Below are 141,098 nucleotides of genomic sequence, written 5' to 3'. Positions count from 1 at the left end.
ACAGGTACTGCTGTGTCATGGCTAAATCCAGAACGATTTTACCTCTGCATTTTTCTGAGCAGAAAGTCTCATAAATTACTTATATTCCTAAAAATATTCTATGTAAGCAGATGAACAACCTCCAGAGCACTTTGAGGAGAATCAATTAAAGATTTCTGAGCTGCAGCAACCAGATGGCCAAGTCTGAGACCACATCTGGACTGCCAGAAATTTTAAGCAAACCGCGTTATCTCAGTGTGCAAAAATATCACAAGAAAAATCCCAGATGATCCAATAAACTTGAAAAAATCCTCTCCAGTTCTAAAATAGGCTTATGGGTATAAAGGGATCGATGCCTGGGAGAGGCGCCAGAGATTTAGGCAACCACTGCATTTGAAACTGATCGACAACGAGGGCTAACAGCTTTGAGTATTTTGGAGCTCGCCCACTTTTCTCACCCAAGAGATCAAGGGCAGGAGATTATGACCAGCCCTACCACAACCAGACAGAAGAAAAATTTTAGGAGATGCAGCACTGGCTGGATGCCTTACAGGTAATTAGATTCATATTTCCAGTACTTTACCTGCATATTTAGAGGTGGAGTTATACTGCAGCAGTTAAAAATAAATGAATACATTAGATTAATATAAATTGCAAAAAATCTGTTGCTTTCTAGGACACTAGGAGGCTTCCCACGGAGATGGAAGTAGGGTATTTCTACTATAGTCACAAAAGCCTTCCTTAACTTCAAACATGTAAGAGGTCTGGTGACAGGGACCTATTTCAGTGGTTGATTCTGTGCCCCTCTTATATAAGAGTTCTTCTGCCTTTCCATGCCAAAAAAAAAAAAAACAAAACAGCTGAAATACTTTCTGTATTTTTAGTAGAAAGGGCCATGGCCATAAGTTTCATGGAATTCAAATATAGTCACTTCTGCTTCTCTGTCCAAGGTCTGTTTATGTAATTTTAAGGATGTTGAATGAACTCAAGACCTGGCTCAGAGGCCACGTTGCGTGATGCAGCTGAGCCTGCCAAGAGCAAGGCCCACCAGCCTGCAGCAGGACCAGCAGGCAGAACAAACACTGTGCAAGGCTCTGAGCATCCATTCACATGGTGAGAAAGGTCTCTGGAAGATGCTCGCCAGCATCTCAGGGCAGCAGTTAGATGGCCAGAACACAAGGAAGTGTGACAGAGAAATTCTGGCGCTGTAATCCATGAGAGCAAAGCTACTGAGATCAGTAGAGGAGGACTGAATACTTTGAGCACAAGGACAGCAATAGGCTTTGTGTCCTTGAACCAAAAACAGACTCATGGTGTACAGGTGAGCGAGAAAAGCTGGCCAGACATAAGGGTTCTTCTTCAAGAAATGTTCTCTGAGCATCTCCCACCGAGTTGCATTTAAACACAACTAAAACAACTTCAACAAATGTAATTTCTGCAACTTGCTTACGCACATGAGCATTTCAGAATTGCTGTGTCATCCAGTCCATTTTCCAATATAGCATAGGCTGTAAAATTTTGAGTGGCTGATTCCAATTTTATGTCTTTGAGATCAAACATGAATGCTATAAATACACACCTGTTCTAGATGCAAAGCTGTCAAGAAATGAAGAATTGTCGGAGGGTCAAAGTGTGTCTTCCTGCAGCTCCTGAGAATTGGCTGCATAGGCTCCAGGCTAATCCGTAGCGCAGCTGCCAAGCCTGTAAGAAGCACCTCAAATAAAGTGATTTTTGGATGACACTTCTGGTCTGGGTCACTGCCTAAGCCTCACAGCAGTTTCCCCATGCATTCCCTGTGATTGAGACCCTGACTTGCTGTCTTAACTTCAAGCTTGGTCTCAGAACTGACTCACCACTGTGGACTTGTCCAGTGGTCTGGGCTGCTGGATGAACCTGCTGATGTTCAACCCAACAGGTCCGCAGCTCTGATCAGTGAAGAGACTTCTACTGTCCTGCTATCACAACCAGCTCTCCTCCCTTTATGGTTACTGCTCCCAGACCAGTTCTTCCGTTATTTCTCTTGGGAGCTTGCTTCAAAGGTTCATCTATGCTAAGGACAGTTCACTATTGCTAAGGAAAAATCAAGAAATACACCTCTTTCTAACCGGTACACTCACTCTTGATGTTTTTTCCCACTGAACTGAAAAACGTCAATACCTGCTCCCCATGTTTTGATCAGATCACCCTCTGCTGCCTGCTGAGATGTTTGCTATCAGACATTTTCTTTTATCTCTCAGGTAATTTACAAGACCCATCACTAGCTTTTCAGCATGTTTTAAAAAACATTATGAGCAGAACTACAAAAAGTAGTAAGGTAGATAACTGCAGGACAGCTACCCTATCTACAAAAGGGTAGATAACAGCAGGACAAGGGGAATTGGTTTTAAGTTGAGGGAGGGAAGATTTAGGCTGGATGTCAGGGGGAAGTTCTTTACAGGGAGAATGGTGAGGTGCTGGAACAGGCTGCCCAGAGAGGCTGTGGATGCCCCGTCCCTGGAGGTGTTCAAGGCCAGGTTGCATGGGGCCCTGGGCAGCCTGGTTAGTACTAAATGTGGAGGTTGGTGGCCCTGCATGTGGCAGGGGGTTGGAGATTCATGATCCTTGAGGTCCCTTCCAACCCTGGCCATTCTGTGATTCTGTGATACACATTCTATTTCAGTATGCTATATACAACGCTTCATGCACAGATGTTTTTTTTTGTCTCCCAGTACCTATCCCCATAAATCCCTTTTGCTTTGGTTTATCCAAATCACACATTTATATGCTTGTCCAGTAAAGCACCTAATCCTATTCACAGCAAACTGCTTTTGAGGATATAGTTCCCCTTTCTCTTCTTACCCGGCTTCCACTCCCATTCTACAAGTGGTAATCAGCCATACTTGCTCTTTGGCTGAATTTCACAAAACCCAAATTAGCTGACAGTGCACGTTCCTCTGAATGATGGGAGTAGAATATTCTTCCTTCTCCAAGTTTCGTTATCTGTTCCCACAGTGCAGAACCCCACTGGTTCTGTCTATACTCCACAGGGACACCTGAAATAGTGTGTGTTAGTGACCTTTGTTATTTCATCTGATATACACTTATCTGTTCAAAAGTATCCTCTGGTCAAAACACAGCCAAACATATTTGCAAAGCTAAGTTTATTAAATATACAGAATTACTTTTAGCAAATTTGTCAACTCAGCAAAGACAAAGATCTGTTTTGCTTAACAAGGAAGCTTTCAAAATCTCTTAACATTGATCCATTCCCTTTTAACACTTCTATAAAGTAATGCTTCAGCATTTTTTCCCCTGTTATTTTGCCCAGAATCAATGTCAACCAAACAAATCTAATTACCCAAAAAACAAAAAAAGAGGACAGTGAGGTGCCCTAGGGCTGGGCAAACATTAACACCCCAACTTTCTTTAGTTTTCACAAATTTCCAAATACATTAGCATAAGCAATGCAATCTCTAAGTCATTTAGAGTGGCTGATTCCAAAGCAGCCACAGAAAGATGATGGTGAAGGCCTAATTCCACATCCTTTGGCTCCTTATGGGGAAAAACAGAGCTTTTAATGAGGCCAGAGGAGTACTGGAGAGGGCTGACAACATAGTGACACTGCCTAAAGCTACTAGAGATTGAGCTGTCAGTCTCAAAGTGCTGGACAAGGGGAAGCCTGTAAGACAGTGAGTCCAGACACTCCCTGAGCACCTCAGCTACATCACTGATGGGCTTATACCATGTTGTTTGAGCAGCCTCCAGCAGATGTACATGGGAGTCTCCAAAAAATACCCTCTTCATTGCATACATTATGAACTTATTTGTTACACAAGGATCAACAGCTTATAATAGTGTGGTGAAGAGTCACTCGTAAGAGCTTTTTTATTCCATGTCAGAGAACATGGAAATGCAGCAACTGCAGTAGACCCTCATCCACAGCATAGCAGGGCAGTCACCTAATGAACAGAGAGACAGGGTTAATGGATTTATCTGCATCTGTTTCCTAGTATGGCTTAGATTTGTACTCTTAATCACGGATGATGAAGACTGGGTTTGATTTTGGCTTTTTAATGTCAAAAGCTCAGTCTAATTCCCTCAGCCATCATCCTTACAGAATCCTTTAAACTTTCTCAAGACACCAATGCATTTATACTTCAGTCTAATTTATTTCTTAATATTTTCTTTCCATCTCTTTAAAGTTCATTTCTGGACCAACGCAGTATTAGCTGTCTCTCTAAGGAAGTGAACTTAAGTCATATTCCGTCTTGTCCTCCTGCTTTTTTTTTTTTGTTTTTGTTTTTTTCCTCTTAACTGCAGCAATTTTGCAGGAATACTTCGCAACCTTTTTTTTCTAGAAGGGGAAGATGCCTCATCTTCTTTTCTGAAGGGGCACAGCAGAGGGCAGCACATGGCATGTGTTCCCCCAGCTGTTCCCAAGTGCCTCCCGTGCACTGTCTGTGCTCTTTGTCTTTACAGCTTCTGCCTTAATGCAACACGTTTTCAGCAGCATCATCACACCAGAGATCAAGCCAAGAATTACAATTATTGATTTATACATGGGATGCAACAGTGAGCAGGAAAACAAATGTTGCGCCTCTATCAGCATGGATTACTATAACTGTGGGATGTATTCATTTTTACCCCTGTGCCATCAGACTCTATCAGCTCCAGCGTATAAAAGAAGGAAGTTATTCTAGCAAAAAGTATTCCACTTCTGTTTGCAGTTGGAAGTTGAGGGGAAAATGTTATGCAAGCATTTCTCCCTTTTTACTTCTTGCTTCAGGGTTTCATTTCCAAGCCCTCTACTTACACAATAATTCCACAGCAACTGCCTTTTAGGGAAAAAAGACCACATGTGAGGGAAAGGACTCCGAGCTGTGCTAGCAGAGATAATTCTCAAGCTTTATTTTTCCCAGGGATGCTGAGGAAGCCACAACTGTTAGAGACCTCTGCTTTCTGACTTCTCCCTCTTTGCAGCAGAGGCAAGGGCCAGAGCTGGCTTACCCTCCTGATGCATTGCTGTTGAGGACTCACCTACTGCCATTGGTTTTAGCTCCTGCTATAGATAGACACAGCCACCCAAAAGCACTTCCAGTTTATTCAGCCACATCCACTGTCTTATCAAAAGCGAATCTGCAAATCTTCCTCCTCAACTAGCAAGTAAGGGCTCCAGACAATAATTCAGCTTGCACAATTAGTGGCAGCGAACAATCCTTGAGCAGCAGAAGCATGATTAATTATCATCAAATTACATCTGCCTGCCTTTAGCCTGCAGTCTCCTTCCTGCTGCTGATGCTGTAGGCTTCAGGGAATGGTTTGCAGGAGCCTGGAGCAATGGGAATTCTGATCTGAAGTTTCCTTTCCTAAATACTTTCTATCAGGCTTAAAGAATAACAGGCCATACATGTATTTAGACATAGGTTCATGCCATAAAGAATCATATATCTTTTCTTCTATCTTAGTGTCTGATGCATTAATATTTTGAAACTTAACTCTGTAACACTATAAGTCTTCTATTAAGCTTTCTGTAAGGCAGCACTATCTTCGCAGTAATACTGTATATGATTAAATGCTCAGTACTGGGGATCTGTTCTCAAAAATATCCCCCTCTAACTTTAACTAAGTCTCCATTGAATTGAGACCAGAAAGGAAAATCTGAAGCCAAAGTGTATAATTCCATAGTTACTGAATGTGAGAAGTATTTACCTAGCGTACATCTTAGCAATTGTATGAAACGTTCTATAGTCCATTTGTTTTCAACACAGATTACACCATGAGGACCTTGCACAGTCCATTTGGAGGCTGCACCTTTCTCAATGGCTCAGGGGACCGTGAGTCAGCCAACAGCAGCACCGGATTTCACTCTTTCCTCCCTTTCTCTCAAAGTAAACATGCCAAAGGGCTTCCATGCAAACTTTGTACGTTGTAAATGTCCTGTAAACGGCAAAGCCTCAGGAGTGTTGGCAGAGCCATTTTGAATAACTTTGAAAATTCAAGAAAGACAGGGAAGTTCTTGAGAGAATCCAGTGGAGGGCCACAAAGATGATTATGGACCTGGAGCATCTTCCCCGTGAGGAAAGGCTGAGACACCTGGAAATGTTCATCCTGGAGAAGACACAGAGGGGATCTTATAAACAATTATATATATTTAAATGACAGGTGTCAAGTGGATGGGCTGCTCCTTCCATGGGAGCTGTGGTATCTCTCCTCCCATGGGGTTCAGCATCACCAAAGATCAGCAGCTGGTGAGGAGGCCAACACGCTGCCCTTCTCCCTGCTGCCCACAAACATGATTTTTTAATAGGTATACAGCCTGCAATATTCCCTCATTTAAGCTTAGGCAATAATTCTGTTAAAAATAATTCTGTCATGGTGGTAATACTTCATACCCATAGTAATCTTCTCCACTTTCATAGCCACACAGCACAGGTCTAAAATACATCAAGACCTATAAGACAGCCAAAATCTTTCAAATTCATTTCCCCACTTTCGCCATAAAGCAGGAGAGAAAACCATGCAGGAACACATACTGGTGTAATCAGCCTGCACGGGTACATTAAAACATGGCTGCTGGCATGTGTAAGCCGATCTGAATGTCTCACAAGTGAGATTTCCAAAGATTTGGGGTCAACGCTTGCCTTAGATCATATGAATTTTAAATAAGTTATATCCTGCAAAGAAATTTAAACTGTTCCTCCCAGATAAGCACTTGAGAACTTATTTCTTGCATATTTTGTAAGAGTTGCCTGTATCTTTTAGCTGCTGAGCTTTCTGACATCTTGCCCTTGACTGAGCTCTTGATTGTCAGCATACATACTCAGCACTGGTGAGGCTGTACCTCAAGTGCTTTGTACAGTTTGGGCCTAACAGTACAAGATGTGGAGGCCCTGGAGTGTGCCCAAAGAAGTGCAAAGAAACTGTAAAGGATTTGGATCACCAGTATTATGAGTAGCATCTGAGGGAACAGGGATTACTCAACCTGGAGAAGAGAAGGCTCTGGGGAGACCTTACTGCTTTCAACAGTGACCTGATAGGAGGTTGTGGTAAGGTGAGGTTGGCTTCTTCTGAGATAACAGTGAGAGGACAAGAGGGAATGGGCTTATGTTGTTCCAAGGGAAGTTCAGGTTGGACATTAGGAAAATTTCTTTTCCAAAAGAGTGGTGAGGCACTGGCACAGGATGCCCAGAGAGCTGCTGAAGTCACTGTCCTGAGAGGTGTTCAAGAACTGTGTGGACATGGCATTGAGGGATATGGTTTAGTGGGCATGGTGGGGATGGGCTGATGGTTGCACTGGATGACCTGAGAAGTCTTTTCCAAACATAATAATTTTATGATTCTATGAGCCATAATTTATAAAAACCTCACTTGGTGTTTTGCAGGAAGGGAAGAAGACCCAGGGACAAAGGACTGCAAATCATTTTACTGTTTACCTTTACCATCCATTTACCTTGGGCCAAGGTAAACTGTATGAGTTTTAATAGGGCCAAGTGTTGGGTCCTGCATTTTGGTCACAACAATCCCAGGCGACTCTACAGGCTTGGGGAGGAGTGGCTGGAAAGCTGTCTGATGGAAGGGACCTTGGTGTACTGATGGACAGTGGGCTGAATGTGAGCCAGCAGTGTGCCCGGATGGCCAAGAAGGCCAATGGCATCCTGGCTTGTGTCAGGAATGGTGTGGTGAGCAGGAATGGGAAGCAATCCTGCCTCTGCACTCAGCATTGGTAAGGCCTCACCTCAAGTACTGTGTTCAGCCTTAGGAACCTCAGTACAGAAAGGACATTGAGGTGCTGAAGCAGGTCCAATGAAGGGCAATAAGGCTTGTGAAGGGCTTGGAGAATATGGCCTATGAGGAGAGACTGAAAGAAATGGGGCTGTTTAGTCCATTTTCTTTGGGGAAAAAGAGGCTGAGGGGAGACCCTATTGCTCTCTTCCGATATCAGAAAGGTGCTTACAGTGAGAGAGGGGTTGGTCTCTTCTCTCTGGTGACAGGTGACAGGACAAGAGGAAATGGCCTCAAGTTGCACCAGGTAAGTTTAGGTTGGATATCAGGAAACACTTCTGTACAGAAAGGGTTGTGAAGCACTGGAATTGGCTCCCCAGGGAGGTGGGTGAGTCACCATCCCTGGATGTGTTTAAAATCCATTTGGATGTGGTGCTCAGGGACGTGATTTAGTGGAGGGTTGTTGGAGTCAGGGTAGTATGGTGAGGTTGTGGTTGGACTCGATGATCTTGAAGGTCTTTTCCAACCTGAGCAATTCTATGATTCTATGAAATAACTTAAAGCTGTACGTGTTTACCCAGTGATTTGCAGCTGATCACTTACCTTAAACAGTAAATTTCCTGAAAATTATTTAAAGCATTAGAAAAAGGCATTAAATTTAGCACTGATGCACTCTGCATTACTAACCATCCTCCCTTTCAAGCTGATGGCCTGTTATCTAAGAGTTTAGCATAGTGCTGTTCTCCAGTGCTAGCTTAGGATTTGGTAGCATGTCCTTCCATTTCACTGGTGAGAGAGCTCCACGCTGTGGGAGGAACATGCACCATGAGCAACAAGACAAGGGATGCTGAAAAGAGAAATTATTGCATCCAATTTACTCTTGTTATTTCACTAACCATTTCTTAGTGTGTGTGTCTGACAAAACTCCAACCTCTGTCTTTCAAAGAGGATGGACTTACACAAAAGCATTGCTGTGCTCTTGCCAGCATGTGAAGACACTGCACAGAAATGAGAGGAGAATGATTCAGAGATCTCAGCTCAGCCAAGTATGTAAGTATATACCTAGAATAAGCTGGCAGTAAGGTTAGACCTTTTGAATGATAGGTTCAGATAGCATCAAAAACAATCTGAAGTTCGGAAACATTTTCCTCTCACTGAAGTGATGCTTTATTTAGAAAATGCTGGCACTAGAATTTTCTATACCATCATTTTCATATGTTTAGTTCCTCTATCCGTTTTAGACATCAAGATCTTAACTGGCATATTCTAAGGGACATGCTTACCACTGTCATTTTTAAATAAAGGTAACAAACAAGACATTCTCTATTATAACTGAGATGCAGGCTATGAGAATCAAGGGGCCATAATCTTTAAAAATGAAATCGCTTAATATCATGACATTTGCTTGTGTGCAGTGATCAGGTGGCATTTTATTGCACTGATTTTGTACCTGACAAAAATAAAAAATAGAAATTAAAAACAAATAAACAAAAAAAAAACCACAAAAATTATCTCATTTTTTCCACCCTGTTAGTGGTCAGTTTTATTTCCTGTGACACCTTTTCTCTCAAGGACAAATTCTGCTAGCTATAGGTGGCACATACTTTCCAGTGTCAGAACCATCCCTTCTCATCACCTTGTGCTGACCTATACATTTTCTCTTGGGTTCTGAGTTTCACCTTTTTGCAATTGCCCATTTAGTGACCTCTTACTTGCTCACAATCCCTTCATTCTGTTAAAGTTGACAGGCCAGTCATCATCCTTTTCACTGCCCTTTAACCTTCCATGCGTGTTCCCTATTGAATCCCAGTGAACAATAAGCCTCTGCCTCCTTCCCACTCTGGCACTGTGGTTTGGATCCGTCTCATTGTTTCTGGGAATAAGAAGTGGATTAGGCTTTTGCAGAGGATTAAGCACAGATATCATAGGAGTGGTTATAGTTAGCAGCATATGCTTGTACCACAGGAATCAGATGTTTCATCTTCTAGTGGCCCCATGTCCAGCCGTAGGTGCATCATGACACTGGCAAAAGGCCTGCACTCATAGTGGGCCTTAAGGGCTGTAGAGCTGGTGGCACTCTTCCTGTTCTCATAGGTCGAGGCAGGTTGAGCCAGCATCATGCTGTACAAGAATGGTCATTAGTGGTGGCCGGGCAAACTTCTGCAGTAAGTTCATCATTTGCTTGAGAATGAGGATTAGGGTACAGGGGAGCATGCACAAGGAGTGTGTCCACATTTTTGTTGTCCTTCAATGGCAAAACATCTGAGTTACAATTCCATTTTTTTCAGGCACATATGAAAGGGAAGGGGCTACTCTTCTGGGGAAGGATAGCCCCTATGACTTCATCTGAGCCATTTGTCTGCATAATTAAATTCTGACTGGATTTTGAGTAGACTAGGATAGGAGTTAATGTGTGACTGCTTATATGAGCTCCTGATAAACTGCCTGTGCTTTGGGTATCTGTGGAAAGTGAGACCTCTTCTGAGTGAGAACCATTATGGGAGCCACAGTCCAGGAAAAGCCTTTCATGAACCATCAATGATGTTTGCAAATACTGGGAGACATTCCACCCCACCATCACAATGGTCTCGTCTCCCTTGGAGTCCCTTCAAAAGCCTCAGGTGCTTGCCATGCAGTCCATGCTTCCTGTGGAAAGATTTATCTCTTGAATTTGGCACAGCTGTTGTTGCTGCTAGTGATTTCAAGGCACATACAGACCTCCCAGGAATGGTCTGTATGTGCCTTGAAAGGTGGAGAATATAAAAATGCAGTCTGTGTATTCTACAACACAGTTATCAAATAATTCAAGATGTCTTTTACAAAATGCAGGAAGGTGGTTGGAGCATTATAGAGATCAAATAGCAACACAAGATGTTTTCAGTGGCTGTATGTGGTGCACAGAGTGTTTTTTTCTACTTGTTCCCTCGCCAGATTTGGAGCAAACTATACTCCTCTCTCAGCTCCAGCTTTGTGAAGCAGCAAATCTCTTGCATTCACATTGCTCCAGAATGAGAAGCAGAGGATATCAGCTCTGCACAGTGATGTTGTGAAAGGAAGCAGAGGTCTGTGACTACTGCAAGCCGCAGGGCCAAACCAGTGTCCCTCAGAAGGGACAGCAGAAGGCAAGGTAACAAAAGACGACTTTTTCCAACCGTTCTCAAAATCCATGGACAGACTGCTTCAGAGAGTCAAAGAATGCCCTAAGTTGGAAGGGATCCAACAACAAGGATCACTGAGTCCAACTCCTGGCTCTGTGCAGGATCACCCAAAATTAAAACCAGTAAGTCTCAGCCTCAGCCCACTGTGGTCTCAGCTACACTTTTGATGTTGCGTTCTTCCACCCAGAGGGACCCTTACAAGCACATCTTCCTCTCCTGGCTCTATTCCCAGACCATTTTCTTCCATCTCTCCTCCTCCTTCTCTTACTCACCTCTTAGCAGCTCCTGGGGACAAGCCACCTCCCTGGAGACAAGCCATCTTCCCACACCAGCAGATGCAGTCCCCAGGTCCCTAATGCAGCAACCACTGTCAGTCAGAGAACAGATGCACTAAAATGCCATGTCCTCTCCAAAGGTCACAAAGTATATCCTAAAGAACAGGGCCCAGTTAATTAATTAAGATGTGTGACTTTATTGAAGAAAATTGTTTTTGAGTAGTGTGAAAGCTAGGTAAGATAAAAAAGGTGCATACGTGCAGACACAAACAAAAAAAAAGTGAACTTGTTGACTCATGCTAGTTATTAACTCAAGGCCTCGAGGGAAGAGCATTAATGTGAAAGTTCTAAAGCTGAAAAAATAATTTAAAAAAACAGAAGGCAGTTAGAAAACTGTAGCTCAGAAAGGCAGAGGCAGAGGATTAGCCTTCATCCAGGAGTAACAGGGGCTGCTGGCTTTTCACATGACCGACAGCTGTATGACCAATGAGAGCATGTCCTGCACCCCAATAATAATGAACCTGTGGGAAAGGATTGCAGCCTTGAAGCTCAAGTCTAGGCATTCCACTTCCTGTTCCACACACCGATGTCAGTAGATCCACTACTTAACCACAGAAATTGAGAAAAGCATCAATACGTGTATCTCACAATTCAGATGAGCAAGAGTTTGCATGCATTTAAGAACTAACGCACATGGTAGGCTGTTTTCTTTCTTGACAGAAGAAAAATAACTTCCATCCATTTTGTCTCAGAATCACAGCATGTCAGCCATTTTCTCACTCTCCTGCACAGCTGTGGCCTGCTTTCTAGCAGCAAGGCAAGCCATGGCTTTTATTCTGCTACTCGTTATTAGATCATTTGATAAGTTTGTGTTTTTACAACACAGATGCCCAGGTTCTGCAGAGAAGAGCACTTTTACATCCCACTATACTGTCAGTAATCACTCAGTCACACTCTCATTGCAAAGGCAGAAGGAAAAATGGGCTAATGCCTGGTCCCCCCACCATCCGTGCAGGGCATGTGTACACAATGCTCCTTAGCTATTATTACTGCTGGAAGAATTGGCACAGGTGTAGGAACCTGCAAAAAGAACAACCAGGCAGGCATGGCCTCTACCCACATTGTCCCTACTTCCTAAGCCAAGCAGTGGTTCTGGGTACAGTGCAATGTTACTTCTGGTTCCTAGACTAAGATGTCTATCTTCCCACATGATACTGTATCTGGCATATTTATGGAATCACAGAATCATTAAGGTTGGAAGAGACCTCTCAGATCATCTAGTACAACCATCAACCCAGCCCTACCATGCCCACTGACCACATCGCTTAGTGCCATGTCCGCATGTTTCTTGAGCACCTCCAGGGATGGTGACTTCACCAGCTCCCTGCGCAGCCTGTGCCACTGCCTCACCACTCTTTCAGTGAAGAAATTTTCCTAATTTCCAACTAGAATTTCTCCTGGTACAACTTGAGTCCATTCCCTGTTATCCTGTTGCTGGTTACGTGGGAGAAGCAGCTGATCCTCACCTCACCACATCGTCCTTTCAGATCATTGAGAGGGCGGTAAGATCTCCCCTGAGCCTACTCTTCAGGCTGAACAATCCCAGTTCCCCCAGCCCTTCCCCCTAAGACTTGTGCTCCAGACCTTGACAGCTTTGTCGCCCTTTTCTGAACACACTCCAGGATCTCCTTACAGTGAGGAGCAAAAAACTGAACTCTGTACTCAAGTACCAGCTCTGAGTACAGAGGGATGATTTTTTCCTTCTCCATACACAGGTGAACAATGTCCATCTCAGAATCAGCTGGCTTTTCAGCTGGAATTCCTGATGACTTTTTGCATTTTGGGAAAAGGGAAAAGGTTTAAAGCCTTTCCTGCGCTAGCCCTAGCAAGTGTTAGACACCTGCCATTGTCACTGAGGTAAGAGTGAAGCAGAAGTTAAAAGGAAACAAATATATAAAAGAATGATTTATTTAACAGACAAAGGAGGGAAGTCTCCCAAGTATTAATTTTGAGGGTTGGCAATACTGAAGTCAGCCAAACAGAGTCCAAAAGAAACATTAAGGAAGAAGATGATTCTGTTTCAGCTACTTGCTAAATCAAAGAGAGGAAGAGGCTTCAGACGTTCTTGTTGTTCTATTGCTAGACATGCTGAAGTAGCAATTATCCTATCTACCTTGCACAGTGCTATTATGCAGTCAGCTTCATTTGAAGGAAGATGTCCTGAGACAAAAGATTTAAAAATACTCTTCTGTTCACAGAACCCTTTTAAAAAGTGTTGTTTCTTTCTGTTTCTTTTTTCTTTTCTTTAAGTCATACTTATTTGACAAATAAAGCTCATTGTTTCACTGAATTTAAAATTAGATCATTAGACCACAGATGCTACTATTTGTTACAGTCATCCATGACTGAGCCACACAGTATCATTTCAACAGTGGCTACCACTAAATTCATAATCAAAATGGATTTTATCATTAAAACTAGAGATAGCATGACGTACATCAAAGACCGTTGTATCAGTCTACAGTTTATATATAGGAAAACTTGTCTTTATGGCTGACTTTACCTACAATATTTGCTGGGTATCCCATACAGCCAGAAAATATTTATAGGTACTTTCAAGTTAGTGATAGCCAAACAGCTGTATTCCCATTCTCAGTTCTCATTATGACAGTTTAGCAGCAACAGTACCTTTTGTGTGCAGATTAGTTGCTGTTACAGATCTTCACATAGCCAGTATAAACATATCACTACCAACAGCAAGTAGCCAGCTAAGTAGTAGAACTACAAAAAGGACCGAACCCTTTGGAGTAAATATTTGAGGAGCAAACAATATCCAAGAAATCTGTAAGACAACTGCATGTAAAACGCAAAAGTGGAATAGCTGAAATAAAAAAGAAGAAACTCATTGAGTGACTCTAATAATTGGGCTGTATCCCTGGTGCCTCATCTGCTAACAACATGAAACAAGACTTCCAATTTAACCTAAGTTAGCTAGCATTCCTGTCTGCTGCTTTGCAAGAACTCAGATTTAACCCAAGCATTTTACTCATTACTAAAACTCACTTTATGTTAGGAATCATAACATACTAGAGTGCATTAATATCAATTCATCATATAATAGACACTTTGACTACTAAGAAAACCAACTTTTCAGTATTCAAATTGCTAGGACTTGAGTGAATTTCCTTGGATGGTAAAAATGACTCACTTCCCAACATTGCTTAAGATCTTAAAGTTGTGCTTAGTGCAAGTATAACCTCATCTTATTAAAAGGTGTAAATCCACAGGTGTGATAATTTTGTGATAATGCTGAACAGCTGATGAACACATTAAGACTAACTGCATGCCAGTTGGTTTCCTTCTAGCTTAGATAAATAACTACCACAGTCACCTTCCATTATAGCTCTTGAACCAGCTCTGTTACATTAAACTTAGTGTTAAATATGAGAGTAGTTAGTTCTGTAGCTATTTTTATTTGAAGCAGAGCTTCATGGAAAGCCTTCTAGCAGCATGCACTTTTTGGTAGTTTCTCTATAGACAGCAATCCCATCAGCCCTTTACCTTTTCTCACAATAGGATCCTGCTTAAGCCCAACAGCTGGGCTTGAGTTTTCTCAGTATGTTTCTCCTAGTGAAAACAGGCTACTTCACTGTGTCCTTGGGAAGATCACAGGACTCACCCTGGAGGCAACAGTGAGTGAAGCTAGAGATGTAGTTTTCCTGCTGAGAAGGCAATTATTTAGTAGGTAAAACATATTACTAGAAAGGTGGCATATTGCATACAATGAGAACTGAATGTAAGATAGCTACTGCAAGCTCAGTGGCTTACAGTTTGCAAAGGCATGGTTGGTTCAAAGCAAGGCTTCAAGTGGAAAATAGGTTAGAATAATCAGCCATTCTCTTGTTGAAGTTGGTATCCTACTGCTTAGTTAGATGACAAAAAATTCTAGTTGAGGTACATAGTAGTGAGTATGCAATCTCACAACAATATTGCCTTGAAACTCTATTCAAAATACCTGTATAAAAATAAACATTACAGTGAAGTTCAGGTTTGGAGTGCAGTTTATAACAAAGGATGTGCTGTACCTTACAAAAATTGATCTTTGAGCAGGCAGTTGACTGCTGTATTCCCTGAGGTGTCTGCTAGAAAAGATGACTTCCTGAGCAGCAATGTAATAGAAAATCCACATACGTATTGTTGGAACTACTCAGCAAATCTCATGACAGAGTTTATTTGATGAGTGAGAGGAGTTCCTCTGAGTTCTTCACTTGGGAGAATTTGAATTGCCCAAGTCTCCAAGGCATACCTTGAAACATAGTCAATTCAGCAGTTGACTGATTGAAAAGAGCAGCCCAAAGAGAATTCAATGACTATGACATGGTGGTTTGGTATGCATCTGTATACCAAAGCAGTTCTATAAATCACCACGTCAAATCTAACAACACCTCTAAGTCTTAAACATGGTCCAGAACTCCCTTAAACTCAAGCAGAAGATCAACGTGGCTACTTAACAATGAAGGCATGGGAAAGGCAGGCAAATTCTTTGCACCCAGGACTGTAATAGTCAGCTTCATTAAATTACTGTGATTATCATGCCTTCATTGGAAGACTTGTTCTAAAGGTTCATGATAAAATGCTAGTACATGCTAGGCTTTCATCATCCTCCCAATATACAAAGACAGAACACTGGGCATACAGGTACTATATGTATCACATTAGTTCGCAACTAATGTAGGTGGACTATACCATCTGCTGCAGAATTATCTGGAAAACTGGTGATTTTTCCTGTCTTCTCTAGTTGTTGGGGATCTAGAAGTGATTTCTGCTCAGCATGTGTGAGTAGGCATGGTATTAATTAAATCGAGTTCTCTGCAGCATGTTGAGAAACATACATCAGAATTACCTGCCTAGCTTTTGCCTGTTGCAAGCTGGAGAGGTTCCTTCCAAGGACCTGAAAGAGAGCTGAAATGGCTCTATCTATCTGCAATACACTTGCTGTGCTGCCAGTGCCAGTAACCCAGCATCAGTCTTGCATGATCTCTCTGAGAAGGAAGTTGAAGTTCTCCAGCATTGTAAGTGACCGCTATCATTTAGCTCAACTCTGATCTTCATTTACTCCAGGCTTTAAAAATTGCACACTTACAGCAGCTCTAATGAGCAAACATGGCAAGGCAGCAAAGGAAACCTTCCCTGTCCTCACTTCTCCACTCATTTGCAGACTACATTAGGTTGGCTGATTTGCAGAATGCTATTCTGCCCTGGAAGGCAGTTGGTATACCCGACTGCTGTTTTTCCAGTGGTGAGAAGGAGGAACCATGAGAAGGAGAGTCCATGGAAGCTTATGAGACCTCCCATGTTGCAGATAACATATAAGGCAGCGTAATGTTGCAGATTCAGATGTCCAGTTTTGGGCATCAAGACTGAATGTGGTTTTCTTAAAGTGCCAGCTTCACAGGATGTTTCAGGAGTCCTGTTGCCACTGTCTACAATGCAGTAGAGCTCAGTGCTATGGTTTCATTTGACAAAAACCATTACTTAAAGCTCAAACCTGGGCCCAAAGACTGTACAGCGTATCCTCTGATTCTTGTTAACGCAGCAGGGAAGAGAGTCAGAGAGCCACCAGGATCCGTGATATTTCAGGATACCAAGGCTTCCTTTCATTCTCTCATCTGCTGGTATGAATGCCCACAGCAAACCAAGATTCACATCCTTTCCAAAGCAGGACCAACTCAGACCAGTGATGGCCCACTTGTACCAAATCCACTTCTGTGCTCCGGAGTCCTTAGGAAGGATTTTAAGGTAATCTTCTGGCCAAGTTTCAGTGGACCAGTACACAACTATCTTCACATAAGTGTACTAATTTTGGGTTTTGATTCTCAAGGGCCAGAAAACAGAAAGGATTTCCACTGTTTTACTGTTTTCTCTACAGTCTCAGTTCTTACTGCTTCACTTGCTGGCAAAGTTGATTTCTTTAGTGCTTCTGCCAAGCAGAATTACTGCTCTTGCCTCAGGGTCTGATACAGCTGTTGGTTGGCTTCCACCCTGCTCTCCCAGCTACTTTATAGGAGTTTCAGATCAACTTCTGGGCATACACAATACGTTCTCAGGCTTGTGCCAGATACAGAATGATCTGATTTTCCTTTAGCATAGAAAACAAAACAACACTACAACAGCTGCTTTAATTTAATTTTAAATCATTTTTATTTCATGTACATAAAACAATCACAACAGAGGAATCAAAGCAGCTACAGAGGAAGCAGTACATTCCTTTGGACCACGTAGATCTAAAGCATTTTTCTTTTCCCTGCAGATCAGGAAAAAACTCATCCTAACCAGAAAATGTCCACTCTGCACCCTGCCCACCCCCTATGGCAAACAAAACAAAAAACTAAAACAAACAACAGTAGAACCTCTACCAGCTTTTTCATCTCCTTCTAAGAGACCTACCTCCATCATTCATCCCTCCCTAAGAGGAGAATCCCAAGATAAGTCTGTTAAGTACAGACTGTACCTCTTGACTGATCCCAAATACCTGTACTGTTATTGAGTTTCAGAGTTGAGTTATCTACCTCTACAAAGCAGTCTGTAGACTTTTTACACCAGTCCTCACATATTGCCTGAATTAAGCAAAAAGTGGCTAGCAAGTGGAACCGGGTACTATGAGTGCTTAAAATCGAGTTGAATGAAAGCAATGGAGAGGAACAGTTTGTCAGAGGAAATGCTACATACATCCTGGTGTTCCTACTGTGCACTCTGTGTGTTCATGAGACATCAGACCACAGTGGCATTCAGTACACTGTAATACTACGATGTAAAAGCTAAGCTAATCCACAGCATGTTGTTTTGCAATACTACAAACATGATGACAACTGCAGCAGGAGGAGTGCAGGACAATTGCAACAGAAATCAGAAGATTGTATTTACCATAGAAGTTTACATATACTGGGTATATGCAATTTAAGTTTAAGAAAGGTCATCTGATTTCCATTAACAGTTAAGAGCTGCAGTACCTCCCCTGTGGCAAAAAGCTGAGGGAGCTGGGCGTGTTCAGCTTGGAGAAGGCTCCAGGGAGATCTCATTGTAGCTTTCCAGTACTTGGAGGGAGGAGGAAGGAGACCAACTTTTTACACAGTCTGATAGTGATAGGATTAACAGGACTTGTTTTTAAATAAAAGAGGGGAAATTCAGGTTAGATGTTAGGAAAAAAATCTTTACACAGAGGGGAGTGAGGCACAGGCTGCCCAGAGAAGACATAGGTGTCCCATCCCTGAAGGTGCACAAAGCCAGGTTGGATGGGGCCCTGGGCAGCCTGTGCTGGTGTGCAGAAGTAGGTGGTTTTTAAGGTCCCTTACAACCTAGGCCACTATATGAATGATATGAGCTGTTATTTCTAAGGTATGCTTATGCTTTGGTTCAAAAGGTTTGTAAAATAGACAATACAGATGTTTTGAATGAAATGATCTGGTAGGATATTGGTGGAGTCAGGCTCTGGTTTTCAAGATATTTGCAAAGTCATTATTTATCATCACTGTTTCTTATTTTAGTCTGTGCCTAGTCCTGGAGAACCTTTACATGGCAAGAGTAATAGTAACCAGCTGAAAGAGGCAGCAAGTCTATGTGGAATTACCCATCCAAACATGTACTTCAGCAAGACATAACTAAGCATTACAATTTAGAGATTAAAATAATACGGATAGAGAGAAGTAAACTTTTCTTACAATGTCTGATGCCTGTTGGTTTTTGGTTGGGGGTATGTCAGCTTTTTTTTACTCTTGGTTTGACCACACTGCAGAGATTTGAACTATAAAAATCGTTCATGTTTGAGCTGTTTGGAAATTTGCTTGGTAATTGTGAAAGCTGTTAAACATGTTTCATCCTTCCACAGGGCAAAGCACAAGTTATATTTCCTGTAATGAATGTCACTGTACGTGTTAGTAGGCTGTATATAGATCAGAGGCTGGTATAACTACCCTGTGTTTGCCTTCACCTCTGTTCTTGTTTTGTGCTGTGCAAAATTCAAAGGGTTGCCATGGATAATTCTTCTTCCACCCGATGGAAGATTCTGCAGATCTTGTGAGTCTCACAAGGACAAACCCTCTATCCCATAGAATAAGATATTTATGTATTCCCTACTGCAGGGAACCCGCTTTAGCAGGAAGTTTGGACTCCAGAGGCCCCAACCAACCCCTACGGTTCTGTGCGGTTCCGTGAGATGTGTGACACGCAGCAGCTCCGCGGAGCAGGAAGGCTGCTCTCAGCTCGGCTCTGCCGGGGTCTCTGCTACTTCCACACTCTTTCAAACGTGTCATGGCCAGGAGTCACGCTGCCCCTGAGGACGCGATGCCCCCCGTGTTGCCCGAAGAACACCAAACCGGCAGCGGTAGGACCCGAGGGAGGGGCTCAGCGCTGCCTCAGGGAGGCTCAAGCCGGAACCCCTCTCAGGCCACCCCGCTGCCCTCGCAGGGCCCGCGCCTCACACAGCGCCCTGCCGTGACGTCAGAGTACGTGTGTATATGGGGGCTGGAGGGGAGGCGATGGTATGACGTCATCCTGCTGCCGTTCCCGAGCCCGGTTCAGCACGGAGCCGCCCCCGGCGGGCGGGGCGCGCAGCGCGGGGCGGTCCCGGTGCAGAACCGCTGCCGGCAGCGCTGGGCCCGGCCAGTCGCCGTGCGTGAAGCCATCGGCTGGGCGATGCGGATGGCGGTCGGTGCGGCAGCGGGGGACGGGGCGGCGCAGAACCCCGGCCCCGCCGCCGTGTCGCTGGGCTTGAGCGTGGCCGTGGTGTCCAGCCTGGTGAACGGCTCCACCTTCGTCCTGCAGAAGAAAGGGATCGTGCGGGCCCGCGGGCGAGGTAGGGACCCCGCCGCCCAGGGCGCTGCAGTGCGGGGGGAGCGCCGCAGCGGGCTCCCGTTCCCCTGCGGCACGGCGGCATCGAGCCGAGCTCCGCCCGCCGCGGGCACGTCGGGTCGCCCCGGGCGCGGCCGGGGCGGGCCGGGAGCACCTTGCAGGCGGCCGTGGGCTGCGGGGAAGGTGGGCTCGTTGTCTCCGGTGAGGGACGGAGGGCGCGTTCGGCGCAGTCATCGTCACCGCTCCCCAGCCCGCCTGTCTGCTGTCCCGCTGCCGCGCAGCGCTGGGAACCGCGCCTCTGCCGGCACGCGATGCTCTTTCACTTCCGTGTGGCGCCGCCGCGTTGTGCCGCTGTCTCGGGCCGTTGTGGTTCGTTCTGCGGTGGGGCCATTCCGAGCTACGGCCGCCGCGTGGTGGTTTCCTTCGGTGGAGGCAGGCGCGCCCACAGCGTGAAGTCGCTGCTCCTCTTCTCGTGTTGAAAATCCCATCCCTCGTTATTGTTTTCTGATGTAAACCTACTCGGGAACTTAGCGTGCTGTCTGAGCAGCCTGGCCAGAATACGGATGTGAGCTCGAGGCGTGGAAGTCTTCTGTGTTTTGTGCTGCAAACAGCAGCATCTCGATGCTTAGAGTGTAGGGAAACTGCAGTGTGTGCGTGGGTGCATGGAGCAGAACAAACTTCCAGCTCTGCTACCACCAGCTGACAGCCTGATCTAACAAGTTGTTACACTTCCTACAGTGACTTCACATTAGGGGTCTGGGGTAAATCACTGTTTTACAGGTGCGCTCTCCCTTCAAGATAGCTGTAATCTATTTTTATTGTCCATAGAGGAATTGCACTGCGTCATAACTACTGATCTTGTTGTAAGGGAAACAAAAGAGAAAGGAAAGACTTTCCAGCCCAGCCCTGCTAAAGGTATCATCTTGTGGTACAGTTGGGCCTCATTACCTCAGTAGTGCCCTGAGCGTTAGAGTTAGGTGACTGATGGGAGTGTGTTTGTGTGGGTGCTGTGTCACAGCTGTGAAACATCTGCTCTGGAGATATGAATGAGTTTCACTTGTGTGTCTTCCCAAGTGTTTCCTGTCTCTGCATTAGGGGTTGGACTAGGTGACCTTTAAAGCTTCCTTCCAACTCAAATGATTCTATGAGACATTCAGCCAAATACCCTGTTTCTCTCTATTTAATGTGAAGCCACGTAGCCTTGAACCTAGCAGTCAGAACGAAGAACATGAAGATGTTCGGTGTCGGATGATGTCTTTTTCCACTGGCTTCAGCAGGTGCTGTATAATTAACAAGGAGGCACTGCAAGTCTTTTCTGTCATCTCTCCTGAGTCAATAATATCAAGTCGTTGCAATTAGTAATCCTCAGAAACGGCAGCGGGTGGCAAATATTTTGCAAAGTTATCTTACTTGAGTCAATATTTTCTGTAATTTGTGCCCCCAAGTGTTTTAATTTTATATGCAATAACAAAAGTCTAAAAAATGATTACTCCCACTCTAAAGCTGGCCATTTTCATTAGTCATTTTCTATCTCGCTTCAATTATGTAGTGTGATTTCCAAGTGCTTAATATTTCATAAGTTTCCAGAGTTGCAGATTATTATATCTTTCTTTCATTTGGGATTTCACAATGCTCGCTGTAGAATCGTAGAATAGCTTTAGGTTGGAAGGGACCTTAAAGATCACACAGTTCTAACTGTGTGCCATGGGCAGGGTTGCCCCCCACCAGCTCAGCTGCCCATGGCCCCATCCAACCTGGCCTTGAGCACCTCTGGGGATGGGGCACCACAGCTTCTCTGGGCAGCTGTGTCAGCACCTCACTGCCTCCGAGTGAAGAATTTTCTCTTTATACCTAATCTAAATCTCCCCTCTTTTAGTTTAAAGCCATTCCCCCTTATCCTGTCACTATTAGACTGTATAAGAAAATTGGTCTGTCTCCTGCTTATAAGCTCACTTCAGGTACTGGAAGACCACAATGAGGTCTCCCCAGAGCCTTCTCTTCAGACTAGACAAGCCCAAGTCCTTCAGCCTTTCATCATAGGAGAAATGTACTCACTGCAATACTGCCTATTGATCCAGAAGATCTTGAAAGAGAGTGTTTTCCCAAGTAAAGGCAGAGTGGGATTGCTGGAAAAGCTGGCATTGTGTTGTTCTCATATTCTGCTCAAGTCATGTTTGATGGGAGCTAGCATTTGGTTTAGTAACTAGTGATTAGCATTGATGCTCTTCAGAAACAGAGCTGATAAAATGTGGGTACACAGGTTCCCAGGTGCGGTCCAGGTCATCATGAAAATAGTCATCCTTGAGATGGGAAGGCCCAGAAAGACCATCCTGAGGTTTTATGCTTCTTGGAAATGCATTCGTATGTCTGTAGTTCAGAGGTTTCAATCATAGCATTTTCCAGATATTCAAATACAGGATGATCTGACCATAGCACCATACTGCCAAATCTGCTTGCAAGACAAATTCTTGATACTACTTCACTGAAGCTATGTTAACAAATGAATTTATCCAAATAATTCTTTGTTTCCATATGTTTCCCATTCTCCTGGTAGTGGCTTCTATGTGTATGTTAAACTTTCTTTAAAGTGGCATTTGCTGGTGTTTTGGACACTCTTCAAAGTCATATAGCATTAGTGGTGCATAGGTATTCCAATCTGGAAGTCAGAGCCTCTGGCTGTTATGTTCCCTTAAGCAGGTCTGACTTGGGCAGTTTTATTTGCCCCAGGCCAGGTCTGGACGCCTTCTATTTTCTCTCTTGTTTTCCTCCCACTTGTCTGCCTTGAGGAAAAAGGTTAAGATAAAAATCCTTAATAGTTAAGAGTGTTGAAATTGTTCTATTTTGTTGTTCTGATAATGCAGTTTCATATTTTTCTAATACATCTTCCTATATTTCTTCTCCCAGGTACTTCATACTTGACAGATATAGTATGGTGGTCTGGCACTATTGCAAGTAAGTATCCTAAATGGTTCGATTTTTTTTTTGTTTTTTTTTTGTTTTTTTTTTTTTTTTAATTTTTTTGAAGGGGGAAGTTGTGGTTAAGTGGCAAAATGAGGCAAGAGCTGGTTTCTAATCTTGGATCTGGCACTCGCTTGTAGTGAAGTTGCTTTCCCTCAGAAATATCCCACTTTTACTAAACTCTCTGGCTGTCTGTCTGATGGTGTTAGAAAAAGCTAAGAGCTGGGATAAACCCAGATCAGATGTTATTTTCTGGATTTTCTGAACCATCCGATACTTGCAGCTCTTGGCACCCACACACTGCTCTGACTGGATTCTTGCATGTTTTCTGTTTCTGGATTGCACTGGTACACCCAGTTTTTAATAAAAGTCAAAGCTGAATAAGAAATTGTAGCTCTGCACAAAGGGGCTCATTGAGCACATTATGCTTTAGATCAGAAAGCACTTAGCCTCAATTTTAAAAACAGTATCTTTTTTTATTTCTAGTTCGGTAGCTCTGGTTTTGGCGTTGTTTTCAATTTGCTGGGTTAATATGAAGCCTTACGTGGTGCTGATTATGAGATCTGTGCAGTTCTAGTTTTAGTGTCTTTGTAAGTAATCCTCACACTCAGTTTACTCTCCAGTTTTAATCCATGCAGAGTAACTAGCTTTCTCCTTTTGTAGTTCACTCCTAGTCTTACCCACAGGAGTTTAAATGCAAAGCTGGTTTATAGACACTAGTCCAGCCTTCTGTGGATTATTTGGAAATGTTTTGATGAGTTTCTGAGAAGCGTATGAGTCCAGCTATGTCCTTTGCTTTGATGCAACAAAGTACTTTGTTGTCCTCAAGCTGCACAAAAGGAATGGAAACTGATAGATCCCTCAAAGGATGAGGTTCGCAGCAAGAGTAGGAGCCAACAGAGCTTCTAAAGCAAGTCTTCAGCTAATTCAGGCTGAGTTTAATTAGTGCTTTGTGGGCTTCTGACTCCGTGATCACTGCTGCCTAGGAAGCAATAAATCTGTGCTTTGGTCACTGTTTTTGTTCTCTGTGAGGCTTCTGTATTGAAGTTCAGAACAGACAGTTTACATAGGAGATTTTTTGGTACAGGAGTAGGAGGAAACGACTTCATGCTCAAAAGAGCTGCCTGAATTGGCTGAAGGTGCAGCAGCTGAAGGGGTTGATTTAAGTTGGCTTTTGGCTATCAGCTAGGTGCAGGTATTTCAAAACACAGCCTCAATTATTTTACAAAGAAACCAGTTAAGGACTTTATAGGTTCATTATTGCAACACCGTTACAAACTGCAATAGCAAGGGCTGAGCAGGCAGGCAACTGTGGCATCTAGGGAAAGGTAATTCTTTGGCAATTAGTTGGGTGAGATTTCATATTTTTTTTCAGGTGTGGAATTTGGAGTTAGGACAACTATCAAAGCCAGCATCAACTCTATCAACTTGTTTTTCCAGTATTTGTTCAGACACTGAACAAGCATTTCTGCGTTGGCATGCTAACTCAGAATAACACTGCCTAGCTATTTTATGGCCTTGGGATCCACTGGAAGACTTCTAAGGAAGGCTTACAGATTCTACTGAGGGACTTCTTTTTTGACTGCTAAATTTTTTTAACACTAGTCAAGAGAGTGATTGCAGGTATCTCAGTTGGCTTTACGTTCATTAGCTAATTGATTACTTTCAGTGCGAGCTGAACTTTTTTGTGATAAAACCAGGCTGGTAGATGTGCTCTAGGAACATTCCTAATGTGTGTTAGCTGTGAATAGATTCAGTCTGTGGAAAGAGGCTAAAGTTTGTTTGCAGTAAAGCCCCTGAGGTGCATGGAGCAGACAGCTTTCACTGTTCAGATCTGCTTTTACCAGATTTCTTGCAGATGTAGACATGTCAGTGTGCATCAAGCTTTGTGTTGCAAGAATTTCTGGGATATCAGTGCTTCTTTTGCAAGCTGGAAGCCTGATGTACCTTCACAAGCTGAAGTAGTGACTTGATTTACAGAAGTGATGTATCTGGAGATGAATTTCTAACCACTGAGGATTGGATAGGTTGGCAGCAAAGGTCCTCAACAACGGGCAGATGGTAACTATTACTTAGATTTGATTTTTTTAATTGCTCTTAGTTAATCCTAGTCTATTGTTTGCAGTGGTTACTATTCTATGGTAATGCTGAAAAGTTTTGGTAAGTTCACTTGGTTTATTACACGTGCAATGTGGTTAAAGCTTTGGAGACCTAATTTATGTGTCTTGAGTTGGTGCCGTATATTAGTGTTCTGTAGTCAGAAAGATGAGTCAGCTGATCTACACCCAAAAAAAGTGCAAACTTTTGTTAGAATAACTTGGAAAAGTGTGAAATCTGCAGATCCACAGCATGCCAGGTGGGTCCTGCCTTCCATACAAGGTGTCCCTCAGAGCCATTGGATGCCTTGAGGATAGTGGCACAGCTGCCCCATGTGCCTGCCAAAATGCAGAACTGGGGCTGGTAGCTGAGTTACTCTGTTCCCAGGGGCTGAAAGCCTTTCAAAAGACCAGTGCTGACTGAGGGACCAGCTTGTGCTCTAGCAGTGCTGCTCATTAGCTTCTCTGGCTCGCTCTTGCATATAGAGAAAGCTTCAGTGACTTCAATTAGTATAATCTTGCCATGTTTGCAGTTTTTGCAGTTTGCGTATCTCCTCCGTGCTTCCTGTGGGTGACAGGTCTTCATTTTTACTGATGTAAATGTGAGCTCATTTAATAAATTAATGAATGTTTGCACTGTGCTTTGCAGGTGTGAAGAGCAGTTTGATGATAACAACAGTTGATAGTTGATGGCAGTGCCAGCCTGAGCAGAAAGGCAGTGTGGATTCTTGAAATGTTTTCAAATGTTTATAATGGCTCTTAAAATCAACTTGAAATTTAAGCTGTATGTAATCTGTGTTCAGTCTCAGGGTTTTTGCCAGTTACCAAATTGTAACTGTGTGAGAATCATGTCGACCTATTATAAACGTACTGTAAACTTGCCAACACTTGCAAAACCATCCAGTCATTTTCTCTTTTTTTTTTTTTTTTTTTTTGTTTACTGGAAACTTGAGCACATTTATCGCAGCTGTGGTGTGCAATAATGTGGTAAATTTTAGAACTGGCTTTTATGGAGTGGAGAAGTGAAAATAAGATTGTGAGGCTGCTAATGTGATTTGGTATGGATATATATATATATATATATTTTTTTTTTTACAGTGATCAGAAATTTCTTCTGATATTGCATAATGCTGTGAGAAGTTGAAGCATTCTATTCTATATTGAAGAGCTTTTATATATGCAGTTCATATTTCATTATTAGATTTGTTTGCTGTCCTTATTTTTCCTCCCAAAGGTAACACTGCTGATAGAAACTGTAAGCCAGTGTGTTCGTGTTATACGAATGCACATTCTGAACAAATCCTGCATTAGCATATAAAAATTCCAGCCATTTGGGTTAAGTGCAAAATTAACAGAGCTAAGCAGATCTGTAACATCTGTTTTCCACTTAAATCAATCTTTCTCAAACAATATTGGGTAACTTTTCATTCCTTCTTTTTACAAAGAGGTTTAAAAACTTATTTCTGGTTCTCTTGACAGTGGCTCTTGGTCAAATAGGGAATTTCTTGGCCTACACTGCAGTCCCAACTGTGTTAGTGACCCCCTTGGGAGCGCTTGGTGTTCCATTTGGGTAAGAGTTTATTTTTCTTGTTTTTATTTCAATGTTGTTACTACTTGGTATCAAATAGACTCTGTGATCACTGGGCATGTGCTAAGGAGATGCCAGGTTTGTGAGCGTAGTGATGAGTTGTAACTTTGCCTGCTCTGCTTTGCCCAGTGAAGTATGTGTATAGACTGGTGGTGGTGGGAGTGTGGTGAAGAAAGGATTCCTGAATCTCTTCTTTTTTTCATTTGTTCCAGACCATAGGGATCATTAAACAACTGTTTTTTCCCCTTCATTTTGATTATTCTGGACTCTTCTGCTCATTCTCTTACTCACAGTTCCCTTACTATGTAGATCTTTCTCTTTGTTTCACATTTGTTCTCTGCCCTGCTATCCACAATCCACACGTGTTTATTGATGCTGATTTTAATTCAATTGGATTTGGCCCAGTTTCCTGAAGTGAGAGGCTCCCCTGCAAATGGATGCTCACAGTTTCTTCAATGTTATATTCACATGAGGGGAAGGGGATAAAAAATAAGGCAGCGAGTGTTCCTGGATGGATTTTAATATACAGGTAAATATTCTGTGTATATCTCAACACTATCTATGAAGCCACCGCAGAGAAAAGGTACAATTATTTTAAAACAGTGCTGAGTGCTGCTCTGAGAATTTTTGCACCTGCCTACTGCTGTCTGCTGAATTATGTATGACTGGAGTGGTTATCTACTTGAGGATATACATTGTGTGGGCCACGTGCCTTTCTGGAGTTTTGTATGCTAGGATGCTCTACACTGGTGCTCTACTCACCACCTATTATTTTATTCTAGACCACATAGCTTTTAATATTTTGGTCAGCTACATATTTGAGCTGAGTCCTTGGATCTTTGTAATCAAAGATGATTTTCATCTCATGGTTGTATAGCATATAAAAATTTAATGATATTTCACCGAATCATTAACAGGTAGTTATCTGCTAATGAGTTTTGTTTCTTGGTGGTTTTTTTGGTTTGCTTTTCTTGAGGTGAAACATCAAGGATTGAGTAAAACTGAGACTGGATGAATCTTGTGTTTTATAAGTAAGAAGTGTGTTTGAGGCTACTTGAAGATTCATTAATGTTTGATAATATTTCTTTAAGAAGGAAATTCATATGGCAGGTAACTTACTGCATTATTAACAGGATGTATTCGGGCTTAATTTTCTTCTTTTTCTTTGTGAAAGGTCCATTTTAGCTTCTTATTTGCTGAAAGAAAAACTGAACATTCTTGGCAAGCTGGGATGTTTGCTGAGCTGCGCTGGGTCTGTTGTTCTCATCATTCATTCCCCAAAGTCTGAGAGTGTAACGACTCAGGCTGAGCTTGAAGAGAAACTTACAAATCCAGGTACTTTGTTCCTTTTTTTCAACTCGGAATGATTTTGTGAGGCTGACTGAGAGAACACGTGAGGAGGAAACTAGCAACCTAAATGACACAGGAGAGCTGACTTCTGAAGAAAATATGACATGACAGAGGCAAACTGGTGCAGCTTTTGTGTAGGAAAACTGTGACTTGATGTCTATAGGATACCTCAGATTTATTGATCCATCTATGTAGAAAGGAAAACATAGATGCTTTTGAAAAAGTTCTCCTTCACAGGAAGCTTAGAACAGTGGCCATTCGAGCTTTTAACTTTCTAAAATTTTGGAAGAGTGTATCACTTTGTTAGACACGAAAGCTATAATTCTAGGATCTTGATTTACATTGTTTTATACAGAACAAAAAATTCTCATTGTCTTTTCTCCTTTAATTCCACTCTTTTTAAATTTTAAGTTTACATTAAGTGTTAATTATGTTCCAAATGAATTTTTTTGCATGATAAAGGTGTGTATCAATAGACTGTTGAGATGTATGCTGAAATACCTATTCTTTTTCGTAACACCCCAGAAGTCCCAGGATAACACATACCAGTGCTGACACGTGCCAGATCCACTTCTAATTTTTTTTCATAAGAGCTAAGCTTCCAATTATTGTTACTTTAATTGCTTTAGGTGAGAGAAACTCGAACCTAACAGCATCAGCTATTCACATTTATGGATGAAGGGAAAAAAATAAAAGCAAAACAAAAAAGTTGCAAACAAAGAAAACATATACTCTGGTCTAAATTTAATTTATCTGACCAAAATGAATTGGAAATGTATTACTTTAAAGTTTTAAAGCATACAACATTTTTCACTAGTCCAACTTGTATACTAACACTATAATGTAAATGATATGGTCTCCCAGTTCTTCCATCTGTCCTCTCTTCTCACTCAGTTAATGGAGTCAGTTTTTATGCTTATGCTTTTTGCTGTATCCGTGTGCTGTGCTTTAGTAAAATAAGTGATGAATGAGGTATTATCACAGCTGCCCATCATAAGGGACTTTAACCCTGACAGAAGAGAGTTTTTTAAATAAAAACAAAAAAGACATCTTAAGTTCTGTTCAAATGTGCAGCTGTCTATTTTACTACTTGATGATTTGCTTTCCACAAAGAACGTGAGGACATCATTAGTTTCAGGTGCCCACAACATCACTGAAAGCACAGCGTTTTGGCTCTGCATTCAACAGCAAATCGTAGCTGTGATGTGTACTTTAGGTTCATTGACAGGACGTGATTTGCCTGCTAAAATCTTTACAATGCCAAGAGTTCTTACCTTGCTGTTATCTTGTTTTGTTTTCCAGTTTTCGTGGGTTACCTCTGCGTAGTACTGCTAATGCTTCTCCTGCTAATCTTCTGGATAGCTCCAGCTCATGGACCTACTAATATCATGGTTTACATCAGTATTTGCTCTCTCTTGGGCAGTTTCACTGTTCCCAGCACAAAAGGCATTGGGCTGGCTGCTCAAGATATCTTTCACAATAATCCGTCAAGTCAAAGGGCTTTGTACCTCTGTCTGGTACTTTTGGCAGTATTAGGATGTAGCATTATCATTCAGTTCAGGTACATCAATAAGGCACTGGAATGTTTTGACTCCTCTGTGTTTGGAGCCATCTACTATGTTGTGTTTACGACTCTAGTCCTGCTGGCTTCAGCCATCCTTTTCAGGGAATGGAGTAATGTAGGAGTGGTCGATTTCTTGGGAATGGCATGTGGATTCACTACAGTATCTATTGGAATTGTTCTTATACAGGTCTTCAAGGAGTTCAACTTCAATATTGGAGACTTAAATAAACCTAACATGAAGACAGATTAATTATTTTTTTTTCTTTTGAGGGGAAACTGGATGGCTCAGGGAAAGATAAAGAACCTTTCATTTCTAGGTCACTGATTCAAATATGATTCAGGTTGGTAGTCAGCCTCTGATTTGGTGGCCTACGTGAAATGAATTGGAGGCCTCCATCCAGTTTCAAAGGAGCAGTTTTCCATTGTACCCCAGTCAATACAATAAATGACCTTAATTGGAACCGTGGATTGAGTTAGCATAGAGACTGTTGTATTTCCTTACTTTAAAGGATAATCAATCAGAAGAGATGTGAGGATATTCTGACAGACTTGTGTGTGAATCCTTGTATTACGGCTGTCCCTGAGGTATTGTTTTTGTGGGTAGAAAACATCAGTTTCTAATGCACTCAATCTGATTCCTTTCCATGAGTGATGTGTACCTTAAAAATAAGAGGGGAAAAAATGCGAGTTGAACAATTTGTTAATACTGCAATGTGTTCACCGTCAAGGCTGTGAATTCTGAGACTAATGTTGGCTGAACTATGGACCGCAGATCTGTCCTTTTTAGTGACTGTCTTGGCAATTTGGTCTGCCATGTGGTGAAGACACTGGGGAGTTTTAAATTGAATTCTTTACACAGAGCAGTGAACCCTTAAAATCCTTCACTACTTACTTATCAGCTGATGGTATTGTTCAGGGTATGCATTTTCCTTTGTGACATGTGCATTAAGACATACCGCATTCACCTGAGAGTTTTTAATCGGGAGACAAAGTCTGTAAAAGATACGGAAACGATGCACAGACTCATTGCCTATATGGTGGCTTATTTTGTAAGCAGCTCAGAACTATTTCAGTGCCTTTGTAATCCAAAAATACTGCGTAAATGCGAATGTATTTGTTTCAGATGGCCTATATCGGTTTAATAATTCAGTCTCACTGTCAGTAATACTGGACTGTATTCAAATTCTAAACATGTAAAGCATCCAGGAGAGAGACATTTTGGAAGAATTTACTAGCCTGAATTGAAACTCCTAGATGCTTTGACAGCTTTGGCATAGTTGTAATGGGAAGAGGTAAACTATGAGAGGACTATTCAAAGCCAGCCAACATACCTTGATTCTACTAGTTACTGCTTGATTCTAATTGACTAAACACAAGAAGCTATATTGCAAAGTAGTTAATAAGCAGCAAAACTAAAATAAATGGTTGAGACAGAAGAGCATAAAATTTCTCACTGCTCAGAAAAAGAAAAGATGGCCTTGTCCTCTTGTAACCTGGGAAAAGGAGATTGAAGCCTGACAAAACACAGGCATTCGGAGAGCTGAGTTTCAGGCAACCAACTGGAACATACATTCAGATCCACTAACTTACAGACCTTTATGAATAGTTCAGCAATAATATTTTGACAGGTAGTACTCAAGTACGCAGCTTAAGCTGTGAGTGGAATGATTCTGAACTGTTTAGGTTAAACCTTTTAGAGAACATTTGTATGTCAAAAATACTTAATTTTCACATGTTTGTATTTGGTAGTTAAAAAATCACAAGTCAAAAATTTGTGAGGAAAGCTTGAAAAGTAAGAAATGTTTGTTTTTATTTCGAGTGCAAAAACAGAATTCAGACAGTGGAACTCAATGATCTCTGGGTCAGGATGTTTCTTGAAACAAGCAAAATCCCAGTATGGTTACAAGACAGCATTTGGAAAAAGTTCATGATGTTTTTTGAAGAATTCATGAATCTTTGTGACTGGCTGAGGGTAATACAAATGTTGATTAATGAAGGTAATAGTGTTCACTCTGAAGTGGGTTGTTTTTTTTTTTTGGTGTCTGTGTGTGTGAATTAATGCTATCTTAAAACTCACCTATTGTTTGGAAGCCAGTTTGACGACTGTGAACTCCGGATTCATGGTCTGAACTGGCAGAAATGTGCACTCTTACAGACTGACACAGAAATTGGGTGTCTTGACGTAATAAAATAGCAGAAAAGGGGCCATCTTGGATTTGCAGATACTTCATATGATTTCTAGAAAGTTTCAGAATGGTAGATGGGGCAAATTGGACCATGAAAGATAGTTACTAAACTCTGTTGATACTGATTGAAGATGACATGTTGGTTATCAGCAGGCAGTTACGTTTTGTCACCTAGTTCCCTTCTTTTTTTTTTTCCACTGAAATCTGAGTTGTACATACGTTATGAGACCTGTAGTGACCTACTTTTTAAAACAGTGTTAGCTGTTTTCTGAAGCAGTCAAATTGCCTTTTCAAAATCCGCAATCACAAGTTGCATGTTGGTTTTGTACCGGCCTTAAATCTCCAAACGTTTCCATGAAGATCTTTAGGTTAAAGTGAAAAAGTTTGTGGTCTTATCTCAGACCTCCTTTGGCCATGTTTGTATGTTTTGTTTTAAAACATTCTTATTTATTTAGAAAGTGCCTATCCTAGTACGTTAGGTGCATATGCAAATTATTAGTTAATATTGTATCCACAGTAACTTGACTGCCCTATCTAACTCATGCCATTTTCTGCAACACACAGGCAAGTTTACTTGATGAGTGCTCTCTACGCAGAGTAAGAATTAAGTAGCAACCATGGTCTGTGGTCCTTTGGCCATCCTTACAGCTGATAAATGTATGTGTGGGTGTCTTTTCCCCGGCTGCTCCTCATCCATGATGAGCTTTCTAGAAATGTCTGGTTAACCTTGTTTAAAACAGATGTCAAAAGCCAGCACATAAGATGAAAGAAATTCTCGTGGCCTTGCACATCATTTATATCTGCAGCCTTTTACATCGTGAATGCTAAATAATGGAAGCCTTTAGTTTTGCTACTTTGTTCATTGTATAACAGTGTTTTTTGAGTACTGCTGCACCTGGACCTGGTTCAATTCTAACTTTAGAAGTGTATTAGCATTTTGTTGTCACAGTTGTTATCATTCTTCCTCCCTTTTTTAGTCTTTGCCAGTTGCTTTTCTGATTTAAAAGGAGGCAGTGTTGAAGTTGAATTTTAGCTGTTCCCTCTGTTTTTCCTCACCTCTGTCTGCACGTGAAAAAGACATCCAAGTTCCGTCATCTCAGGGAGCAAATGTGCATAGCTGTTTCCTGAGCTTTCCCTCATGGAAGTGATGGAGCCTACATGTGTAAAATGGAGTGATTACAGTAGTGGAATGCATTGGAGTTAAATTCAAACCCATACAAAAGGTGTTTCACTCTGTACGTCTGGCATCTGTTGTACTTATCAAAGTCACTTACTTGTTACTCACTTGCCTTTGATGATTGACCCTTCAGTGTATGGAGGGTTTACATGTGTCACTCCCAATCTTTATTAGGTGTCAAACACAAAAATTCCTCAGATGCTCAGTAGGAAAATAGAAACATTTTTGATACAACAACCAAAAAAATTTGTTACCTTAAGTACTTACATAGAAATGAAGAATACCTAAGGTTATCTGCTGTACTGACTTTCCAACACGTTATATATGTAAATAGAGCCTATTTATTAGTGAGCTGAAACTAATGTTAAAGAGAACCTGTCATATCACAGTTTGACAAGTGAGGCTTCCTATTAATAATCTTGATTTGTACTGAATGTACGTATTTTTCTGAAGTAGCTAGCACTGAAAAATGAAAACACTGGATTTTGTTCGTTGAAATACTAGAATCTGTGAGGTTTAGCTTTGCTTTTTATTTGAAACATAGAGGGTTTGTATTTGAAGAAAGATCTGGGGTTAATAAGTATGGAGTGCTTAAAACTGGACTTTGCATGTTATACCCTTCTTTCTTCGTAAATATAAAGCATTCTGCAGATGTTCCTCAGCTGTCTAGCTGAAGCTGCACTGTTAAATCAATTATTAACAAATATTGATCAATTACCTGATGTCTTTTCTTTACAGAGACCAATCTTTGAAATAATTTTTTGGTGCTACTGAATAGAGGCTGAAGTGATGCAGAATGTTAATGTACCATGTGAGGCACCAATGATGCAAAAAGTTATTACTATTAGTGCCCAAGTGTTTCAGACAACAATGTTGAAATGATTACAAAGTTAGAGGTTAAGAAATCTTTCTTAAAAACTGAAAATATGTGGTTTTGGTGGGTTTTCTTGTGTTTGGATTTTTGTTTTCTTCTTTCTCTAAACAGCTACTCTAGAGAGTAGAAAATGTTACACAAATGGGGTATTTTTAACTTAATTCTTTTTTTTTTTTTTTTTTTTTTTTTAACTGTGGAACTTTCTTTTTTTCTAACTTTTGTTTTCCTGGATGTAAAAAAACAGTTCTGATGCGATGTGGGGAAAAAGTGGACGGCAACAAATACACAATGTCAGGTTGCTTCAATGCTATTGCAATATACTCACTATGGATTACATACAAATGGTTTATTTTATTAGCTTTCAAATAATGTGTATATATATATATATATATATATTTGTTAATGGCTTACCAGTCAAGCTTACTCTTTGCTTTTTAAAAAATAGTTATAGGCATGTTGTATTTGCCTTGTGTAAATTATAAGAGGCTATTTATTAAGTTTTCTGATAACTAATCTATTTATTAATCTGTAATGTTTTAAAATAAATGATTTTATTTCTAGCTCAATGCTTGTTTTGTGACTCCTCCTCTTTATCACACAGGCCAAAAAAAAAAAAAAGTATTTTCCCACTCATCTAATTGTGGTGCAGCCTAATCCCAATTCATGAGCCCAAGCTATTTTCCTTACTTTTATAGCCTTTCTTTTACTGGTGATGGACTGTTCTTTCATGTGTACAGATCAATTACCACGTGAAAGGCTCAGTCATCATGTGGTGGCATCTACCAAAAACTGCAGCCGTGATGTTTTAATTGCACTTGAGGTATGCTCACATATAAAATAAACCCTCCTGGCAGAAGTGTTCGGTGGAGCTTGAGTCAGTTCAAACTGGTTTAAAGGTTATCATACTCTCCTGTACATAGGCTAAAGAAACCTGTGTGACTGGTCTAATTTCTTGCCGTGATAGCTTTCCACAGAGGGAATCATTTCAGAAGATGGTGTTTGCCCAGGTAATCCTTCATCTGAAATTCATAGCTACTTGTATTAGATACTGGCACAAGCATGACTTTCAGACATGTCATTTTTCAAATGGTGGGATCATGATGAGGAACTGTTTCGGTCTTTAGGCTTGTGTCTTAGGGAACAGACCAGTATTACTGCTGGTGAAAGTTAAAAGTTATTTTAAAACAAGCAAAGTGTCTCTTGAGTATAAAATTTGCATGCGTTAGAAGAGACCGACATGGATTCTTCACAAGGTATGTGATTGAAATCTTATTTTTAAGATATTGCTGATATTAATGCAATGTACTGAGATAGGAAGACCAGGAAAAAAGAGGTTTTCTTTCTGTATGCAGCATCTCTGATTTCCCTTTTTTAATAGCCTTTTATGTATTTATTTTTAAAGTAAGCCAGTATGCCGTTGTTACCACTGAGGTCTGTGACATAACCAGTCATGAGTGTGTGTGCATCTCATCCCCACGTCTCACTTGAGGAGGGTGTTAAAAAGACCAAAAGCTGATGGTGCCGTTTTCTCTTTATTTAACAAGAGGTGGTGGAGGGGAGGGGAAAAAAATAAATAAAGTGCTGTTGATTTTTCTGACGTGTTTGTTACTGTTTTTGTTCTTATTTTTGAGATCTTAAGCAGAGCTTATTAACTTGCATGTGGGAGCGCAACCCTTGTAGGATCAGACTCACAGATACGGATCCTTTGTTCTGCTCAGCTGTCTTGGTTAATCGCAGCAGGGACATGGCCACCAGAGGCCGTTACAGCTGCCTGATTTCCTCATCAGTTTTCTGCCATCTACAGACAGCACTGAATTTGTTACCCTGGTGGGATGCTTTAAAACTCTGCCAGCTTGTGATATTTTGCCAAGGGATACCAGACAGAGGCTCTGGGTAGATAGCTTTTTATCGCAATCTTTTCACTGTTTGTATGGGGTTGGAAATTACTGCACGAGAGTCAGCTAGCTCATATGCAGCACGAACCTGCTAACCTGCTAATGTTTCTCAGGGTTGTGTGAGTGGCAGCCTTGCTCTTTATCCTTAAACCTTGAGGGATGTTTATATACACAATAGATACTGAGCCCTGAAAAGTTCTGCTCACAGCTTTGCATAATAACTTATACTAGCAGACTTTTGCAGTGAAATTCACTGAGTACAAAGAACGTGCAGCGGTATTGTGAGAGTGGATGAGGGTAGGTAGCTTACTATCATTCTTCTTTTCAGAGTAGTTTCCAGATACTCTGAAAACATGTCTGATGTATCATGCTGTTGTAAATTATCAAGAGATAATTTTTTGATAATTTTCTGTTAAGCACAACCTCTGGCAGTGAAATAAGGCTGCGATGACTTGTGATGAACTGAGAGCACTCAAAAATGTTTTCTGTGTGAAGGAGTAACAGTATGTTGATCAGAACTAACAGCTGGAAAAAAATAAATCAAGAAGAGTTTAAACAGATATTGAGCTTTTTCAAAGACTTCACAGTTCTGGTATCTTGCACAACACAGAAAAGCCAGCTGTGAAGTGCTTAGCAAATAGCTGCGTACTGTCTGTTATATAGATCATCATGGAATCATAGAATGTCCTGGGTTGAAAAGGACCACAACGATCATCTGGTTTCAACCCCCCTGCTATGTGCAGGGTCACCAACCACCAGACCAGGCTGCCCAGAGCCACATCCAGCCTGGCCTTGAATGCCTCTGGGGGTGGAGTATCCACAACCTCAATGGGCAACCTGTTCCAGTGCAAAATTAATGTTGCATCTAACAGTCTAGTTTCAAGCCTGGGGATAGTATGTTGCCCTAGGATATAAAAAAGGCCTAAAATTGTTTCTTTGAGTGTCCTGGAAATTGCAGGACTTAAAGTGACAGAGTGAGGGGCCTTTTTGGTCCAGCTGATGAGCAAGATGAGGGTCATGGGAGGGTAAGCCAAGATTGCTGCTCCGGTTTTGTTTCTGAGTTTTACAGAAATGAAGCAGCAGCCTATGCAGACTGTGGTCATGTTCTGAGAAATCCTAGCAAAGTGTTGTCACTGGGAGATGTGACCAACAGGTCTGTCCTACTTGAAAGTCAGAGCTCTCAGGTGGAGCTATCGTGGACGTTTTGGGAGTGGTGGCAATCTAGGCTAATGTTCCACGGTAGCTTTGGAAGGTGTATATCAGTAGTTCTGAAGGAACTGCAGGGCTCTCTGAGCCTGGCACTTATCAACTGATAGAGCTGTGTTCCAGAGTCTAAACTACAAGCTGAGGAGAAACATGCCAACATCCAGTCAGGCATATGAGATTCAAGTAGTCTTGGTAGGAAACTGTGTATGAGGAGCGTGGCATTTGGCTTAAATGGACTAATAAATCATAGAAATCATTCAACTATTTAAAATGGCCTTTTTTTTTTTTTTTTTAATCTTACTGTATATGGTCTGTAAGTTTTCCTGTAAGAGTGTAAAAAGAAAGGGGAACGTGGATTTTTGGAAGGGATGCTTGGGGTAGCAAGTCATAACGAATGACGTGCGGCTGCGAGGAAACACGCTTCTTGTGAAATATTCTGCAGTGCATTAAATGGCTCTTTATTTAAAAATAATAATACAAAAAAGTTGCCCGTAGAAGGCAACGAAGCCGGCTCAGAAATAGCGTTCCTAAGCGGAGTTACGTCCCGCCCCGGGCTCAGGCAGCTCCCCCCTTCGCTCCGAAGGTGACGGCGGTTACGCGGCCCTCAGCCGCCGGTAGTGCTGACGTCACACCGCACCCCCAGGGGGAAGGAGAGGGGAAGGCTTACGGGAGAGGCCACGTGACCGGGACGGGCGGGGCGCGGCCCGGCCCAGAGCGAGGCGGCCGCGCCCTTTCCGGCGGGTGCTGCCGGGACCAGCGGGGCGGGGACAGCCGAGCGCGGGGAAGGCGGCTGCCCTCGCCTCTCGCCGCAGCTGCCCGCCGTCAGTCCTCACCCTGCCATCCCCTCACCTCATGGCGGTGCAGAGCGTAGGGGCCGGCCCCTCCCACCGCCCGCTCCGGCCTCCCCCTCCTCTTCCGCGCGCGGGAGCCGCGGGGCTCCTCCCGACGGGAGCGTGAGGGGCGGCGACCGCAGGTAACGGGGGAGAGATGAGGGCGGAGGAGGCCTGGCGGCCCGCCACGGGGGGGAGGGCGGCCTGGAGCTCGCGCTCCGAGGGGCGGGGCTTGTGGGCGCGAGGCGCCGCCCCTCCTCGGGGTCGAGCCGCGGGCCCCGGTGCCGGCGTGCTGGGAGCCGTGTGGGTGAGCAGCCGTGAGGCCCGAGTGGGCCGTGCCTGGCCGTGGTAACGTGTGCGTGCGTGCATGAGACTGGCGGCGGGGTATTTGCGGTGCCGCGTTCGTCCCGTGGAGATGGACGGGTTCGTCCGCGGTTCGGTGTGACGCTGAGTGCCCGGTGAACACCGGCAGAGCTTCCCAACCCGAGCTCGGCTTCGGTGTGAGGTGTGAAGGGAGGTCTCGGGTTTGTTTCCGTTCTGTGAAGGTAAGGGTTGCGTCTGGCGTCTCAGTCCCGGAGCGTCTTTAGGTTGCGTGGAACGCGAGGCTGCCTGTCTCAAAAGCTCAAGGTGGAACTTGAGTGAACTTTGGTCGTGTGGCTGAGGATGAGGTAACGAAATAGTTGCAGCAGGGATGGAGGAGGTTGTGTCATTGACTGTTGGGGCCTTTTTGATAGACTTCTGGGAAATGCAGGCAGGAGGGCAGCAGCTACGAAACACGCTGTAGTTGCCTAGTTGATGAATAACGCTCTGTTTTAGTGAACGTCCTGCCATTGAAGATTGTTCTTTATATAAAAGAGGATAAGTGTAAGTAGCGTAGGAAGAATAGGATGTACAAAAAGGTAAAGAATGGATTCTTTTCTTTTTTTCTCCCCCAGTATCTTAAAATTGAATGCTCTTTGTTTTTTTCTTTATTAATGCCGTGTTGAAGGAGTACACTTCCTCACTGTTCAAAAAACCTTCTTAAATGGGCTTTTTGAAACTGGTGTGTCTTTTGCTTTGAGCACTTGTGCCTCTGGTGTGCTATCTATATGCACATGTATGACATCCTTGTAAAAAAAATAATAATAATAATAATAATAATAATAACATGAAGATAAAGCATATTTCCTTGTTTACCTTGTCTGTGTAATACATAAAAATAAGGATAAGACTGCGCTCTCATGGACAAGGCTGGAAAACTTTATCTCTGCTTTAGGAGATTAGGGGAAAGTTTTTCACTCAGAGGGTGGTGACGCACTGGAACAGGTTGCCCTAGGAGGTTGTGGATGCCCCATCCCTGGAGGCATTCAAGGCCAGGCTGGATGTGGCTCTGGGCAGCCTGGTCTGGTGGTTGGTGACCCTGCACATAGCAGGGGGTTGAAACCAGATGATCGTTGTGGTCCTTTTCAACCCAGGACATTCTGTGATTCTGTGATTCATCCTGTTGGAATTAGAGTTGTGCTACAAAATTGGAGGTGCTCTTTCCTACTTTCTGGACTCCTTGGGCTCTGGATGGCATGCATCTTGGCCTTTTAAAGGTGCACGTGACTGAGATTTGAACCAGCAGCTCTGAAGTCTGAATTGTGTGTTATGTCTGTCCTTTATGTGTTCTCTGCCCCCATGTCTCAGATTTTCATGAGTGCACATAACTGGACTGAGGAGGAAGACTTGGGTTACAGAGTTACCTGTACATTGCAGGTTTAAGGAATCTTACTGAGAATATCTGCGTTGTTACTTTTTTCCCCAACCTAAGAGTTCTGTATATTAATATCTTCTAAAAGCTCACTGTACTAAAGCCAAAGCTTGAAACTTTAGTTTTTCTTACCATAAAAGTGCTTAGGACTTAAGTTACTGAACAAATATGAAGGGATGACAACAGTATTTCAGTTCAACTTTTAGCATGTTCCCTCCTAAGGAATGGCTTGGATTGCACGCTCATTTCTTCAATTAGTGAAGTGAAAAGCAAAGGGATGGGAGAACTGTAAGGTTCCACATGAGGCGTTTGAAGGGAATGTTGAACTGGAAAATCTCTCTACTGTGTTACTCAGGCATTTTTAAAAGTGTGAGCTCCCTTTGTGAAGCATAGGTGAGACTGTGTACACTTCTGTGTGTCGTGCATGAAGGTGAGATTAGCATTAAGTTATGGACATTGGGGTTTTCTAGCTGAAATCTTAATGTACCAATCAATATTCTTATTAACTTATATTTTAGAAACCTAACACTGGAGATACTTAAGAAGCGAATGCCTCTGGATTTTGGAACAAATTGGTATGTATGTAACAAGCCTTCAAAGGGTACATTACTGAACACTTGTGCTGTTAGGGGGTGTTTCTGGTTCCTGTGGATTTATGCCTCTGGAAGTGAAGAAGAATAACAGTCACTGTACACTTGTTTAAGCTTTGGTTGCTTGAACCCACTCTTCTTCCACATAAGGCTTTGTGGATGAGAGGGCATTTAGCAGGTGCACTATTTGAAATTCAGAAACACAAAATTTCTTATGGAGCTCTTACAGGTGAGCAGAATTGAAAAGACAGCAGAAAAGTTAAAAAAAAATAAAATAAAAAATGGTGAGCAGCTGTACCTGGGGTAACTCTTAGTAATGTCATATCAAAACAGGCCTGTTGTTTTCAGATCCTTCTGGTGAGTCATGTAGTGTTGGTGGTGTGGCCGAAACAAGAGTGGTAATTAATGGCAGTGAGCAGGGAAGGGTTGCCAGTGAGTAAATGCTGTTGAATATTTTCAGGAAACATTTCTGTAAAAGGAGATGTTTCTGTAGGAGGAAATGAAAGTTATTACGTCCAGCCAGGTGGAACTGGCTAAACAAATGCAGTTCATAAAACAGTAGTTCTGCAGAAGAGAGTTTGGAGGTGGTGTTTATGTAGTTTCATTCGTAAGAATCTTCCTTGGAGAAGAGTGCTTGAATTGCCTGTTGTGAGGAGCAGCATTAAGTGATGCTGTACTTGGGCAGATGGTTAAAGTAAATGGCTTGTTAAAGTCTGCCTTAGTTTATTGATATCATCTCATTCACAGTTAAAAAGATCAGGCTTTGGAGAGAAAATCCAGAATTCTAGCATTCAGAGATTTTAGTGTACATTTAGGCTATTTCTCAGAGAAAAGACAGTCTACTTAGCTCTTGAGGGCTGGTGGCCAAGTAGGCAATGTTAGAACAATCCACCATGTTAACTTTTACTGACTGTAATTATTGCTTTCAGATGAAGTACAACAATTAGAGGTGATAATTAATTTTTTTTGGCTGATAACTCCCTCATACTTACTTAAGCTTATCTACTTTCAAATGTAAAATATTATTTCATCTCACAAAATCACTTCTAATGTTTCTGAATATGTAGCTAATTTGTTACAATAAATATTTAACATCTTTTAAGCTCCGTACCTTGTGCTCCTGTGGAGAGAAAAGGACTTCTGAGCAAAGGGGAAAAAGAAATGTTTCCTTGTGTTAGGCTGGTGACACACAGGAACAGGTTGCCCAAGGAGGCTGTGGATGCCCCATCCCTGGAGCCATTCAAGGCCAGACTGGATGTGGCTCTGGGCACCTGGTCTGGTGGTTGCACATAGCAGGGGGTTGAAACCAGATGATCATTGTGGTCCTTTTCAACCCAGGCCATTCTGTGATTCCATGATTCACTCTAGCTTGTCAGCAGCTGTGCTTGTTATTTATGCTATTTCCCAGATATACTCAGTGTTAAAATCAGTTGTGAATTCAGTTAAAGAATCTGCAGAACAGTTACAAGTCCAACTAAAACCGCCACCAACCTTCCTTCCCTCCTGGTGAGCCTCTTCAGTGAGGAGCTGGATTTGCCACAACCCTGCTGCAGAAATAGCCAGTGAAAGGAGACATCAGGGTGAACTATGCATGAAAGTACGGCACTCCAATCCAAGCCAGAATAGGACTGGCCACATCTGCGAGGGCAACTAAGCTTAGGAAAAAGCAGCAATGTGAAAAATAATCAGATTCTTCCTCCAAAGAAAGGTGATTTTGTCAGTTTGAGCTCTGTTTTAATAAAAAACTACACCAATAAAATTACTCTCATTGGTAATATAATTGGAGTAGCTTCTGTTGGTCTTCTGAATTCATAGAATCACAAGGTTGGAAAGGACCCACAAGATCATTTAGTCCAACCATCCTCCCATCACCACTGCCACCACAAGCACTGAACCATATCTCACAGCTCCTCGTCCAGACGCCTGTTGAACACTGCCAGGGACGGCAACTCCACCACCTCCCTGGGCAGCCATTCCAGTGCCTGACCACTCTCTGAGACAAAAAGTTCTTCCTTATGTATAACCTAAACCTCCTCTGATACAACTTGCGGCCATCTCCTCAGGCCCTGTTTATTGCCTGGGAGAAGAGGCAGTTCAAAGCCAGGAAGTGTTTGGAGCTGTTAGTGAGGTGATTTGTTGTGGTCTGGCTCTCTCACTCATGAGTTTTGTGTGGTAGGTGTCTTTGAGTCATGCCTGAATCCACTTCAGGTTTTTTTGTTGTTTGTGTTGGTTTTTAAAGCAGATCTTTGCAGTTCTTTTATTTCACTTTTTCCTACAAAAGAAGATACTGAAACGTCTGCAAGGATAATCAGAGGGGGCTGGAGCTTTTTGAACTGCCCATCTTGTAGCGTTTTGGATAGTGCTGTGTTGAGTGTTTATGGAATAAGTTTGCTTTTCTTTGCTTTTTCACAGCCTATCAGGGTGCAAACAAGGGGAGCTGTGTTCACTTTTAATGTTAACCTACCCGTGTTCTCTGCTGGGTTTTCCTAGGAGAGTAGTGAATTAATGGAAGTTGGCAGCAAGAGCATAAAAGGAGAGGTAGTATTGGAAGAAAACAGTGAATTTAAAGAAACAAGAGAAGGAGTTGGAGCTGTGAGCTTGCCTGGCAGACTTGCAGTGTACTTTTATGAAGTCCAAAGCTTGCATTGGTACGCCCATCTCTGCCAGAGCCTGGGTGTTTGGTATTGCACTGCCTTGGTGCTGGCACTGTACTGCTATGTGGGAGGCTGCTGCTGTCTCTCAGTATTAGAATCTGAATTCCATGACTTTAATGAGCACCTGAATGGAAGCATTTTTTTCCCTCCTGTTCTTTGGTCCCTTTCCCTTTAAAGTCAAAAGCTTGTTAATACAACGTGCAGCAGCACATGCAGTGCTTCTGATTATGTGGAAAATGATTGCTTGGGGAAATCAATGCAAATCTGTGATTGGTGTTCGCAGGAAATAAAACTACCTTTATCTATAGGTGTGTTTTCTTCCTTTCGGCCAGTTCTCTGAATGTTCATAATAACCAGCAGCCTTAAAATAAAAGCCTAAATATAGTTTCCATTTCCCTTCATACTAGAGGAACGTTAATCTTCTTGAAAGGACTTTGGGTTGGGTTTTGTTTTGGGTTTGGTTTTTATTCATTTTAAAAGGATTTATACAGATATCTTAAATTTAAATCTTACGTATTAGATGAAATCCAGGAGATCTTCATTGCAGTAGATAACAGGAGAAAGGATGCACTGAAATGAATTTCCGTATTTAGCTAGAGGATGAGTATGTAAAACCTACATTTGTACTCCAGTCTAGTTAGTACTTTTTGCTAAGCTGTCATTGAAGGTCTTACATAACTGAGGCTTAGGTTGGGTGGGTGCTTTTCAGCAGAGAGCACATAGTTGCTGTAGCTGAGCAGAAAAATGCTTCATGCAGGTGTGGGAAGTTCTTTGTACAGTGCATCAACAAACAGAGGCATTTTCTTGTGCCTTGTTTATAGCTAGTACATGCACGTGCTTACATCCAGGCTCATTTGTGTCAGGCAAATTGCTGTAAATCTGACACTTGTTCTGCTCTTCTTTCACTTTCTCTAGTGAATTCATGTGGAAGAAATGCTGTGGCTGTTCTCAGGCTCTCTGACAAACTAATTTCAATGTAAGTAATTATTTGTTTGGTGTTGTCAGCTAAGTGGTGTGCAGCCCACAGCTCTGTGTACGTAAGGAAAAGGAAAATAAATCACATCACTTAGAAGTTTTCCTTTTCTTTCTTTTCTGGGAAGCTTTTATGTTTCAAGGTTTCCGTTTTTATATTCTGGGTCAGGTAGAGATGTTAGTTGCTCATCCGTGAGTCAAGCTTACCCGTACTTCTTTCTTTCCATAGGCCATTCTCAGGAAGAACCAGCCACATGAACTGCTGAGGAATCCTCTGTGTGTTACACATTTCTACCATTTTAACCGTGTTTGTTCTGTGCAGGTTTCAGTATTGCATCACCTCGTGTTGAGTAACAGAAGCCCTACTGTTCATTGATCAATGTGACAGTCCCCAGAAGTTTACGAGATGAGCCAAGCCCGTGGGAGATATGACTTCTGCATTGGGCTGGTGTTGGCTATGAGCTCCAGCATCTTTATTGGAGGGAGTTTCATCCTGAAAAAGAAAGGCCTTCTCCGATTAGCAAGGAAGGGCTCCATGAGAGCAGGTAAATGCATGTTTAAGAAGCTTGACAACATTCTGGTTTTACTGCTTAATAGATTACTGAATTTATGATCTCCTTCTTACTTTTAGGTATATGGAAGCTAAAATATTTATCCAGTGTGTTTTTGTTGTGTTTTTTTCCCTCTGGTGTCAAATACACCTAACTCAGCGTGTGACACATACTGCTAGATTTGCATACAGTGCCCTGTAGGGACACTTACTATAAAACTATTCCTTTCCATGTTAGGTAAGGCTTGAATTCATTTTGCAAATTGGTCTTGGAACCAGCACTCTTTAACTGTATCTGTGCTCCTAGGAGGGTGGATTTAACTGCATTTGTCAGGAGATGGTGTAGAAAACTCAAGAGTCACATGTAATGATACGCTGTAGTGTTGTCTGTTCTCTGGAGCTGCTGAAAGTGTTTGTCTCTCATTGTTGCCTTTTTAAAGCCAGGAACGTTCTAAGCAGTGCTCAGTTCTACTTATGGATTAATATATTAATTAATCACACAAAAAGCCATGTTAATGGACATCTGTATACATTTCTAGCTTTATTTTGTTGAACTGAATTAAACAATATTAAATCACTTTCAGTATAGCTGGTACCATTTTGGGAATCGATTTTTTTCATCAGTCTGTCAATGTATTGATTGGAACAATAAAATTCTGACCAGCACTACCTAGATTCTTTCTTTTCCTTCTGCCTGTTCCTGGGTTTTCTAAACGAGGCTCATGTTTGCAGTGTTTAGTAGCAACCAAGTCTGAGTGCTGCCTGTAGCAGGGAGAGGTCCAACTTAAGGTCTTAAAGATTTTAAAAGCCACTTCCCCACACCTCAATGGCTGTAAAGGAAATGAGGGATTGTTACAGTGCATTGGAGCTGTAATAGAATATTGGTTTGAGAGCAGCATGCGATGAGCACGCAGATAGTTGCAGAATCCTTACATCGTTCAGAAAGCTGAATCTGAATATTTGTAATTCAGTGGCAGTCCTGTCTGCTTTTGAAAGATGGTTGATTCTGTGTGAGATACACAATTCATTTTGCCTGGTTTGGAATGGGGAAGTGTGACTGCATTTCACACTGACGTATGTAGTTGATTGTCTAAGCCACACCTGATTTCCACAGTGTTTTTCTGAGATGTGTAACTTGCCTTTTTGTGTTGTTACAGTGAGTTGAAAGAACTGTTTTTCATTGTAAAGCCAGTAAGATCATCACTGCCACTTCTAACAAAAAGGAAATAAATAATCAGTTTTCAAAGCAGGCTGTAAGAAGCATCTGCACGTCAGTGCTTGACAATGATTTCAATTCCTCTAGCTCAAGAGACCATATCAAAGAGACAGTAAAGACTGCCTGTATTTTTAAGAGCAAACAAAAATGTTTTGGCAGTGTTATTAGTGGCAGAGCCAGCTGTTTGTTGATCTGTATTTTTAATGGAGTAACAAACACTCTTTCAGGTCAAGGTGGTCATGCATACCTTAAGGAGTGGCTGTGGTGGGCTGGACTTCTTTCAAGTAAGTAACTGTGACTTAATGTATGCTGTAGCCTTTGTTTTGCCTTGTAGCCTGGCACTGCAGATTCTTCCATGCGAAAGTTCATGATTCCAGTTAGCAGGCTGGGAGATACAACATGGACACCAAAGTAAAGCACCTCTTCTAATTTGGCAGAATTAATTTTAGGGCCTGTTGTAGTCCCCCAGCCTGTTTTGTGTTGAAAATAGCAGTGGACGCTTTGTGTTCTACAAGTACTGTTAGCCCAACACCACCATTAGATTTTTCCCTTGTTCCCTTACTGCATGTTCATGTGTGCAAGAAGATCTGCATGGATTCACGCGTTTGTTGCATAAGACACCCTAACTTCTTTTTTGTTATCATTACTACTCTGCAGTGGGAGCGGGAGAAGTAGCTAACTTTGCTGCCTATGCTTTTGCACCAGCTACATTAGTGACTCCTCTAGGAGCTCTCAGTGTTCTTGTAAGGTAAGAAATACTAACAGAAAGCAGTGTGATTGCAGAGAGTGAAGCTAAATATTTGTAAGTGCCTGAGATATGCTGTAGTAAATGTGGCTTGTTCTTAACTATAAATGAAGAGCAGTTACAAACGTCAGAAGTAACTTGAAGTTTCTCCACATTCCAAGTGACTGCTTTAAAATGGTTCCAGCAGTTTGCACCTCAGTATGTGAAAAACTGTTGCCTTCTCCATTTTAAAAACACATTGTATACAACACAGGAGTATTTTCAAGATTTTTGTCTTTTTAAAATTGATTTTTACAAGTGCCTCAACACAGAGTTCAGGGGAGGCACCATAAAAAGGTGCTGCAAAATCCTACAAGTTAGTTCTGCCTGCAGCAAGTATCTTGATAGTGAAACAGTTGATTTTCTATTTTGAATAAAAGCTTAACCAGTGGAATTGCTGTAAGTGATTTATGGCTATTAAGGGTGTTCCTGCTCACCAAAAAGTGCACATCCAGTATGTAACTAGCATGTATGGTCAAATCAAGCTGTAAGTTGGTGAGCAAATAAATATTACTGATTGCATGTTTTGTTCATTTTTTCTTCTTCCTAGTGCCATTTTGTCATCCTTCTTTTTAAATGAAAAACTTAATCTACATGGAAAAATAGGGTGTTTGCTAAGTATACTTGGATCAACCGTGATGGTAATTCATGCTCCACAAGAGGAAGAAGTAGAAACTTTAGATGAAATGTCCAACAAACTACGTGATCCAGGTAAGAAAAATGCTGGCTTGGTTTCTAAGTAGTTAATACAGAAAGATGTGTACTTAGTCCTCTCTAAGCAGAGAGTTTTATTACCAACCTCAGATACCACAAAGATGTTCTGTGTCTGCTTCATCTTGTCACAGCGGAGTAGATTTAGGTTCTGCAGTGTGATTCCATAGAGTCTTCAGGCTGACAGAGTGGTAAATGTAATGTGCCCAAGTTTCATTATTTTAGCAAGGTCACACTAAAATCATTTTAACTTCAGTGTTGGTGGACTAACGAGAAACTTGCTATCTTTTCTATTCAAGCTGAGTCAGTCGCCTTATTAGTGTGCTTCTTCTTGTTACCCTTAAGGTGTTTGATAGAATACATGAATGACAAGATGCCTTTTCTCCCCAAACGCAGGTTTTGTGGTCTTCGCAACAGTTGTTGTCATTGTGTCTTTAATTCTAATAGTCGTGGTGGGGCCTCGCCATGGACAGACCAACATCCTCGTGTACATCACAATTTGCTCTGTGATCGGAGCATTATCAGTCTCCTGTGTAAAAGGCCTGGGCATCGCTGTCAAGGAACTTTTTGCAGGAAAGCCAGTGCTGAAACGTCCCTTGTCTTGGATTCTGCTGCTAAGCCTTACCGTCTGTGTGAGCACGCAGATCAACTACTTGAACAGGGCTCTGGATATATTCAACACTTCAATAGTGACTCCAATCTACTACGTAATCTTTACGACGTCCGTTTTAACTTGTTCTGCTATCCTGTTCAAGGAATGGCAGCACATGGCGGCTGATGATATTACTGGCACCTTCAGTGGCTTCCTTACTATCATCGTGGGGATCTTTTTATTGCATGCCTTCAAAGATGTTAACTTCACCCTAGCAAATTTGCCCGTTTCCTTGCGGAAAGATGACAGAGCAGCAAATGGGTCTTTGCTGAGCACGTATGACTGCTTTAATCACGATGAAGAAAGTTCTACCTGCCTCAGTGAAATACAATCCACAGAGAGTCTCTCAGCCAGGAGAAATGGAAGTCTGTCAGCCTTCTGAAAACACCTACTTGTTAAATAAGAGAAGAACAATTCTGTAACTCTGGATTTATTTCTTTTTCCTGCTGTGAAATGTCTGAGCTTGTCTGGAACCTCATGTACTTCTTAACAGTGTGGGTAGACAATCTTTAAGTTCGGTTAGTTTGGATCACAAACACTGAAGGGGGTTTTAATTTGCCTTATTTTTACTTTACGAAAATAACTAAAATGACCTCAGACCACAGCTGGTGTTGTTGCTTAAGTTATGTAAATACTTTCATTTCTCTCTTCCGTTTCAAGATGTATTGCACTAATGACAATTTTATCCAAAATAAATGGCTTTATTTCTGCATTGGTGGTAAACGGATTGCAGTGGGCCTGAATCCTTTGTACTTATTGTGCCCCAAATGACTGCTGAATGGCTGTAACATCTTATCACAGTGGGAGCTGTCCCAGCCTTTGGCAGAAGAAAGCTATAACCAAGCAGCAGTAATCCTTTGAAAGTCCTACTTACCTAAAGCTTTGTTAGACCTGGAGGATTTACATCAACAAACCAACCCTAATCACAGAACTGTAGTTCTGCTTGCAGTAATGCAGTTGCTGCCTCTGTCAGTACTTCAGGAAGTGGATCAGAAAAAAAACAAATCCAAAACATCACTGCTTAAACAGTGTTCTGGTGGTAATTTTTTTTAAGCAAGTTCACAAAGGCAGAAAATAAGTATTAGTGATGTAGTTTTATAACAACGTTCCTCCTATAGATGGGGAAGGCTAGAGCCAGCTGTTTACTGCTCTCATTTTGTCAGTTTCAGTGCTTAATGTTGAAGAGTACAGTTTATTACCAGGACAGAAATCAAGCACCTCCCACCTGTGAAACTGACTCTGCTGCCTTCCTTTTCATATGTGGAAGAGACACCAAGATGTCAAACAAGAAAAAAGGTCCTTGAAATTCTGGGTGAAGAACAGGATTTGAATTTCTGTCTGGTTTTAAGGAGCATCACATCTCTACTGTTCAGGTACAGAGCACAGCTCCCTCCAAAGACCCTAAAAACTGCAGGTTGTGCAGCAGTAGCACCAGACTGCTGACTGCCACTTCCAGTACCAAAACACCAGCCTGACTCAGGCTAAAATTTCATGTAACATTTTACTTTATACTGTAATAGATGCTTTGGATTCCAGATCCCTTATGTTAGATGATTTAAAATAAGACAGTTATGCCTTTTGTGTGCTTTCTTTTTCCCCTTTAAGGTGAGCAATTATACAAAGTGAAGAAGGTGGTGGATTTTTTTTTAAAACACTTAAATCTGGTTGACGAAATACTAAACCACCTTTGAAAATGTGAAACTGACAGAAAAGTAATCTCTGAAAACATATTCATCGAAGGGAAAATGTCATCCTAAATCCACACTAATACTACTATTTCTAACATGTTAGAGATCAGTCCACCTAATGCTGCTAGTTAACCAGTGAGAATTATAATTTACTTTAATTACACCATAATTAATTATTTTTACAGAGTTCTTAAGCCAAAAACCAAGCTCTATTACTTAACTGCTTATGTAGCACAGGGCCAAGATGAAGCCTCGGGTATGTGAGACTTGGCTCTAAACCACTAATGATCTCAGGAAATTAAGCATTTCTTCAATTCCTTAATTGAAGCCTGCAGCAGAGGGGAATGTGTGACTGACTAGAAGGCTTCCTGGCACTCCACTGTGAGGAAATAACAGTTTTCTTTAAGAAACATTTCTTTATCTAGTAGAAGAAATGCTTGAATCAAGGACAAGCATCTCCCACACACCATGGCAGCCATGTGTGCCTGCTTGCCAGAACAGTGGCTCCTAAGCACTGACAGTCTGGGAAAACCTGCATCAAAGTAAATTTACTTGCAGACTGCCTGGCAAATCTCTATCTTCTGTTTTGTGAGGAATTTTAGCTCATTTTTTTCTCCTTCCTCAAGGAGAAACAAGAACTCCTTATCACTTGTAAACATGTTTGTATCTCCAACCAAAATACAAGCTGGGGAAGAAGCTCTTACGAGGAAAAAACAGAGATTCCATTCTAATCAGTTGAAGTTCTGCCACTTAGAAATACCAGAAGTACTATCAGTCACCTCCATCTTAAGTAACTGTAGAGCAGTCCCCTGAGCCAGCCTTCATTTCCACAATTAATGATCACAGAATACTTTTGTGTAGAGAAAGAACAATCACCTGAAAAAATCAGTTATTCACAAAGCAGCTGCAGAATTCATTGTTGTTTTTTTTTTTTTAATAAAGGCTAATTAAGCAATTAATGCTCTAATACAATTAGGCATTGGTTTCTAAATCTTTCTACAGAGCCCAGTTTCTTAAGCCTCCTTAGCCTCCGCAGCTGTTATTTTGATAGCTTGGGGGAATGTTTATTCTGATCCGGTCTGAGATGGCCACCTCAGAAAAGGAATGCAAAGAGGCTGCAAGAACAAACCCTCTACAGCTGCAGGCTTTTAATCAAAGTATATAAAATTTTAGTCTAGAAAAATAAGTATGGATTGTATACAGTTACTGTGCTTGGAGAGTGAAGAGGACAGTGCATCACTCAGATGGCACAGGAGGACTGAAAAGGGCAGATAAAAAGATTTCTTCAACCTGCTGGCATTTTTTTTCCTTTCTCATACTTTTAGCCTAACCAGGTGCAAAAAGTATCATTAGGGAGGAAATCTAGTTGCTGGCAAGGGACTGGTGAATGGGCGGCTGGAAGCAGCGCACGTGTTCCACGGGTGTGCTCTCTCCATCTCCAGACTTCAGATACTTGTCCAAAATAGCAATTATTTCATCATTCAAAATCTGGAACTTGCGAATTCTTTCAACCATTTTCTTCAAAGGCTGCAAAATGTAAAAAAAAACCAACAATTAGCTCTGGAGATGAAAAGCACCAAATGCTGTGACGTCACTTCGTTACAAACGTTTCCCCATTACTGGTAATGCAATCAAGAAATCCAAGGTGCATTCTGGTTTCTGACACTGCAGCTTTTTGTACAAAAAGGGCAATTTACAACTGCCTTCATGTAATCACAATCCAAGTGCAAGCGTAGGAGATGAGCAGCGTTCAGAAAATCCTTACAGCCAAGTAATTACAGCCTTCAGGCTCCAGTATTAGCGTCTAATCCTTTGTACTCTCATTTTCAACATTTCATTCCAAAAAGCGATCAGTACATCTGCAAAGCACCTGAATACAAACAGCTCTGATTTTTTTGTTCGTTCTGGAAAGAACAAATGTTTTCAACATACCACATTCTTTATAACCTCATCTTTGCCATCGTGCTTTTGGACTTTCAGCAGGTGGTAGCAGAAATCCAACACGTCAAAGCGACGCTGCTGTCCCAAGAGCACAATGATCATGCAGCCAGCCCAGTGCAGGCCATCTCCAAAGCACTGCCTGAAATAGAAACCAGAACACAAAGAGCCTTCAAACACAGCTACAGGAAACGTTTAGGAATCAGCCATTATAATAAAACACATATTAAATAACTCCAGAATATGACAAACATGAATCTAAAAAATACTGTGAAGTCTAGTAGATCAATTTTGCTTTCCAGGTTCCACAAGTGATGCAAATGAATGCTTAACACACAAACACACAAAAAGGAAGCCTCCACCTTCTGCTTTCCGACAACTTACAGTTAGTTACTTCAAGGACATTTACCCCCTCCCCCACTTAGGCTCTAGCAGCATACATTTCATTTTCAAAGAAAACAAAGGGGGAATTCAGCACTGTCACTGCTTTGGGCTGCAGACAGGAAAGGAAGCAAAGGTCATTTCCCCCATAGCTGGTCAGTGAGAAGCACTCGACAGCAGCAGTTTTTCAAACTATGGATATGCACAAATTACCAAACCCAAGAACCGTATGAACGTGTTAACTTTCAAATGCTCATCCTTGCAGTGAGGAGTCAGATGAGAAAGTACTGGCTAGGGATGCTCGCACACGTCCAGCTATTTTATTTGCATTCAGCTTCTGTAATGGTAAGGCTACCATTGAACAACGTGTGCTAGGGCCTGCTTGTCATGGGATCATTCATTCTACTCTGCCAGCACTTAAAATACAGGGTCGTTTTCTTTAAAGATACAATCATCTCTGTGTTCACGCGTTACGAACCCCTGCCGGCGATCGCATCGCTTCCCTTGGCTTTGCAGTGAGCAGACACACAAACAAACCCCTCTATTTGGTGCAGAAGGAACAAAGGAAGGGCTGCTGGCACAGGTGCGCTGCCGGCAGCTGCCCATACGTACTCCACAGTGAACTCGTGCGTTCCCACGGGGATGCAGTAGACGAACTGCATCGCGCTCCAGAGGCGGTGGAATTCTACACACTCGTCCACGTGCATCACACCATTGCTGGGGAGGGGCCCACGCCAGATGGGATCGTCCAGGAAGGATCGGATCCTCGTCAAGATAACCTCAAACATGGACAGGCCGCAGCAGAGGCGTTCCTTGGTCAGCAAGTCGCCTTCCCTTGCGATTGCTATTTGCTGAGAATGGAAAGTGCAAAATCCCAGTCACACAAAGCACTCAGTTTACAGGCCTTCTTCCACACTGACTTACTGCACACTGAATTACTGAAGGAACTGGGGCTCTTTTGTTTGAGGAAGAGGTGGCTGAGGGGAGACCTTATTGCTCTCTCCCAGTATCTGAAAGGTGCTTACAGTGAGAGCGGGGCTGGTCTCTTCTCACTGGTGACAGAACAAGGGGAAATGGCCTCAAGTTGCACCAGGTAAGTTTAGGTTGGATATCAGGAAACACTTCTGTACAGAAAGGGTTGTTAAGCACTGGAATTGGCTCCCCAGGGAGGTGATTGAGTCACCATCCCTGGATGTGTTTAAAATCCGTTTGGATGTGGTGCTCAGGGACATGATTTAGTAGAGGGTTGTTGGAGTCAGGGTAGTATGGTGAGGTTGTGGTTGGACTCGATGATCTTTGAGGTCTTTTCCAACCTGAGCAATTCTATGATTCTGTAACTTCTAGAAAAGTACCATCCTGAGCTAATAGCACAGCACTGTTCACATAACTGCTCCAGTTCCCACACTGCGCTCTCCTTTGGAGCATGTTGATTGGAAAACATGTAATAGGAGCTTTAAAAAAAAATAACAACCATAATTCAGTTTCACTTGGTTTATTCTAGAAGTTCCTCTTGTCCTTGAAGTGAAGTCAGAGTTCAGTTCAGTGAAAAAGCACTCAGAGAAATCTAAGGGTCTTTCCTGTCCTAAGTAAGTTTTAAGGGGTTTTGCTTGCATGGACGGATGCAGAAAACCAGAAGAGTGCTCAGTGGCCTGCTGCTAGTATGGGCTGTAGCAGCTGCAGCTGCTAGATGAGAAAGCTCCAGAGACAGTAGAAATGGACTCAGATAGAACCAAAAAATGGCAATACCAAGTCAGCGCTTGTCTCACTTACACCATCACACTGCTCTCTTCTGCAGCACAGCAGCACCCACCACCGTGCATTACAATAGAACAGACTGAAGGCTTTGTTTTAGAGCACTCTGCTCTACACAGTTCACATCTCAATGGCTTGTAACCACTACAGTTCACAGAGTATTACTGGGCCCCCACAGTGACAGAAAAACAGTGCTGAAGCTACAAAGGCAGTGGAAAAAGAATGTCCTCCTTGGTCATCAGTTTGCCTGGAGAACTCAACTCAAGCGACCACTCATTTCCAGTGGTTTTCTGGCTGAAATTTACTGGCTGAAAGAGGAACTGTTTTAAGAAAATTACATACATTAAAATGGATCACAGTGAGTGGAATTTGCATTAGCAGCTCACAGCCTGGCCTGTACGCTGAGCACGTATTACGTAGCAACGTACATGAATAATACAATGTTCCTCCAAACCTGTCACCCCCACCCATCTCAAATATTTTAAACTTCTGGGCTACAGAGCTTTACCAAATCCACAGATCTAATACAATTCCTGTCATGTGAGCAAGCTGGGTGTGCAGGTTGAATTCCTGACACAGCTATCTGTGCTGTGTCAAAGAACAGGCTTCTGAGTGCCCAAAAATGTCCTGAATTGCCTCAGACAGAAATGAGAGCAAGATTACCTGTGGTGTTCCCAGTCTTTCAATGAGAGGGACCAAGTGTAATGGAGCATATTTTGATTCAAGTCTCTTCATTTTAGCATCAAGCCTTTCACCCTCTGAAAGAAAAATAAAAGGAGCATTGATTCATCTGGTTCATTTGATTGATATCTGGCAATTTATTCAGTGCAACAGAAAGCTGAATATGTTTTTATTTTTATAGGCCATTTCAATTCTAAACAGTTGGTTAATCATCAGTGTGGTTTTAGAAAAAAATACGTATTTAAATCGTAGATTGGTACATCCAAACAAAAAAACGCCAAGTATTTGTAGTGGAATACATTTAATGCATTACTAGATTCAAGACAGAAAGTAAGGCTCTGTTATGCTACTGCTGCTGACATATTTGACTCCCACTTGCACTAACCAACTAAATTGCCTGACTGTAGAAGGTGGGTTATAGTGAGGGTGGAATTCTGTGTATAGTAAGGCTTAAAAAAAGCACTTGGCAGCCCCTTGTCACTGGCAAGTAGGAAATATTCTCTGGCAAGTGGGAAATACTGCTTACAATGGTCTAACAAACGGTTTGCTTTATGTACAGAGATGCAAGAATCTGAAAATATTCTCAAAGATTTTTAGCTGATGAGATTTCTCTGAGCAGAACAGATCAGCTGCTCTGACAGTGAGAAACAGAGGAAATGAGACAGAAGAGCAGCCTGGAAAGAAGCAGAAGAGCAAGGGGAAAAAAGCTCACTTCCTAACAGTGATGGATAACAAAAGGGGATACTCAAGAAAGCAATCCTACAAACAATCAGTGTGCATCAATGTAATAGAAAAAAAAAGTAGAAAACAAACATACGAAAAGGCTACAGGAACTGCCTGCATTTACTTTATCTGCTCCCAGGCTTCTTATACCTCATTGCGATTGACAGCTATGTACATCAGACAGTAGTTTCAGAAAAGCCTCTCACCATACCCACATTGAGGCATTACTGCTGCCCCAAATACCCCACTCATCTCAGTCAGAGTATTCCTCATCTCCCTCTTGTAGATTGCACTGCAACTCGCCACGAATATATTCTTCAGCCAGGCAACCAGGCTTGAATCGGTTACCTCTACCATAAATGTAACAGCAGTGTTGTAAAGGACTGGAAGCGGCCACCAGCAGTGCAGCAGCATGTAAGGAGAGCAGAAAGCATTGCCCAAACGGGGTGTTTTCATTCCGTACCTTTGACATGAACTCTCGGCAGGATGTTTTGGAACGGTGCCGCATGCAACAGGTCACACACTTCCTCTAGGGACTGGAACAAAATGGAAAGGAGGCAGTTAGGAATAAAGAGTCTCCAGACCACACCAGATACAAAAACTGGGCTTCCAAAAGCATGCTGATGCTGGAACAGCAGAGGGCAGCCAGCCTCTGCTGTCAAAGCTGCACACATAACTGCTCTGGTGCTTTCTGCACAGAAATTCTTCCTAAGACTAAATGATTTCACCAGGTTACCTTGGATTGACAAAGCAATCAGCAGCTCTCCTCCCACCCTGAGCTGGCTGTTCTTAAAGGACAGGATATTTATTAAAAAGACTAATTCAGGATGAGTAATTTCGGTGTGAAAGTGGCAGACGGATCCTGAGCAGACAAACAGAACTGTGATGGATGACGCACAGCTCAGCTATTTTTACCAGCACTGCTCCCACAACACATCATCACGTTGGGCACATCTCCCAATAAGGCAGGCTGAGACACCTCCCAGGAGCTGCTTCACTTCTTCAGGGATGTGGGGAAGGAAGAGAGATGCCTCCTGCTTTTCGGTTGCTGTACGTGCAGAGATGACCAGCAGATGACACACAGCTTTGCTGTGTATCTGTCTTTCTTGGAGCAGAGGTTCTGGCTATTTGCAGTCCTCAGTGCTAGTATTACATGTTCAGCAGCCACATCCCTACCAAGGCCAAGGTACTATGGCTATGTGCCTTTCCTAGCTCTAATCCTCGATGTCAACAACACAAAAATGGACATGCTATGCAGTAAAGATTAACAAGATCCAGCCACTAGCAGAGATGCACCAAAGACCCTAAATTTTGCACTAGTTATGGTAGATGACCACAGTGGAAAAACACTGGAATACAGATAGGACATCAGGGCACCACTGAGAGCAAAACCAAGAGGAGAGGCAGCAAGCAGGGGTGTGTTTCTAGAAAGTGCCTTCAAGGTCATGTCCCACTGACTGTGACTCCAGCACTGGCATCACTTCAGTGCACCCTCAGCCAATTCCCCCAGGCAGCGGCAGGGCCTTCACCTCTCTGGCCTCTCACCTCGTGCCCTGTTAACCTGAAGCCCACTCCAGGAATCCAGTTTCTCTCCACTGTGACAGTTACCCCATCACAAGATATGGTTTCACTGCCAGTCACCTGGCCCTCCCATCACCCACCCATCATCCCTAGGGAGGGATGCTCTAACATTGCACTGGTCTCCTGAGGAACAGTGTGCCTTCATTATCTCAGCTAACATTAACAGTTTTAAACACCTGAGAAAAGGACTCTTACAGGAGGATTTATGCTTGTGCACAGCAGGCCCCCAGCCAGCTTACTGAGTGAGCTAATGTTGGGCTGATTGGCAGTCAGCAAAGATCTCTCCTTGATGGACAGCCCAGCCTCAGTACCTATATGCACAGGTGGGGAATCTCTCCCCACCTAAAATGGGCAACACAGGTAAAGAAAGGGAAAACACCACTCTTGTTGCTTTCATTGCTCATAAGCAATGTCCATCTTTCTCTCTGTGAGCACTCAAGACCAAGAGATCAGCGTAGGAAATTGTTTCTACCTATCTGTCCATCCACAACAGCAATCCTGCAGATTTCAACCTTGTTATTTGTGCCATTAGTAACACAAATTTGAGAGTACATTTGGAGACACAGCAGGGTTTTAAACCAGCACAGCAGGTACCTACCAGGCTCTGCTCAATAAGCAGGCAAAACAGGACAGCATTTCCCACTTCCCGCAAATTCTGGAAACAGACAGTCTTCAGCTCTGCGTATTCAACTATGTCCTTCAGCTGATGATGGAAAAACTCCAAGATACCTGAAATCAACAGAGAAGCAAACAAATGAAAGGAAAAACAATAATCAAAACTCAGGAGCCAGAAAGAAATCTAGCGATGATCACACCAGTACAGCTCTCCATGTATCAGCACGTGAGGTTGTTTTTAATTTATGGACATGCCTCCTAGATGAAACTGAAAGGAGCAGTATTTAAACATATTAACAATCAGAGGTTAATGTTAAGCCAGTGACGTGTTGATCATTTCAACTGGATAAATCATGCAGAATGGAGTGCCTACATTCTGCTGGATGGAGCTGCTAAGGTAGGAGGTAAGAGAATGATTTCCAGACGCAGAAAGACAGAGCAGGGCTCTTGTCTGCTATTAGTCCTGTTCCATCCTCTTATTCTTGATTCTATTTCTGTCCCCCAGCCTGCTGCACCACCCAACATGTTCAGTTCACAGCTCTTCTTCCATAGATGACAGAGCCAGCAAGGAGCAGAGCACTGAAGGGAGTACAGGCGATGTCAAAATAGAGCTGCAAGCACCACAGCCATGCAGACACGATCCATAATCTCTCAAGACGAATACAAAAAAGCCAAGTCAAGCTCTGCTGACAAGGATGCACTACATCCTGCCTGACAAGCACAGTCAGATTGGTTCATCTATCAGGTATTCAAAAAACTGCTGAAAAACAGCTAAACTGTCATTTTCAAAGCCATGCAACTTATAGAATCATCTCAGACCTCTCCAGTAAGGCTTAATGTATGGATGGACTCCAAGCTCCTTCCCCCACTCCAGAGAAAGGCTGCACCTTCTCCTGGTTTACAAGCAATTTCAGGAAGCCCCTGGGTTAAGGTGGCTCCTGCAGGTCAACAGCACCGAGGCTGAAGAGATACACAGGGTGGGTGAGGAAGAGCAGAAAACTGCAGTAGGACAGACAGCTTCCAGGCTCTTTATAACATATTTCCATCAGCATTTTTCCATCTGTTTGCATAAATCTGGCCTTTTCAACCTCAAGAATAGTGATAGAAGAAAATACATAATGCAAAGCTTTTGGATTGTATGCTAGATAAAGCAGTTTCCATTACACTCAATGAGGAACACAGAGAGCCTCTAGCACCTTCCCATGTGCTGCTTGAATGCGGATGGAGAACCCTTCCTATATAGAGGATGAGCCTTCCATATTCACCCAGCAAGGCGACAGCCCAGAGGGAGCACATAACACAAAATACACGCTGGAGCGTATTCATGCCAAGGAAATCCCTCAATTTCAGAAGAGCTTCAGTATTTACAGAGGAGGAAAAAAGAGTATGGCTAACCCACGCATTTCTACACAACGTCTCACGCCATTAAATTTAGCAACACAGAACATCGGTAAAGTGAACAGTAAGGGGAGCCAGAACTGCCTGTGCTACATCTCAAAGATCTGTTTGTCAACAGAAAATGCACAGAAAAGGAGTGTTCCTCCGTGCATTCAGTGAAGAGAGGTTTCAGACCCAACCTGAGTAACTTAATGACTGAATAGGAAAACAAAAAACAGACACCCTAACGGAGGTCATCAGTTGTCATGAATGCTTGCTGACTTTGATGGATTCAAAGAAGAAATTGAAATGTAGCTGAAGGGAATGTTATTGGTGTTACATAGACAGCTCTGCAGTGAAATCCTGAGAATAACTGATGTCACCTACAGCAAATGTAAAAAAGGAGGGAGACAGCACACAGCAAAATCAAGAGCAGCACAAAGAACAGTGACCAGCAATAAGGAAAACTATTACCTAAACCCATACTGAAATTGCAACAGAAACCAAATGAAGGCTGTAAGTCCACCCAAAAGCAGCAGGAGCCAGAGAAGTGGGAGGTTCACATCATGAACACCAAGTAACTACAGACCAGTCAGTCTCACCTCTGTGCATGGCAAGATCATGGAGCAGATCCTCCTGAACGCCCAACTGAGACACACAGAAAATAAGGATGAGGTGATTGGTGCTAACCAACATGGCTTCAGCGAGGGCAAGTCACACCTGACAAATGTGGTAGCCTTCTAATATGGAGTTACAGCATAGGTAGATAAGGAAGAGCAAGTGACATCATCTACCCCTACTTCTGCAAAGTGTCTGACACTGTCCTGAATGACATCCTGATTGACAAGTGGAGAAAAATAGATTTGATGGATGGAGCATTTACTGGATAAGGAATTGGCTGCCTGGTCACAGTCAGAGAGTTGCAGTCAATGGCTCAGTGTCCAAGTGGAGGCCATTGATGAGTGTCGTTCCTCAGGGATCAGTGTCATTTAACATCTTTGTAGGCAACATGGACAGTGAGACTGAGTGCACCCTCAGCAAGTTTGCAGATGACAGCAAGCAGAGTGGGGCAGCTGACACGCTAGAGGAAAAGGATGCTATCCAGAGGGGCCTCGACAAGCCTGAGAGCTGAGGGTGGTGTGACACTGAACAAGTTGCCCAGCAAGGTTATGAATGCCCCTGGCCCTCCTGCCCCCTGGCCTGCATTCAAGGCCAGGCTGGATGGGGCTTTGAGCAACCTGGTCTAGAGGGAGCTGTGCCTGCCTATAGCAGAGGATTTGAAGTAGATGATCTTAAAGGCCCCTTCTAACCCAAACCATTCTATGATTCATTCTATGAAAATTACATGTTGTCTTCTACAACTGCTCCAAGTTACCGAGTTCCTTTCAAAGTCCTTCACAAAGACTTTTCTTTCTTCCCTGAGAGCTCCCATGGCCATATGCAGATACACAAACGCACACACCCACACACAGGCACTCATGAACAAAACGGTGTCATTATTTTGAGAACCTGACACTCCGTATTTATTACGCAGCTGTTCCAAAAGCCGTATCAACTACCTCCCTTACATGCAGTGCTTGATTTAGGGGCGAAGCAGAGGAAAGTTCACAGAAGTACACAGGCAATTTCTGATGAAACAGAAACGATGCTGGAAGCGCAATCTGCTCCACAGTGGAGATCTGGGGCAGCAGAACATTATCAAGTTTCCATTAATATTTAAACGATGGCGCTCCTGGTTACATCTACTTGTATTGTACAGCACACAGAAGGGCATTCCTATGGGACTCCATGCGCATAATGAAGCCCTGCAGAAAGACCAACTGTCTTAGTTTCATTTAATTGCACGCAGCCTCCATCCTTCTCCTAACTCTGTGGGTGCGAGCTGTAGGCGACTGAGTTAACATACATCTTGTATTTCACAAATTAATCCGTTGGCTCCTTCTTTCCAAGAAAGCAACTTTAACTAAACCTCCCTATTCCTGCAGATGGGATGACGCTGGGCGCAGTAATAATTGGTCATATAATCCCAGTTTCTGATTTACACAGATAGCAGCCTTGCTTCTGCTGAGATCAAACATCTAGTACAGCACAGGAGATTAGTAAAGGATTAGGCTCCATCTCAACTGTGCTCAAACAGCAGATGCCAAGTTTCAGCTGTGCAGGCTGTACACTAATTAATTTAGGAAGTCAGACTAAATCGACACATGGTCAGATTTCTTCACTTCGACCTTCTCTCATTTTCTATAAAACAATTACAGTTCACACCTAGAGACTCAAATCAAGCATGTTCCAGAGCTTGTAACAAGCCTGGTACCTCAAAGATTAGCTATTGGCTATTAATTATAGACCTAAGGAGCTGACTAACAACAAACCTGATCTTGAAAATAACTCTGGATCTACACACGATATGGCTTATTTTCTGCACAGTGCTGACTTAACAACTGTGAGGTGAAGTCTGCTAATCTGCAGCATCAAAATTGTTCCCAAGAAACCGGGTGATGTAATGAACTTTATGCTCATTCCCCTACAGACTTTCAAGTGCTGTCTATGATTATTTCTTTAGTTCAGTAGAGACATCGTTAATTAGCTTTGCATCTCAGCAGTCACACCATTCCTTTCAAACAAAAAGGAATTCTGACCACAAAGCCTGTGCGCTGCTTATTTTGCTAGAAATAAATATCCTATTGGTCTTCGTATCTACTGTGTTACCCACTGTCCTTTCAAAATCATCTAGGATTTTATGTAAACATAACGTACACTTCTGCAGTGTTTTGTCAACAGAGAACCAGGATTACCTTTTTTTCTCATTAAGTATGGACACGTGAAGGGCATTTCCCTCACCACTGCCTCTTGAAGTCTTTCAGTGTCATTTCTCAGCTTTCTTTCTGCTTCCAAATCAGACAGAAGGAAATACAATATGGAAAGCTTCTGAAAGTTTGGCTTTGCTGAATTATCTGATATTGGAGCTCAGAAAATAGCCTCCCCTGTGTTTTTCTGCAAGCCCTTCAACAGCACTCCTATCTTTTCCTGCTGTGCATCTCCCCATGTCCCAACATTCTTTTCCGATGGACAAGTTTCAGAAAAATCTATGAATAAATTTCCTCCATGTTCTCCCCCAGGAGAATTCAAGACATGGCCCCCCAGCAAAACTGACTTACCCTTCCACTGATCCAAGTTCAGTCAAAATACCAGGAATACCTGGAAGCATCTGCAGCCTCTCTGCTATGCCCCAAGCTATCCTTCCCTTTCACTACTACTGCTCTCTTCCAGCCAAGGCTCCCTCCAGTCCTCATTAGATACTCCAGAAGATGTGGAGGGGGAGACAGGTACCTGCTGGGTTGCTATGTTGAGCAGAAAGGCGCAGCCAGCAGCACAACTGGTCGAAGGAGAGACAGCAGCTCAGCTGGCAGCCACCTGGAGCCACAGAGCTGGGGGCTTCTCCCACATGGAGGGCAAACGTGATCACAAGAGGTCACAGCCTTTTGCATGTTGTAATGCACAGTTTGCCACACAGAAGGCCTCTAAGCCTCATCAAACAGCAGAACTGAGGAACTATTTTCCTTACCACAACCAATGGCATTCCAGAGTGGCCAAGACATAAAATACTTGTTTATGAAAAGAAGGAAAGATGTATTTAAACTCTAGGAAAACACCAGAAGAAAAATTTTACTTCCAAGATCAAAAGTCAAGTTCAGACTTTTACAAACTATTATTCCTTTCAAGAGCTTCAGAGACATTAACAGGTCCCTTCAAGAACCCTTACACTTAATGTATTTTTAGACAAATATTTTTATGACTACAAGATGAGCCAGTTCCCCACTGCTGTAAGATTGTTTCTATGGAAACAAATCCATTGGTGAGCAGGAGTCCTGAACAATTCTAATGCCACTGTCTGTACTCTGCTCCTTTTAGCAAGAATAAACCTCTTCAGAAATCCACAGGTCCAGAGGGCTGATCACGTAGAGCTCCCAGAACTGCAATCAGTGGAGTTCAAATAAAGCTCTCAATCTAAGTTTGGAGCACATGAAATAGCTGGAGCCTTACTGAGCAAACTTAAATTGCTTTGCTTGTGGAGAATGGACTCAGGAAGTTAATTCTAAATTGATGAACTAATGTTACATCAAGGCAGACGAGAGTCTGTGTACCTAATCCATAAATTGGAGTCATAGCTTTGGTCTTTATGTGTAGGCAGCAGTAGGTACAAAGAAGTGATTAATGAGTTAGGGATGAAAAGCAGCATACAAACATGTTCTGTAAGATGCAAACTTACTACTACAACTACTGAACACTGCTTCTGCAGCAGGCTGCCAGAGGCAGAGAAGGCAAGAGACAGCAGTTGGCATGCACTTGCTTGCATTTTCAGTGTGAGCCAAGTGAAAAAGGTGAAAAAGTGGCAGAAACCGTACAGAGATTTTAGCACAGAGAAGAGAGGACAGTTTTTGAATCACACGTGGGTTGAGCCTTTTCCTTCCATACTATGACAGTTCCTCTCAGCACGCCAGACTGGGGCTAAAATCTACAGCAGGTTGCCATCACAGAGAACATTTTCCATCACCAATCAGACACGCTCCAAGGGCAGGCAGCTCATGATGGAAAGGCTCCAGAGGCAGTTGCAATTCCTTCAGTTATGCTACAGTCAGTTGAAAAACCCCTGAGTTTCCACACATGTTTTTTGTTTAGTAGCTTCAGTAAGAACACACAGAAAAGCTGTGACTGTGCTACAAAGACTGCCTCTGCTGCTTCTTGGAAGAAGTTATCAAGTGTTCTTTGCTAGAAATATTTCAGCACAGAAGAATACCCATGGAGACAAAATCAGCCTGTGCACCAGCCACAGACCTGCTTAGGGGACAGAATCAAGTGGGTTTTTTGAGATCCAATCCAATTCGAGTTGCTGTCTTCTACCGTAACATGAAGAACTCTGATATCTCAGGACAGCAGGAATCCAATCATAGAGGATTTCTTTTCAAATAGTAATTATGAGGTCGAAGTTGTTAGCCTTCTCTAGAAAACCAGAATGTTAAGAAGATTTTAAAAGGTTTAGGTCCTACAGCAAGAGTAGATAATCTCTGTGAATAGTTGCACAAGTAATGTTTTGCCTTTCTTATAGGACAGATTGCCTTTTTATCTCAGGAGAAAGTTTCTGTTTAGGTCCCTAATACTTCTTAAAGTTGAGGATTTCTGGCAGAGAACACAGGCTTCCTAACCTCACCTGCAGCACACCTCAAGCCTCAGTGATGCAGACTCTGCATCTGAGAATACATGCTATTGTGGCCAGGACTTAATGAGTGGCTAAAAATCTCAGAAAGATTATTTTTAAGCTGCTAAGTACCGTGAGTCATCCATTTCTATGCTCCAGGGAGAAAAACAGGAAGGAAACACTTAGTGAGTCCTCGATTTCGTTTAACATTGGTAATGAGCGTCAAGCAAGCTGTGGGAAGCAGAAAAAACAACCTTACTCCATTTGGAGTGGCATTTAATAAACCTGAAGAACTCTGAAATAATAAAGATATGCTCAGAAAGTGGGTGGCACATGGAAAGATTAAAAGATTAATTTGTGTTAATTAGATATTGTGGAGGAGGAATATTTTGAAGGGGGAAGCAGTTTCAAAATTTCAGAGAACAATGTGATAAATACTAATTAGCCAATTATTTCCCCACAGGGGCATGTAACTTTCAAAGATGTTTCTTCTTCTCCAACTGCTACACTTCCTGTTAAGAGGCCGAGGTGCTCCCTGCACAACCTTCTGACACAACTGCTCTGGCAGGACCAGTCTGCCCCTCAGCAGTAACGTTCCTTTTACCTTACATTTCATAAGGGCAAAGCAAGAGGAAATGAAGGCTTTCCTGGAGAGTCAGGATTATCTAAATGAGACATTTTAACAGCACTGGTACAAAGGGCTAACTTGCAGAGGGAAAACTCAACGTGCTTGAGATAAAGAGCAGAATGAGAAACTATAGTGAATATCCCAGCTCAAGGTAATCGTGTCATAAAGCTATCTATAGACAGACTGCCATCCTTTCACATTTTCCCTAAGGACTGAAGTTGTAAAACACCATCTAATCCTTTATTAAGTATTTTCAGAAAGCTCAGCCCTTAACGATACTTGCTATGAAAAAAATGACTAAGTTCTGTTTAATGGGACAGAGAAGAGAGGGAGAGACAGACAGAGGTACATATAATCCAGGAGAGGTAATTAGTATCATTTCATAAAGTTTATAGTAACACCAAACGTGAACTAACCTGGAGAACCATACTCGTGCCTTGGCAACCTACAGATCTTAGGCATCACCTCCATCAGGGTCTTGACATACTGAAGAATTGTCCCTTGTAACTAAGAGAAAAGAGGCACTTGTTAATGTGTTACTAGAGAAAAACAAAAATTGTGTTCAAGCCACATACAGATTGAACGTGGTCTTGAATTTAGCCCTGTGCCAGCCATCATCTTCAAAAAAGGTCACTCTTTCAAATGAGGACAGCTGCATTTTCCTTCACATGGTATTAGCTGCTTTTTGCTACAGGAAGAATGGCTCGACAGCTAAAGCCAGGAAGGAAAAAAAAAAGTACAGGAAATCACCAACTGTTCTTACAGCCAGCCTCGACTGTCCAACCAACTTTCTGATGTTAGTAAACAAGTTCATCAGAATGTTTTCAAAAGGAGCAAAAGAATAATGCTTAGTATGCTTAGCATGAGGCATGTCTGTAACAGCTTCAACTGGCTATTCTAGGCACACCAGTTAAGACACAGCTCCAGTCCATAGTCCTACCTTCCTGCCATAGACACCTATCTCCCAACATCTGAGCGTTCAGATCACACATCCCCCCACCCTGAGGCTTTTCAGCCACCTTAACTTACTTATTCCATGCTGCCTTTAATAAATTGAGGTGATCTGCAAAAAGTAAAAATAATCCCCCTCAAAACAATTAACCAACACTCAGCTCCACATGAAAATTACATTTCCATCTTTCCCTGAAGATTATACCATAGAATCATATAGAATCACAGAGTTGTAGATGGCCTGGGTTGAAAAGGACCACAATGATCATCTGGTTTCAACCCCCTGCTATGTGCAGGGTCAGCAACCACCAGACCAGGCTGCCCAGAGCCACATCCAGCCTGGCCTTGAGTGCCTCCAGGGATGGAGCATCTACAGCCTCCTTGGGCAACCTGTTCCAGTGTGTCACCACCCTCTGAGTGAAAAACTTCCTCCTAATATCCAAACTAAACCTCCCCTGTCTCAGTTTAAAATCATTCCCCCCTGCCCTATCACTATCCACCCTTTAAACAGCCATTCCCCCATCACTCCTCCAAACAGGCTCCATCTTTTCAGACATTTCAAAAACATACTTAGAACATTGTTGGAATGACAATAAACAATTTGTCAACTGCCTGAAGTGAGCTTAAGAATAGTGCAGCTATGCACCTGTTACATTTGGACTAAGTTGGCAGCATGCTCCTTACAGAAACACGAGCTGGAGAGGGAAAAACCACTCCTGTAGCTGAAACTTACTAGCAACACATTATGATTGTATGCAAAGATGTTCATACAGTAAACAAACAGCCTCTCAACTCCTAGCTCCAAAAAAGGTTGTTTCCAGTACTAGTATCCATAGGCTGTATGGGTAACTCCTCCAACATCTGATGGTCTGAGTACTTCTCTGAATAGGCCTGATGCTACCCACTTCTAGATAAAGCACTGAGATTAAGCCTTCCTTGTGATTAAGGCTTATCCATCAGTGACATTATTAATCAAAGCCCTGAAGTCACAGAAGGCAGAAAGCACACTCCAGCTGCTTTAAAGCACTCTGAGAGGGTAAATTTATGGTACATTTTTTAGTTTCAACCAACTCAATGGAAACATTTATACTTTTCCAGAGTTTATCTAGGACCCAGCAGCATAGATCTCCACAAATTGAATTAATCCCCAAAGCAGAATTCAAGATTTTCAAAACACTGCTCAGCTTCCCAAGGTATATCTTCTATTGCTTTCACAAGACACCAGGCATTCCCAAATACAGCTTGCATTGAACTTCAGTGGGTGTAACATTTTAATTTAAGCTGAAATCTTAGTTTCCTTAGACATCCTACTTCCATTTTATTTTTCTTAAGATATTTCCTAGCAGAAGCTATTCAGAATAGCAAAACTGACAGACATTGCATACCAGGCTCTTGACGACTTTCAGCAGCTCCTCCATCACCACAGCAATCCCCTGATAGCCAAGAAGCCTACAGATGACTTTAAAGTGAGGGGGGCCAACAAAATTCCTATAGTTGCTGTAGATGCTTGAATATGCCAGATTCAAGGCCTGAAATGAGGAAAAACAGATTGCATTAAATGAAAAATCTAAGCTGACTGCATCTTACAAATAATCTCATTTAAACACCACTTTGTAGAGTATTAAAAACGACGTAAATCTTGTATCTCACTCTCTATCCAGAAAGTTAAAATATAAGGCTTCATTTTCGGAAGGCAGGAACTCTCTTGCTAAGCAAGAAAAGCCCATAAGAAGTATTTACAAAAAAGTATTTACTCACCAGACACTTTTCACTTGACATTTATAAAGTCACAAACATTACCTCATGTATTTTTCTGTTTACACAAGTAGAAAAGGATGATGGGTGCACGAATTTGAAGCACAACTTCTATTCCTACGCAGTCCATTTTACGTACAGCACATCTTTAAAGAAGTTACTTCAATTTTCAGCTCACAACAGGTGTTGTAAAACTCTGTAAGAGGATCCCCTTACAGAAAACAGCCTTTTGCAGTTACTGCTCTCTCTAGCTAATTAATAAGGATCTCTTTTCTGCAACCCCCCCTAGATGCACACAAGATTAAAGCAAATCCAAGTCTGGGATGCACCCTCACAAAAATTCTTTTGGAGTTTATAAAGAAACACAGGATCAAGTTAGAAGGGACTCTTAAAGGTCACCTAGTCCAACTCCCCTGCAATGAACAGAGACACACCTACAGCTACATCAGGTCACTCAGAGCCCTGACCAGTCTGACCCTGAGTGTCTCCACAGATGGGGCATCGACCACCTATCTGGGCAACCTGTGTCAGTATCTCGTAACTCTTATTGTAAAAAACTTCCTTATATCGAACCTAAATATCCCAGCTTCTGGTTTGAAACCATTTCCTCTTGTCCTATCACCACAGACCTTCCTAAAGAGTCTGTCCTTTTCTTTCTCAAGCCCCCCTTTAGATACTGAAAGGCTGTGCTCAGCTCACCAGGCTGAACAGCCCCAGCTCTCTCGGCCTGTTCTTGGAGGAGAGGTGCTCCATCCTTGGGTCATTTTTGCAGTCCTCTGGACATGCTCCAACAGCTCCATGTCTATCCTGTACTGAGCACTCCACATCAGGCCTCTAGGTGAGGCCTCCCCAGCTCAGAGCAGAGAGACCTCCCTCACCCTGCCAGTCACTCTTCTTCTGATGCAGCCCACAATTTGGTCGGCTTTCTGTGCTGACTTACATCCAGCTTCCCATCCACCAGTATCCCATGTTTTTCAGCAAGGCTGTGCTCTATCCTTACATTCCACAGCCTGTACTGGTAGATCAGGTGGAGATCAGGGCCTTCACTACACCGAAGAGTAAGCAGAAATATACAAACGGATGCTGAATAGGGATTTAGAAAATGTTTGCTAAAGCTATGGATCAAAGGGGTGTTGGCCAACTTCACCTGGGGTGCAGCAAAGGACCACAAAGAGAATTAAGGGCTTCTACAAGGAAAGACAGAGCTAGGCTGGTCAGCCTGGAGAGAAGGCGGATCCTGTCCACGTGTAAATGTACCTGGTGGGGAAGTAAGGGAGCTGGGCTCATCTCAGACATGCTCAGCGCCAGGACAAGAGGGCACAAACAGGAAACTCCAGTTAAACACGTTATTACTGGAAGAGTGGTCAAACGGGGAGGCTGTGCAGTCTCTGTCCTTGAAGATGTTCAAGGCTGCAGCCCTGAGCAACTCACTAGAGGCGGCCCTGCCATGGCTGATGGCTGACGTGTCTTCTGCCACCCTGTGAAGACAATGCTAATTCCAAACTCTCAGCGACTGAACAGCACGAAGCTGCAGTCCCTCGTGTACAACAAACCTATCTGTGCAGATTTCTGCTCACACTGAGAGGATCTGGGACACTGAAGAGGATGAGAACTGGTAAAATATTAAGCGTGCAGACAAATGTCCCAACATATGAAACATTTTATAGAGTTATCTCAAAAAGGAAAGACTCCTTTTCTTTCTCCTGATGTTCCCAATCAGGTAAATCTACACATTAAACACGTCCAAAGTATTTCAGCCACAGCACAAAGAGAATTTTCCTTCACTGGCTTAAAGCATCCCACTGCCACCAGCTCTCTCGTATGCTGGTTAGAAGGGAGCTCCCTTCGCACAGCAGAAATCTGTCACAGAAAGGCAAGCCCTAAAAACATGGTTTCATTATAAATAACTCACCAGTGCATACCAGTAAGTCTGCCAATCTAATAATACACCGTTTTCCAAGTAACCTTTGCAGAGAAGCACCTGACATAATCTACCTGTAAGCACGGGATCGGCAGTAAGCGAAGCAGGACCGAGGATTTAGAAAACCCCATCACACAGCATTGTTGCTTTCCCCCCATGGTGCACTAAACCATAAAACACCGAGGGAAAATGCCACTAACACAGAGGGAGGGGAAGGTAGAGAGAGGGAGCTTACATTTGTTCAGCTACGCTTTGCTCCCTCCCCTCCTGAAAGTGAACAAAACAACAACAAAAAAAAGAGTTGCTGGTTGCTGATGTCATCCAAGAGCTAACATAAATCACTCACAGCACCACCAGTACAGGCACAGGAGCATATAACAGGGATGTGCAGGCAGCGTGCTGCCCAACGTGAAGCAAGCAAGGGAGGGGGGGGAAAGGACATGATTTTTTTCCTCTATGTTCTTTGAAAACCAAGGCAACAGCACCTTTAGACAAGATATGGCCCTGCCTGAATTTAAGTAGAAGAGACAAAGAAACCATGCACCAGCAGTGCCGGGAGGAAAAACACAGGAGCGAGCAGTGAGAACTCAGTCCCAGGAATCTGAAGGGAAGAGAAAGCAAACTGGCAACAGAGAGCATGAAGCTCCAGTAACTCCTGATGAAAACGATGCAGAACGTTTGGTGCCTGTTCATTCATTTCCTCGGCATCACCACCCGGCAGTCCTGGTCTGACATTTCTCCCAGGAGGCAATGGTAAGTACTGACTTCACAAAACACCAGATGTGCTTTCCAAACATTTACTTGTCCTAATTACGCACCTTATAACAAATGATGTGTTATAATTACAGAAAAAAATAGTATTACTGTTATTTAGTAAAGCACCAAATACTCTACTTAAAAAATGCTGTGATGAATAAATGTTTCTAGACAGTATTAGGAAGTGTTCTATAAAAAATAATTACATTTTTAAATAATTAGGATTCACCAGCTAGAAAGGAGACAATTGAACAATGAAAAGGTCTGCTCCTACCAATGATCAGAAGTCAGTTACGTGTCAAAATGTGTCTCTCTGTTAAGCTTATCTGATAGAAAACTCAGTTCCTTTATCCGGCTGCTGTACTGAAAAGAGTGCACTTAACTTGATCAGGAAGGCAGCACCATACCATCACAGAAACATTAAGGCTGGAGAAGACCTCTATGATCCCCCAGTCCAACCATCAGCCCACCCCCACCATGCCCACTGCCCACGTCCCTCAGTGCCACATCCACACGGTTCTGGAACACCTTCAGGGATGGTGACTGCACCACCTCCCTGGGCAGCCTGTGCCACTGCCTCACTGCCCTTCCTGACCAGACCTTGCATAGGAAAGAATATTAGCAATTAAAAAAATAAAATAAAATAAAATAAAAAAGCACTACAATGATAAAAGCTGTATTTCACCAACTAACCCCAGCTTGAGAAAGCTCTTCTGGAGTGCATCAGGGCGAAGCACCGTGACTGATGGCAACAGTGTGCGGCCATCACAGCAGCTGCCTTAGCTGCGGATAGAGAGGTGCAAACTCACCAGCAGGAAAGGAGAACAGCAGGGAACATGCAGTTAATGTAAAACACGATGGGAGACAAAAATACTGGCTGGTGACGGCTCTGCATGCTGTTTTGTTTTCAGTTAGCCATGACTGGAAGAAATCAAAGACTTGTGGGTGGCGGAAGAATTCATCACTCAATTGCCACTCTTACCATCCCTTGCCAAGTAAGAAAATCAGTTGCTCATGAATTGGATCACAGAAATCACCATACAAGTAGAATAAAATGCTAGATACTCAGTGAGAAAAACAAATGCTGCATTTCTTAAAACAAAACAAAAAATAACACATACCAAACCAACCCAAACCCCACTTATCAACACACTCATCAGGCAAGAAGTAACTGCAACAGGTAAGCAGTTAATTAGTTGGGTGGTTCATATGGCTGTCTTCAGTCTAATGCCAATTCAGACAAGAATTTCAGTTTGATTTAAGGTTCAACATTACTTTTTCGTAACAGTGTCCCTTAACATAAGATTATGCTACGTATAAAGATTTTTTTCCTAACAGAAATGCTTGGTTTACTAACCAGAATACTCCAGCACTGTTCCAGAGAAGAGATGTATTAATGCATTCGTTTAAACTTCTGATCATTCACTTTTTCCCTGTTGGATGGCTGCATCTTTCACAACTGTAAAGGATGTTTTCAATCTTGAGGAGTTTTTGTTTTACCTCACGTCACCTGAATACAAACTCCTCTGGCCAAAATACCTACAGACTTTATTCTAAAGACTGTATCACATTTATGCACCTAAAAGAGAGCAGGCAAATTCTGAATGGGATACTGAGGGCTATTACCCCTTGGCTCCGTGTTATGAGGGCACAGTAAAATGAAAATCCCTTAGGAAGAAAGTGGCTCCCCAAAGCCAAACCCAGTAGAATACACCATCTCTCAGAGACAAGATGCAGCTGGTCACGTGGACAGGCAGCAGCAATGGCTGAACTAATACAGGCACATATTTAGCCTTTAACCTGGCGAAGAACTATGTAGTTTAAAGCTAAGAGCATTGTTTCCTAACAAATTCCTTCTTTGAATTACAGAGTGCTATGATCCCCACAGCATCCCCTGTGCTGCAGCATCTCAGCTGCCATTCTGGGAAGCAATAATTCCTTTGGGAAGGGGGATCACTGCTGGCAAAGCCAATACACCACAGCAACACCGCAATGGGAATAACTGTCCAGAACATCACAGGGAACACAGCGATGGTGATTTGGCCCAGAATGGCCAGCTGTGCCGACAGCTTTTACAGTGTCATGTATCACCCCAACTGGAACAGCGTGCTGTCCAGCTACTCCAGGAAGAGTTTCCAGAAGGAGGAGAGGGTGCCTGCCAGCCGCTCCTCCTTCGTGGTGGAAAACCTCACCCCGCTGACCACGTACCTGCTGTGCGTCACCTGCCAGTCCGCCAGCCCTTCCAGCGACCAGTGCCAGGTGTTCAACACGCTGGAACAAGACCCAGCATCTGCTAACACCACCAAGAAGGAGCTGGCATTGGGCATCTGGCTGGCCAGCAGCCTCCTGCTGCTCATCATTGCCGCAATCCTCCTCTACGGTTGCCTGCACCTGCTGTGCCGTGCTAGGCGTGAGCGGTCACGAGGCCAAGCCGGGGCCTCCCAGAGGGAGGCACATGACTTGGAGGAGCCCAGCAAGCAGAGCCAAGTGCTGCAGGACAGAGAGGAGAGGCAGCCAGATGGCATCCAGCTGGCCACCATCATTGAGAATCCTGCAGTCTGCAGGGAGCCTGGCCAGCCAGTCTCCAGCAGCCGGGAACGAGCGCCAGCAGCAGGACAGTGCCCTGCTGTCAGTTGGGAACCATAGGTCACGGCAGAGCTGTACTCCCATCTGTGCCTGCTACCTTTGTGGCCCTTTCCAGTGCCCTACACAGCCACTGATGCCCTAGGCGAAAGCTGAGGTTCCCCAGAAGTTTGCTAGTTAAAAAAGAAGCATGGAGCAAGCCATTGGCTTGCATCTGGGGGCAGATGTGGTTGCTTTCCTTTCATAGAAATGAGCAAACAGACACAAAAACAAACATAAACAGTGACCAAGTTACTTTTTTTTTCTTTTTTTTCTTTTTTTGGTTTTTCTAAGAAATACAAACAAGAATAGAAGTTTCCACATGAGAGCTCAGTTTGCCATATTGAAGCACACGCCCTGAGCATGAGAGCTTGCTGGTACACATGTCAGTGCCCAATTCTGACCACTTCTCACTCGCTCTCAATAGTGCCCACTCTCAGCAACGGCTCAGTCACAGCACATCAGCTACACTCATAGGGTTTTCATGGTGTCCTTTCATCTCTCAGAAATCTCCACTCGGCTGGACACACACAGTACAGCGCCTCTGCAAGGACAATTCCATACAGCCTAAGAGATGCTCCAGGCTAACCTTACTTGGCACTCTCTGGCTCCCACCAGAGGCTCCTTTCCGCACTGCAGGCAAGTGACTTCCCGCAGGGGCAATGCAGTTCAGAGAAGCAGCTCCTGGTCCTTGCTCCTTTTTTGACAACAGAACTCATCCAGCAGCTGCCAGTTTCCAACCACACTCAAAGTTTTGTACAGCCAAGGGGCAAGGAAGTAAAAACGTGCTGAAATGCATTTCCTGTTTGTAACAACCAAATCTGCTCCTCATCTCACTCTGCGTTGGACTTCATGGCAAAGTATCAAGCAAAGTCCTCAGACAGAAACCTGTTCCCCTTTGCAAAATGATGAATCTTGTCTCGTTTATGTGTAAAAGTCACCCTGCTTGAAATCTCTTTACATTCCCTAAAAAATGTAGTAAATCTTTGCATCGCTGTGTAACATGGTCTTTCTGAAAGAAGGATGCACTCACTGTGCCTGCAGGTATTTTAAGCAGCCACTGGCACAGACATCCACGTACAGCCTGCCCCACTGACACAGCCTGGCTCTGCCAGCAGGGGTACAGGGTGGGCAGCCACTGGACCAACATGCATCCCAGCAGGCAGTGTGGCTCAGCAGCTGCTCTGTTTTGACCACAACTCCCACAGCTTGTGAAAAACCTCAACCCTCGTCTTGCTGGAAATAGATGAGCACACCTAAGCGTCAGGCTTCTTTTACTTTTTTCTCCCAGGACAAGTGAAATATGGAGAAAGGTGTGCCAAAAAAAGGAGAGTATTTCTTCTCCAGAAAAAAACCACCTCAGAAGGCATCTTTGTTGCATTAAGTTGGCAACGTGTTCTCCATCCCTGCACAGCACCTCCTACAGCTGACAAGTGTTTGTCTGACACCAATCTTAAATAAACCATGAAGATGACAGCACTTCTCTGTTGTCTGAAGTCAGGGTGAATCATGAAATGCACTGACAAACTCTTCAGAATGTGAGGGAAACACTACAGGTTTGCTTCCAAAAAAGGGTAAGGGTGGTGGGCAAAGATTTGAATTAATAATTCAGCTGATAACAAGATGCAGCACAGTGCAAACTGGTGTCTATTTGCACACCAACATAGATAGAAACCATCATCTTTATACTGAGAAGTATTTTCCAAAGGGCTGAGGTTTTTTTCACTAAATAACTCAGCACATACAAAATGCACAAGACATACAAGTGTGAAAAAGTTCCGTAAGCGTTGTTTAAGGCAGAAAGCTGACTTATTAAACTCTGGCCTACAGGACCAGGCACTTTATAATCAGGTACTCTTGCCAACAATGCTCTGGAGGTGCTGCAAGCACAGCACTGACAGCCAGGCAAGGGCAGCCACCGTCACAGAGAAAGGACATAAACCTGTTAAAGAGTGTCCAAAGGAGGACTACAAAGATGGTGAAGGATCTGTAGGACAAGGTGTATGACAAGCAGCTGAGGTTGTGCTCAGCGCAGAGGAGCTGAGGGGAGGCCTGATGGCGGCTGCAGCTCCTCACAGGGAGCGGAGGGGCAGCGCTGAGCTCTGCTCTGTGTGACAGCGACAGGACCCGAGGGAACGGCATGGAGCTGTCAGGGGAGGGCAGCTGGGGAAAGGGAAAGGGGCTGCACCACAGGGCGCTGGGCGGGGAACGGGATGCACAGGGCTGTGGGCACGGCACCCAGTGCTGCTGGAATTCGAGGAGCGTTTGAACACTGCTCTGAGCCAGCGTTTGATTTTTGGACTGGTCCCATGTGGAGCCAGAGGCTGGACTTGTTGATCCCTGTGGCACCGTTCCACCTTGGGATATCCTACAATTCTACCAGTCATTCACATGTAATGTTAGTTCCGAACGCCCAGAACAGACTATTTCTTATACCTGCATTACTCTTTCCTGCATCCAGCCAACATTGCCAAATCTCAGTCTGCTGACATTCATTTTGCTAATCCTACACACATTTCAGTGGTGTAAGGGGATTGTAACGTCAAACACTCCTGCTCACTTTCAAGGCCAATAGCTCCATCCTGTCTCCAGCTCTGCTCCCAGCTCAGCCAGAATAAGTTATACTTATAGCCTTCTGTTTTGATAATGAAGATACTGCTAAGAAAACTTTGGATACAGTAAAGAATGCGGACACAACTGTCTACGCTGAACATGAATACACATTAACATAGACCAAATGATTTAACCCATGTAGAAATATATGAGAATGAGTGAGCCCCTTGAGATCAAAACTAGAAATATCATCAGTGATTCACAAACAAGTTCTGTGCTTATGCAAAAATTCTGCGCAGCAAGTGTGTAACTATTACAATCCCATACACACCTAAGTATTTGCATGCACAGGGAGCCACCATGCCTCTGCCCTGACCTAAATAAACACCAACAATTGCTTAAAACCAACCAAACAAAAAACCCAGTTAGAAAAAGAAAAAACAAAAAACCACACACACATTCCTTGGGTATCTAATCAATACAAAGTGCTTGCCTGAATATTCCAAGTAGTTCAAATACTCAGAAAGACAGCAAAAATAAATACACAGCTGTTCCATATTCCTCCATTACCCACAGATGTAGCAATTGAACAGTTTAACAGTTTAAAGACTCAAAACTTGTCACAGAGTGCATCTACTGGCTGTGCAGTACACAGAATAACATCTCATGGTAATATCACTGTGGAATTTGTAGCACCCATCGTGTAAGAAACACCACCTGTTACTTACTGTGTACATAGAAATTTCCTTACAACTCCGTTCTGATATTCTCAATTCCAAAACACACTGGAGTCAAGAATAAAATATATACTTCTGTAAAAATTCAGAACTAGTAAGGAATCCTTGCTAACACAGGTGCATCTAATTACAAAATTTGCTCCAGAAATACACAGAACCATAGAATGGCTTGGGTTAGAAGCAACCTTGAGGATCACGAGTCTCCAACCCCCCTGCCACAGGCAGGGCCACCAACCACCCCATTTAATACTAGACCTGGGGCCCCACGCTAGTATTAACCTAATTAGGCTAATACTAGGCTGCCCAGGGCCCCATCCAACCTGGCCTTAAACACCTCCAGGGCGTTCAACCTCCACAACTACTCCAGACAGCCTGTTCCAGCACCTTACCACTCTCTTGAACCAAACATCTAAGAAGCCCTTTGATGGCTTCTTTTCATAGCACTACAGAAAAATATTCAGAATCATATCTAAAAACGTATGGCTCTCAGAGTAAGGATTACTGAACTCATTTTAATAATGTAACCTTACTGATAAAATGTTCCCTGGCAAATCCTCCTCACTCACCCCACTGTGTCATCATTTAGATAAATAACGTTAACAATCTGCACTAAATTCAGTGAGCTTTCTGGTCTTTACACAGCATCTGGTGAATTCCTAAAATAGTAAAGAACACAATAACTCTAATGTAAGAGAATCCTGTGCTCCTACAATTTACCATTGCCAGCTGGAGAACAATTACATAAAAACACTTTTCACAGGACCAGATGATCACTTGTTACTGTTCTGTATTAAAAATAAAACTAAAAGGTGAAGCTTTCCAACTCTTTTACATGCTAAAGCATGAAAATTTTAAGGGAGCAGCACATTCATTATGTCTAAGATGTGTAACTGCACAAACAACTACAAATCACACAGGCTTCTGTGGAAATCCTGCACAAACCCGCAGAGCACCATGAGGCCAATACAAGATGAAGAGATGAGCTGACCAGAATGCCAAGCTCATCACAGAGACTGTGACATCCTCAGCTTGAAGTTGCCAAAGAAATGGTACATTTTCTCTAGAATAATTCAAGCAGTTTAGTATCTGATAGTTTAGGATAGTAAGAGTGTCTATATTCCTGCTATGCCAGACAATAACTGAAGCTGTTTTTCCCACCCGTTCTTGTCTTTCCTGCTACACCTTTAGCAGCAGAGCAAGGAAGTGGCTGCACTTAGGACGGGCTCTCATTCTCCCTTCCCCAGCTGACTGCTCTCTGAGCCTGCTCTGCCACTACAAGCAGCTGCAGTGCAAGGTGGTTGAGAGCAGGAGCTGTTTTTAGCCATCAGATAAGACTATCAGACTAATCCCTTGCACTTTGGCTAAAATATACTGTGGACTTCATGGCACAGCCTAAAAACAAAGTGTACATTGAATTCAACACAACCACAGAATGTACTTGAGTCCATCTCTAGTATAACTTTCATATGCATAAAATATATGAATATTTTTGGTAACATTCATGTGAAACAATACCCTTAAATACTGGCAAACCATAAACGTAACGGGAATAAACTCCAACCTTTGATCCGTAGAGGTACTGGGGCTGAGCATTGGGCTGCTTATCTCTCTGGAACTCCTGAGAAAATGGTAGCACAGTCCGAACAAATCTACAATAATAAAACAAAGACATAATTATTAACCCATTAATTACTAGGTGTGTGTCTACTGCACTTTATCCTGTACACTACTGTTGTCTATGAATAACATCAAAGCCAGGCCAGTACCTTTCAGACCTGAGGATGGGAAAGCACAGAGCCTCCAAACACCTAAGCACAATGCAAAACTCAGTGGCCAAACTAGTGTTTGAATGTTTCATCATACGTGACTGATGTTCTATTATGCACATAGCAACAGAAACCACACCTACCAAACAGCGTTACTGCTGTACATCACACAAGGGGAAAAGAACTACAAGGACTTGGAATGCTGCAGAAGATGTGAACAAACATCCCCTCCAAACTGAGGGCTCCAAGAGCCTGAGAATCTGCGAGTCTCAATCCTCTCCTAAGCTATCAGCCCTGTGATAGTGCTGTGTAATCACAGAATTCACATTTTACAGCAGTATGGTTTTAGTGGAGGAAGAAGTTAGTCAGCACTTACTACAACTTTAATTCTGCTTTAAACTTAAATGAAGCAAAATGAGGGACAGGATGGGGGTGCTTGTGGGTTAGGCATTTCTTGGTAAATGGCACAAAGTTGCACAGGCATAGGGAAGCTGAAAATGAATCATTTAAGAATTGCACATCAAGTGTTTGCATCCAGTCAAGCTGTTCCAGCTGATAGTGTCCAAAACAAATTGCATTTAAGAAAAGGTTTCAGAAGGGGAAGTCTGCAGCATTTATAACATTGAAAAATAATACCGTACTTGCATGTGTTTTTGTTTTAAATATGTCCAAATTGAATTGAAACACAAAATAAATGATCCATTAATCATTTCTCCTTGAAAATACCTAGGTATTCTATTTATGACAATTTTGTAGCTGAAAACAGGAACAGCTACCTAAACAAAATCTGTTCCGCCCAAACACGTACAAGTTGTACCATTCTGTTAAAAATTATTTGTGCTACTTTTATTTCTGAGTAATCTGAATTTTTCTTCTGAGAATTTATAACTTCAAATAAACCTAACTTGAATTAGATGTTAGGAGGAAATTCTTCACTCAGAGGCGGTGAGGTGCTGGCACAGCTGCCCAGAGAAGCTGTGGTGCCCCCATCCCTGGAGGCACTGAAGGCCAGGTTGGATGGGGCCCTGGGCAGCCTGAGCTGGTGGGGGGCAGCCCTGCCCATGGCAGGGGGTGGGACTGAGCGGACTTTGAGGTCCCTTCCAACCTAAGCCATAAGTGATTTTTTCCCACAACACTAAAAGATATACATAGAAACCACTAAGCCCAGCATCACTTGCACTCTTCAATCTTTTTCAATGAGCAGATATGTTCTCTTTCTGACATCCTGCAGGTTGCCTTCCTCCTGCTCCTCTTCCAGGAAACAGAAGTACCACTTTCAAGGACTGAGGAATCAACTCTCTCTCAATCAACCTACGACAAAGCGAGACAGATTTTACCTTCCCTCCAGCGCTGCTGGCTGCAGGTTTTGGCACATTACAGGATCACCAGTTCTTTTCATTTTTAATCACTGTTGATGATCTCAGTAATTTATCCATTTTAATCAACACAGGTTGTAAGCAGCCAAAGTAGATTAAGTGGATGAAAAGCCTGCTGGCTTAACAGAGCTTTGCAGTGGTGATTGCTAAAGGATGACACAAGCCCTGAAGTATTTTCAGGATCAAACCATTTTATGTCAACGTCTCTGTGATACTTCCCAGGAAGGAGTTCATAGTGAGCACTTTACAACCGACTGCCATCATCTATTTAAAAATACAAAGAGAAAACTGAAAAAGACCACTACGGTTAATGATCCCACTTCCTTGCTGCCACAGGCACCAGATCAGGCAATCTCATTCATAAACTTACTGAGCTTCAACTCACAGCAGTGCCTCCTTCTCTCCTCATGAAGTGTGCTTCTGGACTTCCCTGTCCAATGGATAGGGATCTTTTCAATGCCCAGCCTACCAGCTCAAAGCACAGTCCCTACTCCCTTCAGGAATGCTAGATCCAGTGCACTCTTCATGAACGTGAATGTCAGGCATACCTATCTGCACATTATATGGTACAATGCACCTTAAAAGCATTTGCATGACATTGCTAATGAATCTTGACCCCTTCCTCCAAGCTGCTGAGTAAAACAAAGCATGCTATGGGAGCAGCACAGGGATGAAGTGATTGCTTTGGCTTGACCAAAACTGCGGCTACTACAGTTCAGCTCTGCCACTGGGACAAGCTCCTGTTTAGGCCACGGTTTCTTTGAGCTCTGAGGATTTAAGACCACACTGCACACAATCACCACTACACAACCCTTTAATTTGGGTTTTCTGCAGCTTGCCCGTCACTGCAGTATCTAAGCATGCTGCAGTGTGCAGCTGCATGAAGTGCCAAGTACAATTCAAAAACAAGACCAGACCAATTGGGAAGATAAAAGCTACAGGAGTGCACAAAACGTTTCTAAGTCATCCCCACTGTCTGCTGTTTTACAGGGTGTTTTTTTTACAGCTGTATTTCCAGTTGCTTAGAAATTGTGTGTGTGGCAGGGTTGGGGGTTGTTATGAAGGACGTTGAGAAGAAGAACTGGCTGACACTTAAGGATGGTGCTACTGGAGAAAAAGCAAACAAAATGGGGGGCATATTTAGCTAGAAAACAAGGCTTTAGATCTTGGATTAGTACAAAAATGCTATGTCTTAATCTTTTCAAACAGCAAATGCCTGAGTATCACAAAGGAAATATCAATGTTCTTTCAAAATTCAGTGGTCTTGGGTTTGGCGTGATTAAAATAATAGTTGGACTTAGCCCCAAAAGAAACTGATAAAGAATTTCTGTTCCAAAATCAGGATCACATTAAAATCCATCAGTAACTTAAAGGGTCATTATAGGCTTATGTGAGATTCCCCACAGAATTCAGGATTTGTATAATATGTTGAGAGAAGATAGGACACCAGGACTGATGGCTGTCCTGGGAAGCTTGCATCAGTGTTTCAAGAAAATTCAGAAACCCTTAATCCCAATAAGCATCCAGATTGTCTTACACTTGTCTCACTTTCTTAACCCTGAACACACACTGTTAGCTCAGAAATAAGGCAGAAAACATGGCAGAAAAGGGAACACTAGCAGCAATACTTGAAAAGAAACAAAAAAGAAAAATCCATAAGTTGCCCCTGAGCCTTCTAAATCTTCTGGATGGCCCAGTCATCCTACTGCCACAAGTACAGAGGGAAAAAGCTTAAATGGTATGGGCTTAAAATATGAAACAATTTCATGGTGCAGAAAGCCTTTCGGGAGCAAACGTGAAGAAAGCTCTTAAAAGAAGTCCCAAGCTACACAGAAAAGACAAGTGAGAAATGGCTGCTCATGATCACTCTCAGAGTAAGAACTGGCCAAAACAGTTCCAGAACAAACTGAAGAGAGATCCCTTTTCCTACAGCATACAGGTTCCCTGTGAACCCCTCACAAAGCATCTCATGAATGTGAAAGCTTCACAGAGCTTTTAAAAAGGACTGGATAAAGCAGTGGGAAAAAAATAAAAAACAGTCTGCAAAGGGTCAGAAACACAATAACATTCAGAAAAGCAGCAACTGCAAAAATTAAATTCCTTTATCTTTTGATAACAGCTTCATTGTTTTATCTCAGTACATCATCATGTATGAAAATATTCCTAAATCCTAAATAATGAAAGATGCCACATGTTTCAATTACTTCTGCACGAATAACGGCAGTCTGAACAAAACCCACAGGCTCTGCAAACATTTCAACTCTTACAAACGTTTGAAATCACCAAGTTCCAGCACTGCTAGGAAAAAAGCTTAAAAACAAACAAAAAAAAGATGCTGGGCACAAATCAATCTGCTAACACACTAACTTTAAAGGAACAATCCTCATGCCTCTGCTCCACTCAAATTAACAGAAGGCAGGGCACAGGGACTTCATTGTCTGGGATCTCTGCTTCCAGCTCCTCACCCCAAGCACCTCCATGTCTGTTGTCCCCCATACTCATTGCTCTTTCTTCCAACCTTTCACTGTTCCATTGCTTCCCTTGCTTCCTTCCTACCTACCTTCCTACCTTCACTACCTGTCAAGAGTTTAACTGACAGCTCACACAGAGCATGTCGCTGGGTGCCCATGTACTTGTGCACAATTACTTGTGCTCAGTTAAATACACTGATAACTCATCAATCTAAAGCTCATGCAAGGCAGTAACAGAAATAATGACCATGCTGGAAATGACCTGTTCCTCTACCAGCAAAAATACCAATGGGCACCACAGTGTGTGTCTGTAATTCTCACCACACTCCCATTTTCACCTGAAACAAGAGCTACTTTGAGATGAAAACAGATCTGCCCAAGATTAATAACTAATAATGTAATAAAATATTATTATTATATTATTATTAATAATAATGCTATAATAATCAGGATACATTAATTATCCTGAATTAACTACCTAACCAGCCTGAGGACCAGCCTAACTCAATTTGTGTGCAGTTTTTAAATAGGCAAGCAGCTGTCCTATCGGTACCATGGTCTTATAGCCAAAATGGAAAGAGAATAACTAATTCTAGGAGATACCAAACATATTTTATTAAAGCTGCCACATGAAATAGCACCCTTTCATCAAAATTTTCCTTTAATATTATGCTTATGTAATTCTTAATGCACCACACTGAACATTCCAATACTGATCTCCAGACATACCAACATGCACAGTTCAACACTGCTGTGCAAACAGATGCGTGAAATAAAAGCTTCTTGGTGAAAACTTAAACACAACATTCACTTTTTTTTTCCCCAGACAGAATGTTGGCTCTAAACCACAATAAAACCATCAAAAAGAACATGTCAGACAGAGGAAGCATTCCAAGGAGAGTGAAAGATGACAACAGGCTTTTCTTCCTGCCATAGCTCTATATCAGTATTGCTTTACTGACTCTTCACAATGCTTTAATCAGGTTTTGCTTATAAGCCAAAAAAGCCAAAAGCAAACACAAAATCAGGAAGCCTAAGTGCTGTGCCTTCCACTCATTCAAACTTTGAATCCTATCATTTGCTTCCTATTTCCATTACTCACTCTCCTTCAAGGCTGCAACAGCAGGAAGGAAGTATACCTGCAACAAAGCTCTAACACTACAGATACACACTGTTCTGCTGCTATAAGCAAAACAAGAAAAGCTCACCAGCAGAGATCTTTTAAAAGTAGCACTAACCACCTGAGAAAAAGAAATGAGAAGAAATACAATTTACAGCTTCTCTGAATGACCTAGGATGAGTTTCCTCTGCTCAAAAAGACACATGCTTCAAGGTAAGACTTCCCTGGCTAACGAAGGCTTAGTAAGACACAACCATCGGCCACGAAATAGCCACAAGTTCCAGAAACATGGCAGACAGCAGCAAGGCAGATAAAACCATACTGAGCAAGCACTGAACTCTTCCCTTTTTCTTCTTATCAACGCGGAAACAAGGAATATAATTTTACTTTCGTCATCGCACAGCTGAGGATCCTGTTTACCAAATGTCTTTCTGACATGCACGTAGCAGTATTTTTGGACACACTTTATTTTCAGCATATCATAGCTAAGTCATAAAATGTCATAAAATGTAACCTCAGCAACCAAATTCTATTTCTACTGTGGACTAATAACAGTCTTTCATACATTTGACAGTACTTAGTAAAATGACTCATTTTACCTCATTTCAAGAAAAGCACTAGCAGCGAAAAATACACTAAATGAATGGTGATGGAATTTGTTAGCATTTGCTGTGAGAGAAGTTGCAGGAGAGCAAGAGAACTGCTGCCAACAAAAGGCTACACCATGCCAACCTGTTAGTGGATCCATTGTAGCAGTAGTTTGGAAGGAAATCGTAATTGAGTTCCCAAAATACATGAAGAGTGATTCGTCCGTAAGGGGCTGACACATTGTGATTGGCTTCCCTGAACATGGCATCGAAGCTGTCCAAGGTCATGTATCTGCTCAGAAGTTTGTGAGTCATTTTGTTTATTTCTATCAAGCCGTCCAGCTCCTACAAAAAAATAAATCAAGAGGAAAGAAAACAAGCAGTGAATTTAACAAAGGAGAGAACCTCAGCAAAGTACATAAATAGCCTTAATTGAATAGGAGACTATCAGTGAAAAATGGACAGCTGACTCCTCTCCAGACTCGTAGTTCACTGGCAAAGCTGCAAGGAATCTGTGTTCCCAAGACTGCTCTGTGTCTGTATCCCACCAAACCCTCTGAGATGCTGAGGGCATGACCTGTCTGCACTGCTGGCAGGTGTCTCAAACACAGACATGGGCCAACTAAGCTAAAGTTAGAATTCTAGCACTTAACTGGAGTCAGAAACAGATCGAGAAACAGCTTCTGCATTTCCTACATTACAAGCATCTGCAAAGTTATTTCTGCTGGGCAGAGCAACTGGTGACCTAACTTATGTAGTAGTACTGCTAGGGATAATACTAGATTTATCATAAATCCTTCTCGTGGTTTAGTCAAGTAAAGAGCTTGCTAAGAGGCAACAAAAAATGAGCCATTTACAAATGGAGTGAAAGTACCTACAGAATCACAAGCTGTGGATTATGCATATGGGCACTGCCTTTCATAATGTTTTTTCTCTTGACAAGACATTTCCAAGTACAGTTTCTGGCACTTTCTTTTAAATCAATTACAATAGAAACAATGCATCTTTGACACCGGACACTGAAACACCCCAACTTATGGAACAGAGCACTGAACTCATTAATGACCAGAGTTGACCTAGCAATTCCAAGGCGAGTTACAGCACAGCCTCTAACCAGTATGTACCAAGGAAAAAAAAAATAAAAGCAGAGAACACAACCTTTCATTCCAAAAACCAACGAGTATTGCTTATAGTTGTGCAATGACATATGAAAGAATATCCAGGGGAGACTGGTCTTCATTTGGCTGTGTAGGTATATTCCCATACAGTGCTATCTGATTCAACTGCTCCATTTTTCAAAAGGATTTTCAAACTTGTGAGTGACAGTTAACTTAAGAAGACAAAAAGAACCACTATGATCATTGCAACAGCACTGAGTCCAATCTGAGAGCAGAGATAGATTGATCTTTTAATTGCCTTCATTTATTTAGCTTCAAAAACAGCAGAAGTTATTTACAAGTTAAGCTATTAGTACCAGTTTCTCATAGAGAAATCTAAGCAGTTTTCAGCAGAAGTGATTCTGTGTAAAACCAAAGAAAAAAAAGGGAAGATGGCAACAGGGGAATGGATGGCAACTTAGCCCTGTCAATTTCTACCTCAAAGAAGAGTAAGAGCCTATGACCTAAGAATCATCAGTGTCTTCTGTTCACTTAGCCAGTAACAAAACTACATTTAAGTAATTCAAATGTTGTAACACCATGCTCCGAAATGTCATGAAAAACCTGACTCCTGCCCATTTCAGGGCCTTAGAATTCTATTTACCCCCAGTAAAGGATGACATGAAATTGGGCGAGTTAATGCATGTCAAAATCTCACAGGTGAAAAAACAAACATATTACAACAAGACTGACAATAAACTTTCATTCCAGCAGAACAGAATATAGCTTACAGCTGGCATTTCTGACTGAACATTAACTTGTCAAATTCATGCAGTTTGGCAATAAAAATTGCCCACTAACATTTTCATCAGGAAACTAACTCAAAAAGACACTTCAGTGTTGCACAGATGCTCTCCTTTCACATGCCAGATCTCATCCCTTCGCAAGAAAAGCTTACCTTGATTTTGTCATGCTACAAAAAACAAGCTGGTGGGCTAAACAAACTCCTTTTGATTCTACCAGGCGCAGTGTTGTTTTGTTTTGGTCTGCAGTACATGCATAAGCACACACAGAAGTAGGCATTTCCAAAAACTTAAGTCATGAGAGTGCTTACTCTCCTTGCCTGCTCACAGCTCCTAGAATACACTTTCTCTACAAGTGCTGTTTACACTTACAGCTCCTGTGGAGCTCAGCCTCTTCCCCTCTCTCCAGGTGTGACCGTGCAGTTAATCACTGAGAGAACACCTAGAGGGCTTCCAGCCAAACTTGAGATTGTTTTTTTCTTTTTTTTTCCTTCTACCATTAAAAAAGGAACACATGCTTTTAATGAGAAAAGTAAAAAAAAAAAAAAAGGTGGAACACTCACCACAATGGAAGTCAAATCCTCACTCTCAAATCGACCAATTGCCAGCTCCATTGATCTGTACATAGCTGCTGAAATTCGCTGAGTGATCAGTCGGTTCAGGTCTATTGACCTACCCAGAAGCTGAGGAAAAACTGCCATTAAGCTTTGAACTGAACATCAAATCACAAGACAAGCTGTACACGAACTACAAGGTTCCACAAATTAATAGACTTTTAAACAGTGAATTTGCATTCCAAACACACAAAGTATATGGATAACATTTATAAATCCATGAATAAATGAGGTGTTACATTTTATATCTTATTTCTCATAAAAAGAAGTAATATCACATGCAGTATTCTTATCTAGGTATATATGTATCATCATGTAATGGCTTCATTACATTGTGCCAACAACACATTAAAAAAAAAACGTTGAAAGATGTTATTAGGAAGACAACATTACTACACACATTTCTCCTATTTGGCTTGCATTTGCTTAACTTCAACACATACTTGCAACTAAAATGGGATCTTTTAAGATTTTAGTTAGTTTATTCCTCCTACAGACAAAAAAAGCCTTATCTCAAATATCACTTCTGCCACTTACAAAGCAGAACACAAAGCACAGAAATAGTTTTGCGTATCTACAGAAATCAACACTGCTGGAAAAATGCCCAGCAATGCAAATACGAGAAGATGAGTTCACTCACTTGGACGTGTCTTTGCTTCAGCAGCGTCTCATAGCGGTTGGACTGCAGCAACTGAATGGTTGCTCCCTGATTCTTACATTCTGAACGCAAACGTTTATCCAAAAGCAGGCTATCAAGAAAAGAAAGCAAAGAGAAAAGTATAGCAAACAGCAAACCCAAGCACGAATAAAAGTTCTTGCTGCTGAAATATCTACCTGCCAGCCATTGCCTTGTAGTATGCAAATATTTGGTCTGCCAGCTTGTAGACAAATTGGTCAAAACACAGGTTTACCTTAGGAGAGAGGAAAAAAAGTGTATTTATGGCTACTCAGTATTAAAAAAGAGGAACTTCTCCAAGACTTTCCACCACTCAGTAAATACAACTAGAAGAGTTAACATTTCTAAACATCCTTGCACAAGAGAAGATGACATTCAGCCTTCATCATTAATGTGAAGTGTTTTGTAAAGATCTACACATGTCCTTGCAATGCATCAGCAAATCAATCATCCATATTCTGTCTTTGCAACTTGTTCCTCATCTGTTATTAATCTTTTGCAGTAGGTCTCATCCTTTAATTCAGCTTCCTTAGAGGAGGCTGAGGGAAAACCTTATTGCTCTCTTCCAGTATCTGAAAGGTGATTACTGCAAGAGTGGGGTTGGTCTCTTCTCACTGGTGACAGGACAAGGGGAAATGGCCTCAAGTTGCACAGGGGAGGTTTAGGTTGGTTATCAGGAAACACTTCTTTACAGGAGGGGTTGTTAAAACACTGGAATTGGCTCCCCAGGGAGGTGATTGAGTCACCATCCCTGAATGTGTTTAAAAACCATTTGGATGTGGTGCTCAGGGACATGATTTAGCGGAGGGTTGTTAGAGTTAGGGTTGTATGGTGAGGTTGTGGTTGGACTTGACGATCTCGAAGGTCTTTTCCAACCTGAGCAATTCTAGGATTCTATAATTCCACATTAACATACAGACTTCTTTGCTCCTGTAGGTAAGGTTGCTTTACCTCTGCCTCAATCTCATCATAGAGGAACTGCTTCTTAAATTTAGTAAGCGCATAATGAGCACTGTCATTATAAAGGTCCAAAGAATACAGAACATACCTGAATGAAAACAAACAAACAAACAAAAATGTTACATATCTGTAAAGATGCGGCTCTTCAAAGTGGTTAAGTCAACAAACTTAAAGCCTGTGAATACTACGACCTACATGCATGTCATGTTAAGTCAACAAACTTAAAGCCTGTGAATACTACGACCTACATGCATGTCATGTAAACAAGATTTTTTGTTCTTGGAGTTTATATAAAGATTCATACTCGCTCATTTAAGAAAGTCTTTTGTTAGTTTAATAATTTTTACAGATAAGTTTGCAGTCTGAAACCTGCTCTGCAGATACAGTTTTTCATCAAGTGAAACCATGCCTGCTCTTAGTACCCTAGATTACATTGAGTAGGTAATCAATTATGTTGATTATATTGAGTTATTAATAAGATCTACTGCAAAATAAGCATAGAAGGAGAACTCATCCAGAGAACAATACATTTAGCTACTGCAATTACATTTATATTAAATACTTAATATTTTATTCGCTTTGAAAAAAAAAAAGAAAACCACTGTGAGTTGTGGAAGTAAGCAAAGAGGAAAATTGTATGACGGTTTAGAATACCTTCTCAGTGACTGCTTGTTAAAATCAATTAAAGCAGTAACATTATAATAAAGAGTGGCAATCATTAAGAATAATCATTCAGTGGAAGAGCACGAGTAGGTCTTACTCCATCATTGATGCCTCTTTGGTCTCCAAAATATGGTCTGTCAGAATCCAAGGCATTGACATCTCAATGGGAAACTGGATTCTTCTTCCCATGGTCAGCTCTAAGAAGAATTCCCTGAACCACAGCTGGGACAGATCACAGCATTGCTGCAGGGTTTCTTTTGGGATAAATAAGGCAGAATTACACTTCTTACAGAAGTACATCAAGGAGAATACAACTGTGATTCTGATGATGCAAGGTGAAACAAATAAAAGCAGGCGTTGAGTCATACACAAGCCAAATGTGTAAACTCAATTCAAAAAGCAGAGCCCATGACTTTTTGAAATAGTTCTGAACTCCATGTTGGCCCCCAAAGAGGTGCCTTATTACAAAAAATACTGTGGGAGTGGACCAGACTACCAGTTAAATGGAAAAATTCTGCACACCATTATGGGGGGCTTCTAATTTAATTTTTCATTTAGGGGCTGCTCCTCGACAGTGCACTGAACTTGGGAAGTAACTGGTGAAGGAGACAACACAGTACTGGGACCGTTAGTACTATCCATCCTTATGGAGGACTGAATCACTCCACACATCTCTGTTCATCAGACAGGTCGTAAGTGACACACAGACACATGAAGAAGAGATTAAAACAAAAAGTTTCTAAGGCCACTGTCAGGGACACAGATGTACGTTTTCCCACCTCTCCAGTAAACACTCAGCACAAGCCTTCATTTGTGTAAGGCTTCAGAGCCAAAACAAAAAATAAATTTTTTACATTAAAATCTCCAAAACTGAATGTGCTGCTCACCAGCAACATTATAACAGAAATTAACAGGCTCCCCCTTCTTTGAGGGTAAAGGAGTCCAGTAACAAAGCAAAAATGAAAGACAACACAGCATGGTGATGACAAAGACTAAATACATTCAATGTCAGTAGGTGAATTCTTTAGGACAGCATGTTTCCGATTACAATTAACTGAATAGTAAAAGTGGTGAAATGACATCAAATTTACCACAATAGAGAATCCATTTCCTCTGTACTAGGGGAAAAAAAAAAAAAAAGAGAGAGAAAAAAAAAAAGAGAAAAAAAACCCAAAACACAAAAACGACTTTCTTTTAAAAATTTCAATGCACAAAGAATTATCTGTCCCTTGTTTGCATGAATACATTTGAAAAAAGAAAATGAGGCAACAATATGAAATTTGACCCATTATAAATGAATGTGTTACGAGTCAAAATAAACCTACCACAATAATGAATAACACATCTCAGAAAACATTTGGACAGACCAAGGTTTTTTGATCAATTAAACAACAGTAAGTTGGCTGAGGCAATCGGAAACATTTCCCAGGTTGTGTTAGAGGTGTTAGGACATGCTAAGCTGGACACTGATCATCTCCATATCTTACCACTGAAATTTATCAAATGAGTGTAGAAGAAAGACTCGCGATGGAATTTTTCTATGTCCAAAATGGTGGGTCCCTCAAGGCTACTTCTCAAGGTTTTCTTGGAACCACTTTTGTCAGCAATGAGGGACTCTAACATAGTTCTCACCATGTAAAGCTGTATCATTAAAGGAAACAATTGTGGTGGAAGGGGGGGAAAAAAGGAAAATACACACGGCACATTAGTTGAGCAACACTGAGAATTACTATCAGTAAGCGACTGCTCCACTTCAAATTGAAAATTGGCACTGTGTGGGCAAAAGCCTTCAGGCAAGAGGAACGGATGCAGCACTAACCTACCCAGCAGCACAATGCCTACCCATGCCAAGGGGCCTCCACCGACTCTGAGCAGCAGACCATTTGCAGTGGAACAGTTCACATCACCACAAGAGTAGAAGTAATAAGTAACGTCTTACCACCAAAGTTTAACAGAGGCGGATAGATGTAGGACTGCCTCAGAAACTTGTGTGTCATTTGCAATAGCTTTTCCAGTCCCAGAGCCTTGAGCTGCTTCAACAGCTCAGCAGAGTTTAAGGACTCTGTCATAGTGCGAACCATGTAGAGCTAAAAACCAACAGAAGGGGCAGGCAGGGGAGAGAGAATCCGTTAATAAAAACACACAGGTAAATAAGGAAGGGGAAACAAAGCAGAGAAATTGTGTTAGTTTGTTAAAAATGAAAAGCAGCACAGTAAGCATGCAAAGGAAAATAATACACTTCTAAAGCAGAAAGGTTTCTTCCTTCAGAATAATTGTTGCCATCCAGTGCTCCCTGAGGAGAATGGAAAAATCACCATTCACCTCAGCAGATGTGGAGCCAGGCCCACAGCTGTTGGCTTCTCAGAGTATTTCACAGAGATTTCCAAGCATATCCAATTTGTAAATAGCCATTTTAGAACTGCAGGAGATTGAGAGAGAAGTATCTAGAGCGGATAGCTTTGATCTCCTCCCCTCAGCAGAGACAAACAAGTGTGCCACCCCAAGAGCAGAAATGACAACAGAACTGTGTGCTCTAACAAGCCTGCAGCTGCCACTGAAACAAAGCTCTCAGACACACCAAGCGTAGAAAAACACACTGATGAATATATATATATATATATATTTTTTTTTTAAGTTGATTGTATTTCCCTCAGAAAATTAGAAATCAAAACAAAATCTTCATTAGAATCATCACAGAAAAACTTAGGCAGTGTTTTACTACCCAAAAGTGTTATCCACATGGGTTCTCTTCCCCACTGATGTATATAAGAATATTTGATTTACCACAGTGGCCTTCAGTTTTTCACCCAAAGTGCTTGGTACCTCATTTTCTCAGTTGGACTATGAATACTCAGGCCATACATTCTCCAAAACAAATTTACAAATAAAATAAAACAAAACCAGCATCTAGGCATGGGATTTTGATGACATTTTTGATGCCACAGAAAATACACTTGAAATACTATTAATAGGAGCACAATGATATACAGATTTTAGGGAGCAGTTTCTTTATTCACTGCTGAACAAGATGAGGGATCTTGTCAAGATTCAAATACTCTCCCTTGCTTTATATTTAAATTCTAAATATAATTTAAAACTATAATTTAAAACAATGTAATTTATGAGATTTAACTAAAAGAACCAGCCACATGAGGGAGAATCTAAAATGGAAACAGTTAAGAAATAATCAAATCATTCCAAAATATTGCATTAAAATATTAGGAACTCAAGGAGAAAATATTTCTTTGAAGTGAGTCAAATTACAGAGATGGAACACTTGGAAAACCACACATCAGAATAGAAAGTGACAGCAACCCAGACAGATGATTTGGTTAAGTATACGTCATTTTGTAAATATAAAACTAATCAAAGTAGATTTTGAACATTCCAAAAGAAAACTGCACTTTGAAGTAGTTTAGCCAGAGAGAAAATGTGATGTGCCATCATCACTGGCAAGTGTCACAACCATTAGACGGGAACATACCTGAGTACTGGAGGGACCCACCGCACGCCTTGGGACTTTGATATCAAAGCCACTTTTGGGGTCTTTTTCCCCCCTTAGAGCTGGGTCATTGAACGGTTCATGACCTGCTTCCCAGTCGCAGACCGTCTTTCTGATGGCCTGCAAAACACTGAACAGAATTCACACCGCTTCAGACTTGCACGCATCCAAGTGCGCAGAAACTCTGCAACGATGCTCTGGAGTTCAGAGGATCTCAGAGGAAAAAACAACTTTGCCAACAACTTCAAGATGGCCAGATCCACCTGATAATAATTCTACACTGTTCCCTCAAAAAGAATAGTCCAGAGCGCTCCTCCTTTGTGCCAAAGCTGACCTATGAAACTGGTTCAAAACCCAATTGTCAGGAATTTGCCTTGTGATCCTTAGTGAGTGCATCAAGCCATTTTGTACTCGTGCACCATGAAATGCTGGCAAGTTAATCAAATAAAACCACACTAAAACAAGACAATTTGAGCTTGAATTGAAATAGAAGAAGATACTTCCTGTTTCCTGCAGAACTCCTAAATTCAGCTGGATTTTATACAAACGTTATACTTTAACTAAATTGAGAGTAAACAACTGATAAAGAAGTTAAGCTTAAAATCAAACAACTAGGGACACAAAAATACAATGAAAAGCCATAGCAATCAGTGTGGGACAGAGCATTTGGAAAAGAAGTGGAAGGCTAATAAGGTAGAAGCAGAAGAAGTGAAGAAATAAGGCAAGATGCCAAGAGGGCAGAGAAAAGACTATGGGATGTAAATATCAGACACAAGGAAACACCTGCATCATAAGGAAGGTGGACAGCAACAACTTTATTCAAAATAAAAATACTGGTCTTTCTTTAAATATTACAGTACTTATCTTTCCTTAGGATAGAAATAAACTACAGGCAATCCTGTTAGAAGAAATCCTGAGGTAGTGCTAAGAAGCTCAAGACAACCCGGACTCCTACCTTAGCCATACTGGCAGTCATCCACTCTGACTCCCAACATACAGTCAGGCAAGCTAACTCTGAATACTATACAGACTGCAAAGGGAGCGTGGATTCAAGAGGCAAAATTTATCAACTGTGCAATTTTAATAAGAGTTGGAGAAAAAAAATACAGGGAGAGATGAGAAGAAGAACATTACCTCTGAATGACATTTTTCTTTTTTTTAATTGCTTGTCTTAATGGCTCTCTAAGCGTGACCTGGGCAAAGTCCTGAAGAGCTGCATAAATGGTATGGCGAATGGCATGATTGAAAACACTTTCCATCCTTCCCATCAGCACCTGAAGACCTTTGATCATGGCAATCACCTGGAAAAAAAAAAACCACAGTTGTTTTTTTTTAAATTTTGTTTGTATACTTGTTCAAAAAGTCATTTTTTTTCAATATAGAAAATGAAAGAAGAGGAATTAACAAGTTCAAAAAGGTAGAGGAGAAAGGCAGTCTGAAGAGGCTTGTTTTCCTGTACCCCTTCTGTGCTTTGAATGTAGGAAAACATGCACTTTCAGAGTCAACATGGGCATAGAAAATGCTTTCAGAGAATGTTCTCTCTTTTGTATGGAATTAATCTTTGGGAAATCCGTCTAAAAAGAAAAAGGAAAATTTCTTACCTCAACCAAAGCAAACTTCTCCTCACTAGTATAATTGTATCTTGTTGCTCTTTCATACTCTTCTGCATTGTCAGGACAATCTTTATTAGAGTATTTGTCAGTTGGGTGTACCAGCTTCCATGAGTACTGCAGTTCACAAAATGGAAGAGGGAGAAGAAAGATGGAAACAAAAAAGGCCGGATAAACAAAACATATCTGAGCACAAATAATATGCTTATAAAATACTCTGATGTTTTCAAGAACATCTGAAAAATATCTGGTACTATTCTCAAAACCTGCATAAATTCTGAAACAGAACATGATGTATGTAACAAGGTTATGGATACTGAGTTACTAACAAGATTGATGGATACTGAGTGTGCTCAGAAAACGGATCAATAAGTGAGATACTCCATGCCAGGAGAAAATCTCAGTGGGAGGGCAGAACTTATGTGACAAGCACTTGAGGGAATCCATACAAATCAGACAAAGAAAAGCATGGACCTAAAATTGGCAGTGGTAAGAGGTAAAACAAACAAACAAAAAAAAACAACCAAAAAGCCTACAAAAGTAAGCCCCAACAAAACAACTGTTGTGGTTTGTTCTGGAACTGGGAGTATAAAGACGGAGGTAAAAATGAGAGATTTCTACAGAGGTGTAACAAATAGATCAAAGGATCAAATCTGTCTTCTCTCATACAATATATCACCTGTTTCAACCCCTTCTAAGTTGCGCTTTGCCGTAGGTAAGACATACAGCTTTTATCTAAGTAAGAGTCTGGAATGTATGAAGCATTCCCACAGTCTCCTGTTCAGTTTCTGCATTAAGCAGTTTCTGATTGAAAAAAAATAAATAAATGGCTACTTTTCTAACTAGCATCTATTTTTAAAGTAAGTTATTAAAATACAAACCATTTTGCAGGTTACTTCCTCTCCCTCACCTCTTCTCAAATTTTATATTATCTACATTTATCAACTAAAAGTCTTCCTTATTCTTCTCCCATTGGCTAATGGAAGCCCTTCCATCTTTTTTGTGTGTACAGTTAAGACGTCCCACACTTCAGTTTACTAAGTGACAGCATCTAACCATAGCCAACTGAACACACTGGCTTCCTATGTGACTGCATGTAGGTAATAAATGACATATATGGAAAAATAAATGAAGTCAGTCTATGAAACATGCGCCAAGAGCAACATAAAAAGCAACTGATCAAGGGTCACAGGTGAACACCTATCCAGTAAATGTAAAAGGTTAAATGTAGTGTATGAGAAGGCACATGCTACTGGATATTTCAAGCAGTAACTTTACTCCTAGACTTTGAGAGCTGAGGTGCTGCTTTCCTCTGGGAACAGTCTGAATCAGGAGAAAAGGAGTGCAGGAAAAAAGAGAATTAAGAGAACAGTACATAACATGCATTTTTTGTTCTCTTAAAGCAAAGCCTGTCCAACCCCGTTTTCATCTGCTTTCCTTCTTCAGAAAACATACCACTTCCATGACGTGTGCACTCCACTGAGAGAGAAGCTGCAAGCCTTGGAGAGAAAGATCAAAGAGCTTCCGATACTCTGCATCTGTTTTCTGAGCTTCCTGTCGGCCAGAACCAGTCACCACCTATGATGTTTTTAAACAAGCAAACAAAAAAAATTAAAACTCCTTGTGTACAACATTTAAAGTCACATTTCTCAATATTTTTTTAAGCATTACACAGCATCACTTATCAAGACGTGGGTACAAAAGACCAGTAAAAGTTTTTTCTTTTAAAGAATTATCTCATTACATTTCACAGACTTTGGTCAAGAGACAGAAACCACAAGGACTCCGTATCACCAAAATATCACTGCAGACAAACTCAAGACACTGATTATATATTATATATGCATGTGCACTTGATTTTAGTTTTCAACTCATCTCTTAAATTATAGCTTCACTCAAAGCATTATGGGCACACATTTGGAGTAAGGGTTAGACAACCTATTCCCACAGAGACATGTCAAAAATTTCTGGGATACACAGACAAACAGAAGATGTCTGCAGTTTTTATGATGCACCAGAGTTTAAGATTTAAAATTTAAATAATATCATGCTGGGGATGGGTACCAGCCTTGCAGCCAACTTTTCTTGAGTCAGGTCCTTGAGCTCTATCCTTTACCCAGCCTGAGATTTGCCTACTTTATAGATGTTTTACAATAACTGCTAGCCAGTTATCATCATAGAGCCAAATAGCTCTAATTTCCCACACCTCACTGTTGCTGTAGCGAGCCAGTTCAGATATGAAACGCATATGGTCTTCCCTGATTTGGATCATCTGCTCACATATATTGTACTGGGGACTGCTGCTGGAAGACGTGCACGTCCATCTGTTGCAGAAGACAAAAAAATCTCCAATCAGTTGCAATAAAGAGTACAGCTGATACTAAAAAAGAAAGAACAAAAGATGCGTGACTCATTTTTCCCCTTAAATCTTCCTTCTCATCCACGTGAGGCCTTTCCTTTCCTCTCTCACTCTGCTGCTGCTGTGAAATACAAACTGCCATCTCTCTTCAGAAGCACACACTTAGGGACAGGACCAAAAAGGACTGAAAGCCAGGGCAGAGGGACAAGTATAGGAGGCCATAAGATGTTTAGCTGCTTTCAGCTTGTTTTTCTTCATTCATGTTTAACTAAGAGCTTACAGTAAGCTCCAAATATAAAAGTAGTTATTATTAAATACTATTAACATGTTATCAAGAGAGACACAAAATACATGCTATCAAGTATTGTGTTAAACAGCCTCATACTTTTAGTAGCACAGTAGGTTCGCTACTATTGATTTTCTCTTAGCAATTACATGCAAGTTACATTTTTTTTTCTGCAGGAATTAAAATGCAAAGCACTACATTCTAAATGCACATAATTGCATGGAGGGAAGGTCTCAGAGGAGCACAGAAACATTTGCTAAAATAAAGCAACAACCATAAACCATGGAACAATTTATATAAAACATCTGCATTTTCCAGCCATTTTGCTGTGTTGTACTCCTACCAAAACAAAGAGGGACACAAGCTAAGTTTCTGCTCCATGTACAATATACACATGCACTACTGCTCACCTTGCTTAGTATAATCCTTCATTTCTTTTAAAGAAAGTTTCATATTTAAAGGAAAAAATAAAAATTACATTAGTGTAAGATAAATTTTACATCCTCCAACTCAGGTGAAAAACAATGCCACTGAAGCAAGAAATAACTCAGCAGCACAGAAAGATTTTTAAATAACCTGTCCTTTACATTGTATCTACTATGTGAAGTACATTAATGGTGAAATACCCACACCAAAAAACGGACCAAGGTGAAAATCCTATTAATGTAATTATCACAGAATATCAGGTGATTATGAAATTATACCTTATGGGTCTGACCTTCCCCAGCCCACATGCTCCCCTCTCTGTATTCTCGTCCTACCTACCTGGATTTGTTTTCCTCATAATGGGCACTTGTCTTGATGTATCTTGCAAGTTCAATCTGCATATCACCAAAGAGCGGGACAACCTGCAGCTGCTGTACACAGGGAATAAATCAGATTAGATAAATGATGAAATATGTGCCTTAGTGAAAGGAAACTGCTATTTACCCAATGATAGTTTCAAAGTCATCTTTGTTTTATTTGATTTTATTAATCTGGGTGTATATTTAAAACGCATGGGAAATTGCCTTCTACATTGCATATTAGGAAATGCTTCTCTTAACCAACCTTGAAGAATTTGTCAATCTTGGCTAAATTTATCCTCTTTTTTGCATCCAGCTTGTAGATGTTACTGACACTTCCATCCATCAGGTACAATCCAAAGCCCATAACCTGGCAAAAGAAAAAAAACAAACCTCTCTGCAAAAGGAGTTCAGGGGTATAAACATGCTGAAAATATTTGTCATGAGACAAACATTCAGCGTTTACTCCATACCTTTTAATTCACTGCAACACACAGTATATAATATCAACCAACTTCACATTACCTGGCACTCTTCATTAGATGTACTTATCGCTCATTTTTTCTGCTTACTAACCCTAATTTTTAAGTTACTTGCTTCCTCAAAGCTTTGATACATAGCATCAGCTTCAGAAGCCTTTTGCACAAATTTCCCACCTATCTAGAACTAAAATTTCCTAGTTCCTTTCTGTTGTTGCTATACTTCACAGAGACGTTAGTATAATCCTTCATTTCTTTTAAAGAAAGTTTCATATTTAAAGGAAATATGTAGTTGTTGTTAGGAAACACAGCATTAGTTTCCTAACAAGGCTGCAGTTCAGTTAGACTAACTTCAATTTATGAAGAACAAAAACGGATTAGAAGTTTTCTTAACAGATTTAGTGTTTAAAATAAAAGAAAAAAAAAGAAAGACAAAGACACTGAAGAATAAAAACAAAGGGCAACATTTGAGTTACTTGGTTCATGTGGTTCTGGCAAAAGGAAACAAAAATCCAACAAGAATGCAAACATCTTTGTTCTGCTTCAACCTTTTTTTAAGTTTGTACTGAAAAGAAACTCACTTTCAACAGCATGTGTTTCTCGCTGGGGGTTAGATACATTTTGTTTTCATAGTAGTCCACACACAAATTCACAATATCTGCAAGCAGTTCTTCATAGCCAACAATCACCTCCAACTGCTGCTGTAATGACTGACAAAAAAGAAGAAAAGGACATGAGTCAAGAAGTTACAGTCCCACAGGATCAGCAGCTACTACCGAAGTGAAAGTGTTTTCTTTTAAAGGCTTCATTACAGCATTCGGTATTTTGGAAAAAGACAACTAAAGCTTACTTGTGTTATCTTGTTGTGGTTAGCAAGGAACATGGAGAGATTCTGGGACTCTTGAATGGATTGAGGATCTGCCATTTTCCGTAGGAACTGAGCAGCTCTTTGCAAAAAGAAGAAAACAACAACCGTATTTCCTTTCAGTGGCACTGCTTGTACGCAAATTCATCCCCGCTCAACAGAAACACATTTGTCTCTGCATCTACCAGGTAGTCAGCAGAACTCCAAGACATCAGCAAACCTGAGACTGTCAGTACAATCAGTACAATGGCAACGCCATTTGTTGCTTTTACAAGGTTGTTGACCTTAGCATTGCTACCTCCTATCTCATGAATAAAGCAGAAAGAGAATTTGACACATAAGGCCAGTGCCTTCTTACGACAGCTTCACAAGAACATATTAGCCAAACCTACCCTCTCATTGACAACCTCTTAAGAGCAATGCTGAAATATCATAAGAACAACTTTGATTTACAAGCATCAAAACTGGATGCCAAAAACTGGAATAGAACAAAAAGTCAGTTTTCTCTGAAACTTGAAAAGAAAAGCAGTACTGAGCAATGCGTATCCAATGGATGTAGTGAACACCAAGATAGAAGTATTTGCCTGTTTTGCCTTAAAGGACAGAAGAATCTTTAGTTGCTGGAAAGTCAATTTAGTCAACAGTTTAGCTGCAGTAACTGCAGAAAAAGCTGCCCAAAAAGGAGCTACTGCTGCCATCTTGTGGGAACTCTGTCTCCCCACAGCATAAATCCTGATCCCGTCCTGAACAGCTTACCTCTTGTAGGCTGAATGGTCATTCTTCACACTGCACTTCATATTTTTCAGCTCATCCAGTACTGCAAACATGTTGATAAATTTGCCCAGTGTGATCAGATACGCTTCAGAGACAAAGTCTTTTCTCCTCTCTGCATGGCACAAGCGTCTCACCTCCCCACAAAACCGTTCAATTGCATTTCTCTATCAGAAAACAAAAGAGACGAGTCAGGGAGTAAAAGCCACGATGTTTCCAAGAAAGGTTTATCACACACAACTGGAGATCTGACACCTGTCTGTCCTCCCCTCTAGGGAAGGTCTTCCACTGTCACAACGGTCCACTTTGGTGCACCTGCAAGAGCTAATGAAAAGCACCAATGGAGCAGAGAAACATTTAAGGCATGTGAGGCCAATAACACACCAACACAGCCTTTCCAGCTTCACTTCTGTGTACTACAAGTGTCATAAAGAACTTTAGCCTGGCACAATTGGAAATATGATTTGTAATTTAAAGTCAGAAAAAATAAATCCCTTTGAAACAAGTGATTTTATATCAGAATAGTGATTAATGCTAGCACATGCCAATGTGCAAAACCATGCTTGCAGATGGTTATTTGAGGGCTTATTTCCAAGTGTACACCAGGACCCTCTGAGATTACAAGTACAAACAGAAACTTCAGACACAAAGAGGAATCTGTTCTGAGTTTAGGGCAATAACCTCAAATGAAAGGAGATTTTTGTAGTCAGTAAGATCCATGAGTTTAGGAAGATGACAGAAAATGCTACATTGCATTCATTCTCCTGTGTGCTCCATGGTTTGCAAGCCCTAGTTGCTCTGGCTTCCTCAGAAAAATGCCAAGAAACATCCTCCATTCATTGAATAAAGTGGCAAGCTGCTTGCACAGGAGGAGAGAGCAAGACAAATGGCTGCTCTCTAGTCTATATTTAGTTTGGGTGGCTGGCAGGTCACAAAAACTGGGTTAGCTTGCTTCAAGGATGAATTTCTGCAGCGAAGTTGCACTGGGTGCTACGATGTCGAGGCTTGTAGAACCCTCAACCACTCAACAAATGGTCTCTGTGCCTTGATAGCCTTATGTATACACATGAGATGTGTTTTATTTCTATTTCCTTTCCTTCCAAGTGTCAGGAACCATGTGTCATTATCTTCTATTTTATGCTCAAAGTCTTAATGGAGGAATCTCTTTTCGGTGGTGTGCAGCAATAGAACAAGAGGCAATAGGCAGAAAGTGGAACACAGGGAATTCCATACAAACACAAGGAAGAACTTCTTTACAGTGAGAGTGGTGGAGCACTGGAAGATGCTGCCCAGAGAGGTTGTGGAGTCTCCTTTTCTGGAGATACTCAAGAACCACTTGGATGCCTCCCTCTGAGACCTCCTGTAGGGAACTGCTTTAGCAGGGAGTAGGATTCAATGATCCCTAGAGGTCCCTTCCTACCCCTGTAATTCTCTGATTCTTTGAAACTCCTGAAGTTTTTAAAACAGGCATTAGAAATGCTGCTCTTCTGAGAGACCTTTCTTCCCCCCAAAATATAACAATTAGGTTGAATGACCGAGCATACAATATTAAGCATACAGAATAAGCATATAAGCTTGCTAACAAATTTTCTATTCCTTTTACCTGGAAATACATAAAATTCATCAGTTTTGTGACTTCTGGCTCCAGCACTTCCACAGTTTTCTCATAAATTTCTACTCTGTTAGGCTGCTCGTTGCACTTAACCTGAAGACAATTAGAGAGATCGTTACACTTACAGCTTTCCCCGATACAAAATTTCCCTCAGAAACTAAGATCCCAAATGACAAGCTGGTAAATGTATTATTATCACCTTGACAATACAAATTTAAGGCATCTATTGCTGGCTTTGCTAAATCTATGCCATTCTTCTAAGATTCATTATGAGTTTAAAAATGAGTATAAAAATATAATTATATGAGTATAAAAATATATAAATATATTATGAGTATAAAAATATAAATTGAGATTTTTTTCTCTATTTTCTCTATTCTTTGCACTTTTGCATAAAAATATTTGCAAGCTGTTGCCAATTCACAGTTTCACTTTTGGTCAGTTTCCTGATGCATCTTAACATTCTTCCCATCCCATCACCATATCACCAATCCCAGACACATATTCACAGGATTTAATTTTTGTACACAGATCAAGAAAACACTACATAGCCCTAACAAGAGAAGAACCATCTAAAAACCTAGAATGTTTAACACAAATGCTAATTATTACATGCTATATCACCTGTTAAACCTGCTCTGAATTTAAATATCTGGGGGAAAAAAGCAAGACGTCCAACTAGTTCCCAAGTGTTAAAACACTATTCTACAGCATGCACAGCTTGCTAATTCAGGGATCAAAGCAAACTTAATTTCAGAACTCATTACTAAATCTCTAACCAAAACAAGATGGAAGTCCACATGCTGCATGACGGTTTAATTTTGATCCTTTACCTGGGGAATGGCTCTTGAGCAGCTCCTCCATGTATATAACATGACAGCATATTCCTGGCCCTCTTCTAACATTTCATTCTGCAAGAGAGACACTTGATAATAATAAGGCATTGTAAAATAAAGGAGTTAAATTCACTTCTCTGACATCATTCCAAAGCAAACTGTTTTTCCTATTCAAAAGTGTATGTGCAAACATGTATTGCAAGCTAAATGATACATCTTACTGCACGTATGTAAAGTAACATTACAATAATACATAGGTGCAAACTGGCATACTGAATGCATCAGTGCTGTTTCTACCATTAAAGAAACATAACAGTTGAATTGATCAGCTACAGTTGCCCAGCTTAGGCAACAGCTAAATTTTTCTATCTACTCACAATCATGTTTTAACATTCAATCTAATTCTGAGAAAATTCTTATCACCTGGGGACTGTAGGTAATCAAAACAATCAAAACAAGTTAAGAACTTGCCAGATAATTTTAAAAGCAGATTGATGTAAATTGACATAATTTCCAGTTCCATGTAACCTATGCAGTTTATGAAATGGCTTTTAGAATGACAAAATGTATTAACCCTCATTTTTCAAAAATGCATAAAACAACTGAAGTTAAAAATGGAACAGTGTTTGCAACCTGCAATTTCCTTTGTACCCCAAAACAGCAATACCACCAGCAGAGGTAGTTATGAGTAAGAAGTCTCATCTTCCATTGTAAACTGTTAAAAACCACAAAAGACCTTACACAAAACCATGCCAATAAACAACTAATGTATACATTATACAGTGAGGAAGCCAACAAAAACCCTTACTACCACTAAACTGACAGAGAAACACTGGAAATTTGGGAGGATGAAAGGTAATTTTTTATTCAAGTTACAGCCGAAAGTTACAGTCAATAATACAGTTACAGTCAATAAAACTAACCCATCTCCAAATACTGAAAGAAATGCACAGTGAAAGCAATAAACTTTTGAACAATACTGGTTGATCAAGAAAAAGGACAGCTTTTAAAACTGCCAGCAATTATACGCAAGAAAAGAAATGCCACACACTTTTGTGTTACTGCCTCTTGGAAATGTTACAGACAACTTCTTTTCTGTGACCACAATTCTTTCAATGAAATGCAAAATGATACATCATTCTCCTTTTATTCTAGGTAGCAGAGAAGTATCTACCTGGACACCTACTTACCATACTAGAGTGGACTGTAGCTTGCTCAATGTATCTCGCAATGCCAGTGACAAATGCATTTCTGTCCTCAAAGTTAGTGTTGAAGTTTGGCTTCAGAGAAAGCAAAATATTGAATCAAATTCTTGGTAAGGAAAATAATTTATGTATATCATAAAAGTGAACACTTTTGCTATTGTTGTTGTTTGCCTTTTGAGAGTACATATTCTTGCAAAAGAACTGCAATATTTTTTTCTGAAATGACAGCAGACCTGGTAAAGCAGAGATGATGGTGGAGGTTCAATACACGGTTGCTGATCTGGCAATGGTAATTCTTCCAAGAGATCCACATTGGATAAGGCATCCTCCAGTGTTACTTGAGCAGTCATTTTGCACCTGTGGTTAAAAAAATACACACATATATATGTATGCATATACATATAGGCATGTATACATACACGTACCTGTAGTTGTTTTATATATATGTACATTTAACTATATAAACAGAAAACAAACACCACAAAGAGCAGGGAACCAATACTACTGTGGGAAACAGGTAGTTTCCCTTTGATGAGGACATATCCTAGACATCATAATGGAAGGGGACACAGTCAAATCAAAACCCACTTGGTTTCAGTATGCAAGCTTAAAATGAATATTAGGATAACAACCTCCTCCTTACTTTTTGACTTCAGAAATGCTTCTCTTCCTCCCTGCTGCACCAAAAACAGAGAAAACACTGACATCAAATTCACAGGAAAAAAGGACTGCCCTCAGATGTAACCACGAGGACAGTAACATCAATCTGAAGTTAAAAATAAATAAATGAAGAAACCACCAAAGATAACGCAGTAAAAGCAAAAACCAAAGCAAAGGGAAGGAAACACTCAGAATTGATACGCTACCTGCCCTCAGAGGCCAACCAACAAACCACACACAGAGAGAGCTCACCAACAATTTCTAACAACTACTGTCAGACAGGTCTGCAGGCATTTTGCTTCTTGAAACCATGGCTCCAGCTTTGCTTCGAGCCTGAGCAGGTTAGTTTTCATTACAATAAATAAATGAGCAGTGCACATGTTGTGCAACTTGCAATCCCTGTTGAAAAATGACGAAGGACAGGACTGACAGGAGTGCTTGCTGACAGAGCTGCCCACACTGAGCACAGCTCCTTCACAGCTAATGCGGTTATTCTTAAATGATGGGCAGGCAAAAGCCATGGCATCTTCCCTTCAATAAATAAACAAATGCCAAAAGAATTCCATATCTGGGCACAAGCCCCACAAGGAAGTTGAACTGTCAACAGTTTTAGCCTGGAGGAAAACAAGAGAGAGTTGCTAAGAAGTTAGAGCACCACAAGCAAACATTATTTTAATATTTTTGTTCTGAGTATCTATAGGTCAAGCTTCAGCTAAAATAAAAACCAACACACTTTACCTGGGATAGTTTAACTGAGAGGTTTCTTCCAACTTTAAACTTCTCCTCCCTGTAGGCTCATGACCAAAACAAACTCCCATTCACAGCTCCCCTGGGCCTCACATCCATGGGACAGATGCATGCACAGCCACCCCACGCTGCCACAATGGACAGGCAAATGGCCACAAAACACTGCTCCATCCCTACTCCAAAACCCAGTGAAAAAATGGTTGCCTCTTATACTCTGAAAACTACTGCAGTTATTCACACAAAAGGGAGTTGTCATTTAATGGAATAGAAATGGCCAGGTCTCCCCTCACCAGCACCAGTGAAGCTACACCCAAAGCACCATGGCCACAGCTGGAACAACATTTTTGGACCCCGTGGTGGAAGAGGGACATAGATATATTGCAAAGAGTCCAACATTGGCCCACCAAAATGCTGAAGGAACAGAAGCACCTCTCTTATGAGGAAAGAGAGCTGCGACTGTTCAACCTGGAGAAGAGGAAGCTCAGGGAGATCTCATCGATGCCCTTAAACACCTGAAGAAAGGATGCACAGAGGTCAGGTCCAGCTTTCTGTCAGTGGTGCCCAGTGCCAGGACAAGAGGCCATGGGCACAAACCAGCACACAGGAGCTCCCTCTGAACGCCAGGAGCACTCCTGTGTAGGTGACAGAGCAGTGGCACAGGCTGCCACTGTGGGGGCAGTGGCTGTGGGGTCTCCTCCTTGGGGGCTGGAGCAAGTGGGCCCTGAGTGCTCTGTCAGCCTCAGCCATGCTGTGATCCTCATCCCGCCTCCTCAAACACAGCCCAGATTCCAAGTGTGGAAGAAAAGCCAAGGATGCTGATGCTAAAAAAGTAGTTAGAAAATACAAACCAAAAGATAAGCAAAACCCAAACTCCCTCTCACACTGCCGTCTTTTTAACAGCACCAGTCTAAGAAACTCCCCTCAGCAGGATGGATGCACAGGCTGCAAAAGAAAGACTCCCTGCTGCCCTTTACACTGTGAGAAGAAACACAGGAGAGTACATTTTTTCCAAGCCCTTCGGCATCATTTCACAAAGATAGAACAGCATTTTGTGAACTGGAGAATGTAAGCAAATGGGCGCAGACTGTTACAAAAGCCCTCTTGTTCTAAGGTTGCTGACAGACTCCCTTGGTAATTGCCATCCACACAGTTGGTGTTTGACTGGCCAAGCCATCATTTTGGCACGCCAGCCCTTCACTTTTCCTATCCTGCTGTCTAGCAAGACATGAAAGAAGAAGAAACTCCTTCCTGCCCAGCTTTGACACATTTGCATACGTTGAGAGCAGCAGAGGAAGGGCAGCTGGAGCTCAGCTTGTTCTCCACTCCAGCCCTGAGACCTTGGTGGGAAAGATTTTCTTCCCCCCCTTTTGTTTTCCCCCCCTAAGTATAATGAAAAGTCATTTAAGTAAACTAAAATTCCCAAGACACAAAACTGAACAGTTTTGCCTCCTTGACACTGATCAGTATGAGTTCTTATACGTGAACTACTGGGCAGCAGCACTACTACTTCAACAGACTCCCTTCTGGCAAAGAACACAAGAAACTTCAAAGACCTCCTTTAAAAAAATCAGAAACCACTGTCTGATTATGAAATCATCTCAAGGAGAAGAGATTAAAACACTGTAGTTACACTGATAATTATAGCTATACTGGTAAATTTATTCAAGCAGCAAGGTTTACTTTCTTACTACAGTCCTCAGATGCTGTATTTTCAGCTGAGCACTCACCTGCGATTTTCCAGGACTAATTCACTCAAGCAGAAGAAACATATGAATTACTTCAAAACAATCCTTTTTTTTTTCTTTTCCTTTTTTTTTTTTCTTTTTCTTCTGTCTTTGCATCACAACCCATCATTACAGCACTGAAGTCAAAATGCATTCCAGGAACACGCTTTCCTGGACATACACAACTTAATTAAAAGCCATTTGTTATCTTACATCCTCCCTCCAGGAGAATCACACACATCTGCATGTTGGTTAGCTAAGTTTTAGTGTTTGATGAGCACACCCATCTTCCTAAGCAGTAGAAAGCTGTGTCTGTGCTGATTCCCAGGCTCTCTCCAGACTGCAAAGCCAGCAGACAAGAAATCCCTGTCTCCTGCACAAACAGTCATCTTACCATGCAAATTCCCACTGCATCCAAGGGTCAGATGTATCAATCATGGGGTGGTTTTTTGTTTTTTTTTTTAAGGGCAACACTACTGACTAACTTGAGATATTCTTCTTTCTCTTCATTTGTGGAGGAGACAAGCACCAGATGGGCCTGACCTGCTCAGAACAGTTTGTAGTACAGAGAAGCTTACTGTGCCATCCCTGTAACATTTTGTCCAGGTGAAAAACAAAAGAAAGGCACCAGACCCTGAAGTTCCTGTAGCATTATTTACATCTTAATCTAACTTCAGAGCTGGCTTAGTATTGAAACATTCAAACAAAAGATCTGCCAGTCCTTTTTAAATGTTATAATTCTGTATCATTGTTAACAGCTATGCAACTGCATGGCACAAAACACTTTGCTCAGCGTTGCTCTGGTTTTTAGAGATGAGGGTCAATCCTAAGAGATCAACTATTTCCACATCTCTGTCTTAACAGAATAACATCTTTGCTAAGGATTAATTCCAAGCATACCAGAAAATGCACAGTGTGCATCTTTCAGCCTTGCTCTTGAAGGCCTCTTGATAGTTGGGGGCAGCCTGGTCCACTAGTTGATGACCCTGCCCACAGAAGGGCAGTTGAAACTAGATGATCTTTCAAGTCTTTTTCGACTCAGGCCATTCTATGTTTCTATAATGATTCTATGATGATAGTGCAGACTGTTTGAAAAAACATATACAAACAGGAACACATTATGGGAAAAAGCCTTTCAAACAAACAAACAATCCACCTACATGAGTGACCAGAAGAACATTAAAAAAACATTGTAGGTAAGGACTGAGAAAGCACAAGGTAGAGGAAAGAGTAGTAACTTCAGAATCACTATGATCTCAGTGATCATTTCCAACCTTTATGTTTCTATGATTCTATTTCAGAATGGAAAAGTATCCCCAAAATGCCATTTCTTGGGTGGAGGAATGATGTTTCTGGGCTGGTTCCTCTATAGAAACAAAGGTTTTTTCTTCTCATTTTTGGGGCAAGGATGTAGCTCTCCCAGCAGGGGCATGGACACGGCTGGACTAGATGATCTTAGAGGTCTTTTCCAACCTGAACGATTCTATGAGTCTACAAAAATAGGACTGCTGTAACACTATTCCACTCTCAGAATCAACTTTTTTTTTTTTTTTTTAATCTCCAACACCCAAGGGAATTAAGGGATTATTTTTTTTTTAAAATGAGGGAAAAAAAGAAAAAAACACTTTCGAGTTTTTAAGATATCTTCTATTGACAGTTACACAGGTCAAATTACTTATCAAAGAAGAAATCAGAAGACAACTCACTCACAGTCTGTAATTACCTATAACAGGAAAATGATGTTAGATATTGGGAGATAGTTCCTAAGCGTGTTCAAGAAACAGCACACAAAATCCTGCAGATGTAAGTAAATTTAGGTAACCGTATGTTTCTTGAGACCTCCTTGTAAGTACAGAAATCACCAAGCATTTCCTCTTTCACTTCTTCTTCCAGAACCAAGGCTTCCACAGAAACAACCTCTAATGGCCTCAAGGATCTATTCAGCTGAACTTGAAAAAAACTTTGATTCTCAGTGCAAGAAGTTCAACCTCACAACTGGGCTTGTTAATCTCTACCTATTTTCTTTTCCATCATTCAGTCAAAGTCCTGAAAATCCAGAAATCTTTATGGATTTATCTGCACAGGACCATCAGAGCAGTAACCCAGTAGCCATCTTGCTTAGAAGAGGGGAACAGCAGCAGGCAGTGGCCTGGACGCGGTGACAATTTCCAGGTGGTTTCTGTCAGCAGCTCCTTAGAGCAAATCTAAATCTTTACCCAGGACAGAGCAGGTGATGCTCTCAACTCCATCTATTGTGCCTTTTGCTCACAGAGTGCTCTAGAAGGAAAACCTCCCTGAAAAACAAAAGGTTTAGCTGATAGCATGGCACCAAAGAGATCTGACAAGTGAACAGGCAATGCCACAGAGGGAGAATCTGTGTTGATCACTGACTGGGGTTAGAGAAGCAGACACAGCAACCAAGCTCAGGCTTTCATGACAGGAAGGACTGCAACAAGGAAATGTTGTAGACATGATAAACCCTTCTGGACCTTTACTTCAAGGTGATGCCATTTATCCCATGGTTTTACACAGTGTGCAAGTCAGACCACAGGGATTCACCTGTATCACCATTTTTTGACACCAGTATCTTAAATAACTATTTAAAAAAGAAATTCCCAAAGTATGTATTTTCATTAAACCATCATTCCCAAGCATACCTGAAGTTTAAATGAGCACAAATTCAATAAAAACACAGAATTATGCTTTTAACAGCCTGAAAGTTATAAAATCCACAAATGCATTAAAAAAAAAAAAAAAAAAGAAGTGACACCAATGAAATTTTTTTTGGAAAAGCATACCCTATTGCTGGTATAACTACAGTACGAATCCCTGCAGCTCTACAGGAGAAGCTGCACCAGCAGCTCCGAAGGCAGCCCAGGCAATCAGAGGATGCAGGCAATGTACAGCTGCACCCACAGCTATGTCAGCTCTTAAAACCAGCATGAACCCAACCCACCTGCCAGGGGCAGTGTGGGGATACTGCAAAGAGAAGCAAAGGGGTCTGGGGATGTTCAGGGAATTGGTTTTGCTAAGGTCATGTCCTACACGACCCAAGAAGATCTCAAGCATTGAAATTTGTGAAAGAAATATTTTTTACTCAAATTCCAAAATCCTTAAGGTTGGGTTTAAACAATATATTAAAAAAACCTGCTGGATTACAGAAGCTCTAGAACATTTTATGACTTCATACATGAGAACACTGTTTAATTTGACTGAAAACAGGTGCTGGGAAGAGTTTCTCTCTGTCTTTTTGCAGATCACTGGAAGCATTTCTTATTTTGTGTTTAAATAGATGCATGCATTTCCAAGTGCTTGTGCATGTTCCCAGGCTCAAAATAAGACAAAAAGGAAGTCTGTCTGCTCTTTAAACAGCACTTCCTCTGACACTCTCTTCTCTCCCAAGTTTGCAAAAGCATCTTTGAATTTCAAATTAAATGAAGAATCTTAAATTAAGCCTAGCGTGGGTACTGAAAATTACAATTGCATTGCAACTCAGAAATTTAAACACACGTCTACGTGTGGGTTTTTTGGGTTGTTTTGTGTTTTTTTTTTAATAAGCTTAAATAAGTAAATGAAAAATAAGCAAATCAAAATGTATCCTACTTCTTAGGGCAGGATACACTGATGAAAATGAGGGAAATTCTACATTCTCTGTAAGTAAGGCATTGAAGGAAGGGAAAAAGAAGTTCATCCCTGGCTTGTATCAGAAATAGTGTTTCAGCAGGAGCAGGAAGTAACCATCCCCCTGCACTCAGCCCTAGTGGGGCTGTTGCTCAAGTGCTGTGTTTTGGGCCCCTCACCAGAAGAAAGGCACTGAGGCCTGGAGCACGCACAGAGAAGGGCAATGAAGCTGTGAGGGGTCTGGAGCACAAGTCTACAAAAAGCCGCTGAGGGAACTGGGATTGTTCAAGCTGGAGAAGAGGAAGCTCAGGGGAGACCTCATCACTCTCTACAACAACCTGAAGGGAGGTTGCGGCGAGGCGGGGATCGGCCTCTTCTCCCATGTAACAGTGATAGGACTACAGGAACAGCCTCGAATTGCACCAGGGGAGATTCAGGTTGGACGTTAGAAAATACTTCTCCAAGAGCACGGTCAGGTACTGGAACGGGCTGCCCAGAGATGTGGGGGAGTCACCGACCCTGGAGGCGTTGTACTGAGGTACATGGTTCAGTGGGAAATAGTGATGATAAGTGGACGGTTGGATTGCATGATCTTGGAGGTCATTTACAACCTCGGTGATTCCGTGATTCTACGTTCTCTAAAGAAGAGGAGCAAAAGCATTCAGCAGGCCAGTAGGGATAAGCTTAAAAAGAGGACTGAATGGTCAGTTAAACTGCAGTGTGTGGGACCAACCGCAGCGAACTACATAGGAAACGACAAAATTCCTACAGTAACAGGCTTGGTCTACACAGCAGAAGTTGTTTAGTTTTATCTCCGTAGCAATGCAACATTTCATCATTTCTTTTGCTCCCTTGTGTCATTCTTCTATGTTACTGGCTTGCAGAAAATCAATTAAACCATTTTTCCATGAAGATAAATTGTTTCAGTACTCCTTGCAATGTTCCTACTCAGGATAAGTCATGAGACTGATCACAAAAGGCCCCTGAAGGTAAGAGTTGATAAAAATAATTGATCGTCCCTTCCTAGAGCAGCACAGCAAAGATCACAATGTTTTGTTGGTTTTTTTTCTCCCAAACTTCCAAGATATCTCCCAAAATTTCACTTTTGTTTTATGTTAATTTATGGTCTGATTTTTGGGTGGTCCTGTTTGGAGCCAGGAGCTGGACTTCTGATCCTTATAGGCCCTCTCCAACTCAAGATGTTCTATGATTCTATGAATTAAACCTCAAAAGCAGCAGCTGATCAACTGTATATTCTGAATACGCAGAAACAATTTTATGAAATTAATAAGCAAACTGCTTCAGAGATAAGCAATGTGCCAGATCTGCTCTTTTTCAGTGCTGGGTTGACAGAATCTGCCTTTTTGTGATGGGGATTAATGCAGCGTGGTATTTTTGTGCAGGAGTGGAGCTATTCGGTGTTCCTAAGCAACAGATTAGCATAAATGAAGAAGCAAATAAAAATGCTTTCCTCATCATTTATTGACCCACCTTATTAAAGTAAGGGACCAAAGGCAGCAGGCAGCAGCTGACAACCCTTTATGCAACAGACCTGACATACAGCTCAGCTTTCAAAAAGCAGTTTGCATTTGGAATAAACAAGGCTCAGTAAACATGAAAGGGAAAACTAAAAATTCCAGTGCTGAACTGTGTTGCAATTCCACCCGACAACACAGCAAATCCCAGAAGGGTCACATCAGGGAAATGGTTCACCTAGAACCAGGCTTCTGAGTGCACACAGCACTTGACTAACTCCCCTTCTCTTTCTCAGGGCAGCGGTCACAGCCTCAAGCTGCTGGAGTTAAAGGAGCATTTGGACACTGCACTCAGACACCGGGTCTGAATTTTGGATGGTGCTGTGTGGAACCAGGAACTGGTCTTTATGTTCCTCCTGGGTCCCTTCCACCTCAGAATATTCTATGATTCTGTTCTTTTCCCTTCACACAATTCACCTCACCCCTGTTGTTTAATCTTTTCTCCTTGAGTTGCTGTGCTGTCCCACTGCTCCACCTGCTGCAGCTGTCCTCAATGCATTTTCTCCATGCCTCCATTTCAGATTCTTCCGCTGCTGCAGGAGCTCTGCTAACCAGTTCCTGCTGTGCCACATGGAAGTGCTCAGAGGCAACACTGCATGGCACTGCTTTGGGAATGACTAAGAAAGGTACACCTGTGTATGGAGTGTATGCAGTGACTGGTAGGCAGAGCACCTGTCTGCCAGTTATAAATGAGGGAGCCAGAGGGACTGAAAGGCCAGCCTGAGTCCTTAGATGCTAATACAAAAAACAACCAAGTTTTCAAACTCATTTCATCAGAGTAGAGGAAATAAAAGAAAACATAAAATATTGTGGGTTTTTTTTTTTTCCAGGGGCTGCGCTCTAAGACATTTTCCAGAAAGAAAGCTAATAGTCTTTACTAGTGTTGTAAGTTTCCCTTTTCCTTTAAACGGGCTCATCACCTGATGAGTTTTATTCTTTCATTTTCATACAGCAAATTAAAATATGCAGTCTCAGTAAAAATGCTTCATCAAAAACTCTACTTATGGCATCACCAAAAAGTATCTACATGTGAATCTTGAGCAACGTATCCTAACAGTTCACCTGAACTTAATGTTCAAAATCAATAGGAGAGTGTGCTGAAATTAGTAGAGGTCAGGGAACCCACGTGAAATAATTGGGGCTGTACTGAGAGAAGAACAGAAGTCAAGCTCAGGTCTATAGCATTTTTTTTTCCTGCCAATAAAGTGTCCATGCCCTCATCAGAACTGAAGTATGTTTAAGTATTGTGTAGCAACACTACATTTTTATCAAGATCTTGGAGACAGATCTCCTGCATAGCTGTAGTGCATTAAGGTCAGCATTTCTGGGAGCTCCATGTCCCATTCTACAGCTGGAATCCTACCTAGCATATCAGCTCTTGAAATGCATGTGCTAACACAATGTGCTGGTTTTGAAAGCTGGCTGTTTTTACTTAAAAACAACAGCACTGCTTTACTTGCATAAGAGCATTACAGAGAATCAATTCTGGTAATTATTTGTGAGAGACAGTCATCTAAAAAGCGCTAAGTCCACCCTTTCTCTAAAGTATTAACATACCTTTGGGTGGAGGAAGAGAAGGAGAAAAGGCATTTTGTTCTCCAAATGAATAATTCTTGTTTGCCAACTTGTTTGCTCATTCTATTACAGACCTACAGAAACCTCTTCTATGAGAGGCCGCTGAGGGAGACACCACTGAACTGGAAAAAATCTAACTCCAAGTAGCTGCTCTGAGTATGAAGTAATTGTGCAGTTCCACTTGGAACCACAGAACAGCTGCTTGGCCCAAAGATCATCATACTCACCTTTATTTCTCTAAGAGAAGGAACACAAGTCACACCAATGCATCTTACATTTGTTATATCACTACAATGACAGATGTTGATTAGCGCAAGCACACTCACAACAAGCAAGTTGTACTCTGAGCTATTGGTACCACACAGCAAAGTGGTGTACCCTGATTCCTACAAACATAAGCTTCTAGGGACAAATGTACAGCAAGAAGTGTCCTAAGCTGATATCTGTAGCTTAAAATACCATTTCTAAAGTCTCAGTGAGTTTTTCTGGGTACACAATCCTATTTCACAATGTTGAAATGTCCTTCTTCTCTATTCCCAAGACAGAGTTGCACACACACGCACAAAAGCCAAATATATGTGGGTTTGTTACACAGTCAAGTAACAACATAGCCAAATTTTGAAGATGGACTGGATGATCTTAGAGGTCTTTTCCAGTCTTGGTGATTCAATGACTCAAAACCCAACAAAAAAAGGAATGAGGTTATCTGATCTATCAGAGGCCGCCCGTGACAACTTTCATATTCTAAATATCCTAAGTTTCCAAATCTGTTACATTTACTACCTGCTCTCAAATTCTAACAGAACTCAGAAGCATTTAAAGGAATCACAATCCCACGCACATGCATGGATTCATCTGAAGCACCTCACTGGTGCACCATTCACACTTAGCTTGTGTCAAGTTCCTGCAGTTTCCCTACAAAAACAAGCACCAAATCTGGTTCAGGAATAATTGCTTACTAAGCTGGGGCTTGTCATAGTAAGTACAGCTATTTAAGATCATACAACAACAGTTCAGAAACCCACACTGTCATTGTTGAAAAAGAAGCCAAGTCAATCATGTGGCTGACTTCTGCTATGACATAACAAACTGCCCAACACTGAAGTTTACTTTTACATGATACAGCAAAGGAACCACAAGAAGAATTTGCCCCAAGAATGCAGAGCAATGACAGTAAAATGAAGCTGTCTTGACTCATGTATAAAATATATACGGAAATTATACTAAAATTCATTTTCTTTTGCATAACAGTGTAAGTGATCTTAGCAGCTTCCAGGCCAGCAGATGAATAAAATTGAGTCTGAGGAGCTTTATGTGGGCTTTTTGTTCTACTTTATGTAACTTCATAGCTCCCATACAACTCCTCCAAAGCTTTCAATAAACCTCAGTCTGAGTATCTCAAATCTCTGAGAAGCAAAACAAGAAATAAAAGTCTGATGATCCTGAGAAACAGGTTATGGAAAGACTGTGACAACCACTCTCAGGAACCAGTCACCTTTCAAAGACAGCTCTCTCTCCAAGAATAAACAAACCACTAAGCAAAACCAAGGAGCACATGAGACAAACTTTTAACATAAATGATGCAGCTGGAACTGATATCCGTTAATTACATGATTACACTTTAAGGCCTATGCAAGTTAAGGGAGTTTGTAGGTACAAGTCCCGGGGCAGATTTCTACCTAAAGCTAACTTAAAACCCAATAATTTTATTAATGAATACTTTAGATACCGAGTGTATGTACTTTAGATACCAAGTGTATGTATATACAACATAGAAATACAATTTCTTCTATGTAAAACAAGCATAGAGGAATCAAACAATGAAAAATTCAGACTGTTTGTGAAACATCCCCATTCTACAACACCGATTTTTTTAAAAACAATTTTTGTAACTCAGATTCACTCAGTAGATAAATGATTCTGTGAGCTCTGGACATCACGTTGAGTTGGAAGGGACTTTTAAAGGTAGTCCAGCTCCCCTGCAATGAACAGGGATCGTTGTCAGAAGCTTTAAGGTAACCCTTCTGGGCACAGCTCAGACGCTGCTTCATTCTCCTCCTTGTGACCCTCAGCAGTGTCTGTTCAGCACCCCACATTTTGCAGGCTGCTTCCGAGCACCACCTCCTCTTTCCTGGTCCTCGCAGCTACAGAAATACTGCTGCCCACACCAGCCAGACCTCACAGACTTCTTGTTTGGGAATGCTTAGAAAGCCTTTCGCTGAAAAAGCCAGGGTTTTGGAAAGGATGCAGGGAAAAGTGAGATAAGGACAAGAAGCAGAAGAGTGCTGATGTCAGGACCAGCACCAGTTTCAAGCACGCAGCTTACAAACCCAGTCTGAACATAAAAAAACTCTTTGTAGAAACGCAATTGTTAAGCACAGTCCAGAAAACAGAAAGTTTTCTCATGATAATTATCAGAACCTCTGCTCTAAAAAGCACACAGTAACACACGGGGAAGTTTTCAGAATATAAATCGTAACAAGCAAACAGAACGCAACAAGGATCGGAGCTGCAATTAGAGCCCAAGCTTCGTGCCCCCCACAATCACCGTAACGCTGTGTGACCTCTAACTAAGGAGAAGCCCCCTCAGACAGCTTTCCTCCCCGCCGTGCAGCCACAGGGCTCCCTGCTGTACATATCACGCACATGCCCAAACTCTGCCCAGACCCCCGCCGAACGCCGCTGGAACACGGCCCCAATCGTGGCAGCGGGAGCTTACGGCCCCAGCCCCAACCCACAGGACGGCTTACAAAACCTAGGGGCGGACACCGGGAGGAGCGGCGAGACGCGCCCCGAGCGCAGCGCTCCGGACCGGGCAGGGGGCGAGGCCGCACCCGAAGCGCCGCCGTCGCCGTCGCGCTGGGCCCGGCCGGGCCAGGCCGCTCCGCCTCCCGGGAAGCGCTGCCGCGGAGGCTGCTCACCCGCTCGGCGCCGCCGGCTCCCGGGAACGGCGCTGCCCGGCGGCGGAGACCCGTCCGGGGCTCGGCTCGGCTGAGAGCGGCGCTGGGCCGGCTGCTCGCTCCTGGGCCGCGCCCGGCGGGGAGTTTCCTGTGTGAGTCACCGGACTGGGAGCCGCGCAGGGAAACACCCTTCCTGCGACCCAGCCCCTCCTCCCGCCGCCCGTCCCAAGCCTGCCGCCCCTTCCCTTCCTTCCCGCCCGGGCCGGCCCCTCCTCCCTCTCTGCCCGCCGGCGTCTTGATCCGACAACGGCGGCTCGTTTCGTTGGTATACGAGAGGCCGTGCCCTGTTCGAGCTGCACTACGAACGGCGGAGGGGACAGCGGTGCTGGGGCACCCCGGTGACATTTGTCTGGGTGGAAAACTAACGAGGTTTCTTTCCCTCTCCTCTCCGGCAGGACGGTGATCCCAGCAGTAAGGGTGTTGGTTCTAACCTCAAGGAACCAACACAAAACCGTCTAAAAATATTTCCTCTAGGTGGTGCTCATGTATGGTTTTTTCGTAGCTGAAGCGCTGCTGTTAATTGAAACCGAGCCAAATATCTATTTCCCCACCTTTGATTTTTCTATAAAACACAACGAACACATAAGTACTTCCTCCATTTAATACGTGCCTACTTTTTTCAGTGCGCTCCTATCTGCAGTTCTGCTTTCCTTCTATTTCTTCATCCTTCATCAAATGAACGTGGAAGCATCAGCACAATGTGAAACTGCTGCTTCTTCCTTAAAGGTTGTCAGGATCACCGAGTGAGGGTAGGCCGGGTAAACAAACATGCTGTGTGTAGGGGTTACTGCCAGTTTACAGCTTGGAAAGTTCCAGAACATCTTGGTATTTCCCCAAAGCCTGGTTGCTTGTAACTGGACTAAGTTGTACCCAACATTTTTCACTATTGAAATCCTCTACAGTCATTAGCAAACGAGGCAGTATTGCTGTAGCAAGCAACTTTCTGCCTTTGCTTTCAACAGCTGATGGTTTGGGTTTGCTGAGAACAGAACAATTATTCTTTCAGTTGGTATATATATATATTTTTAAGTGAGTTTCCATTCTACTAAGCTTCCTTAAATAGCCTTCTTGTAACAGCCTTTGGAAAGTGGGAATAAGCCCATCATTCTCAGTACTTCATCTACTGTCTTATCGAATTATTCCACACGTTCCACATCATCAAGAATTCCGACAGTTTGTGGAGAAATTCTGCATCATTTCAGACCGTTGCCATTTCACCATGTTCCTGGCATGTCTTCAGTAATTTTTTTCCAGTGCTGTACCCAGAGCTGCAATCCAGTGCCGGTCTATTAAAGTTTATTTTCTAGGATGGGGTACTTACTCTTCTCTGATAGGATATTTCCATAATATATGTTGGGTGCGTATGTTATAGAATTGTTTGCATTGGACGGGAGCCTTAAAAGCCATCTATTTCAACTCCTCTATGAAGAACGGGAACACCTACAGCTACATCAGGTTGCTCAGAGCCCCATCCAGCCTGACCTTGAATGTCTCCAGGGATGGGGCATCCAGCACAGCTCCGTGCAACCTGTTTATATTGACAGAATGAATTTCACCCATCATAGCCCATGATCCCTAGGCTTCTTAGCTCAGTGAAAACTGCAGAAGACAACCAGAGCCAGATGCTTCCATTTCTAGCTGCTACTGCTCAATACACTTCATCATAAACCTAGTGCAGTGAGATTGTTAAATTAAAAAAAGAAAAAAGAAAAACTCACCTTCATAATGAAGGATTGGTTTCATTTCCTTGTCCCAAGTGAGCACAGAGTTGACAACAGCCCTGTCTTAGTGCAGCACTTGGCCTACATCAGCACTGAGACCTCAGTTCCTAAGCCACAAGTGAAGCAAGGGAGACTTGAAACATGCTGTGTCTGCAAGCACTAGACAGGGAACTTACTCCAAAGCTAAAAGCTCCCAGTGAGATCCGATCTACAGCATTTTGCCTCCAGCAAATGCTGGAGTGATACTACTTAGGCTTCTCGGAAGTACAGCTCCCACCTTTGCCAAAAGTCACCCAGTGCCAGGAGCGGCTGCTTCACCTTATCCTAAGGATTGGCTGACATCCCAGGGTCTTCCCATGCTCCTTCTGAAGCGTTTGAATGATTGAGATATTTCCCCACTAGTGGAGCATTCTGCTCTTCACTGACATTCCCATACTCAAATTTATACCAACCCATGAAGTCAGACAAAAAATACTGATATTTGATTACATGCAGCTTTTTTTGCCTATCAAGATCTTTTCTACTTTTTTTGTATATTGCAATCATAGAACGACCTGGGTTGAAAAGGACCACAATGATCACCTAGTTTCAACCCCCCTGCTATGTGCAGGGTCGCCAACCACCAGACCAGGGTGCCAGAGGAATTAGAGGACAATCCCATTTCACCATCTGAACGTCTACACTATCATGTAACATGAGGCATACTTATCAGTATTACATTCTGGAATGCCCCCATGACTCCTTGCTTTCCATTTTTGTGCAATTTAAGTACTGCAATGACTGTACTTGATAAAGGGTTTCAGTAGGTCTTCATGACCAGCTTCTCCTTTTACTGTATCATCCCTCTTATTCTTGCACCAGTGCATATGGACCTTCTAGGCCTGGCTAAAGTTATACATATCTACATATACCTGATCATCACCAGATGTCCTACCCACTAGAAGGTAGGTGTGGCCTCTATGATGCCAATGGCTAGAATTAGAATCTCAAACAGACCCTTCTTGGGTGGTATTTATTTAAACTCAGTATTTAACTTGTCACCATTATCTTTACTGATATCTATAACACCACTGTGTTATGCTCCTGACAATTTTGTACCTTACATCTTCATCAGATGAACACCAGACAGTAAGACAGCACAAGCTTAACCCAATTCCCTGCAGATCAGATAAAGACTTTTTCCAATGCTCTATGCTAGCTATGCTAGCCACAGATACCCACAAGACTACTGCCTGAATTCCAGCTGGGTTTGTTCTATTTTGAATTCCTTTCTTTCGGCTGTACAGTATTTATCCAAGCTCTATGAATGAAAACCATCTGCAAAAGCCCAGATGATTTCCATGTCATTCCGTGTGAAAGAAGAGGTTAGACAGAAGTCTTGAGGCCTTGCTTATGTGTTTCTAAGATGCTTATGTACTCCAGTTTTACAGCTTTCCACCCAGATATCTTAGTGATTAAGTTTAATAGCATTCCTACCTCTCAGTTTGAGGTGCTGAGTCCATACACTGATCTTTTTATCCTCACAAGGGAGATAATACAACACAGAAACGTGCTATGATCTGTCATGATCCAACACAGAAAGGTTGTTGTGAAGCCATCACGAACAACAGCCACAAGGACATCCATGCAAAACTAGAAAGAAAGGTGATAATTGTCTCTAAATTAATTTAAAAATAAACCATACTCCCACACATAAAACAGAGCTGTTGCTGAAGATAGGCAGAGCACTTGGAGAGTGTTTGCTGTGGCCATGTCCCATCTCTATCATGCAAGCAACAGCTGAAATATAATCCCTCACTTGGCCTCATCTAAGGCCCATCTAGTGCTGGTCATTTTATGAGTTATCTAGATGCCACGACCAACAGCCCCAGACAACTTCCCCAGTAATAAAAGCAGTGCAGCAACAAGCCACAGCATGATCCAGTAACTACAAATTGCAGAGATGTGGGAATGTTTCTCTATAAGCAAGCAAAAGAGTACAGGAAGAAAGCTGGCAACATGTAAATCTGTAGAGTGAATAAGATTAAAATGCAGTTGGGAGGTGGATATTTTTATGTTTTTTATGGGCATGCAATTCAGAGATGGTATCTTTAATCCATGCTGCCAAGGAAACCATGCAATCAGCAACTGCTTGTTAACTTTTTGCTATCAATAGCTTGACATATCAAAGGTCCCCAAGGACCCAGTTAATTAGGAGGTTATTAAACTAAACAACAAAGAAAGCGTTAGAGAATTTCTGAAATCTGTTCTAAAATGGACCTAGATACAATAGAAGATCACAGGAAAGAGAAGGAAATGGAAGGGAAGTACTGAGGCTGACAGATAAGGGCTCTACACTAACTTCTGACAGTGCACACAGAAGTTAGAGAGAAAAAAACAGATTTGCAAATAAAGTGTAGATTTAACTGTGACAGCATCCAATAATGCTGTTTGGTTTTTTTTTCCCAAAGATTCTTAGACATATCAGATTTAACATCTCACCTTGAACATTATAATTTTTCTAAGACCATTTAGCCAGATCCTTACTTTTAAGTTCCTAAATCCACGCTTGCTGTTTCACCCAGATTAGTGCTCTTGATAAAATCATTCACTCCTCCATGCACATCATTTAAGTACTTGTTTTTCACGAACCCAACGCCTTCTTGTGGCTTAGCATACAATTGGATAACTTGGCTGAGAGGAGGATCTAACAGTATTTTTGTTTTGCAGTTTCCATTTCTCCAGGATGAGAACAATCTGGCTGCAGCTACAAATCAGCTTGAGCTTCCTCTCATTCAATAATTCATGAAGACATTATCCCCATAATCAAGAATCATTTTTTTTAAATAAGTTCCTACTTCTAACTTTAGATCAGGCACATTTCTATCATAGGACATGCTTTTTTCACTTCAGTACACACCGACCTTTTAATATTATGAAACCAACAGCCATAAGCACAAAAAGATCAACTTTGCAAAATCAATTCCTTGAAATTTTAAAATCTGCCACCTAGTGGGCTTTTTTTTTAAACAACAAAAGTTTTAAACCAGAAGTTACCCCTTAGAAGCTTAGAAAGATCAGTTTTCACATGCTCAAATTCCCAAAAGTGCAAATAAAGTTATATATATAAATGCAACATTTCCATGTTGAAGAGAAGGATCCCAAATTTAAGATTCAAATCAGAGATAACTGATGGAAATTGGAATTTGCAAGCAGTCAAAATCATCCAGAGGAAATGGATGGGGTGAAATCCAACTAGCAGCACTTCTCTCTAAATAGATCAGAAAATGCTAGACTTTTTTTTTTTTAAATCTGAAATTTGAGCAAATAGCTGAAATACCCAAAACCTCACCAAAAACCACTTTTCTGAATAGATAAATCTTTACTTAGCCACTGCTAGGAGGCCGATGAAAGGTCTTGGCAGCATCACAAGGCATACACACCAAAACTGAAGGACTTATTCTTCAGTTAAAGAAAAAAGACTCAAAAAAAAAAAAAAAAAAAAAAAGCCATAACTTTGCAGTAACCCGTTGAGATCTCTTTTTTTACACAAGCTAGCAATATTTATACGTGTAAAGTAATGCAGCAAATTCACAGCTCCAAAAACAGCTTTATAAAGCGAGCCACTGTTCCACAGCTATTATTAATATACTGCACTTACATAGCAGAAAAACCCCTCTAACTTTAGTAAGTTACCACTGAGATTCAAGCAGAAACTCACACACAATAGTCTAATTCCAATTATTTAATCTTTTATTTACTCAAGTAAAAAGGCAAATGGCTGCAATTTTCTTCCTTTAATTGTAGGTGTACTCATGTCAGAATGACAAAATTACGGGGATGTAGCAGGGTTGTAGAACAAGCCCTACATCCACCTCTCTAAAAATGTGCCCTTTCTGTATTATGATCTACCTCTTTACAAGAAATTAACTATTAAATGAACAGTTTTGTTTGCAAAAAGCTTTGAAGGAGAATGATCAACTTGTATCTGATGACATCTCAGCAATCCAACAGGTAAAAGCAATGTATTTCACACTGTCATCTTCATCATGCTTAAACTGCCAACTTTACCACCAAAATGAGTATGCTTTCATCATTTAACATCAAAAAATATCAGTATTTTATGGCCTGCAACAATCCAATTAAGTTAATGTTGGTGTTTTTTTAATATCAGGTTATAGTAACAGTCATAATTGTTCCCAAAGAGTGCTTCAGAGCCATTAAGCAAACAAGATAAATGGCTCTTAGCTTCTTTTTTTTTTCTTTCCCCCAAAATGAACTCAACCAACTTTTTGAATAATGAGAACTGAGTCACACCACTGCACAGTGCCCTGTGACCTAGTCACAGCTGCAAAATTAATGGAAACAGTAAATCAGCAATTATTCATAATAATAATAAAACCAAAATATTTATACAGCACAAAATACACTTCATATATTTCAGGCAAGATTGTTCACGCAGGATGCATTTTACAATGCACATTTTTTCATGTTAAAGCATATACATACAGAGAACAATACAGCCACAACCAATACACTTAAATACCTGTACATTATTTACATTTGAAAATACTTTACACAACCCCAAACCATCAGTATAATTTAACTATATACGTTTCAAAATGGAATGTAAAATGCTTACAGTTAACAAAGGACATTCAACATAAATGCTGCTTTCAGTTGTTCTGCAGCTCAGCAGATTCAGGCACTAGCTCTGTTCCATGCCAGCCATCAGTGACAGAGCTAAAGATTCCACTGTGAATCAAACCATTTTAAAAAGTGAGTATCTGCACTTAGATCAGTCTGCAAACATTCACTGTAATATTCAATTTCATAGTTTAAATGGAAAATACTAGTTTATTTTTTAAATGTTAACACTTCAGGATTTAAGATGCTAAAACATTTTAAAAGTTATGAATTTCTGACATTTCTTAGTGATGATTAACTGAAAAGAACTGGCAAGAAGTAAGATCCTTTGTTTGAAAGACTAATGGCAGCAAATGGCAGCAAACAGAAAACTGGATAAAAGTGATAAAAGTTGAGGGGAATTATGTGCAGTTAGCCATTCTCACTGACAGTTCTTGCAGACAACCTCTTGTTGGCTGAAGAGTAGCAGTAAGATATAACCCTCTTTTAGAAGCCCATCTCCTTTCCCTATTGGAAAAGGCTGATCTCAGAGGAAAAACAGATGAATGTGCATCTAAAGCTAATCTAAAGCATCCCAGCTAATTCCATTCAGAAGTCACACCCTAGCTCTAACTGGCATTGACAACCCATTTAAGCTAGTATCAGGCTGCAAGTAGAAACACAAATATCCTCTTCTGCTGTTTCCCGTACTGAGTAACCTCCAGCAGGCAGTCAAGAGCATAAGGGCAGCTGCAGCTAAGGCATCAAAATATTGAAATGTTATTTGTTCAAGCCATTCTCCAGCTGTCACCTAGCAACATCAAAAATGCTTGTATACGCTCTTCAGGTCTTTGTTTTAATTACCTATTCAGAAGACTGCTTTGGCTGTATCAGACAAGGGATACAGGCTGAGGGAGCTGGGCTTGTTCAGCCTAGAGATGAGAAGGCTGCAAGGAGACCTCAACTGCACACTTTCAGTATTTAAAAGGGGATTATAAACAGGAGGGGAATCAACTTTTTACAAGGGTGGACAGTGATAGGACAAGGAGGAATGGTTTTAAGCTCAAGGAGGGAAGGTTCAGATTGGATGTTAGGAGGAAGTTCTTTACACAGAGACTAATGAGGTGCTGGCACAGGCTGCCCAGAGGGTCTGTGGATGTCGCATCCCTGGAGGCGTTCAAGATGGGGCCTTGGGCAGCCTGGTCTAGTGCCAGATTTGGAGGTTGGTGGCCCTGCCTGTGGCAGGGGGTTTGGAACTTGATGACCCTTGGGTCCCTTCCAACCCAAGCCATTCTGTGATCTTCTCTTCAAGCAAGCAGGTAAACTGAAGATAGTTGCCATGAAAAATAAATTATGGTACATATATTCTAAAATTAATTAATTCAGCTTATTCAGAAGTAAGGCTTTATGTTTCTCTGAATGCTTCATTTATTATTTTCACAAATTAGATTCTTTAATCTGTACTGACAAATAGATTAAAACTTAAATACATTTTGTGTGACGAGTGCAGGTATATGAAAAGCATCATGTACTTACAGTGAGGAAAAGAGCCTCGGCAGACAGCTTTGTTGAGGACAGTTACAAGAAACATGTGGCAGTTTTTAAAATCAGATTCCATTTTCTCTATGGATTCCATCCTACAAAGAAATATAAGGGAGGTACACTTACCAGTCAGTCAACCTTACTTATATTTTGAAGTTACCTTCAAAATATAAGCAAAATTTCACAGTGAACAACCAACACGTTTTTCGCACTGCATTCCATCTTGTACTTAAAATATTTCAGTTATATTTGAGTATACCACTCTAGAATCTAAACTGTGGCCAATTTAGACTGGAGTGCCTGAACACTGTCAGAGTGGCATTACTAGTGGTTTTGTCATCCCCTTGTAAGTATTTGCAGTTACTAGGAGGAACTTTGTGGTTTCAGCTGATGAGAACTACTGTACTGAGGTAATCAGAACAGTTTTCAGGAATTTCAAGACAGCCATTCCTGGTCCCAAGTGCTTTGGAGCTCTTTGGGCCAAACTTACACTTCCAAATAAAACAAGGACACACAGCAAGTTAAACAGGGCCCTGATCACCCACACTGTTTCTTATTACAGAATCACAGAAGAACACACAATTGTAGGGGCAGGAAAGGACCTCTGGAGATCACCTAGTTTCTACATGAAAATCTTTGCTCCAAAGTCAACTTTCATAGACTTCAACATCTCCACATTTTTGCCCTTGAAATTTTGACAAAGGTTTTATAATGTGGACAGTCTAGTGAGAAAAATAATTGGATTTAGATTTACCTACGCTTATTTTTAACCTACATTTATTTTTAAGAAAGACAAAAATGTACTGCCTTCTAGAATGAAAGTCATGCAAAACAATCTCGCTTTTCATGAGCCAAAAAAATGTCAGCAGCTGGCTGCCTATGACTTTAAACCACAACAAGAAAACAAGATCATAAACAAAACCTATGAAATCCCATTTTATCACTGCGAACAAATATGGATGAAAACCTCTCTTTGTTGCTATGCTGTACAACCTTTTCAGATACTTTAAAGATACACACGAACCATACTTGCAATCAGAAAATACCAAATACACACTCACAGAAGCACATGATACTTGTTATGTTCTAAGATAAATTTCACTTCTATTAAGAAATAGTGATTAGCTTCTGGCATCTACCATTAAACATCTCAAAAGCACGTTTCTGAGCTGTGAAATCATGACTGGGTTTTATTTTAGGTACGTATACTTACTTCCAAGCCCCCAGACCCGCCTGCCAACGGTCTGCAAACATCAGCACTAAATTTAAAACTTTCATTATAGCTTCTTTGACAAAGCTCACCTAAAGTAACAAAACAAAAGGAGTAACAATCAGAAGGTAATTGTTAATGAAGGGAAAAATCATTTTCATTATTAAGGACACAAACGTATCCTACGCCTTCCTATCTTATCTGTAAAAATGGTCTCCAAGGCGTAATACAAGTCTGCTCAGTTAAGATATGCTTTGTATTTGCCCTCATTCATTTCATGATTATTTCAACAAGGATTAGTCCAGACAGTATATGAGACAGGCGACTGTGACAACAGACATGTCTCCGTTTCCTACTACACTAGCATGAACAATCCTCATTACATTTCCAAGCCAAGTTAGTTCAAATCCCAGCATCTCTAAAAAACAAACGTATGTAAACTCCAGTGTAGATAATTTAATTTTATTTTCTCTCCTTTACAGAAAGCTGAGACTTGTAAGGGAAACAACATCAGTGTTAATCCCAAACAAGTTACCACTTCCTCAAGAGGATCTATTTATTACAATGCATGTATGAACTGCAAAATAGGCACAGCATCACTGGTACTAAACTATTTTCATGTCCTGATGAACTCAGTACATCAGATACTCCATTTTTTACCCACCTTTTCTCTTAGTAAGCAGCGATCATGGATTGTAGATAGATATCTGTAATGAATCTTTATTAATTGATCTAAATCTTTAGCTTCTTCTACCTGGTGCTGAAATTCCAAGCCAGTACTGTGAAGAATCTTAAAGAGAAAACCACAGTTATTTAAATTCTATGTTGCACACAAATCCTTGTGACTCATTTCCAAGACTTCCTTTTTGAGACCCAATAATTGCCTGATACATTCACTCTTCCCTTTCCAGTTTCAACCTGGAGGCTCAGCCTCCCAGCTACTATAAAGTAAAAACTCTGAACTCATCTCATAACTCAGTAACATTTTGTATACTTTGCATAAGTCGGAACATTATCACTACACACAGGCAGAGATTAGCTCTGGAGGAATCAACTTGGACTGTATTATTTCATTAAAGGCCAAAAAACGGCAGTTGAGTAGATATGAACCTTCTAGATGTTACCTTTATTTTTGAGAAGTAATAATTTTGGATCTGCCTGGCAGAGATTCTTTTAGAAGAATCCAATTACAAAAAACTTCTGCAGCAACACTTTTATGACCATAATAGCTCTTGAGAGATTGTTAACAGCTTAAAGAAACCTATTTGGGCATGCACTGCACACACAGCTCTGGTACAAACAGCCAAAAAGAAAAAATAAATATATGAAAAAATAATATCCAAAGATACAGAGCTTGTGAAGCATTTTTAGAATTGATTTTAACTGCCTAAGTGAAAGCTGAAAGATTTTCTGCCTTAAATTTTAGATTAAAATCACCTTGCAGAACAGACATTAGAAAATGATTTTGCTTTATTAACTTATATCTCTTTGGTCTGGATAGTTTTAAATAAAAAATAACACTGCATTTTACAAGTTCTTAGCATAGATGAAATTATGACATAAGACAAACCCGAGTCATGATGTAGTTGTGCAGGCTGTTAACAAAATGCATAAGTTTCACTCTTAAGAGGAACATGCGATGTATTTGTTGTTTTATACTTTCTGTTTGTGGTCCAAATCGAGGAAGTGTTCCGTGTTCTAACAAAGTTCCCTCTTTAACCTGTGAGTTTTCTGCAGCACAGACTAGTTCTAAAAATAAAACATATTAAAACCTTTATGAAAACAAACTGTAGCTAAAATGTTACTTAAAATTGATTTATTTCTCATTACTATGCAAGATATGCTGCTATAAGATTTTTCTTGCAATTCAGGTGTTTTATTAAAATATAGCAGCAATATATTGTATTTTGAAAATATGTGTATAATATAATTGGATAAATATTAGAACAGGAAATGCTATTTAAAGGTTAATTATGTACAAAGATAATAAATAAATAAAGTGCATACTATCTCCACAAAGGGGGAAATACTTAAAACACAAAACCTTATCTGTAAAGTTTTAACAATGGAAAATCACATACTTTTAGGAACAGAATTTAGCTGATGTACAAAACACAGATGAAGCACCAAACTTTCTAATTTGACTTTCCAGGACATGAATCACGTATCAACTTCATATACGAAAGGAAAAGCATTATGACAGTGAAGATTAAGATCTCACCAGCAGATCTCTTTCTACAAACATCAAATTATTAAATTGTAGCTTAAAGTATGTATTCTTATCAAGTTTACTGTTTCAAACTCAATTTCAGTATTTTTTTCATCTTGTTTTCTAAACTTGCTTGCAAGATATTACTCACAAAAAACTTGGGCTATGAGTAGAGGACAGATCTTCCTACAACAGCAAGGTAGGAAGATCATACATAAACCAACTAGACCTGAATCAAAGTGGCAACAAGAATGCAGGAATAACATTGTTTATGAGGCTGAGGAGATGTAAAAAGCATGTCCTATTTAATATATCTGAATTGTGAAGCTAAAAGAGATTAATATTTTACAGATTTAATCAAATGCTCACTTCAGAAAGCAGCAGACCACTTATATCCTTAGACCCCAGAACAAGTTTTTAGAGTCTCTTATTCGAACAGCTTCTTACCGTCAAATCTTAGAACATCTAGACTATACTTGGCCCACTTTATTTGTAATAAGAGCAGAAAAACTTGGTTGTAAATCTTTTGGCACTCTAGGCTTATAACTATGTCCACAGGCCAAGGAACCTAAGAACAGCAGAGGATAAGAGAGACAGAAAAGGTAAGTCACATTAATACAACACTTCAGATCTATTCTAGAATAAAAACCAGCAGCAATATTAAAGTTACTATACCCTACCTTATAACTTAATGTCAAGCCATCTAGGGTGTGGACAGGCAGTTTCTTCTTTGCTGTATCAACACTTTCAAATGATATAGACAACCTTTACAAGGAAAGAAGTGATTTTATTGGTGGCAATCTAATTCTAAATTAGTGGCTACTTGCATTAGAGATTTTTTTTTCCACTGTCTTAAACATTGCCTAATTTAATCTGATAGAGCTGTGTTGAAAAGGGGACAACAGCTCAAAGCTTCACTGAAACAGATTCTTGCAATGAATGTGCATTAATTAGTATTGAACTATGCCAGTGAAATGTACTAATACAGGCAGATGTGAAAGAAAATGCAACTGAAGTCTATTTTACAGGATTTTGCATTTACCTTGAGCTGTCCTCTGGATAGCGCTGTCCTACTGCTTCTTGAAGCTGAACATTTAAGAAGGCAACATTCTGCCAAGCTTCCTTTTCTCTAATTTTGTCAAAAATGGATGTATAGAAATCATACATAGTATCTCCAGCTTCAAGTAAGAAAAAGTTTCTCATAGCTTGCAAATATTCTACAAGCCTAAAGAAGGAAAAAAAAAAATATAGAACATTATGTAAGTCTTCATCATACAAGTGCAACCAAACCTTAACAACTCTTCATTATACATACTGAACAGAAATGTAATGAAATCCACTGCTCAAGAAAACCTCCAAACATGTTCAAATAAAACAAAATAATCAATTCATTTTTTCCTGTCAACTTGAAAGGCATGCTGTCTTCAACAGACGTGATCTCGGCATTCAGCCTTCCTACAGGCCAGACAATTCTCCAAAATGGCTGTGAGTTTGGCAATCCTGTCCTTTCTGAACACAACTTAAGAGAGTTCTGTGTAAGAAAGGACTTCAAAATGCAGTTCCAGAAGGTGATGATAGTGATTCTTCCTTCGCAAAGCATAGGAAGAACAGTACCTCTGCATTTCTTTCAAAATACAACTCAAAAATACATTAAGTACTTAATGTAGCTTAAAAGCATGACCTCTTCTGACCACCTAACAGGAATAGGCCATTTTACTTCATGTTGTATAAAAATACTGCATAACAGTGTTTCACGTAGTATAAATTTTTATATCAACAAAACCAAATTTCAGACTATATAAATACATTCTGGCCTCCTAAAATTCATCTTTCAGTTTCAAATGACAAGACTACTAAAAATACCATCCAAAACAATTTCCCTGTTTTTCTTCAGTGGGTGTTCAACAATGTATTTGCTGTGGGCTTAAAGTAGATAGACCAAAGTTTCATCGTGACCTTCTTAGACCTCCTCTTTTCAGTTAAGTATTTCCTTGATGATTCAATTAGTACAGAAAGGCCTTTAATTCACATTTGTTTTTTTTAAAGAAAATTCCTGCTTTTACTTATATAGTATAACACTGATAATTAGAAATGCTAAACACATTACTTTCTTACCTATAATCCTTCTTTAAAGTTTGCATTAGATTACCACAGCACTCCAAGTATTGCTTGTCTATGTGAGGATAAAGGCAAGACCTCAGTGTCAGTTCAAAAGTCTGGCAGGTGACCGATTCTGAGGATCTATCCACACAAACATCCCCACCAGTAAACTTCTCATGAAAGTCACTCTGCTCCAAATATAATCTTAAAAATTAAATATAATAAAAATACTTAGGTTAGAATACATGTATATTGTGCAAATTACAGAAGAAAAATGTCATACCTTAGAAAATTTTAATCAAAATTGGAACCTCTACTCAAAAAACAGGATTGCAGAATAAAAGCTGTTTGCAGCTATTAATTGTAACTGTTACATTAAAAGTTATATTATTACTATGTAACGTAGAATTATATAATATTACAGTTGCAACCATTAATATATTAGTTTAGTTTCACCTAATATAGTGACCAGGCATAAGAATACTGAAAAGGATGGCATACTGTAATCACTGCTAAAGGAGTAATTCCAAAGAACAACCTCAAGTTTGAACACTATCCAGCTTAATAAACCCTTTCTCATTGCAACTTTTAAAACTATGTTACTGTTACTGTTTTTAAACTTTTAAAACTACTGTTACTGTTACGCACACACAGTAGCCAGATGAACTTCCCAGTAAGGAATTTTATTTTTTTTTTAAACCAACAATTTGGGAAAAGAATAAAGTTTGTTTGAGGCACCTTGAGTCTAAGATACCTGTGTTATTGCGGGCAACCTACATTTGTTAATTATTACTGCATCAGAAAAGGTCAACTTATTATAATGATGTTTGAAAAGCTGCTCAGCAGTTGAATCCACTGTAAGAAGCCTGGTTCACTGCAGATATCGCCTTGATAGACTGGATGAGTCAGACACTGAATTAACTTGCTATTTAACTTAAACAAATAGTACCAACAAATGAGAGAAGTGATAGTTTTATCTATTAATAATTATGACTTCTTTAAAACAACTTCCTCTGAAGTCTGAACTGAAAACACAGAAATTGCCAACTAGTATTTAGGAAAAACCTCAATAGCTGTTTCTTATTTGAAATGACAAAAGATTTTTAGAGTGTATATTGCACACAAATTCCAAGCAAACACATTTACAATTTAGATTTTACCACAGCATTCATTACTTGAACACTTATTAACGTGCAAAAAAGGTCATGAGAAAGGCTGCATCTATTTACTACACTGATATAAGCAGCCAATTCCTCGTTGATTTGTTTTTCTCTAACAAAGCAGAAGGATAGTATTCATTGAGATACTGCCACTGATTATTGGTGTTCCTCTTTATTCTGTTTGCTTGTTTACTGCAGCAGCAATAAAAATTTGCTTTACCAGATGTCACTGAGCAGAACACTGCTCTCAACAACACAGCAGGAAGACCATTCATCTAGTGGGTATTTACTTACCTGGCGAAATTAATAGCCAGCAGTGGGTCATGGACATCATCCAGTTCCAAGTGCCTTTCTGCTATAGATTGCATCTTTATTAGGCTCTGCTTGGTGGCCTGCTGCTCTGTAATAATATCTGGAACAGATTCTTCCCCGTGCCTCAGGCGAGACTGCACGGATTCCAGGAACAGCGTATACAAACTCTTTCTTTCAGCATCTAAACTGGGCAACGTGTTTCATGGTAAGATTTCATTCTAAGAGAAAATACTGCCTGAACTACAAGACCAACTGCAGATTCTAACATACACGTGATACATTTTAAACAAAATGTAGGCTACTTCTCAAGTAAGTACTTAGAACTAAATACTGCTAAATCAGTGGGGCTAGTCCAATGCTTCAAGTCGGGCATTTGGTTCAACACGTTGCTAATTAGAGACTATAAGAGAACTTCTTTCTCATAAAGGCAATTCTCAGCACCTAAAACAACCATGTCACAGAGGGAAAGAAGCCTATAGAGATACCAACATAATTCAGCAATCACTATTAACACCACAGAAATTGCATGACCAAAAATTGCATTTCATCTCCTCCAAAAAACAAACAAACAAAAAAATAAACAACCAACATTGATTACCTGCTACACTATGTTTTACAATCAATGAAAAAAGTAACCTGGCTACAGATACCCATAAAAATGTCAGTATAAGTTTCATCTAGTTATTAATAAACTTTTTTTTTGTTGAAGTACCATAAGTCACCTCAAAATTACTCAACTACTGAAAAACAACTACTGTTCACCACGTTTGTCTAATAACAAATGAAATGTTCTGAAAACAAGTTTATGAAAGTTTGAAGCAGTAAGATCTGAAGGGAGTACTTGATCACTGCTCATTGTTTGCTTTGTTTTTCTCACTTGACTGCATTGGAAGAGTAAGTTTTCAATCAGATCTGGAGTTACAAACCATGATACTGACTTATAAGGAGGACAGTGAAGTTGTTCCATAACCACAGAAACATCATTATATAAAATATTCCCATGCTGTTAGTTACCCTATGGATTGATACCCCACCAACCGACAGCTTACCCCTGGATGCGGCCTGCTGTGGAGAGCCATCTTTGCATTGAAGATTCTTCAACAGCTGCATGGATTTTCCAGCCATGATGATTTGCTTTAGCACAGGTTTCAGAAAAGAGACCATAGTGTGTTGCCTGCTTGAAGGGGCCTGATCACTGCCAGAACTGGCACTGGCATTATCACTCATCTTCTCTTCATTCTCTGTTTTTTCTGACACGCTATATAATGTGTAGGTAGCATACCAAAAATCTCTGTGATTAACTGGAACGTTTTTGTTCCTGCAGAAAAGAAAAAAAAAGAAGAAAAAAAAAAAAAAGAAGGCGTTGAATATTTTCCTTTTTAAAAGATGAAACTTCTTTACAAGAAGGTTTATCGCAGAATCACAGAACTGTAGGGTTTGGAAGGGACCTCCAGAGATCATCGAGTCCAACCCCCTGCCAAAGCAGGTTCCCTACAGCAGGTCGCACAGGGAGGCATCCAGGCAGGTCTTGAACATCTCCAGAGAAGGAGACTCCACCACCTCCCTGGGCAGCCTGTTCCAGTGCTCCGTCACCTCACTGTAAAGAAGTTCTTGCTCACATTTGTGCAGAACTTCCTATGCTGCAGTTTCCGGCCGTTTCCCCTTGTCCTGTCTCCACTCACCACTGAAAAGTCTGGCCTCACCATTCTGCCCCTCACACCTCAGATATTTATAGACCTGGATCAGGTCCCCTCTCAGTCTTCACTTCTCAAGACTGAACAGACCCAGTTCACTCAGCCTTTCCTCATAGGAGAGATGCTCCAGGCCCTTCACCATCTTCATGGCCCTTCACCATCTTCGTGGCCCTTTATCATCATCTTTCTTCTATACGTTGCCTTTCTTTCAGAACAATCAAGAAGTTCTTTCAAACTATGAGTGTCCAACATCAGCAGCCCTACCTCTGAATGATGAATTCCTTTGCAGGATCAAACAAATTGCCGTGGACAATCCACTCATCCACTGTCTGTAAGTATGGCCTCACAGTCTCAACCCAGAGAGAGAACAGAAGAGACACCTGAATTTAAAGAAAGAAAAAAAAAAAAAAAAAAAGCTGAACATTTTTCCAGTAAATATTAAAAGCAACATGGCAAAGTCTAACCCATTAATTGTATGACAGTAAGTTTATAAGATATACTTAACTATACTTAACGATTTTTAAAGATCAAATATTCAACTAAAAATACAGGCCTAGCACTATAAATGGAGACGTGCATTGTGCAAGTTTCCCCTTATTACTTTTGTCATTGCAACCAGACCCAGACAGCACCTTTCATTACTCTCGCTCCGACATTCCTTAAATGATAACTGATAGTTGTAACACACTGTGGTTTTATAATGGACACAGTGACATCTATACATTTTCACTAATGCTCATCTCCTCATTAATCTTGTACGTAGTTTGAGTGAACTCTCACCAGAAAACAGTAATTCATTTTGGCTACCAGGTTTGTCCCCAGTTGCTGAAGGACAATGTACTCAGTCAGCAGAGTGAAACCTGCTTTACCAAATATTCTAGAGTGTGATTTCATTCAGGATGAATGATTTTTGCCTACCGTTTGCTCAGATGCTTCTCCAACGCTGTCATATTCCAGAATAGCTTTGTAAAGAGTATTAAGCAGATGAGATGCTCGTACAACATTCCTGGTGTCAGGTGGCACTTCTGCTACTCCTGTGCTAAAAACCTTGTGAAGTACCTTCAGCTGTGCCAGGCGGGGAGACAGCTTATCTATCACTATCGAAAGTGTGACTGTTTTGTCTGGGGAAAAAAAGATGGGGGGGAGGGGAAAAAAAGATGTATAAAGGCAACATGCAACAGAAAATCAAATTCTGGTAATGCTATTCATGAGGTTTTAAAATGAAGAATGGCATCTTTCACAGTTTCAAAATGCCTTCACATAATATTTTGCATGCTTCCCTCATAAAAATTTCCTTCTGTGCCTCCCTCTTGTAAAATATCCCATAAAATTTCCCTTGCACTGTACCTTTGTTGATGATGCATTTTTCAATTTCGGTAAGTTCTTCTTTGAAGCTAATGAAGTATTTGTATAAGGCCCACATAAAAGCTTGGTATGTTCTGAATGGGGCTTCAGTGGTTTTCTTTGGAGTAGAAACATTTTCTGGGCTGTGTCCCATCACCTCATCAATAAACTTCTGCAGTCTAAACACAACTTGACCATATGCAGCTATCTGCTCCAACACAGACCTTAGGCAATTCTAGAATAAAGATATATATGTATATATATATATATATATTTTTTTTTTTTCTAATGAAAGCCTAACAATTAAATCACAAAATATTTATCTGAATTAACATGCAATGAAATTCTGCCATCTTTATTGCTTCATCACATAGAGGAAAAGCCCATTCCACTCGGACTAAACGAAGAACAATTATGGAAATGTTACTTTCCCACAAGCAGTGTTAACTTCCTAGTCCCAAAAACTACACCTTCCTACTGACAGATACATTCAGCTGAGATTCAGAAACAACTTACATGGGTTAAGTGAGTTACAATTATATCATTCCGCACAACCACTTTTCCATCATTCAGCTGAAATATAAAGAGCTTTTTCACTCCTGAAAGTAGCCTTGAAAAGAAACAAACATTAATGCTTTTTCTTTGCCTTTATGGATTCACAACAACATTAATAAAAGAATCAGCTCTGCCTTGCTTACGTTTCTGTTTTCAAATGAAAGGTGCTCAAAGATCAACTGTAATACTATTCATACTGTTAAGCTGTTGCTAGAACAAGAACAAAACACTGACACTAGGCAGACACATCCTAAAGTTCCTCTCCAAACAAGACATCTTCCAGCCATGGGATGAATCAAAACCTACTTCGCAAAATTGGACACTATATTAGAAGATTCTAGGGCAAGGTAAGAACAACTTGGTTCTTCTCAGTTAGACTTGAGGAATCAATACATACGAGCAGCATTTTACATTTTCTTTGTAAATCTCAATGGTTAAATATAAACTAGCAGCATCTGTGTTGTCAGCAACACTGGAAGCTAAAAGCTCTATAATAATTCCTTCTTCAGATACAACTTCAAAGATAAATCTCTTATTTCCTTGAATGAGGATACAAAAACATATAGACTTAAAATGCAAGCTTTTTGATATTGCTCTTACCAAAGAGTTTCCCTTATAACCTGGGTTTCTGTGACTAGTGTTCTCTCTTCTGGTACATATAACGGATCACTGGTGTACAAGTGGTGGTCCCTAGTAAAATGTGAAATGAAAACAATTTAAGGCCTGAAATCGAAGATCAATAATCTGAAAGAAAGGATGAAGCAATACTCTTAAGGCTCAGTTTTGCTCTAATTGTGTATGAATAGATACAATGTTCATGTAGACATTTTAAGTCAGAGCTTGTTCCCACATTGTTAAGTAAAATACTATGGAAAACATTCACTATCATCTAGTTGTACACAGCAGGGCAAACAATTAGGTAGGAAATAAGTAATGAATTTGAGATTTCTTTTCTGTTTTTAATTATTTCACTTTCAACGGTATGAAAAGTTATAATCTTTCCATTCCAAAAACTAAGCTAAAAAGTAAAGTTTCCATTTCCTGAACTCATAGCACCAAATTCATACTTTATCTCAAAAGTTTGCTTCTGAAACTGAAGCTTCCCCAGGCAACCACGACCTTTTCCCTGTAGTAATGCACAATTCTTTGTAAACCTTCCACAGTATTTTTCACATTTTAGGACACAATGATTATTAGTATTTGCAATGTTTGATTCTTTATCAGAGGCAACAGTTACACAAGCAATAACTATACTAGCTTTATACTTTACAGTAAAGACGCTTAATTAAGTCGTTATTTAGCTTTACGTGCCAGCAAGGAAGATGCAAGAGACATTGTTTTCTCACCAGACTGCAGCTAAGTTGGAATGCAAGTGCAAACTATGAGAAAAACGAGGAGCTCTTCCTGTCCAGTACTGAGGAACGACATGCTGCTCCAGCCAGCTGCGGGCATCAGGCTCACCAACTGTAACAACACATGACTGCGGTGAGGTATTTTATTTCTACAGGAAATGCCTATGATAACGTTTCCATGTGTTTTTAATAAGCCTATCTGCTCAGCTGCAGAAGCAAAGATCTTTTAATATACATCAGAGTTTTCAACTGCTTACATTTCACCTTGATCATGTGACTTGTGCATTAATTAACTCACACAGAAATGTCTCACCTCTTATTTGTATTCACCTAAGTACTGTGTTCAGTTTTGGGCACTCAGTACAGAAAGAACATTGAGGTGCTGGAGCAGGTCCAAAGAATGGCAATAAGGCTTGTGAAGGGCTTGGAGAATATGCCCTATGAAGAGAGACTGAAGGAATTGGGGCTGTTTAGTGTGGGGAAGAGGAGGCTGAGGGGAGACCCTATTGCTCTCTCCCAGTATCTGAAAGGTGATTACAGCAATAGTAATATAGCAATAGTGGGGTTGGCCTCTTCCCACTGGTGACAGGATGAAGGGAAATGGCCTCAAGTTGCACCAGGGTAAGTTTAGGTTGGATATCAGGAAACACTTCTGTACAGAAAGGGTTGTGAAGCACTGGAATTGGCTCCGCAGGGAGGTGGGTGAGTCACCATCCCTGAATGTGCTTAAAATCCGTTTGGATGTGGTGCTCAGGGACGTGATTTAGTGGAGGGTTGTTAGGATAGTATGGTGAAGTTGTCGTTGGACTTGATGATCTTTAAGGTTTTTTCCAACCTGCACAATTCTATGATTCTATGTCTTAAAAAACAGACTCGGAGATGTACCTAGTTTTTAACTATTCCTCAGAGAATGCATTTTTATTTCAGGCAATTGTCACATGATATATACACGTCATGGTTTTATGATGCTTGGTTATCAGTATTCTACATCATAACATCATGTAGTGCACTGGGAGTTAAAGAGTTAATGCTCCAGGTCCAGGTATCTGTCCATGAAGAGAAGAACTACTACATACAACAGAGACTGTTCACTGTTCTGTTATTATTTCCACTCAGGGGAAGAAGACAAAAGCCCTTGTAGGTCACCTGATGGATCATCTGGCTCATGTCTGTTGCTCATCTCATCTCAGCATTAAAGTAAGGTATTCAGCTTTTGGACAGTCTCTCTCATATTTGATTTATTAGCTTAAATTCTAATTACAGTGTGTTATAGTGTGTTATAGTGTGTTATCTTGCATTCCGATATCTTGTTTAGCAAAGTAGTTTGTTTCTCCTCAGGTCGATGTTGCTGTTTTGTTCTAGGGCCCATCTCTCTATCCTTTTCCTTTCTCCAGGGCACAGATCCATGGGTCCCTCTGTCCTACTAGTCACAGAACTGGGCCGAACCAGCCCATAAGCCATTGGCAATACAAAACAAAGCAGACTTCAAAAATAAACTGCCAAATATCACCATCTTTATCATGCTGTTCCTTTTTGCTATGCATTCAGTACATTACACAAAAGTGTTTTTTTTCTTAAATGTGGTTACTAAGAAATCCATAACGGATCTCAGTAGATAACTGCTACTTATACAAATTATGAATATTACAGACTTCTTATACAGGATATCATAAATCCAACAATATTCTATGTGAAAATCTACTGCTATAGTTAATATTCTGTGAAACTATTCAAAAATAAGCCACCAGTATTCTAATGACATAAAACTAATTTTTCAGAAGTGTTTTATACCTAGAACTGAGTCAATCAGTTCTGTTGCCAATTAAATATTATTTTAGCATCCTGATAGTTAATAATAAGCATTTACTTTATACCCATAAAGCTGCATGCTACATCTACTTTGGAAGTTTTCATTTCTGTCATTGAGTATTTATGCCTATTTCCACACAAATAAACAGAAGCCTTCTCCATCAGCATCAACAGAAATTAAATCAAGCTTTCCATGTTGAAAAATTAAACAAGTAAACACTAAAGTGAATTACAGGTCTAAAATGCAGTATCTCACTAAGTATCTTTAGTGTCTCACTAAAGAATAATAAAGCAGTATTTGTTTGTAAAATCTGAGTATGTATGATTAGATTAGAAACATTAGTACTTAAACTAACCTTTCCAGGAAACATTAGATACTGTTTTCTTGTTTGGATCTTGGTCTTCTAAAGGTGTTCTGTCTACTTGAATACCCGAGTCCTCCCTGCTCAAAGGCTGAGTATCATCCTCCTCCTCACTTTCTCCAGACCAATCCTAACAAGGGAAACAAAACCCCACATGTTCCATTACAACAGAAGGGACAGATCTACACTCAGTTCCTATTGATTTGTTGTAACTGAATGTAACAATTTTCTTTCTGACTACAAAGCTAATTCTGAACATTAAGACTAACATAACTGTCACAGAGACTAGTTTAAATTATATTAACATTAAAGCTGCACGTTTTAAGTGGAAGAAGCATTTGTATTTATCTGCACAGAAACTGAACACTGTAGAATAAAACACACGCTATTGATTTTTCAAGCTATATTCCACATGCCCAGTCACAAGAGAAGGCTCTGATGATGATACTGTGCTTTTCAAAGTTACTGACAGAAATTCTCCTGAGACTCAAAAGGTAGCATGACCTGAACTTCCTGTGCTTCTTACTTACCACCAAAACTTGCCACAATACTGGCAAGATTGTAACTTTCAGAAACCCATGTTAGGATGATCTGGGAAAGCCACATTATGTTCCATTAATTTCAACCTGCTTGGAAATCTGCTATAGTCCTCACCTCCTCTTGCCATATACATTCTACTCTGATGCTAAGAATTTCACATACTCCTTTATACTACACCTACATTATAGTTATATAGTATATATACCTATATATACCTATATTAAGTAGGAAAGAGGTCAAAAAAAGTACACAGGCTGTGAAAGAAAAGCAATTTACTTTCTCTGAAACCTTTCAGGGGAATCAGAATTAAGGAGTGGAAGAGTTTAACTACAGAGCTAAAGGAGGCTTTGATTAGTAGCAGGCAGACGAGGCCAGCTCAGTCGCAAGGCTAAGTCAGAGCAGAACGAAGAACAAAAGCATTTCTATTGCTGCTACTCTGAGTATGCCTGAATCTCATGGTGACAAGAAAGCAACAGAATGCCAAGGAATCCTTTAAGAATCAACGTAAACAGAGCACACAAGTCAGGGTAATTTAACCAGATCTCCAGCGTACTTCAGAACAGTTTATATGCTCTCCTTTTACTTTCAGAAATTACTTACTGGTGACTCTATGCCTGGGCCAAAGTAAATTTCTTCTCCTTCCAACAAATACTTTCCCCAGTCAAATTTTTCTTCCTTTTCTAGGAGAAGTATAAATAAAATAAAATAGTAAGTATCACTTCACTCTGCCTTCCTTTGAAAACAAATTCCAGAGCTTAAATTACCTTTATACTTTAAATCTAAAGCAAAGACATAGTCATCCACTTAAGGTTACACCACTTTTCTTTTAACAAGGTTATACACTTTCAACATGACACACAAATTGTGATATTGACTACGTATATTCTTCATCTCTGAGTTCTCAATTTTATTGTTTATACACTCAAAATATGCAGCACGGAGTGCTTTCAACACATTTATCTCTATAATGTTACACTACCCTATCCTTCAGTCCTGGAAAAACATGCAAGAATGCAACTTATCACCGACTGTGACTACTCCATTAGCTCAGTGGAGACAGTCTAAATGTGTAACTTACATATGCACAAGCATAGTGGACGATAAACAACAACAAAGCAAGAATTGTCTTACTCTCCTAAAGACACCACATATCCACGATGCGATGTGTCATATTTTAAAAGTAACAAATCACACTTAGAATATATTATATCTTAAACATGAAGCTTACTCAACTGTAATTAGAGCTGTTTGAGATAACCTCTTCATATTCACATTCCTGGAATGGGCTGAAAGTGCATTCAAAACACCGCCGAGGGAATGTGCAGAGATCATTCAAAAAGGAATCTTAAGATGCAAGATTTTCTTTAGGTTAGTCTGAAATATTCTTCTTTCAGTCTACGATACAACACTGCAAACAAATGGGGGATGGTATCCACTCAAACTTAAGCACAAGCCTCATTTTAGGCACTGAGTGAAATAGTCCTACTTCAGAATGCAGGCAACTGGGGTCTCCCTCTGGGAACCTTCAAAGGTATTTACCTTTCCTGGACTACATTGGGAACACAGGAATTTATATTACCAAAGTTGTTTCAGTACATATCCTATTAAGGTGCAAGACAGAGACTGAGGATAGAAACCAGCTGTCTGCCTTTGAGCATGTAAGAGCCCCCAAGGTACTTTGCTGGCTGGAGAACTCAATTATGGAATGCAACATAAACAGGAGGTAGGAAAGGTTATTTGCAGACTATTTGAAATGTAAACATTGTAAAAAAGACAATCAATAGTGCACCTTGATGTGATGGGAGATAATAAAATGGAGAGGAAAAACAGCCTTCTTATCAGCTTGTATTAACTGAGTGCATCTTTTGTTAGCAACACAAACATCTTGTAAACTTACCTGCTTCTTTTTCTCTTGGCTTTTCCACATAGGTGGTGTTAGATGGAGAATCAGACAAACATAACAGAAGAGACAGTATGGAATAGTGTGTATCTGTCTATAAAACACATTGGAAAAAAAGCTAATTAAAAAGAGATTGAAAAGATTTTGGTTAAAAACAACTTCAGCCTATTATCTTTAAGAACGCTCACAATTAATTCCCTTACCTCAGTCCTGAACTAAAAAATAAGATCTGCAACACAATATTAAATGCTATCTGCTCTCTTCTGCCCACCAGCTGGCTGATCAATATGCAAATACTATGAAAACACTCTCAGCTGCCTCTTACTGAGCAGCTAATCAGGTGATATGGAAAAGAGGTAAGAGGAACCCGGAACTACTGTGAAAGTAAGAAGTCAGCTGAGGCCAGATAAGTGCACACAGCTATATCAACATGGACAAAAGAAAAGGCCCTGCAGGTATCTAAGTCTAATTTCCCACACTCCTATGGTTTGTTATTTCAAGTAGAGGCTAAATCAAAGTTAGCTAAAAACATTTCACTAAAACTGCTACATTTAGATATCATCTTCACATCATCTTCCCTCATCTGAAAACCTATACTAAGTGTTAAGGACACATTTTTAACTCTGATATTGTGCTAAAGCAGTTTTTGAAACAGGCCTTCAACTAAGCTAGAAAATTATAGCAACAGTGGTATTTGGCAAAGATTGGTGTTACAGTCCTAACTCCTAATACTTGCTTAGAGGACAAACACTGCTCTCATTAGTGAGCTTTTTCTTTCTGAAGATTTTTCATTGGCCTCATTCTGACCTTCCAGAGTTCTTCAGCAGAACGCCTCACATCTAGCCATGTGGATATTCTGCTATCCACATTCCATATGCATGGACTTAAATACATGAAAAGCTCATTGGGAATGTGATCCAAGCCCACTTCCAATAAGAATTCTCAATTTTTTTGTAGAGCAGCATCACCCTCAACTAGTGTACATGGAGTATAACATGTTCCCACTGAACATTACTGACCTTAAGGGTTAGTCAAAGAGTTTTGGTAGGTCGTCAACAGAGCCACAAATGAGAGCGGGCATTGCGCTTAGAAGACACAAAACTGTTAAATACCCAACCTTCCCAGTTATGTGACACTGCTGAAAACTAAAAGCAGTTTAACTTCCAAGTATGAGATATACAATATCTCCAGCTTTATTCTAGTCACAATTTAAAAAAAAAAAAAAAAAAAAAAAAAGTAAAAAGTCCTAGGATACTTGCAACATTTAGAATGCTTGCTTGGATTTTTGTTTTTATTTGACTCTCAAAATAAGTTAAAGGTTTGTAATTAGAAAAAACCTAAGGAGCACAGTACAGTAACTCAAGATGTGCAAGCTATTGAGGGCTCCACATTTTTTTTCCACAAAGTAGAGGAAAGCTAAAAAAAAAAAGTCCAAAGAAAGGTATATGACAGCAGTTCAATGAGAAGGAGACTTGACTCCAACTACGAACAGAGCCTTGTATTAAAGAATGACATTATATGGAGCAACACCTCTCAAATTGCAAGCTCAAACCTCCTAACAGCAGAAATTCCCAGTTTTCAAAGGTGAATTTCATAATAAACGACCACAATGGCCCAAGTGAGACAATTTTTGCCATTTCCACTCAGGCCACATCTTAAACTGCTTTGATACAAACTGTATCGAAGGCCAAAAAGCCCAACCCACTCCAAAGCCACAGATGCAATCTCATTAACAAAGCTACAATCCATCACTGTTCCATTTGGGAATAATAAAAATCAAAAGGTTCAGATTCATTACCTAAGGTAAAAATTTGGGCAAAGGGCAAGAATTTCTACTCAGCCAACATCTAGACAAGGGTTCAGCTACATTTGTACAATGCTGACCACAAAACATTTGCTTGGCAGTGAAAAATATATTCTGTAAGTCATGAAAATGAACACACTGGAACACTGAAAGGACAATAAGACTGCTTCTAAAACAAATAGGGAAACTACAGAATACAACTCTAAAAATACA

The 141,098-nt window shown here is 41.1% G+C and overlaps 5 protein-coding genes across 10 annotated transcripts in view; 3 read left to right on the top strand and 2 right to left on the bottom strand.

Annotated features, from left to right (window-relative positions):
- Nucleotides 1-19,438: 19,438 nt before the first annotated feature.
- NIPA1 (NIPA magnesium transporter 1) lies at nucleotides 19,439-34,319 on the top strand. Its single transcript, XM_052664837.1, has 5 exons — nucleotides 19,439-19,964; nucleotides 22,865-22,912; nucleotides 26,494-26,584; nucleotides 27,777-27,937; nucleotides 29,255-34,319. The coding sequence occupies exons 1-5, from the start codon at nucleotides 19,454-19,456 to the stop codon at nucleotides 29,764-29,766; spliced, it is 1,323 nt and encodes a 440-aa protein (XP_052520797.1). The 5' UTR covers nucleotides 19,439-19,453; the 3' UTR covers nucleotides 29,767-34,319.
- Nucleotides 34,320-37,592: 3,273 nt separating this feature from the next.
- On the top strand, nucleotides 37,593-48,268 carry NIPA2 (NIPA magnesium transporter 2). Of its 3 annotated transcripts, none has more exons than XM_052664845.1 (8): nucleotides 37,593-37,827; nucleotides 39,935-39,991; nucleotides 43,576-43,636; nucleotides 43,955-44,177; nucleotides 45,626-45,682; nucleotides 46,056-46,146; nucleotides 46,733-46,893; nucleotides 47,290-48,268. In XM_052664845.1, exons 4-8 carry the CDS (start codon nucleotides 44,039-44,041, stop codon nucleotides 47,925-47,927), a joined length of 1,086 nt encoding a protein of 361 aa, XP_052520805.1. In that variant the 5' UTR covers nucleotides 37,593-37,827; nucleotides 39,935-39,991; nucleotides 43,576-43,636; nucleotides 43,955-44,038; the 3' UTR covers nucleotides 47,928-48,268. The 3 variants fall into 3 exon arrangements, with proteins under 3 accessions (XP_052520805.1, XP_052520806.1, XP_052520804.1); XM_052664846.1 differs by lacking the exon at nucleotides 37,593-37,827 and adding an exon at nucleotides 37,927-37,991; XM_052664844.1 differs by lacking the exon at nucleotides 37,593-37,827 and adding an exon at nucleotides 38,109-38,229.
- A 1,870-nt stretch (nucleotides 48,269-50,138) lies between these two features.
- On the bottom strand, nucleotides 50,139-114,733 carry CYFIP1 (cytoplasmic FMR1 interacting protein 1). 3 transcript variants are annotated; one of them, XM_052664801.1, is made up of 31 exons: nucleotides 114,628-114,733; nucleotides 102,078-102,201; nucleotides 101,830-101,919; nucleotides 100,637-100,714; nucleotides 99,795-99,896; nucleotides 98,177-98,358; nucleotides 97,406-97,502; nucleotides 97,137-97,265; nucleotides 96,342-96,446; nucleotides 96,057-96,148; nucleotides 94,853-94,970; nucleotides 94,102-94,224; nucleotides 92,638-92,763; nucleotides 92,171-92,337; nucleotides 91,019-91,166; nucleotides 89,474-89,621; nucleotides 87,632-87,788; nucleotides 86,863-86,959; nucleotides 86,070-86,146; nucleotides 85,876-85,984; nucleotides 85,185-85,304; nucleotides 82,867-83,066; nucleotides 76,963-77,050; nucleotides 66,443-66,586; nucleotides 64,523-64,613; nucleotides 56,888-57,018; nucleotides 55,172-55,244; nucleotides 53,968-54,062; nucleotides 52,165-52,403; nucleotides 51,166-51,313; nucleotides 50,139-50,760 (listed from the first exon to the last, which is right to left on the bottom strand). In XM_052664801.1, the coding sequence occupies exons 2-31, from the start codon at nucleotides 102,192-102,194 to the stop codon at nucleotides 50,596-50,598; spliced, it is 3,756 nt and encodes a 1,251-aa protein (XP_052520761.1). In that variant the 5' UTR covers nucleotides 102,195-102,201; nucleotides 114,628-114,733; the 3' UTR covers nucleotides 50,139-50,595. The 3 variants fall into 3 exon arrangements, with proteins under 3 accessions (XP_052520761.1, XP_052520759.1, XP_052520760.1); XM_052664799.1 differs by lacking the exon at nucleotides 89,474-89,621 and adding an exon at nucleotides 89,022-89,175; XM_052664800.1 differs by lacking the exon at nucleotides 89,474-89,621 and adding an exon at nucleotides 89,022-89,175 and having other exon boundaries at nucleotides 96,057-96,145.
- Nucleotides 69,372-72,209, top strand: LOC128071792 (fibronectin type III domain-containing protein 9-like). Its single transcript, XM_052664861.1, has 2 exons — nucleotides 69,372-69,486; nucleotides 71,359-72,209. The coding sequence occupies exon 2, from the start codon at nucleotides 71,482-71,484 to the stop codon at nucleotides 72,133-72,135; it is 654 nt and encodes a 217-aa protein (XP_052520821.1). The 5' UTR covers nucleotides 69,372-69,486; nucleotides 71,359-71,481; the 3' UTR covers nucleotides 72,136-72,209.
- Nucleotides 114,734-120,096: 5,363 nt separating the features above from the next.
- TUBGCP5 (tubulin gamma complex associated protein 5) overlaps nucleotides 120,097-141,098 on the bottom strand; it is a 23,650-nt gene continuing 2,648 nt past the window's right edge. The window contains exons 4-24 of one of the 2 annotated variants that reach the window (XM_052664806.1): nucleotides 139,079-139,175; nucleotides 138,415-138,525; nucleotides 137,782-137,861; nucleotides 136,636-136,771; nucleotides 134,465-134,582; nucleotides 133,719-133,808; nucleotides 133,080-133,173; nucleotides 132,567-132,798; nucleotides 132,138-132,340; nucleotides 131,484-131,599; nucleotides 130,575-130,843; nucleotides 129,508-129,706; nucleotides 128,069-128,257; nucleotides 126,996-127,178; nucleotides 126,634-126,718; nucleotides 126,401-126,521; nucleotides 125,315-125,493; nucleotides 124,409-124,534; nucleotides 123,748-123,836; nucleotides 122,529-122,629; nucleotides 120,097-121,121 (exon numbers count right to left, since the gene is read on the bottom strand). In XM_052664806.1, coding sequence (XP_052520766.1) covers nucleotides 121,075-121,121; nucleotides 122,529-122,629; nucleotides 123,748-123,836; nucleotides 124,409-124,534; nucleotides 125,315-125,493; nucleotides 126,401-126,521; nucleotides 126,634-126,718; nucleotides 126,996-127,178; nucleotides 128,069-128,257; nucleotides 129,508-129,706; nucleotides 130,575-130,843; nucleotides 131,484-131,599; nucleotides 132,138-132,340; nucleotides 132,567-132,798; nucleotides 133,080-133,173; nucleotides 133,719-133,808; nucleotides 134,465-134,582; nucleotides 136,636-136,771; nucleotides 137,782-137,861; nucleotides 138,415-138,525; nucleotides 139,079-139,175 — 2,865 coding nt within the window. In that variant the 3' untranslated portion in view covers nucleotides 120,097-121,074. The remainder of the gene's footprint in view (nucleotides 121,122-122,528; nucleotides 122,630-123,747; nucleotides 123,837-124,408; nucleotides 124,535-125,314; nucleotides 125,494-126,400; nucleotides 126,522-126,633; nucleotides 126,719-126,995; nucleotides 127,179-128,068; nucleotides 128,258-129,507; nucleotides 129,707-130,574; nucleotides 130,844-131,483; nucleotides 131,600-132,137; nucleotides 132,341-132,566; nucleotides 132,799-133,079; nucleotides 133,174-133,718; nucleotides 133,809-134,464; nucleotides 134,583-136,635; nucleotides 136,772-137,781; nucleotides 137,862-138,414; nucleotides 138,526-139,078; nucleotides 139,176-141,098) is intronic. The other variant, XM_052664807.1, reaches the window with a different exon arrangement.

Source organism: Tympanuchus pallidicinctus, unplaced genomic scaffold (assembly GCF_026119805.1).
Source record: "Tympanuchus pallidicinctus isolate F22 unplaced genomic scaffold, pur_lepc_1.0 scaffold6, whole genome shotgun sequence".
In the NCBI taxonomy this organism is placed as follows: Eukaryota; Metazoa; Chordata; class Aves; order Galliformes; family Phasianidae; genus Tympanuchus; species Tympanuchus pallidicinctus.
This window is presented reverse-complemented; position numbering and strand designations above follow the sequence as displayed.

Bases quoted from the DNA above. Each gene is read 5' to 3' on its own strand.
- LOC128071792 (XM_052664861.1), top strand. From the start codon at position 71,482: ATGGGAATAACTGTCCAGAACATCACAGGGAACACAGCGATGGTGATT.
- NIPA1 (XM_052664837.1), top strand. From the start codon at position 19,454: ATGCCCCCCGTGTTGCCCGAAGAACACCAAACCGGCAGCGGTAGGACC. The intron at 19,965-22,864 runs GTAGGGACCCCG...TTCTTCTCCCAG, and splicing joins CGTGCGGGCCCGCGGGCGAG to GTACTTCATACTTGACAGAT. The intron at 27,938-29,254 runs GTACTTTGTTCC...TTTGTTTTCCAG, and splicing joins AGAGAAACTTACAAATCCAG to TTTTCGTGGGTTACCTCTGC.
- CYFIP1 (XM_052664799.1), bottom strand. From the start codon at position 102,194: ATGACTGCTCAAGTAACACTGGAGGATGCCTTATCCAATGTGGATCTC. The intron at 98,359-99,794 runs GTAAAAGGAATA...GTTTTCTGATAG, and splicing joins TGAATTTTATGTATTTCCAG to AGAAATGCAATTGAACGGTT. The intron at 87,789-89,021 runs GTAAGATATGGA...TTATCCCAAAAG, and splicing joins TCATTTGATAAATTTCAGTG to AAACCCTGCAGCAATGCTGT.
- NIPA2 (XM_052664845.1), top strand. From the start codon at position 44,039: ATGAGCCAAGCCCGTGGGAGATATGACTTCTGCATTGGGCTGGTGTTG. The intron at 44,178-45,625 runs GTAAATGCATGT...ACACTCTTTCAG, and splicing joins GAAGGGCTCCATGAGAGCAG to GTCAAGGTGGTCATGCATAC. The intron at 46,894-47,289 runs GTAAGAAAAATG...CCCCAAACGCAG, and splicing joins CAACAAACTACGTGATCCAG to GTTTTGTGGTCTTCGCAACA.